This window comes from Cupressus sempervirens, chromosome 2, assembly GCF_028749045.1.
Source record: "Cupressus sempervirens isolate cs-2001-9-10 chromosome 2, ASM2874904v1, whole genome shotgun sequence".
NCBI lineage: Eukaryota > Viridiplantae > Streptophyta > Pinopsida > Cupressales > Cupressaceae > Cupressus > Cupressus sempervirens.
In genome coordinates this window covers 144,136,991-144,281,169 of record NC_143119.1, presented here as the reverse complement: position 1 = coordinate 144,281,169, position 144,179 = coordinate 144,136,991, and the positions used below count along the sequence as shown (strand labels likewise).

At 36.5% G+C, this 144,179-nt stretch overlaps 1 protein-coding gene across 1 annotated transcript; it reads left to right on the top strand.

The window, feature by feature from the left end:
* Positions 1-40,115: 40,115 nt before the first annotated feature.
* LOC149571451 (uncharacterized) lies at positions 40,116-132,711 on the top strand. The gene is made up of 6 exons (XM_089812963.1): positions 40,116-40,371; positions 40,460-40,514; positions 44,845-44,895; positions 105,799-105,890; positions 106,152-106,229; positions 132,340-132,711. The coding sequence occupies exons 1-6, from the start codon at positions 40,319-40,321 to the stop codon at positions 132,464-132,466; spliced, it is 456 nt and encodes a 151-aa protein (XP_089669089.1). The 5' UTR covers positions 40,116-40,318; the 3' UTR covers positions 132,467-132,711.
* Positions 132,712-144,179: the final 11,468 nt, after the last annotated feature.

Sequence of the window (144,179 nt, the reverse complement as noted above, 5' to 3'; positions counted from 1 at the left end):
GAGATCAAGTGAAAAGGAGAAACAATTGCAATTGTCACTACCCAATGATACACCCTCAAGATCTCAAGATATGACTCATGCAGAAGAGGAAGATGATGAGTTAGTAAACCTTGATGAGGTAATAACATTACCTAAGTATGATTTGGATAATCACATTCTAGAGAAAATGCAAGAGTTATAAATCTTGTTGAGTGGTAAGGCAAAACAAGAATAGTTGAAAAGAGAGCAGAACAGGAGACAGGTACTACAAACTACCAAAGATATTTTTACAGATGCATTTGGAATCATAGACATGAATAATCAGTATGCAATTTTGGATCAACTAGTTTATTTAGTTGATAAAATCTAGACATATGACATAGAGACAAATGAGAAGTTATTACAATGGTCTGAGAGAAGAATGCAACATAAAGAGTTATAGAAAGTTTCACAAGAACTTGTATAAAGACAAGCTAAGATTTCTACATCTATTATACAATTGGAAACAATTTTGAAGGCCATCAATTCTTTATACTTTAAATTGTGTGATATAGATTTCTTTACAACAGATACTACACGCTCATTAGAGCTATTACATGTAGACATAGAGCTAATGTTATCACATTGGGCAAGAATGCAAGTTCACACTCATCCTCTTATAATGAATTGACATTCAGTCAAAAGAGGTTAGCCAAGATCATGGTTAGAGATACAAAGATAATGCATAAGTTGACATTGATTCAACTTCAATTATTGCTACATATAGAGATAATTCAAAAGGTAATCTCAATTGCTAGAGATATTTTGAAGAAAGAGACAAAAATTTCACACATTGTAGGATTCATTGATCTAGTTGTCAAGCTAGAAATTCAATTTCAAATTTTGGAACAAGTATAGAAAATATGGAATAAAGGCTATGCAATATGGTGGCAATTCATACACAATTATTTGATAAATATCACCTAACCCCAATAGCCCCAAGTTTCATCAATGACAAAAATAAGGGAAAATGAAGATGATGGGGAATGAAGATAATAAAAGGAGATATATGAGGATATGAAAGAATAAGACAAGGAGATTCAATATATAGATATAAGATTTTATAGGATCACACTATGGTCTCAGGGGGAGTACTCATTTTGAGAAATATATGATTTCATGACAAAGTGTTTTTGCCACTAATGTCAAAGGGGGAGATTGTTGATCTCTAAGCCTATATTGTCTATTAGTTTCCAAGCACTTAGTCATTTACTAGGAAAGATTACAAGGTCATCATTGTGATAGAGTTATCTAGTAAAGATCAAGCATACAACACTTACACTATGCAGGATAGTGATTGTCGAGTATTAAGTAGCGACTGAGCACATGAACAATCCAAGCCAAACAATTTAGTAGAGATTGAGCATATTGACAAGCTATCAAGAGTCGAGAAAATAGGTATATAGAATTCAAGTAACAACATGAAGGTTTGTATATGACTGAGCATCAGAGAATTCAAGTGCCAAGTAGTTCAGTTTTGATATATAAGTTTGTAATCGAACAAACTCATATGTAAACCATTTTGGCCAACTTTTCTATGATATTTAATATTTGTAGAGCTAGCTAAGATGTTGATCACTCTTCATTATAGAAGGTAAGGATCCCTAGGTGTACAATTCAACCAATCAGAAAAAGAGATAGAAATGACAAAGGACGGTGAAGTGTAAGTCATCGATTAAGATCTAGAATCTACACAAAATGTCTATTTAAGGAGGATTCTAACCCTAGAATCATAAGATGTGAGTATATGAAGAAGGAAGAAGAGATAAGGACAAGTATCCTTATGTGCATGTGAAGGAGTAAAGGCGAAGTCTAAAAGCAGAGTAGATAGAGAGCAATCAGAGCAGTGAAGGACTAAACAGAGTTATCAGATGAAGAGAATCAAATAAGTGATACAGTAAATAGAAGACCCAAGATTAGCTTGTAGAGAAAAGCGAGGGTCAAGTATTGAATTAGTTATTGTTAATTGAGATAGGGTAAATCTATTAACATAGTGGTCCAAATAGACCTATGTAAACCTTCTAACAGATTCCTTACTTCATTGTGAGTGTAAACATCTTTAACAAGGTGAGACATAATAGTCTCTTAAGCTTTTAACAAGGTAGACCCCTCACAGGGTAGATCATATTTTATGATAAAAAATTGTAACCCTAAAAGGTTAACTTTATTGTTGCAACAGTGAAGATTTATGGGTTTCATCCCCACCCCAATTTTAAATTCATCTTCAAGTGTTTCTGGGTAACTAAATTATTGTGTTATGTGTTGAACTATTTGTAGATGTGGTGTATTCCTTTTATGTTTCAACATTATAGTTTTAATGATAAATCTAAGAGATGAATTAGGTATGAATGAATGGAATTGGTTTCGGAGATAAAACTTTAAGATCCTGATTCACCCCCACCCCCCTCTCAGTATCTCATTTCCCATATACTTGTTCCAATAGAAGGCCCTCTTGATTTGACAATTCATTTCTCTGTAATCAAAGTCAAACTTGGCTTTGAATCTCTTCAAAGTGATCAACTGCAATTCTGCTTCCATAGTTTTTTCTTTATATGTACATAATTGATCATATAATTACCTATTACTAGGGGTTTGGTAGAAGAAATACCAAGACCTAGCCTATGCAAAGCATGGTGATTAGATTGAACTTCCATGTGTTGTCTAGCTAATTCCATCAAAATGATCTTGTTAGTAGCATACCTAGGTAAGGTATATGGCTCACCTTTAAATTATCTAACCCTCAAGTAAGTAAAGGTCAAAAACTAGATAAAGATACAAGCATATTGATTTACCTTCTCCCAAGCTTCATCAAATACCCTTTTGATGGATATCTGTCTATCAAACAGACACTAGAAATGCCCAAAGAAAGCACCCTGAACTCTTCTATAATGAAACTTACTATTAGACAGAGTAATATGATCATAGTAACCCCAAAATAGAATTTGAAGATGATCTCCTTTGGTTGAGATTCCAGAGAAAGATCCCATGAAAGTAACAATATAAACAAGGTAGGAATTTATGTAGAAAGGCACTAAAGTCCCTACATTGAGAAATTGTTGACAGAATGCAATGTTGGTCAGTTCTCCCCAAAAGATATGCTCCTTATTTTCTATGATCTCGAAAATAAACTTATACATCCATGGTTCAAAATCATTGAAATCTTTGAGACCACAAACCCTATTGAGAAGAATAATAAGATCTTTGTACTCCTCCTTAAAATTAGATCTATGAATGGTCTTTGGCCATCTCAAGAAGTTGTTTCTCTTGGTATCCAACCAATATAGATTGATATACTTTTGATAATCTCCCTTTTTTCTCATTCCATGTTTCTAAAGATAGATCTTTGGTCAAGTCTATGCACTCTACATTATGCAACACTTTGAAAATTTTCTCAATAACCTCTAGATCAAGGCTTATAATAATGTTGCCATTAACATCCTTGATCATCTTTGACTTCGAGCTTAAATGCTTTGCACATCCAAGAACAAACTATGGTTCCATGGTATCCATGGGAAACATAGACACCAAGTGAATATGACTCCTCTTGATACATTCATTTCATGACCAACATGATTTTCTACTCTTCACAAGAAATCAATCATGTCCACATGTCCAATATTTATATCTAATACATTGTTAAGAACGGTAATCACATGAGATTAAGTTGTATGAGCCAACTCTTAATCAAACTAGTATTTCATTTTGCCCTTAGATTTTGATGGTGAGGGCATCTCTTGTGCTTGTGATGCACCACAAAAGTTCCAAGATGTGAACACATCATCAAAGGATATTTCCATAAAGGGATTCTTGATAAATAAAAAAGGTTCAAGTATGGATTAGATACTTTGTAGACCTAATGAGATGATCTCAAAAAGAAACATCTTACATATGTAGTGGATGGAAATGGAAGATGGAATGAGAAACCATGAGGTGAGAATGGAAGGAGATGAATGTGTTTCAAGACATGAAGGTGGAACACATGGGAATACATGTGAATGGAGACTCTTAATTTTTACAAAGTGTGCTTGGGCTTTCAAGGTGTCATTACTTGAAAACTGGATTACATGCATATGCAACATGTAATGAAGATTGGAAAGTGAGATGTCATGTGAATGTGGATGAAGAATGAGCTTACATGTAAGTGTGTATAGAAATGCGATGAAATGTGTTATGACAAAGGAAGTGGAGACACGTATTTTGCTTATGAAATGTAAGTTCATATAGAAAGATGGAAATGCAATATGACTTGAGGTGAAGTCAACTTTAGAGACATCTTTGAGGAAAAGTGAAGTCAAAGTACATAGGAAAATATGCACATGACATTTTTTGACTTTTAAAAAGTGACTTTTAGTCAAGAATGGGTTTTAGAGATGCAATTACATGTAAAATAATTTTCATGTAATCATGTCATGCGATTGGATACAAAAAGTGAGATGAATGAAAATAGAAATGGAAAATGAGATTACATGTACATGTGAATGATGGATGGAAATACATATAATCGCATATGAAGAATGAGATGTGAAGTGTTGTGACATGGAAAGATGGAAATGAAATGAAAAGATGCTATTGCATGAAATAGAAGGTGGAGTGAAATGAAACATGTTCAAGTTCTTGAGAAAGAACTTGCAACTTCTTCAAAATGAAGAAAATCGAAATGCAAACACATGAAACACAAAAACAAACTCAAAAGAAAAATGTACCTTTGGCAAAAGACTCAAACATGTCAACAAGTAAGCTACTTCAACATGCAAATTTGAATTTGGAGTTTGGGAAAAAAAAACCAAAAACATGAAAATGAACCATTTCATTATTTTTAAAGGAAAAATGCACTTTCCATGGCATCAAAATCAACAAGTGTGAAACATCAAGTTGAAACATGGACAAAATCAACAAGATAAGCACAAATTAATCAACAAAAATGAAAATTTCCACTTACATGATGATTGTGTGCCTAAATGATAGAGAATAAGCTCAAATATTGAAAAATTCTCAAACAAACTTGGATCTTTTCAACCTTACAAAGAGGAATTTGAATAGAGTATCTAATGATGCATTTTTTATTCCCAATGCCAAAAATGTGCCCTAAAAAGTCTCATAACTCCAACATTTTTTATTAAATGCAAGTTTTGGGACTTTTTTTGGTAAAAACATGGATTTCCAAGTGCATTGCATAAGTCATTTTTCACTCTAGAATGCAAAAACGTGTTTCTAAATGCCTTGTATACATCATGAAATGCCAAAATCACTTCTATTGGGGCCCAAATGAGTTTGCAAAACCATCAAATCTAAACATTTTTCATCAAAATGTGAGTCCAAAATGAGTCAAAACAATTCATTTTTGACATGTATAGGAATGCCAAAAGCATGGAAAAAAATTCAAAGGGAAAAATTTCAAGTCATTCCATGGACAAATCTAGGAGAAAACACCAAAAATGGGTTCTTGGAGGCCAATGTCACGAAATTCTTCAAAAATGGGTTTTAGAAGGGCGAATGCATGAAATTTAATGCAAAAAACACCTTTTTTGTGTGATTACATGTTTTAAATATGCACAACAAATCCAAACGCACCTTTTAGATGCCATTACATGTTTTTAAAACATGCAATGGGCTCTCTTAAGGCCAAAACACACCTTTTAGGTCATTTGTGTGTTTTAGAAACATTTTTTTTTGCCCAAAAATGGGTTTTAGAGATGCACTTACATGTCTTTGGCCAGAATACACCTTTTAGGTGCAATTGCATGTATTTTAAACATGCATATGCAACCCAAAGGCCAAAATGCACCTTTTAGGTGCAAATGCATAAGACATAAGTATCTCAACTTTTCAATGTCATTGCATATTTAAGTTGAGATTAGATGCAATTGCATCAAAAACACACCATTTTAGGTGAAATTGCATATTTACATGTTGCACACAACTTAAGTGATCAATTAAGCACATGTCAATTAAATTTTAATGAAATATCACTTAAGTGAGACATAAATAATATTTACATTATCATATTAACAATATAATGTGCACATATCCTTTAATAAGAAATAATTACTAGAACATTTGATTTAAATATCAAAAATTAAATTGAACTATATAGCTAACATAGTCACTTAAGTGAAAAATCGAAGAGCAAACTCAACTTTAAAAATATAACATAAAGTGTACTATAGTTACTTTAAGTGAAAATTTAAATGATAAAGTAACTTTAAAACATAATATAAAGTGAATTTAAAGTTATATTTTTCAAAAAGTGAATGTCAAATTACAAATATAACATGATATTTTTAATTCATGTAGTTGCATAAAAAAGGTCCACTTTTTGGGCACTAAATTGGTCATATCTTTTGATTGCCAACTCGGATTGAGCCCTAAGATATATCAAATCGAAGGGAAAAGTGAAAGCAATGATTTGAGCAAAACCAAAGAACTAAAACCTAACAAATACACACTAAAAAATGAATAAAATGATGATGAAGGCCTTAAAAATTAAGTATAGGCTTGACAAAAAGAAAGATGAAAAAGACTTGATGAAAGCCTTGAGTAAAAAGATTCATTATATCAATTGTTGTTGTTTGATTGATCAATACAAACCAATTAAATAATGAAATAAGCTTAGAGCAAAATGAAACTAGTTTGAAATTTTTTTGTACTTTTACCTACATATTGTGGTGACAAAATGTAGGACAACATTTTCCAATACCTTTATTTAGCTTCCTTGAAAATTTTACTTTCATTTCATCTAAATCATTATCATTCCAATCTTCATTTGTCTTTGTGGCTTGAAAGGTTGCCATGGATATGCTTTTTTCTTTTCAAAATTTTATCTTGATTCAAACATGGACATAGAACCAAACAACAATTATCTAGAAAAAATCTTTGGATCGCCAACTTCCTCAATATATGAGATATTGTTAGTGCAAATCCCTAGTAAGGACATCAAGTTCTTCTCCATAACATCTTCATTAATAATATTTATTCCTTGATTATTTACTTTATTTGTTTCATTGTCCAACCTTTCAAAGTAATTTCTTATATATTTTCCTTCTTCCACTCTTAGGTACACATAACAATGATTAATTGTTAGCTTCTTAGAAAAATTGACTCTCATTGTCTTCATATATTTCTTTCACTTTTTTTAAAACTTCATAGGCACTCTTCAATGAAATAACCTTTTAACTAACTTGTTTTGATAAAGCACTGAAAAATGCATAACTTGCTCTCTCATTCTCCTATAGGCTAGAATTTTATCTTGTGTAATAGGGCCATTCTAAGGTGCAACATACTTTGCCCCCACATTCTTCCAAATAGTGTAACCGGTTGAAATCATGTATCCTCTCATTTCTCTTTCTAAGAATTGTAATAAGATCCATTAAATATAGGAATGTTCAATATATTTGCTATTGGATTTACCCCAAGCAGTTAAGCTCTCTTCAAGGAACCAAAGCTTTGATACAATGAATTAGCTTGATCCTTTATAAATATTGGTCCAATAGATGTCATTATTAATAGACCTGAGAGTTGCCTACTTTGGTACCATGTTATAATTTTACATTTTTTATTTAATGTATTTTTTGTATGTAGATAAGATCACTTATTTCATTGTAATATATGCAAGAGGCACCTTAGATAAGATCACTTATCTCATTATAATATATGCAAGAGTATACAATATAATTATATTATAGTATAATTACATCATCTCATAGTAATATAAATAATTACAACCTTTGTGATAATTATGTTGGTTTGTAGATTCCAACCACAAATATAATAAAATCAACATTTTATAGAACTTACAAGTAGTGACCAAATCAAGTATTAGAGCTAAAATATGCATAAAGACATGATATTGATCATTACAAGAAAATTCATAGTCAACTCAATCATAAGGATATAATACTTGTGTTGTTTTGAGGAGGTGCAACATTTATATATAACATGAAGTTAAAGATGAAGTAACAAAGAAAAGATCAAACCCCATAGTCATATGTATAAACTTATTTCAAATTATAAAGAACATGTAAGAACATGTCTCTTATATCCAAAACCTCAAGAATAACAAAGAAAATTCAAAGTTTACAAGGATTGCATAACACACATAAAAATACCATTGTATTATTATAAACTACAAACCCATCCAATCAATTCAAGGATCAATATCTTATGAGAAAAAATAAAGACAACATGCATATGCATTATTCACAAAATTCTAAAATAATGTGCGCAATCAGAAAAAGTGTGATGCATGTTGATTTTAAGATCCAATGACATCAAATCACATGAATGTTACAACAAGGTTGTTATTATATTTAGACATCAATTATGCATATGTTTTCGAGCCAACATGGAGTACCAACAATATAACCAAGGACTACAATATCAACTTTATTTAACATGTACAACTTTATATATATATATATAGGAACACAACTGAAATCATAGTCAACTCATCCATAAGGATATAATACTTATGTTATTGTGAGGAGGTGCAACATTTATATATAACATAAAGTTAAAGATGAAGTAACAAAAAAAAGATCAAACCCCATAGTCATAGATATAAATTTGTTTTAAATTATAAAGAACATGTCTCTTATATCCAAACCCTCAAGAATATTAAAGGAAATTCAAAGTTTACTAGGATTGCATAACGAGCATAAAAGACTATTGTATTATTATGAGCTACAAATCCATTCAATCAATGCAAGGATCAATTTCTTACGAGAAGAAATAAGGACAACATATGTATGTATCATTCACAAAATTTTGCAATAATGTGTGCAATCAGACAAAGTATGATACATGTTGATTGCAAGATCCAATGACATCAAAGCACATTGTTGGTGTAAATAAGTATTTATTATTTACACTTACTTAAGTTTATATATTATTAGTTATTTATTACTCACCTAGGAGTATTTGTACTCTTGTGAGTTGTCATGATGACAACATAGGATTTTGCACTCTAATTATGCACATGTTGTCTACATTTAGGAGTTAGTACATTATTTGAGCACATGGTGTCTACAACATTCTAGACACCTAATTGTGCTTATCCTCTTATTGTGGAGGATATGTGCTTAGTTGTCATGCTTATCTCCTAGTATATTCTAGACACATTCTAGATGCATCTTAGAGGCCTTTATATACAAGCTCTCCTAGTGTGTATCTACATACTTCTGATAATAGAAAGCATTTTCATATTGATCATATTCTTTGGTCTACTATGTGCTTGTGATTGTGCTCCTTGATCTTGGGTGAATTTTTCTCTAAGAAAAATTCTTACATGGTATCAAAGTTGAGGGAGATTCTATACACATAGCCATTTGAGACTGTTAATGCTTCAGCACCTCAACCTGAATTCGAAGGATCCGCAGAAATTGGGAGTGTCTAGAGCTAGATTTGACCTCACCATTGAGTCTCAAGCATCGATTCGGTGAAGATCGACTATACATTTTCCTATGTTGGGTGAAAGTTGATCGTGAGGCAAATTTTTTTTGCAAATCGGAACTCGGAGGCTCCGATTTGTAGCTCGGGTATGGTCATTTGCAAATCTTATTAATTCATTTTTGGATCTGAATCATTTTAATTTATCTCTGTAATTATTATTTTTTTATTTTATTTTTTAGAATAATTGCACGCCCAGTCGAGCCGTCAACAATTTTTGTTTTGTAGAATTGGGCTGTCAGATCCTAGCTCTGCAATTTGGGTATTTATTATTGCAAGATATTATTTCAACGGGCATCTCATATTAATCCATAGACAACATAGTACTAATTCTGTGGATAGTCCATCTTACATAACCACTATGAAATCTAGCAAAATAATCTTCATAGGACACAGCAACGGACCAGCCACTAATCACAGGTGGCAACAAAATATCACATTCCAGGCACCACACTCAAATTCTAGAAAGTGATCTCACCAGTGAATTAACCTTATTTCATTGAGTGTGAACTTCTGTTTAAAAATACCACACTCATCACTGAACCCACGAATGTGGGATATTACTTTGGAAGTATGGCAATTTCAAAGGCATTTTCTGGCATCGGTTATCTATTTATCGGCACAGTGTCGTATAACAACCGGCCCCTGTGAGTTTTAGAATCCCAGCACCACAAAATTAAATCAACAAAAAATAGTATCCTTCATCTCCAACAATGATAATTGAAGTCTGGCAATGTGGCAATATTTCTCGACACAGACCCAGCGACACATACCACTACACGACGACATAATACACAAACACGTGGAGGAATCGCCAACTCACGCAACTAATTAGCTAACAGTCAGACTTATCCAGTCAACACTGACTCATCACACATGTTAGCACATACTTGTCAGTTTCGTATGCCGGCAAGGATATGAGTCAATAGTGACACAACATCCAGTCACCGGATACATCAGCGACATGTGTACCAAGCACGTCATTTTTTTCCACATGCTCGTACAATTCCATACAGTTTCGTACGGCCACATCATCTACTGACATCATCATTTTGTATGTTGATGTCATCAGAGGCTTGAAGGTTCATTGATGTCATCAGTTTTATTGGCCTAAATTTGATGGTCATATGACCATCATACTAGGCCCAATTTGAACTGCTGCAATGATCATATGACAATCAAACTTAACCTTGTCATTTTCTGATGCAACCCCTCTCCAACTTGATTTTGGATTTTGTAGTCTGACTTCAAGAGGCCATAACTCAGACATCCAAACTCCAAATCAGGTGCAATTTTTTTTGAAATTGGGTAGAATTTCCTATGCTTTTTAGTGGTGCAACTCTTTTCTGGTTTTGGTGCACAAATTTGTCAAAATTTTCATTTTTTGGCGATTGTACCTGCATAATCCTACATTTTGCAACTTTAAACACTTTGTACGAGCACATCTAGAGTCAAAAATAGGTTCTATTTTTTTGAAAGTGCATTATTTTTCATCTACTTTTTAGATCTAAAGTTAGATTCTAGGTTATTTGGACAAAAGTGTCACTTTCAGCAATAGGGCCTTTCTTTGCTTTGTATTGCTTTAGAATTGTAGCACATTGTAAATGTCTAGATTTGTAATCCATGAAGAGGTTGTAACAAGAAAAATGAGAAGTCCATGAAGCCCAAAATTGGAAAGTGGTCCATTGTAATCACACTACTGATAAAGTGTCACAAATCATCTATTTTGAGGGGGTTTCTTGATTTACTAAAAGGGGGGGTGTTCTTGTTGTGTTCTCTCTTTTCTATACTTCTATTTTATTTTTTGCACTATGGGAAAATTTAAGTTTCCAAAATTAACTCCTCATAACTATGCAACATGGTCCATCAAAATGTGGTATCACTTAATGCATAATGGAGTTTCACACTATGTAGATGGTACTCTTCCTAAACTAGTAGGTGATAATGTATCAGCAAGTGATATTTCAACTTGGGTAGCAATGGATAGGAAAGCCCTAGGTGATATATGTTTGGGGGTAGATGATAAGATCATGTATCAAATCAAGAAGTGTTCTACATCCAAGGAAGCTTGGGATACCCTCAAAAGCCTATATGGTAAAGTGTTTGAAGAGGATGCTTTCAAAATTGAAGATGAGCTTGTCTCCTTAGATCCTAAGTCATTTAATTCAATACAAGATTTCATGATCAAGGTGAATGAACTAAGGATGAAGCTTATTGATTGTGGGAGTTCTATCAAATATGATAGATTGATCTATCTCATACATAACAAGCTGCCATCAGAGTATTCCACATTTGTATCTTCTTTTAACACCTCAAAGACTACCTTAGGGTCTACCTATAAGAAAGTCACTTTTGATGAATATGCTAATCTATTGGATACTGAAGAAAAGAATTTGAAGTCAATGGGGATTCTTAAATCACCTCAGTCTAAAGCATTGGTGGCCAATAATGAGGGTTCTCAAAATTCAATTGAACAATCTTCAAATAAAGGAAAGGGTAAGAAGAAGTGGAAGAACAAATCAGAGGATGTGGAAGACAACAGCACAATCCAATCGACAAGGCAAGTTCTCGAATTCCAACAAAAAGGGAGACAACAACAATAAGGAGAAAAAGAAGTGTGCCTATTACAAGAAATTGGGTCATGAAGAACATGAGTGTTATCTTAAAAATATTGATGAGTTGACCAACATCATGAGGAAACATAATGTTCCATTGCCTAATCATTCTTTAGATTACAAGGGCAAAGGGCAAGCACTCGTGGCTAATTCAAACTCTTCAAAGGAATGGATATTTAACTCAAGTGCCTCTTATCACATGGGTTCGTCAAAGGAGAATTTTTCTTCAATGAAGTAGTCAAAGGTACTGCACATCTTCATGGGAGATGATACAAAAATGGAAGTTGAAGGAAAAGGAAACATGGAAATGGAAAATGGAGAGTTTCAAGATGTTTTCTATGTTCCAAAGCTGAGTTCAACTCTCCTATCAATCTACCAAATCACTCACCTTGGAGATGGACTTAGAGTTGAGTTCCTTCCAGACTCAGTAAAGGTGTACAATCTAGAAGATGATTCCTTGGTTGTAGTGGGGAAAGTGAATCATAACAAAAGGTTATACTCTTTCTCCCATTTTGTGCCCAAGTCTCCTTGAAAGGCCTTGTTAACACAATCAAATTCAAACATGCAATTATGGCATCAACGGTATGGTCATATTGACTTCCACTACCTTTAGCAAATTTGCACAAACCAAATGGTCAAAGGTCTACCCCAAATCAACTTTTCCCACAATGAATGTTCAACAGATTCAGTGAATATGCATCTAGAGGGGAAGTTATAGAGAGGGAAGTCTTCAAGAGCACCAGGTGTTCTATAGATGGTTCACATGGTATTAGCGGGTCCTTTTGCATTCAGCCAAGGTTGCTACATACTTACCTTTGTTGATGACTTTTCAAGATACACTTGGGTCTATTTTCTTCATAATAAGAATGAAGTATTGGACAAGTTTCTATCCTTCAAGACTCATGTAGAATGGAAATCCAAGAAAGCCATCAAAGTTCTAAGAATGGACAATGGAAGCATGTATGTGAACAGAAGACTTACAGACTTTTACAGACTCCAAGGCATTGATCTTCAGACTCCACCAACATTCTATCCACATAAGACAGATGTTGTAGCATTGAGGATCTGAACTCTTAAGTCTATGGCAAGTTGCATGATACAAGCCAAGTCTCTTGATCCATCATTAGAAGTCGAAGCAATCAGTAGTGCCACTCACATTCTTAATTGATCTCCTCATCCAGCCTTAGATGGCAAGACTCCTTTTGAGGCATGGTGCAATAGAAAACCTATTGTGACACACTTCAAAGTCTTTGGTTGTCCTGCATGGGCAAAGATATCTTCCAGGGGATACAAGGCACAGTCACCTTAGCCTTGTACTTTCATTGGTTATGAAGATGGTGTGAAGGCATACAAACTTCTAGATCCTGAGACACATTAGATTTTTGTGGAGAAGGATGTATACTTTGAGGAAAGTCCACCAAGCTTGTCCTCTACTCCTCTTCGCACATCACATCATGTGGAAACTGATAGTGACACCAGTGATAGTGCTTCAACAGATTCAGACATGTGGAGTTCTATCGACAGTTGTAGTGAGAGGTCACTACATCAATTCAGTCCACATGCATACATCACCATAGTGATAGGTCCAACACAACAAGGTACATCCAGTCTTCTAGGTACAGGTTTAGTGACAGATTTGAGGGACAGTATTGATGATCTGCCTCTTCTTCTTGATGTATAAACACCTTCTTCAGTAGTTATGAGGGCTTCATCCGACTCTCTTGTTCATTCTCTACATGATTGATCATCACATGTTGAAGTGATTGTGGATACTTATGATCAGCAGTTACAGCAGGGTTCTTCATCAGTTGTAGGGATAGATAGTTCTTTGAGACAAGTTCTTTAGCTAGTTGAGCAGGTTTCAGAGACATCACTTACCCATGCAATTCTTTCCATGCACAGTGGAATCGTCTCATTTGTACCATTGACATTGTTTCTTCCTAAGGGGAGGAACACCATTCTGCAATCTTGGATCAGCTTCTTCATTAGAGCAGTCATTAGCAGGCATTCTTCTTTGGGGGGGTGGAGCCTATCATGTCTTTCTTCCTCTATTGTATATACTTGATGTATGTTGTAATGGAGGCGGGGGGGGGTCTTGATTACTCCATCCATCCATACATCATGTGTGTTTTTCATCTCTCTTTTTGGGGGAGGGTTTTTCCCATGAGGTTTTCCCTCTTTCTCTGCTTTATGAGAGATTACATTTGCATTATGTACATGGGTACCTAACATGGCCTAGTAGTCAGGACCCATCATGCATTTCATCCTAGATCAAGTAAGCTTAAGGGCATTCCCCTAAGTTGCACTTAAGGGGGGGTGTTGGTGTAAATAAATATTTACTATTTAAACTTACTTAAGTTTACTTAGGTTAATGCATATTTTATTATTTATTTATTACTCACCTAGGAGTTTGTGTACTCTTGTGAGTTGGCATGATATCAACACAGAAGTTTGCACTCTAATTATGCACATGTTGTTTACACTTAGGAGTTAGCACATTATTTGAGCACATGGTGTCTACAACATTCTAGACAGCTCATCGTGCTTATCCTCTTATTGTGGAGGATATGTGCTTAGTTGTCATGCTTATCTCCTAGTACATTCTATACACATTCTAGATGCATATTAGAGGCCTTTATATATAGGCTCTCCTAGTGTGTATGTACATACTTCTGATAATAGAAAGCATTTTCATATTGATCATACTCTTTGGTCTACTGTGTGCTTGCGATTATGCTCCTTGATCTTGGGTGAATTTTGCTCTAAGGAAAATTATTACACACATGAATGTTACAATGAGGGTGCTATTGTATTTAAACATTAGTTATGCATATGTTTTCAAACCAACACGGAGTACTTACAATATTACTAAGGACTACAATTTGAGCATCAACTTCATTTATCATGTACAACTTTAATGTCATTACAAATGTATAAGGACTTAGTGTACACACACACACACATATTATATAAACACGCATACACACACAAGTATATGATATATGTATATATACATATATCTATATCTATATACATATATGTATATATATGTATATTATGTACATATATACATATACGTCTATATATATATGTGTGTGTGTGTGTGTGTGTGTGTGTGTGTGTGTGTGTGTGTTTATATATTGTATATACATATACCTATACATATCTAGATACGTATATGTATATGTATGTACATATATGTATGTATATATACATACATATATGTACATACATAGACATATACGTATCTAGATATGTATAGGTATATGTATATACAATATATACATAATATATGTGTATATATACATATACAATATATATATACATATACATGTACATACATGTAAATGTATATATATATATATACATGTACATATATACATATACATGTATATGTATATATGTATATGTATATGTATATATATATATAAATGTATATGTATAAATGTATATGTATATATGTATATGTATATGCATATGCATATGTACATATGCATATGTATATGCATATGTATATGTATATATGTATATATGTATATGTATATGTATATATATAAATGTATATGTATATATGTATATGTATATGCATATGCATATGTACATATGCATATGTATATGTATACATATACATACATATATGTATATACATATACATGTACATATGTATATGTATCCACCAGCACCACTAGCTTCCAATAGAAGCAATTTGCATGCACAAGCACCACTAGTAGTTGAGTTAATCAGTAGTAGATATGGATTCAACATAAGCAATTCATTCTCCAGATTGGGACCTAGAAGCATAGATAGTAGACCTAGTAGCAGCAGCTCAAGCAGAACTAGTTGATCCACCTTAAGGACTATCCATCCATCCATCCATAGTTGTCACAGTAGCATATCGAGATGGAGCCTATAAAATTTTAGGGCCCTACAATTTAATAGGGGTTGGAAGCAGCACTAATGGCAATGGCCTACCCTATCCAATACCCCTTTCATATTGAGTCATAATGAGTATAGCCAAGTGCATAGCCAGTTCTAGCAGCTAAGGTAGCATTCGACTAAGCCAGGATCAATAGTTTTCTTGCATACCCATTGGTCTAGTAGCACGTAGACCCATTAGCCAGTAGGGGCTTCAATAGCCCTTAGAATATAGGGAAAAATACAACTATAGTCGACCGACCAGGCACAAAGCCCTGATCCCACCTTATGCAAGAGCAAATCATAAGCATAACATCATACCTTAATGAGATACGTGATAGCCCCAATACCCTGGTATTATTAGTGAAGCCTTTGCCTCTGTGACTACTGGCACTAGATCAATTGATAAATTAACTATAGCTCTTGGTGTTGGAATGAAGCCAAGCACCTATAGGCATAGGACTCTATAGGGGTATAGCTACACCTAACATGGGGCATAACTACTTGGCACTCAACCATGGACATAAGATAGCTATGGAGCTACAATAGAGGAGCGCTACAACATGGGGGCTACAACATAGGGCTTTGTGCCTAGGGCCTAAGTAGTACCCTCACTATGTTTGCTTCTGGATCTCTAAATGGAGAAGAAAGATCTAGGTATGGATCTTCTCATAAATTGAAACTTGGATCTCACTCATGATCATGAGGAACTAGACCACTGGTGGTGCCACTTAAATGACTATAAGGGATGTTAGTCAAGGTGGTGCCATTGGAACTAGATCTGCTAAAGCTACTATTGGGATAGGTATTGGTGGTGTTGACTTTGTTATGGATGAAATTGCCCCTTATCAATGTTTCATTGAGATAATCAATTCAGGCCACTTCAATTCTTGCTAGCTTGAGAACATGCTTAAATGCTTGTGGATCAACAGGAATTGGGTCTGCATCAATATACCGCATCTGGATATGGATATGGTTCATTAACTAGGTAAACATCTAGCTTTGGACCCCATACATTGGCTCTGCAATGTTCTCAAACCCTTCCTTCTATTGGTGGTTATAAGTCTTGAATTCTAGATAAATAGGTGTTGTTTCAATTCAATGGGTGGCAATAATATGAAAGAAACCCTATAATTTTATGCCCATACCCATTAAATTATAGGCTAGGGATCTGCCCACATTGTTTCTATAGGTTACAATAATGTGCGCCCATAAAATTATAGGGGTGGGCACACCCTTCAATATATAGGGGGGTAGGGCCCCCCTACATGCATCGTGCAGCCATAGGGAGGCCTATTATTATTGGGGCCCAGAGATATTTAAAAAGGCTAGGAGGGGACCCTATCATTCTACAGACAAAATATTGATGGGGTCTACTGAATGTACTAAATAATCATTATAGAATTAGTTGAATCCATAGTGTTGATAAACTGGAAAATAAACAACTGGTACCTATGCCCAAGCAGTGCCTAAATCTATTCCCAATATACCTGGTTCCACCTTTTCTTTTGGTCTTAGATCAACCATCTCTGTTGCAGGGATTGGATCTTAAGATAAAGATAGAAAACCCTAGTGGTGGAAGGAGCACCAGTTTCAACAACATCATAGCCATATCTTGTGCCTGCATTAGAGCAAGCAGAGGTGAAGGCAGGCAGTAATGCAGGAATCAAGCAGTAATAATAAAAAGCAAGAGGGAGGTAGGGGTGGTCAATTCAGAGAATAAAAGGGGGAAGCTGGTAGGTTGATGCCATTAACTATAGCCCCACCAACGATGCCATTAACCATTTGCTAAGCCACTACCTTTTATTTTGTAAGCAACTAAGAACCTGCATCCTCTCCATTCATTATATTTTTCTTTTTCATGTTGTTCCTGTTGCCTTGGTTGCTCTTGCATTACTACCATTGTATCAATTGTCGCTCCTATGGCATCATCATAAATCACACTACAAAGGGTACCCCCCTAAATAATATAGGGTGCACTTTTACTTGCAAACCGCCTGGTTCCAGCTGTGAGGCCTCCAAGTGTGATGTCATCACTCCCCTCTAATAGAATCGGTAGGCATGTCGGGGGCCTGTGTAGCACAATGCTAGAGATGACGCATAATGGAGATAAAGCAAGGTCGAGCTGGTCGAGAGAGTGCGTGCTTGATACAAGCATGTGTTGGAGCATGTGACAAGGCCTGACTAGAATAATCAATGAAGAAATGGAGTTTGGAAGGAAGAAGAATTGATCATTTGATAGCCGTGCAATATGGTTGCCAACTATAATTATGCCTTAGGGGTCTTCACCTGCAGAAGATTGGTTGTTGGATTGAGTGGAGGTGGAGCTAGGACTCACTATACTAAAGTGTGGACCTCAATGTGCCTTATTTCCATCCCTTGTCCCTCCTTTGCAGGACTAATTTGAATCTCGATGCACCTCCCCAAGCCCCTCTCTCTATATATAGATGTTTTGGTAGGGTGTGTTTTCTACGTGCCACTCTGACTACTGCCCAATGATGTTAGGCCACCCCTATTGAAGTTGGGGTGGTTGGTTGCGAAGCATGGGATTGTACATATATATATATATATATATATATGTATGTATGTATGTATATGTATACATGTGTATATATATGTATATACATGTATATACATATATGTATACATGTGTATATATATGTATATACATGTATATACATATATGTACACACACACACACACACACACACACACACACATATACATACTTACATATGTATGTATATCTTTTCATTATGTTTTTTATTCAAAAAGTGACATAAAAAATACAATCATAAAAGTATCAACAAAATAATACTATTGTTTATCAAAGAGAATGGGTCCCAAAGCTAAAGAGAGATAGTTGTATACTTTGTATCATAAGTAGCCAAAGTAGAATTAGAAATGTATAGAGACAAAACATAAAATCAGTCACAACCCTTGGACTAGTTTTTTAACTCATTTTTTAAATCATTAAATAAATAATTAGAAATGGTAAAATGAGCCATGACAAATAATGAACAACAAAATGGGTTAGAGAACTCGCAATCTAAGATACATGTCTAAAGAACTAAAAAACAACAAAAGAAGATCAAGTACATGAAATAAGCAATCAGATTAGAGAAAGAGTCATATAGTTCACCATGGGAAAGAAAATCAACATGGATTCACTATCACGAGTATTTTGAGTTTTTTATTTATTCAAATGTCATTCTGTATATAGAGGTAAAAAGAAACAATATCAATATTTAATAAATGTAAAAGGCCCTATTTGCATTGAGGGTTTAAGAATTCAAAAGAAAGTACATGATACTTTGAATATAAAACATAGGCATATAAATTTTTTAAAATGAGATAATTTCAACAATGAACCCTAACAAATGAATGAAATTTGGAGTTTGTTTTTATAGAAACCCATCACCATATTTGTCAAAATTTAAGTCAAGGCATGCAAGTAAATTTGAAACATTAATATATTCTCAAAGAATTTGTAGCATGCATAAATATATGCAAAACCTTTCACAACTCGTGGACAGGTATAAAACCTTCAATGTTGTTTTTCTTATAGAGTTCCAAATGAAAATGGTGCCAAGGAATACATAAAGATCTCAAAGAAGCCTTTTTGTTTTCTATAGGAATGGAGAAATAAATATGCAAAGAGATAACTCATACATTGACAAGTTTGTATAAAGTTTGCATTTATAGATTTATCAAAAAGCCTCTAAAATGCCAATCACCAAAAAGCTAGTATACCTCATAACAAACCCGATCTTTGCCCAACATTGCCTAGAACACCCATGTTATTTAGAATTTGAAAATAAAATTAGGGTGTTTTGATTTAGGGTTAATTCTCTTATATGTGGAGAAAATCTTTTTTCCCTTCTAATAGATCTCTTCATAGAGTAAGTTGTGTGCATTTGGCCTTTTTAGACAAAAAAAATATCATCTAGTTTTTCTTTTGATTTATATTTATTCAATACATAAATCATTATTAATGAATATAAATTAATATTTATATTTATTCAATTGTGTTTTATGTTTTTAATAAATATAAAACAAAAGATAAGTAATGGATATTATTAGGTTCACCTCTTGCATTTATTGATAATGTAATTTAATCAAATAAAATATTGTTAGTATAAGCTATTTAATCAATATTAAAATTAGTTCAATACACTAAGGGGAAGTTTGACATGGCATGAAGTTCTTTCTACATGGAAGAGGCATTTTCTTATAGATGTAGGTTTATGGACATAAAAACCCTTTCCTCTTTATTTGGAGTGAGATTTTGCACGGGAATTTTTTTTCTTGCATACTCCTACTTTAGACATGGAGATATTCTCAGTTTTGAGGTGATATGGTGATTCTTAGAGTCCATTATTTAGATGTTATAGGGCATTTTATTGTTCTTACATGCAAAAAAAGGCCAATGAGGGGATTTTATTTTTCTCAACATTCAGTGAGTTGTTTTAGGGACATTTTTGCACTTTGAGGTGCAATTAGAGTCTAATTGAGTTGTTTTTCAGTTGTACAATTGTGTTGAGAAGCTGTTTTGAGCAGTTGTCTTAGTGTTTTAAGTAGTTGAGCTCCTATTTTTCAAGGATTTATTATTGCATTTAATATTTTTGGGCTTGCATGACTTGAGGCAATTTTGAGGTAGTTAGAGGAAGTTCTACATCAACTTGAAGGGCCACATGCATGTAATTGGAGTTTGAAGGAGTTTTGAGGTAGTCAATTTCACATTTCTAGCAATGTTACTCATCTTTCTTCTCATTTTCTCCTTCTATCCAACCCTTGATTATTTCTTGCCTATTTATTATACTTTTCACCTCATTATTAGGATTCTAACTTTTTGTCATGATTTTGCAAATTATAAATTGTGATAAACTATTTTGGGTATGTAGATTGTAGCATATTATCTGGTTATTCATATACACAGATTGATTCCTTCTCCATTATTTTTCTACTTTCAATGTTTATTTTAGAGTCATTTGATTTAAAATTGTACTTTTTTACCTTTATTCAGTTAATATCCTTTAAGTGTTGAACACATAATTTTATATCTCATGGTTGCAAATCTTTGATCATGTCTTACCTTTTTTAATGTTGAATTTGAGAAAACATCAATGTTTTCCTCTTCAGGTATTAGAATACTAGGACCTTTCATAAGGGTTTTTTGCAGGGTTTGTCTAATTGAATAGTGAATTTATGATGTTCTTTTATGAATAATTCTATGAAATTTTCTGTTACAAGTCTAAATTACTTGGGTGCATCAAGCATTTATTTTAGATTTCCATTTTTTATGCGCACATCCTTTTATCCCTTTTTCTATCCAATTTTAGTATAGGCGAGTAACAAAAAGGATTAACCTTTCAATCCTAGAGATTAAATCTCACCATAGGATTATGTACAACTTGAGAGTGTTTGCATGTTCCAACATGATAGATAGATATTACATCTTGCTATAAGTGCAATCTTGATTGACAACACTAACATAGGGACATCACATAATGGTAAATCACACAAGGCTGCATATTTACGATATTTCTCTACTTATATCTCTCCCTCATCTACATGTATCTCTTCCTTACACTACCACCCCAACCTCTCTCTCTCTATTTATCTACGTGTTTCCCTTCTCTCTTTCTATGTATATAGAGTCTAATATATTTATCTCTATATCATTTTATATCCATCATATATCTCTCTATCTTTCCCTTTCCATTGACTCTCTATGTCTTCCTCTAGATATCTCTCCATCTCTAACTTCACCTGTCCATCTACCTTTCTCTATCTCTCAATCTATTTGTCTCCTTCTTCTCTTTATCTATCTTCATAGTTACCTCTATCTTCCTCTCTACAACCTATCTATAAGCATGCCCCCCCTTTCTATCTTGCCCTCTTTCTCACCCTTCATCTTATGGTCCCCCTATATTTCTCTACCCCCTCTTCCATTTTTAATATATCCTCCCCCCCTCTCCTCCTCCGCTTCTCCATCTCTCTCCCCCTCCTCATCCATTTTTATATATTTATCTCATCCATCTCTATCTACCCCCATCTCTCCCTCCTCACCATACCCCCTTCTCTATCTCCATCCCTATTCTTCCTTTATCTCTATCTCCCACTCTATCTTTATCTCCCTAGCCCCCTCTCTTGCTCTCTCCCTATTGCAAACATAACACAAGCCTCACGATAATAAAGCCTAATCATCTTCTTTATAAAGGTCTTTATTTCATTCATGTTTTGATCCTTGCTAGTAGATGCATACTTGATTTGAAGTTATCATTTTTCCATTAAGACCTATTTTGCAAAAGATTATATCATTTGAATGGACCATCAATTAAAATAATGTACTACACAAATATATGCAAAAAATTCCCTAACTGACTTTAACACCTCTTCAACACACCCATTAATCTTAGTGCTATACTAGATGAATGGAGAGTCTAGCAACTAGACTATCTTAATACTTCAAACTTAATGGAATGAGTCTGTATTATTAGATTGTGCATAAATGTGAACAAATAATTAGAAAATAATATATTTAAAACTAGTATTACTAAATTCCTGCTTTCGGGTAAGATTGTGTGTGAGTTTTTATATCAATGTTTCAAATAATACTCAATGATCCATCATTAGGATGAGAGTGCTAAATGTGACAAAATATGTTGTAGGCCTAGACTAAATAAAGAGAGGAGGAAAGGGGGGCAAGGAGAAGCATGCAAACCCAAGGAGAAAAAATTATACTAAAAAATAAAAAATAAGACAAAATAGAAAAGAAAAATCAAGAGGGATGATTAAAGAAGACAAGACAAGCGGAGACTAAACATACAAGTTAAAAGAGAAAGAAGCAAGAGCCCCAAATATATATCCATATTAATATTTATATTTATATGCAAATATATATATACACATAAGTAAAAGAGAAAAATATAAAAATGTGTACATGCATATATATATGTGTGTGTGTGTGTGTGTGTGTGTGTGTGTGTGTGTGTGTGTGTGTGTGCAGACATGCATACATAAGGGTAGGCGAAAGACAGGGGCATGCTAGGAGGGAGGCACCAAGGGCAAGAGGGGGCTAGGATTGAAAGGAGGGACAAGAGGGCCCCAAAAGGGTAGGTGAGTGAAGGACGTCAAGGGGAGTTATCAAGACTCTTGATGGAGGATAATAATGGATGACAAGAAATACTAACGGCCCAACCTTCATCATGATTGAGATTGGAGGGGTGATTAAATATTTCAATAGCCTCCTTCATCTTTCTCTTGTGGTAATTATCCTCTTTCACCAAGATTTGAATGTTTTCCAAACATATGTGATGCTTGGTAGAAGATGAGTGCTCAATTAAGGCAAATTTGACCACCCTCTCATGCTTGATGTCAGCTCTATGTTCCCTGATTCTCATGGCAAATGATCTACCTATTTCACCAATGTAAGGCACACCACACGTGCACGACACTTTGTAGACCCCTAAATTAGATGGGTGTCTCTAGAGTCCTTAAGAGATGGCTAGTGATTCCTAATAGTGGAAAGAGGTTTGAAGGCACATCAAACCCCTTTTTTAGAAGAATTTTGGAAATTTTGTGTGAGATGCCTTTAATAAAAGGAAGGACAGTAGTGGGAGGAGATACGTGCTGGGAGGGGACAAGTCTCGAGATAAAGTGAAAGGCCCTAACTTATTAAAAAGCTTTGGATATCTACTTGCTAGAATATCCATTCAGCCTAAAGACTTGATGAAGGTGGGACAACTCAAGGTCAAGGTTGTCATCATCACAAATGTGTAAGCCCTAAGGGCAAGAGTTTTAAGCACCCCAATTTTTTGGTGAGGGTGATGATGTGAAGAAGAATTGAGATACAAGTCAGCATGGATAGCTTTATGGAACACCTGACGACCCAGGGAGCCATTAGATTTTTTGAGGACCAAGACATCAAGAAAAGGGAGGCGATTATTCACCTCCACCTCCATAGTGAAGGATATGTAAGGTGAGACGCTATTGAGGTGAGTGTGAAACTCTTCCAATTTGTCAAGCACATATGGTCAACAAACATTAGCATCATCAACATATCATTTCCACCACTTGGGCTTGAGAGGGAAGGAGTGTAGTGCTATTTCCAAAATGTTCCATATAAAGATTGACAATGATAGGGGAAAGAGGGGAGCCCATATCCACCCCATCAACCTACTCATAAATCAACACCCTGGAAGGAAAATAATGTTGATCTAAGACATAACTCCACTAATGTGGCAACCTCTTCATTAACCTTGCATTTGACAACTTCAATGGCGTTTGGAATGGGGACCTTAGTGAAGAGGGAAACCACATTAAAGCTAACTAGCATATCACCACATTCCAACTTTGCATCTTTGATGAAGTCGACAAAATGGTTGGAGTCCTTGAAGAAAGAGTCACCTTTCCCCACCATGGGAGAAACCAACTTGGCAAGAAAAGAAGCCAAAGCATAAGTGGGTGAGTCAATGGTGTCAACGATAAGTCTTAGAGGGACACCGGTTTTGTGGATCTTGGGGACTCCATAAATGTGGGGGTTTACTTCTTTGGATAGAATTAGACGTCTTTTGATGGAGTCATCAAAAGAGGAGCCAACAATAGTCGCTTTGACATTTTCAAGGATCTTAGGACAAGGGTTGCAAGCCATAGTTTTGTAGCTATTAGTGTCCAAAAGGAGGACATGCACCTTAGAGATGTAGTTGTGCCTATCCATAATGGAATGACATTCTTGATTTTGGTGAGGAATTCTACATGAGGGATGATACGAGGAGTGAGACAAAAATAAAGACCTCTTTTGAGGAAATTGAAAGAGAGGGGGTCTACGACAGCAAGAGAAAGGTTGACCACCAATTTGGATTCCCAGTCATTAATGATGAGATGACTGGACGAGGGAACTTGGTGGCAAACGCTAGGGGGAGAAAGATGGGCATGACGAGATAGAGTGAAGGAAGAGGGAGGAGGCAAGCATAAAAGAGAATACGAATGAAGGAAGGAGGCCACAACATGCTCATTGGAGCACGTGGGCAAGAGGGAAGAGGGGGACCCACGTGAGGATGAATATCTAGACAAGGGGGGCAAAAGAAGCAACCACGCCATCCATACTCTTAGCTCTATGGATAGATAAGGGAGTGGCTCGAGGTTGGTTGAGCCTACAAGAAATAGAAGAACAATAAATGCGATGTGAAATTGAAGGAGCAGAGCGATTAGGTGAGGACGTACTTGTAGCTCCTACTGAAGAACCATTGCTGATGAGACAACCTTTGGGAGAGGTGACCAAAGAGCCATTAGTACAGGCAACAACTACCCAGCTAGTTAATTCAATGGCTGGATGTCATGCCGCCGATGTCCCCAAACCCATGCAATATAAATTACCATACATTTTTTACACTGTAGAATATTGTCTTATCTAATTTGATTATTGCACGGAATAGTAGTAGTTGCAACATGTACTATTTTACTTAGTTCCTATTTATTATTTACATCGTAGTAAGTTATTTGTCATTGGCTGAAATTTTTGTTGCCTAATGCTACGCTAACCCCAACTATGTATTTCTTTAACGAGTACTTTTTGATTTTGTATTATTATTTTAAAATATAATTTGGCTAGAAACTATTTTTTAGTAAAATAGTGTTTTAAAATTATAAAATCATTAATGTGATTACAAAAAATTATTTAAAACATAATTAAATACAATATTCTATATATATTATTTATATTTTATAGTGATATAAATTTATTTTTTAAATGATAGATAATAAAAATTTGTATAATATATATATTTTTTGAAATATGTATTTTCATTTTATTATTTATTTTCAAAATAAATGAGTATATATATTAGTCTATAAAAAGAGGTGAACGCATAGATAAGATAGTACAATAAGTATTTAGAATAAAATCTAATGTACAAATATGATAAAAAAACAAATGTGTTGCTCCTCAAATTTATGTATACCATGTTTATAATTAAATCTAGTGTAGAAAAATGATCATAAATATATTAGTTTCTTCTAAAATCTACATTAAACAATATTCAATGTATAAATATGATCGTAGTTGTCTTTAGAATTTACCTAAAACATGTTCCAGTGTAAAAATATGATCATAGATGTCTTTAGAATATACTCAAACGTGTTTAGAATAAAATCTAATTTTAAAAATGTGTTGGTTCTTTCTAAAATTTATGTAAATTATGCTTACAAAAAAATTGATGTAAAAATATGATTATAGATGTCTTGGTTCCACCTAAACATTAGGTAAATGTGTTTAAAATAGTATTCAATGTAAAATATGATTATAAATATATTGATTCTTACTCAAACTTACCTATATTATGTTTAGAGTAACTATACAATCATAAATTTATTGTTACTCCAAAAACTTACCCAAATTATATTTAGAATAAAATTTAATATAAAAATATGATGAAATAAAATTGCCTACAAAATACACACCTACATGATTTTGGTCATAAAAATAAAATTTAATATAAAACTAATATTATGTTTAAAATAAATATAATGTAAACCTAATGTAAAAATATGAACACAAATGTGTTGTAAATTTCAAAGTAAAAATAAAATAAAAATGTCTTTGAAATTTAAGATATAATGTAAAATATGAAAAATTATTTAATTTAAGATATATAATATCTTTGAAATATAAGATACAATGTAAAATTTATTCCTCCCAAATTCTATAATTTGTATTTATTTGTTTAAAATCAAACTTAACATTATATGATCATCATTATGTTATTTCTCTTTAGTTATAAAATCTAATTTATAAATATGATCAAGAGTCTAGATTTAAAATTTAATTTGTTTAATTACATAATTTTTTTTTTTAAAATAGATATATTTTTAAAAATATGACTCATTTTCATGAATAATATTTTTCTTAAAGTTAATTGTAAGAGTATTATATATGTATTTATATTTTTTAAATCTATATTCATGTATATTCATATACAACTACTTTTCAAATCTATTATATATACATTTTAAATAATATTTCAAATAATTAAATATAATGATTTTAAAATTAAAATAATAATCAAAATAGTTTTATTAAAAATTCTATAATTATTAACTTTCGTCATAAAATAACTATGAAAAAGACTGATTTTTTAGTCTTAACTTAAATTCTATAATTGAATAGTTTTTTATTTTATTTTTTAAAAAAGGGGTAAAAATTTAGTCAATCAACTTCAGATTACAAATTAAAGGCCTAAGGCCCACATAAGCACTACATATGCCTATCCTCCAATAACAGCTGGTCAATAATCCCACAATAATTAGGGGGTAATCCATCCCTACCACTAATATCCCACCTATCCACATTCTCTGAAGCCCACTTTTCCAAACAATTTGCCACATGATTCCATTCACGAGGAATATGACGAAAGGAGATAGACTCCAAGACAGAACACAGATATAAAATCTGTCTAACCAAAGAGGCTAGCTCCCAATTAACATTCTCCAACCTCTGGTTATTTAGCATATCAACTACAATCTGAGAATCTGACTCACAAATGATCTTCTTCCATCCTAAAGAGCATCCTCTCTCAACAGCAGACTTAATGGCCAAGGCCTCCATCAAATTATTAGAGTGTTGACCCTTATAGATGGAGAAAAGAAAAACCACCTCACCCTCATTATTTCTACCTATATCCCCAATGCCAGCATGACCAGGATTCCCCCTAGAAGAACCATCAGTATTAATCTTCAAGATTCCAACTGGGGGAGGGGTCCATCTTCCAACCCTACAAACCTGTTGTTTACCATAACTCTTCCTTCTTCCAAAAGAATGCCCCGGGTTAAATCCATCCAGATTCAAATTCCTCATAATAGCTTGATCACCTGGCTCTATGCTTTCAGACATATCACATTTTGCGAAAATATTCTCCTGAAGCCTACAAAGAATCTTCCTCCACAGCTGAAGGCTATCCAATTTGGAATCACAAAAAATTATGCGATTCCTTTCCAACCAAAGATTCCAAAGAATAAGAGTTGGTCCAACTGTCCAGGCAACCTGTAGAAAGGAGGTCTTCGATGGAGGTCTACCCAAGCTATTCCAAAAGTCCATGAGAGAAGTGGCATGGATACACCCATGGTGCCAGGACTCCCACCATCTATGCCATATTTCCCTCGAGAAAGGACAGAGGAAAAACATATGGGAGATACTTTCTTCATTGTGCTTACATAAGAAGCAAACAGAAGGACCTTGGAAGCCTCTTTTACGAATATTCTCCCACGTGAGACACTTCTCCTGGGCTAATAACCATAAGAAAAAATTACATTTGGGCCAAGTTAAATTATTCTAGACCTTCTTCCACCAATGCACTTCTGCTAAACCATGCAGGTTCCTGTCTAAGGTAACATAGCCCTGGGCCACAGAGAATTTTCCTTTTGGACTAGGACTCTAGGCCAAAACATCCCTCTCCTTGAGGGAGCTACAAAACCTATCCTCCAAGACATGAGAAAGAAGAGCGCGATCCTCTTCAGCTCCACCATCCGACCATTCTTGAGGATCTTTCCAGCAAGTCGCCTCTACTTGGCCCAAGTGCTTGATAGTTTTAAAATGCTCCAGCTTAGTCCAACCAACATTAGTTAAAGCATGACAAAGAGGCTGAAGATGGGGAAAGCTAGTAATCAAAGGTGGGTGTCCATCCCAAGAGTCCTGCCAAAACAAAGCATCTGATCCACTGTTGCAAATCCAAAATAGACCCTCCTTAATCAGCTGGGCTCCCCTCTTAAGGGTATTCCAAACACTTGAACCTTTCCCCACTAAAGCAATCTGTGGCACATCAGAACTATCAACCCTAGGGAGATACTTGAGAGAAAGAATCTTGGCCCAATCCACCTACTGATTGTTACACCATCTCCAGTACAGCTTAGCGGCCAGTGCCATAACAACAAGTGCCATAGACCTAAGACCAAGGCCTCCGGCATGCTTTGGCCTGCAAACATCCTCCCACTTCACTAAGCTCCACTTTGAAGAAAGGAGGGTACCCGACCAAAGAAATTTTCGAGAAAGAGCATCAAAATCCTTCACAAAGGAGGAAGGTGGAATTTGCACACAACATCTGTAAATAGGGAGAGTTTGCACCACAGTTTTTAGAAGAACTGTTCTCCCCGCAGAAGAAAGCCACCTATTAGTCCAATGATTGACTTTTCTTTAGAACTTATCCAAGATCCCCTGCCAATACATCTGATACTACGACCCTAGGGCCAAAGGGATCCCAAGGTACATCAGAGGAAGAGAACCAATCTGAAAACCTAGGATCCTAGCAATCCTATTTTGAATAGGCTGAGGGGTATTGAAGAAGTAGATAGAAGATTTGTCATCATTGATGCACTGACCTGAAGCCCTAAAGTAGATATCTAGAGCTCACCTGAAGTTCTCAGCTTCACTAATTCTGGCAATGCCCATCAAAGCAGTATCATCCACAAAGTGAAGGTGAGAATAGGAAGGGAGAGAGTTGTCCCAACTCCATCCTTGAATAAGACCCCACTCCACTTGAGATTTAATGAATCATCCAAGACCTTCTGCCATTATAATGAATAAATAAGGAGATAAAGGGTCCCCCTGTCGAAGTCCCCGAGAAGCATTAAACACATCAGATGGTTCCCCATTAGCAAGAACAAAATAGGAAGGAGAAGTCACACAGCTAAGAACCCAGTTCACCCACTCCTCTGCAAAACCAAATGCCAAAAGAATATCCTGTAGAAATTCCCAGCTCACCCGATCATAAGCTTTAGCCATGTCAAGCTTCATAAACATAGCTCTTTCCTTAGAATTAGCCATAGAATCAATAGTTTCCATTGCAATCACAACCCCATCCAAAATTTGTCTTCCTTCGACAAAACCCTCTTGCTCTGGAGAGATCAGAGAGCTGAGAAGAGGCTTAAGTCTCTCAGCCATTAATTTAGTGATAATCTTATAGACCACATCACAAAGTGTAATAGGTCTAAATTGAGTCAGCCAGTTAGCCCCTTCTTGTTTAGGTATAAGAATCAAGAAGGTAGAGTTTATGGATCTAAGCATCTGCTTGTTCCTATGAGATTCTTGAATCACCTCAAGGAGATCAAATTTAACTATTTCCCAAAACTCTTGAAAGAACTCAATCAAAAATCCATCAGGGCCAGGAGCCTTACCTTTCTTCATATTAAACACCACTTTTTCGAGCTCTGGCAACACAATAGGGCGCAAGAGAGCCTCATTCATTTCCTCTGAAACAAGGTGAGGAATGCAATCCAAGATCACCCTTGCCTCCTCCCCAGCATCAATGTCTTCCTTAGAGAAGAGATCAGAAAAATAGTTGATTGCAGCCCTGGAAATCTCACTATTGGAAGAAAGGTGCTCCCCTTCAGGCATAATCAAAGAGGATAAAGAATTCCCCTGACTTCGAGCCTTGACCGTATTATGAAAGAAAGCTATGTTTCTATCCCCCTCCTAAAGCCAGTCAACCCGAGATTTTTGCTTCCAAAAAATCTCCTCCCGAAGCTCCCCCTCTTCTAATCCTTTAATGGCCAAGGATTCAGCTTCACTTAGGTCAATCATCCTCCCTTGATCTCGAATCAACTAGTTAATGTTGTCTAACTTAGACTGAGCAGCAATCCTCTGCACCTGTAAGTTCCCAAAACATTGTTTATTCCATTTCTTAAGCCTATACTTAACATGCTAAAGCCTCTTGCAGAAAGTGTACATTATCGTCCCATGTGTTGGCCTCCCCTTGTACCACCAATCCACCATTAAGTCATGCAAAGACTAGTCTCTTAACCACATTAATTGAAACTTAAAAGAAGTATTTTTGGTGATTTCATAAGTAGTGACTGAGAGCTTGATGGGCCAATGATCAGAGCCTCTCCAATCAAGAATTTCTGAGCTGGTCAACAACCTGTTGCTCATCCAGTAACAAGAAACCAAAAATCTATCCAGTCTTTCTGAGATAGCCTCAGCACCACATCTCCTGTTATTCCATGTGAAAACACCATTGTTTGGCTTCACATCAATGAGCTGCAAGGAATCTATCATATCTCTAAAAAGATTTGTAGAAGGGTCCAACCTGGCAATCCCCCCTCATTTTTCATTAAGACTAATAATAGAGTTAAAGTCCCCCGCCATAATCCATGGGAGAAAAGGATCTAGGGCACGAATGTAGCTAATATGAGCCCAGAGATTAGACTTGCCTACCATATCAGTAGGTGCATAAATATTGGAAAGAAGGCATCTTTCACCAGTGTCCAAACAGGAAGCAACCAAAGAAATGGAGAAACGACTGGAAATCCACCATAAGGGAAGAACTTTTCTCATGTTCCAGAAACAAGCAACCCCCCCTGAACTGTTTCGAGCTCCCACCCCTTGCTAATTTCCTTGGGGCCATATGTGAGGAGCGCAATTAGCTAAGCCATCCACTGCAAGCTTAGTTTTCTGTATAAAAACCACATCAGATGACTAAGAATTAATTAATTTCTGAACAACCTTTTGTCTAGGGATGCTGTTCAACCCCCTAACATTCCATGATAGAACAATCATTTATGGGGGTGAGAGAAATGAGAATCAATGGGTTTCATAAACCCAGATTCAACCAAAGTATCCCCCATAATCTTCACCTTCTCTTGATCTGTCTTCCTACCACTCCTTGTCGATTTATCAAGAGGCCCCTTTTTAAAAGGTTTCCACTGTAAGCCTAATGTAGGATGGGCTTTATTTCCTTTGGCCAGATCTGAGGCCCCTTTAGGAGCAGGGGGGCTGGAACCTTCTCTATCGAACTCATCATAACCTGTGAACCCTGGTGATCCCCGGTAATCTGAACCTGAGGGTGTAAATCCATATCAATCTATACATTCTGAGGGTCCTCTGAAGGTAGCACCTCATCCTCTTTCTTTTCCTCTTCTTCTTGAACTACATGCAAACCCTTATCCCCAGAAGAAAGCTCAACCAGAATACCTTCCTCCTGAACCAGGTCTTCAAGAACATCAAATCTATTAAACGTACCATCATTGTGCCTATCCATCCAAGTTCTCTTCTTACCTTTACCTTTGTTATAGGATTTAACCTGAGTAAAACCCTCCTTATCCACAGGATCAGTAGAACCTGGGGCCTTCCCCTTATCCCCCTTAAGAGGTCCAGAAGTATCCATAGAAGCAGGCCTGAATCTGGGACACTTACGAAGTAAATGGCCATATTCATGGCAAATACGACATCTAAAAGGAAGGGTCTCATAATCCAACTGTTGGATCCAAGAAGAGGATCCCATACGAATTTCCATAGAATCTGGTAATGGATTGGTTAAATCAGCTTCTACACAAATACGAGCATAAGAGATTACCTTACGATCTTGAGTTTGTGTAGCCACTCCCACCGGCTTTCCAAGCAGTATTGAGATTGAATGAAGAATGTCTTCTCTCCAAAATTCCAACGGCAATCTCGGCAACCGAATCCACACAGGTACCCTCGAGGGAATCTCCTTGGCTGAATTAAAGCCCATGTGCCAAGGCTTGATAAAAAGCCCCACTTGATTAAAGAAATAAGGGCCACCTTCAAATGCCCTATTCCTATCTGACATGCAAGAGAAGATAACCAAAAAATAATTATTCACAGCCAAAATAATCTCCATATCGCCTTTGGGATTCCAAACCCGATGAGCCTAGGAATCCAACACTGGTAAGGAAAGACGAAGGCCCAAAAATTTGCAAATGAGGGCATGATTTTGCCAATATTCAACATCCTTAGAGATCTATTCAGGTTGGATGACCAAGACCGGTCGATCTTCAGATCTTTCCAGACATCCATTAACTTTTTTAATTTGAGGTACCCCATTTGAGGATGACCCTCCATCTCCCAATGCGAAATTGTTTATCAGATCTACCCCATTGACCAACGTTGAAGAAGACGGCCCAACCATCTCCATATCCTCTGAAGCAATTTGCGATAATACTGAGCCCCATTTCACCATAGGGCCAACCCAGCAATCCACCAGAACAGGGGGAAGGGATAGGAAACTTGCAGTCTCCAATCCCCCCACAACCACTAGCCCAAAAATGTGTGAAGAAGCCCACACCCAGAGACGTGTCCTCAACCGCAATCAGCCAAACAAATATGCAAAACCTGCAAAAGCATCCAAACCATAGCAAAAGATTCACACACGCAGTCAACAACCCACCCCTGTAGCCCCCACGGATCAGCAATACCAAACGCCCCCTCCATGCACGTAGACACCAGCCTCTCCACCCGATGCCAAGTAAGGAACAACAGCTAGGGCACACGGGCCCTAGCTCGCACCAACGACCTGCAGAGCGCCATTCCAATCTCAGCCTCCTTCCTTATACTCGATATAATCTTGTATTCATAATTGAATAGTTTTAACTTAAATTATATAGTTGAATTAGTTTTCACTAATCACCAAAAACTATTTTTTCATACTTGAAATATTTATAAAGTTTTTAAATTTATTTATTAATTTATATATTTTAAAATTTATTTTTCATTGATTGGTTGATTGCATTTTGTCTTATATGACCCCTTTTCTTTGAGCTGTGTGAGGACTCCTCGGTGAGAGATGGCAAGGAAAGCTTGCAGCTGGGGTAGAGGCTACGTGCACGGAAGAGGGTCGACAGAAGTTGGATGACACAAGGGAGATGATGTGGGTTCTAGAATGAGGATGTGGAGAATGGGAAGAAGAAGAGGAGGGACGAGAATGCTGTGGAGCGACGAGAGAGTTGGATGAAGGGGTTTGACTAGCAAAGAATCCAATAGTGATACATGTGTCTTGCAAATGTGACACATTCAAGAATAATAGAAATAATTTTACTACTTTATTAAGCCGAGAGGCTTCTACAATGGAAGCAGCTTTGGTTGTAAACAATTTGGCATTTGAAAAAAAATTGGTGTTCATTTAAAAGTGTATGTTGAGTCCACTTTAATATGTCATTAAATTTTGATTTTAATAACTTGTCGTATGTTTCATGCAGCTAGAGCTATTCCTACATTTCGTGCAGCCAAAGGTAACTGAAGGGACAACGTAATCGAAGCAATGTTGTAATTGATCTTTTCTACTTTATAGTCGGCTAATCAATTCATTTCTAACAAAGAAGAAAACATTGGTTCTTCAATCTGCAACATGTGAAGTGATGGTTATGCTCCATTTAAATCCTTCATCCTCATCACTTTTGAAAATAAGATTTTTTTGTCTTCAATTTGATTTGGTAGTGATTATTTCATTCTGGTAAGCGATTAACACTTGATCCTTACATATGGACTAAAGATAATGTTTCTTGTTTTCAACCCACTTTTTTCTTTACAGAATTTTCAATTAATATCATTTGTTTTTCAGTTCTCATTATTTTCTTAAAGATCTCCATATTGGACATTGTTGTAGGGTTTGAGAAGTAATGGATCATCTAATGAACACTGTACAATAGGTGTTGGGGTTTGCTGATAAACTAGAGAAGCATCTTAATGCCTCAACCTGCACATACATTCGCGGCACGAAAACCATCACCTGAACTTTTATGTTTTTATCGTCAAGGTGCCTAATCTTACAATATCAAGGTATTTCCTCTGTAAATTCATCATTTATTTGATAGCATTCATGCTTAAAGATTTAAAATTTTCATCTTACTAAAGCTTAATCTTTTGTTTGTGGATAAGCACATTCAAAAGGATACAATCAACCAAGAGCGAAAGAGAGAGGAATAGCAAGATGTCAAATTCATTCAAATGGAGTGCAGACTTGGTAGATTCATGCACAAATTTTCTTTGCTCAATGAGTGCAAAATGGAAGCCACTCATGTTAGGATGGAATGTTTTACTGTTACTATTCCAAAGCTCCCTCCTCCTAAGATGAAAAAACCCAAGATTATTGAAATTAAAATTGCATAAGAGTTACTAAATTGAATGATGTAAATTTTGCCTACTAATTTCAATCTGTTGTAGTTTGGTACTACGCTTTGTTTTGAATATGTATCCGTGCTTATGTATCTAATCCAATGTTTCATGTTTTGTTATTTTTGTATTTATGTTTTTGGGGATTATGTCTTTTGATGCTCAATTCCTCTTTTAGGTCATATGAATTTCTAAAGAGTGTAATATAAATCTTTTGTCACCATAAATTTTCTCAAAGCTTTCATCATTTCTAAATATTTCTGACTGCTGACGAACTTATTATACAAGATTTATTTATTTGTGGAATATTTCCTTTCTTTCCATTATAATCAAAGATTTGACAGATAGACATGATTTTTGATGAAACAGAAGTCGTAGTGCATCAACACAATTTTTAAACTTTGTCAACTTTAGTGCAAAACAACATTCTGAAAAATTATTACCTTAATTATTAGATTGTTGTGCATGATGTGTACAATAGTTTATTCTGATATTTTTGAAGAAAAAAGATGGATGCAAATGGTGATGGCTATTATGCAGCTGGCTGATTGTCTGAATCCTTATTAAGGATTAATTTGGGTTTTTGATCACTCTTTATGTCTCTATGGATGAAGAAATCTGATATAAAATAAAATGGTCATTACAGTTCCCTTCGGTTGTGTTAGATTCTAGGAAATGATTCGTCTCAACTCATAATTTTCAAATTGTTGCACTATGTTTTATTGGAAATTGTTAGAATTATACTCTTTAGATTGAATTTATGCCATGATTTTTCCAAATTTTAATTTAAATAAACAATCATATCTAAATTTGCATCAATTGACATACATTTGTATTATTGATTTCCATATAGGATAATGGTTTTTTTTTAATATATTGTATAATTCATATAAAAAATAATTAAAATAGTTTTTAATTGATAGAGTTTACTAAGTTCTAAATTGAAACAAGAGACCTTATAACAAATCATATTTAATTTAGAAACTTACTAAAATTTATATATTTTATATTTTAAACAAAAGTAATTAATTTTTTTCTTATTACAATCTCAAATTTTCTTAATTTTTTGAATTTATTCTATAATATAGTTTAGTTTCTATTTAATAAATATAATATTATAATTCATCTTAGATTTCTTTCCATCCTATTATAATTCTTTTTTTAGTCTTGCAATTTCATTCACATAAAAATGATTTAAAAAATAAAGATATGCAATTCAAATTTTTGAGAGAAAAAAAAAAAAAAATTCATTTCATTAATCAATTATTTTAATTAAATATAAGTAAGTTGCATTAGATGTGGTCAATTTCATAGTTGAGCATTTGTCATGCTTATTATTGAAAAATTCTATTGAAAAAATAAAATGAATTTATATTTTATAAGAATTATGGAAAAAATTATACTATGACATTTGATACGAAAAAATGTTAAACTTTTTAAATAAATATTGTTTTAAATTATAAGAGAAATGAGTTTTAAAATGTCTAGGCTAAAATAATAATATGTTCATTCATTCTTGTCTTTGCCAAAACTATATATTATACTAATCTATTGGATTGATGTATTAAAAGTAATTATATAATTTAGTTAGAAAGAGAGAAGAGGGGGAAGATATGAGTCTGAGAGACTGAAATAATTAGAGAGAGAGAGAGAGAGAGAGAGAGAGAGAGAGAGAGAGAGAGAGAGTCAAAAACAAGTAGGGAGGGAGAGCGAAAGGATGCAAGACATGAAGTAGAAACTCAAAGAGGGTGAGATAAAGATACATGAGATAAATAACAAGAGGTGACATGATCAAGAGAAAGAGTGAGGCAAGGAAAGAGGGTGAGAGATGTGAGGTATACATAGAGAATTCTAAAGATAAAGAGTCATGAAACAAGGGACATGTATGAGAGAGTGTGATACAAGAGGATGTAGGAATAGAGACATGAGGTTGACATAGAAAGATGTGTGTGTGTGTGTGTGTGTGTGTGTGTGTGTGTGAGAGAGAGAGAGAGAGAGAGAGAGAGAGAGGACGAGGCGTGTTAGAGAAAATAAAATAGGAGATGAGGTGAGACATGAAGTAGACACCAAGAGAGAGGATGAGGTGTAAAAATACATAAGAAAATGAGAGTTAGTGATAATAATAGGAGGGGATGAGAGAGATAGAGAAGGGGGAGAGGGTGAGAGACGTGATATAGTCATAGAGAGAGAATGTTAGAGATGTAGAGGTTTTAGGGAGGGTATATGGAACATGTGAGAGAGACTGAGACAAGGGGATATATAGAGAGTGACATGAGGTTAACATAAAGAGAGATTATAAAAGATTATGAAAAATGGGAGGGAGACAATGAGGAGGAGAATAAGAGTGGATAGAGAGATAGTGATGAGGAAGAGGAAGAGCGAATATAGTTACTATCTAAAATATATATCTTTGTGTGTGTGTGTGTGTGTGTGTGAGAGAGAGAGAGAGAGAGAGAGAGAGAGAGAGAGAGAGATGTTATTATATGAGAAGATATGCCAAAGAAAATAAGACAAGAAGATTAGGGTGAGACATGAAGTAAACATTAAGAGGTATGGTGAGAAGTAAAGGTACACGAGACAACAAGAGTAGGTGGTCATAGTAGGATGGGATGAGAGAGAGAGAGAGTGAGGAAGGGAGAGAAGAGGGAGAGGTGAGAAACATTAGTTAGACATAGAGATATAAGTTTAGAGATAAAGAGGCATAAAGGAGGGTAGATGTGTGTGTGTGTGTGAGAGAGAGAGAGAGAGAGAGAGAGAGAGAGAGAGAGAGAGAGAGAGATTAGGGGGCAAAGATGGTTAGAGGGTCAAGGATGTGGAAGAAAGGGGAAAGGGGATAGATGAGGTGGAGAGAAAATAATGATGAGGTAGAGAGAAATATAATAATTAAGTGATGATATAGATGGACATGATGAGGGAGAGAGATAGAGAGAGTTTAAATAGGAAAAGAGATGGTGAGAAGGGGAAGGAAGAAAATATGAGATGAGAAGGAGAAGGGGAGAGAGTGAAAGAGATTAATTAGGGGGAGGTGTGTGTGTGTGTATGGGAGAGAGAGCTAGATTGAGAGAGATGTAATTATGGGACAATATATGTCAGAGAAAATGAAACGAGGAGATGAGGATGAGACATGAAGTAGACACTAAGAGAGAGGGTCAATGGTATATATATATATAAGCTTGTGGAAAGTTTCTTAAATCTTGCATTTAATATTTGTTGTGATCCATAAAGGAAATGTAATTTTCTGATTGGGCCACATGGTGGTGCTTAGTTGTAATTCTAGAAGGTTGTGGATATTGTGTAGGAGGAATTCTAGAAGGTTGTGGATAAGTCATGCATTGGGTGGTAAGTGCCTATTTAAGCAAGGCACATGAGCATTTCTCATCAAGCTTGAGAAGTAGAAGTTGTGGAAGGTGAAGCTTGGAAGGCTTCAAGGGTGATCTCTTCTTGGTAGAAGCTTGAAGAGAAGGAGGAAGTGAGGAGTGATTTTTCCTGAGTCTGTGGACAGAGCACCGAATGTGAGGCAGTTTACAACAGGATTGTGGTGGACTTGTGAGTGTGTAGACAGAGCACTGAATGTGAGGCAGTTTACACTTTGATCTTGGATAAAGTTGGAGAAGCGCTAGTGACTGCAGTTTAGAAACAAGGAGGTTTCTTGGTGGCTTGCGAGCACAAGTTGAGATCTCAAAGGTTTCTACTAGAGTGTGGATTTGGACTAGCTTGGGTTTGGATTGGATCTTGAGAGATCTTGCATAAATGTTATTGTAATTGCTAAGGATTTTCAAGTTTAATAAAATTTCTTGGGAAGCATTTTATCTCTCTTTGTCTTCATATTGTTGCATTCTTGGTTATGAGTTGGTAAGGGTGGTGTGGTCCTCCATCATATATATATATATATATATATAGAGAGAGAGAGAGAGAGAGAGAGAGAGAGAGAGAGAGAGAGATTATGGGGTGACGTGAGAGATATCATGGAGATGGGAGACATATGAGGTAGAGAAAGAGGATAAGTAAGGGGAATACATGACCAGTTTACTTAGGAGGGAGGGAGAGAGAGAGTAATTATGGGGCGACATGAGAGATATCATGGAGATGGGAGACATATGAGGTAGAGAAAGTGGATAAATAAGGGGAAGACATGGTGAGTTTACCTAGAGGAGAGAGTGTAAGAGGGTAATTATGGGGAAGACATTGTGAGAGGTAAAGAGCCATGTGAGTGAGAGAGGGTGAGAGATGTGCGGTAGATATAGAGGGTGAATAGGCTAGGGGGATGATATTGTGAGAGGAGCGAGGGGAGAGAGTTAAAGAGTGTAGTTAGGGAGAAAGAGAAAGGGATAGAAGAGGGAGAGGGTGAAAGACATGATGCAGAGATTAATAGTAATTGGGGGATGAAATGGGGGGGGGGAGAGAGAGAGAGAGAGAGAGAGAGAGAGAGAGAGAGAGGCGTGAGCTAGATATAGTGCGAAGGATGAGAGATAAAGAAACATGAGAGAGTTGTCGAGACTTTAATTTAATGATTAATAAACAAACCATGTATTATAAAAGTTGAAGCCTTAATAACTCTTTAACTCTTGATTTCTTTAAAGAAGCCCCACTACGACCTTTACTCTATTGCAAATAATAATCTAGCTTTAAGGATAAAACTTATGCTAACACTAATGCAAATGATAACTCTAATTTCAATCCAAAGATTAATTCTAATTACTTGAATGAAAAATATACATTTTGATTATATTAATTATTATGTTGGTGGTGATTTTTTTTTTTAAAGGGAATCTATTGTATTTAAGTATATTTTTGAAGTGAACATATAAAATCTATAATGTATTATAAAATATAATATATTTAATAATTATTATTTATTTTTTATATTAATGACAATAATGTCTTTCATTCTTTCGTCACAAGTGCTACTAGCTTATATATATTATATATATATAAAATAATCCAATAGATATCTTTCTCGGGGCACCTATTTTCATAAATTGCCTCACTGCAATAGGCACCTCAAAAGATATCTCTCCACTTATATATATATATATATATATATAAAAGCTAGTTGACATCAAACTATGAAGTTAATCTTTTTAATAAAGGGATAACGGGACTCTTTTGGGATACGTAGCCAGCCGCCTGAATCGGAACGTATGAGACATCATCAACAAATTCCCAAAATAAAATAAAATTTATCAACAAATTATCAAAATAAAAATAAAAATAAAAAACTTATTTCTTTTTTGCTTTCTCCTCTTTTAACAAAATCTTTGAACACCCAAGTCATTTCAAATCTTTCGCAAATTTGCTCCATGAAACTTACAACCCACAAAAGGTTTTTCTCACTTACTGATCACTTTCACGCTGCTTAAACCCTCGAAAAGGGCCTTAAACCTTCTTAAACTTTCTCCAGTTTTCTTGACGATTTAAGAGAGACATGCCTCACAGGAAACTGGGACGGCCCACCGGCCATCGAATCTCTATGCTGAGGTGCCGTTTTTAAATTTCTCCGCTTTTAAGAATTCTGTAAGAAAAATCTTTATTATTCTGCAGACTGAAATGTTAATTCTTATTTCAGAACAATGGTTTCTCAGCTGGTTAAATACGAGAGAATCGAAACTACCGTAGCGAAGGTTAGCGTCCATACGGTTGCACTTATCTTTCATTGCTTTTGAAAAGTATTTTGAAAATATTTTTTATATATTCCTCAGAGAAATAATCTTCAAATGAACATCATGGGAAAATTGGAATTCACTTTTAAGAAAGCAGGCTGGTAAATATATTGATTGCAGGAAAAATGTGAATATGTTGGGAAAATCATAGAGTCTAGATCCAGTGTTGAAGAAACAATTTACATTCTGGTCTGAAGTATTCGAAAATTAATCTACATTCCCAATTTGCAACGGCCTGGCAGCAGGTGAATCTAGCGAAATGTATATCTCCCTTCCTTGGTTCTAAGCTGAGGGAAACCCATCATTCTCCCATACCATATCATAGGATGTTACAAGTCTTCCCCAGTGTCAGAGCACCTAAATGTTAATGATTGTCTGAGGTTTGAGACATAGTTGGTAAAGGCTATAAATAACTAGCTAAGATAGTCAAGGCTGTAAACGAGTAGGACTTCGATAGGACTCCTGTATGAAAATAAGGTACAGCTGTTATGCGTAAATTCTTATGTAGTTAAAAACAGCCCCAGCGAGCTTTCAGTTTTAGTTTGTTCGATATATGAAAGCTCACATTTTTTTCCTTCTATACAATGGCCAGATTCAGAACATTACAGTTGTGCTTTTAGTCAAGATTATTGTCATTTTTATTCATAGCCTGACAAGAGGTATAAAGATCCATAAACTTTTAACACAGCATCGTATTGAGTGACATTGATTTATAATTTGTATCAGATTGATCATCTTTGCATCAGTTGAGTACAAAAAGCAGCACATTTCTATTAAATTTTTATTATTGTCATATTACTTAAGTAAAGATACATAGTTGTCCGTGGCAGGGGCATCAGAAGAGCTGCAATTTTGTATTTGATCTATATACTGAGAGGTGTAATCTACAGCTGCATCCACGCATGGGCTGTAATGTCCATGCGTTGTTAAGACAAGCTGACCCTGAATAAAAAAATAGCAAAATAATAATGATTGGCAAGATCAGAGTGGGGCATCCTCTCCATATTCTTGCAATTCAGTTATTGCATTTAGCACCTCATTGAGGTTCTTCTAACAAAAATTGTTGAAGAGTTGCATTTTCATTTTTTGTGAGGCATAGCTAAATGAGAGTGTCTTCTGAAATGTTGATCATGATATCAACGTAAAGGTCCAACAAATTCATGCAGATGGACTGACCCCATTCAAGGTTCTAGCTCAAATACATCTATATGAAAAACTTTGAGAGATATCCTTTTCAAGGTGAACAAACCAATCTAGGTGCCTTCAGAATGATATCTCTTGGCATTGTCCAGATAGATGTTGTTAATATATCTGAGCTAATTAAATATCTCACTTGTCATCACCCAAATATGATCCAAACAGAGCCAATGAGGACAACATTATAAGCAATAATTTATATGATGCATCAACAAAGCACTTAAAACCTAGAAAAACTTACATTAGCAATACTATAAGTCGTTACAAGAATCTGGTTTGACTAAAGATATTGAGGAGTGCAACCAGATTTTTTAAAGCGAAGTATACACTGGGAATTAGATTATTAATACAAACAATCTGTATCATATCTCGAAGCATTCAGAACAATAAGTGTCTCTGATGTGAAGATAGTACATATGGAGCTGCATTAAGCTATCCATCATTGCCGCACTGGTCTAAATTGGTGGCTTGATAAACAGACCTCATAAGAATTGATGGGCTATATTGACTGCTGTGATCAGGGGTCATGGTAGTTTGCATTCTGGTGTCTACAATCTTTTTCACAGGGTTGGCCTAACTTAATCCATGAAGTTCAAAATCTAGCAAACTTAAAAAAATAACATTTAAAAATTGTTCCAACTCATCATGAAATTACAGTAAATTACTTAGGAATTTAAAACATATTTAAAAACAAAGCAGCAGCTATTTGGTGTTAGAGAATCTAGACTCCAGATTGTAATGCTCACTTTTGAGCCTGTACAGTTTGGCGTTTGTGTGGATTCATGGAGGTAAAAATGAACAGTATCCACATGTAGCAAGATGATTGCATTGGTGGTACAGTAAGAAATTGGCGTTGAGGCAAGCATGAAGACTATACGAGCCTGCAAGAAATGGCTGTGGTTGACGCTGTTGTCACGCCCTTGCTGAATTGCTACCAATCACAGCATACATAGCTTCTCATTTCCATCAACTAGGATATCCAAGGTGGTACCAAAGATAGTGCTAATAAAGTGGTGCTAGTTTTCATACTAGTGATTTAGAATAAAGAAGAATTTGATTAAAATAAAACTTCAAGTTATTAAAGGGCAGTGAAAGGTTGTGACTTTTTCAAGGGCAGTAGTTGTGCGTGAAAGGTTGTGACTTGTGGAGAGGACATTTATCAATTAAAAATATGAAGTGACTTTGTGAGCAAATAATTACAGACAAAGAGGACACAAACCATCGAAGGAAAAAGCAAGAGATTTATGGACAAAAACCCATAATTTCTCTTACGAAGTAATTGGACAAAAACTTATAACTTGTCTAAGTATCAATGACAAACCATTAAGGAAATAGCTGCAAATCAGAAGAAGCATAGCAGATTCTTTATTTTTTTGAATTAGTTGAATACTTAAGTAAAACTTATTATATTGATTTGAGATATATTTAGAAATATATATGCAATTGTTATTTTTAGAGTTTGAAATATCATTTTAATGATTTTTTTGTTTCTGGATTTGATTGTGTATGATTTGATGACATCAACATTTCGGATCACACTCTGTGATCCATCATCTTACATCCTTCTCTCATCCTGATGATGGATCACAGAGTGTGATTTTGAAACATTGATGTCAAAAACTCATACACAATCAAATCCAGAAACAAAAAATCATTAGAAATGGATTGTGGAAATCTGATATTGTTAATATCATTTTAAGGCAAAAATTAGCAATGCTTTAGAAAGTGACATTACAAATGGTAGTAGAGCATCGATCTTGCTAGCCTCCAGTATAACACTAAAATGTTGGATACATTCTAGTCAAAGATTTAAAGTTCTACATGAAAATGAATCTTGTGATATAGGCTACAACTTTGGCTGCTGCTGAATAGATTCTATCTTGTAATTTATGCCCCACATCTTGGATGTGTTGAATGAGACATTACCGCAAACTCTAGAATTTTTCTGCCATGATTTGGTCAGCAATAGAGTTTGCAAGGTGGCAATGTCAAAACTTAGTTTATGTATTATCCAGTACTGGTTGTTACCCACAGTTTCAAAGAAGCTTTCATCAGAAATCTTATGTATATGCTGATGGACACAAAGTATATCTCATTAGTTTTGGAGTATATGTTTCATTTAACCAAGCATTACATCTGTGATTGCTACATAAGGTGACTTAATGGTATTCTAAGCCAAACACTGGACAGACTCTGTGGAAAGAGCAATGCATTCGTGGAAGATTTATACTGCTTGGAACTGACTTAATTAAGAAAATTGAGTACATAGAGAACCATTTATGTTCAAGGATGTTTATTGATGATTTAAAGAAACGAGTGTTGTTAAAAAAATGATTTTCGGTCGGCATTAATGAGGCTATTGACAACTGGAAAAGTTCATGATGAGTTTGGCATTGACATAATGACAAATGAGATCTATGATCATAAAGGAAATTAGGTGTGATAGTTGACACTCAATTGAGTGGGATGATTTTCAAGCTGTACACTTCAAAGTGGGACTATTACGATTTCACCACTGGCAGGTTCCAGTTCATTCATCCTGAAGTCATAATCACTGGCTTTTGCAGATTAGCTGCATGGCAACTTTTGAGATGGTGGATGATTCCCCACTTTAGAGTTTCTCTGCAGCTGAAAGTGAACACGTGTGTTCAAACAGGCATTGGTTAGCATTTGATGCTTGAGCATCTTCAGCAGAAAATAAAATTAATAAGGAATGTCTCGTGAACTTGGAAGGCTGCAGTGCAAAATAAATAGAATTACCATTTTCAGGATTGGCACATAGCAATAACAAAATAGTATCTTTGCTGCGCTAATTAAAAGCTTGCACTGTAGCATCTTGGAGTAACAAGTAATAATACTGTTTGTATGTCTAATGAATAACTGTAGTTTATAGTTCATAGTAGTAGTAAGGAGACAAACAGTTCAGGAGGCCTCCTTGGTGAATTTGTAACTAGTTACTTTTAAATCTGAAGATATTTACATTCCAAATGAATGCATCTTTTTATTTTTACACAAATTAGATTGGGAAATATTAAAAATACTCATTTTCTTTTTGCCAAGTTTGTTTATGTTCCTTCATGTGGTTGGAATACAGGCAAAGGAACTCAGACGATTGGCTGATAATGTGGTCACCCTTGGGAAAAAGGTTTGCTAGAGCTACCCATTTCTTTCCAGTCAGCAAATGATTTTGATTACTGAATATTGGAAACATGTGTGATGTATATAACTTTGGTATACCTGATTTTAAATGCTAAGTAAAATTTACTGTTGTTTGAGATGGCTTAGAACTTTCAATTGAGAATCACAGTAAGAGATTGCCGTTCTTGCTTGTTAAGATGACAATGCATTGCAGAATGATTATTTTATGATATGATATTGTTTTAATTTTTTTAATTGCAAAGATGGTTTAATTTTGCTGGAACATAGCATATTTCTAGTACAACAATGTGAGAGGAATGTGGAACACTTCTTGCATCTGAGATGCATCTAAGACTTCTCACCAAATGCACAAAAACTGTGCTTGCAATAGTATTGGACTATTGTTGTCATCTTCTTGGCCCTGCACACAAGCATAAACAGGATATTTGGTTTTCAAATTTGGAGTGCTGAATGATATGTTATCGACTATCTTTTGATAGGCATGGAAGAGGAACCTGAGGTTAAGATGGAAATATAGAAGCTCTTTCAATGAAAACTACTTGAAAGTTTCTTCTCAGCCTAAATATTAAACTTAAGAGGTAAAAAGGATAGAAGAGGAAGTGAGAAATTAGCTAAAGACAATGGAAGAAGACTGCAAATAAATCAGAATCTGAAATTGTTTCCTTGAGAAAGGATCTAGCGAAAACAGCTACTCAATCGAATAGAAGCAGCATAATGTTTTAAAAGAGCACAGGAACACTTGACAATATTACCAATACCGAAAGGTCACCATTCATTAATATCGGTCTTGGCTTTGAAGAAAGTCAGAATAAACCTAAAAAAGATTCACATTCTAAGGCTACAAAATTACTGTTGATAGAACTTTGTTTCACGCACTGCCAACAATGTAACAATTGTCACTGGATTTGAATGTTTGACCAATATTGCCTGAAAGAGCAGCAAGAGGAACTCTGAGCTCCTAAGCTCCTGTAGATCTGGTCTTGATCGTGCACAGAATAGGCAAAGTTGGATAAGGAGGTGACTGTATTTATAATAAGACGGGCGGAGATTTCATCAGTTCCTTATGCATACTGGTTTTGGCAATGGATCACTTTGAACTGGGTTGGGCAAATATTATCAAATGGAACCAGGGGGGTTACAAAAAACAAATAACAGAAAATAAAGAGCTTCCAGAATTAGAGATTTAATCCACCTATAGTCTACTTTTGCACCGTTATTATCAACAATACATGCTTGGATGGTAGGATAACTTAAATACATGCTCGATCAATCAATCTTGCAGAAATAAGTGCTGCAAATGAAATAGTACCAAAGTAAACAAAATCATTTAGATTTATCCAAGCGAAGGAAGATAATGGTAACAAAATAGAAAGATCTCACTGCTTTCGAAGATAAATGAATCCGACAACAAGCACTTGAAGATTCCTTTACTCTAATAACAACTTATAAATACCAGCATGCACTGGGTGAAAGGATAGAAGAGGAAGTGAGAATTCAGCTAAAGACAATGGAAGAAGACTGCAAATAAATCAGAATCTGAAATTGTTTCCTTGAGAAAGGATCTAGCGAAAACAATTACTCAATCAAATAGAAGCAGCATAATGTTTGAAAAGAGCACAGGAACACTTGACAATATTACCAATACCGAAAGGTCACCATTCATTAATATTGGTCTTGGTTTTGAAGAAAGTCGGAATAAACCTAAAGAAGATTCACATTCTAAGGCTACAGAATTACTGTTGATAGAACTTTGTTTCACGCACTGCCAACAGTGTAACAATTGTCACTGGACTTGAATGCTCAACCGCTATCGCTTGAAAGAGTAGAGAGAGGAACTCTCAACTCCCAAGCTCCTGTAGATCGGGTCTCGATCATGCAAGGAATAGGCAAAGTTGGATAAGGAGTTGATTGTATTTATAATAAGGCGGACGGAGATTTCAGCAGTTCCTTATGCATATTGGTTTTGGCAATGGATCACTTTGAACTGGGTTGGGCAAATATTATCGAATGGAATCAGGGGGGTTACAAAAAACAAATAACAGAAAATAAAGAGCTTACAGAGTTAGAGATTTAATCTACCTATAGTCTACTTTTGCACCGTTATTATCAAAAATACATGCTTGGATGGTAGAATAACTTAAATACATGCTCGATAAATCAATCTTGTAGAAATAAGTGCTGCAAATGAAATAGTACCAAAGTAAACAAAATCATTTGGATTTATCCAAGCCATGGAAGATAACGGTAACAAAATAGAAAGATCTCACTGCTTTCGAAGATAAATGAATCCAACAGCAAGCACTCCAAGATTCCTCTACTCTAATAACAACTTATAAATACCAGCATGCACTGGGTGAAACAATGCTCCAAGGAAGCCGAATTGCAACAAAAGAAAAGGTGGTACTGTTTTCATTCATAACGATGGTGTTACAATGAAATGGAAGATAAAATCATAAATTTTACCGAACCTAGAATAGTTGATATTCTTCTTATTTATAGGCAACTATCTACAACTTTAGGCAGGAAACTAACATCTCACCCGAGTTAATTCACCTACCGCCTTTATTTCTGAGATCTACAAAATCTGCTGCTACCTTCACACAAAAATAATTGCAGAAGAGGAAATTACACTTTAAAAGCCATGGAAGGAGGATGAAAAGAAGCAGGGAATGAGGAAGGGGATTTCATAAAGAAAATCCGATCCATAAATGTCAATCTTTGCATGTTTTTTCCATCAAATCTCTGTTAGTTATCTCCTTGGGGTGCTTGCAGATTGATAAGAGCAGTCCACTTCTCTAACAATCTTAAATGCATCGGGTGTGCAGGGAAACACGCAGTTGATAAAAGGGAATTCTTTATCTGCCATCATTACCTGCCCGCTGTGCCATAAATAAGATTGTTGGCCAACAATGGAGGCGGAAGGTTGAATTTGGGAGGAACCCAACACACTCACCTGTATATTTGAAGGACTTGAGTTTTAAGACTCTAGGGTACAAAATGTTGAATGCTGACTACTATGTAATGCAAGTTCACTCGACCAAGTCACGAGGAGAAGAAAATCCCAGAGCTCTGCACTTAGTAGAGTTGTTGTGACTTTGAAAGCAAGTGAAGCTCCTTTTGAGCAAGTATTGAAGCCGGCCAAAAGAATCTCTACGTGCTTAAAATCGTGCTTGTAGGGGAGTCCTTGTTAAGTATCCTCCCATATCACATCACCAGAAGGGTCGAACACGGAGAGGCCTTATCGAGGTCGAACACGGAGAGGCCTTATCGAGCTAGGAAGACAAACATTTTGGACCCGCTCTCGCGAAGTGCCGATTGTGCAAGCATCCTTCTGTTTGCAAACTTGCCGCCTCCAGAGCTTCCCTTCTTGGGAAAACTCATCTCTTGTGTTGGCAATTGGTCCTTCTGTTGTTTGGATCTTGGGACCTAACTAACCTAGAACCCTCGGGGAATAGCCTTCCCATTTTTGCTCGGAGATGCTCCCTTTACTAGGCGGTCTCTATGTTTTGGAATTTGCATTAGTCCTTGTCCAACCACGATACCTGAACAATTTTGCCAGTCTTCCAAAGCCAATACCCAGTGGCACCTGTGGAGATGGGAAACACATTAAATCCATTATTTATCCATTTTTATAAAAATAATATCCTTTTAATCAGACTTAAGATTTCAGCGATGCCGAGGTCATATGTTTCCTATCCTTTAAGAAGGGTGAATGTGCCACATTGGGAAGAACATAAAACCCAAAAACCCTAAACAAATATACTACTAATAAAAGGTAAAAAGATGGCATTCGAAACCCATACCTCGGAAGCATGAAAACTATCTCTCACTAGTAGTGGAGGGAATCCCTGAATCTCAAAAACCTACAATTTCAAACCACGAGTACAAAAATAGATAGTTTCAAGCTTATCGCCACATATCACTTGCTCTTTACTGGAAACCCAAAAATATATGTTGCTCGGACAAAACTTCTGGCGACGTGGCTAATGAGAGTTGAGTTGCCCTTACGTGATTGACAAGACCAATATTCAACATTTACTTGCGTGACATATGGGATTAATAAATGTTAGGTTCTCTTGATGTGACAACCATTTAATTTCAAATACCAAAAAACTTGTTGTAAGTGATGCAAGACACTTAGCCCGAGGAAGAATGTTACATCCAGGTAGATGATCAAAAGTGGAAAACCACTATTCATAGTCATTTTAGAAAACCATGGAGCCGCTAGCGACATGTCACTAAGACTGAGGTTGCACATGTGCATGCAAGAGTGACAACATTTGTACTCTCTATCTTTCAGAGCCAAAAACCACCACCCAGGCACCCATGAAGGCATTCTTGCGAACCCTTAGTCGAGCAAAACAAAACTCAATTGGTGAGATCCTACCTCATGTGAAAACCAAGACCCAAAGAGGGTACCGAAGGGTATCGAGATGATGAAAAACACTTCCGGGAAAGGCAAGCGCCCAGGCAAACCACTGAAAGTGAAACTTGCACTACTAGACCAAATGAAACACAATGAAAAGGGGCAGAATTGAACCTACCTTGTTGTAGGGGGATGAGCTTTGCACTATGAACTTTAAATACCTTTGGGGAGGTCCAAAAATCTAGACTACCTAGCTCATTTCGTTGAAAGAACATAAACTAGTTCGCCAAAACACAGAGGGTGGAGCTGAAGTGGCTTTACTCAATGATGAGAAATTACACTCGAGCTTGATTGAAAGAGGAGTTGCGCAACCACCAAAAATGAAACACGCCAAAGCGACAGAAAGGCAAGATGATCACAAAGAAAAATGAAAGAACCACAAAAACTAGAAGACGTGGCCTGCAAACAAAAGAAAGCGCGGAAAGGAGGGAACACCAACCTGGAGCACTTAGAATGGAAGAGCGCCACAACGCCAAAACCTACCTTTGTTTGCACGCGATCTAGAACTAGCATAACCTTGAGAAAAACACTCTCGCGGATTTGTAGAATGGACACTTACAGGTGGAGCGACGACCCAAATGGCAGCCTTTTACTTGCAGAGCACAATTATGATTATCGAACAAAGTGACGATTAATCTCTTTAGGTGTCTTAAATAACTCTTCTATCATAATACTAAAAAGGTGCATTAATTGTACTTGCTCTTCATTAATGAACTTTGGCACACATCCATTCTTAGGACCACAAAAATCTTTCATCACTGTCGAAGAGACACGAGAACGAACTCCTGCCTAATTTGAGAGTAGCTTTTGCGAAGACTGAGGATCCTCTGCCTGAGGCTGGAAATCCTCACATCATTTTCTTGCACGTAAGGGTCCCATATCCCGGATAGGGATGTGGAAACCCGAACATTGAAAACCGAAACCAAACAAAGAAAACTTACCCCAAGTGAGGTAAGGAAAAAGCGAAAAGAGGGGACTCAACTTTTTGCTCATAAAAAGTAGGGACGCATATGTAGGGCATAAGAAATGGTGACTCAACTGGGCATATGTCTTACATTTGAGGAACTCCAAAGCTCAACTTTATAAATCACCAATGCTTTATTACTACGAAGCCAATCCCTTTAAGCACGAACTCCAGATTTCAACATCCTAACATATCATAACTCTTGAACTTTATCGATGTCCAACTATGAAGTTTGTGCTTTGAAGGGGGTATATAGTTTTAATTCCTGAAGAAAATAGAGAAACCAAGCTTATTCGTGATTCCCTTTTACTGTGCTTTTATTGGATATTGTGCACATTTCGAGAATTGGGCATCTCTTTCCTTCCATCTTTTCTTTGTAATCTTTTCAAGGTATGGGAGGTGATACTTCTTTCCCTGGATGGAAAATTTAATCTGTTCATTGTGGGGGTACTTCTTTCACCATCCCATCCTTATGCCTTTTACTTTGAAAGGAAACACATGTCCTCTTCCTGACATATCACTTAGCTTTAAAATTTTCATCAAGTTTGAGCAAGGCTGATCTATTCATTCCATTCTTTTAGTGATTCTTCTCTTCCTTTTTCTTACCAACTTAGTTGGCCATTTTAGCTTTTGGACAAAAGGCAGAGTTGTTTGGGTTCGATGAAGGTTGGTCATATCACGAGTTCATACTTGTAGTTTTCAACCTATAATAATAGAGCGAGTGACAATTTGCAAGATGTGTAAAGGAATGATCAAATACTGCCGATAGATGCCACTGAGCTACATGCCGTTATGCAAACGATACACGCTTGCGTAGAGGAACAAGAAACAAAGTCCCCTGAAAACAACAAAAGACCCAAAAGACCAAAACGAAAACCAAGAGACAAAAGACCCAACCCAACTATTTACAACGGCCCAAGAAACCAAAAGGAACAAAACAAAAAGAGGATTTATAGGGTGCACCTAGAGATACACTAGAGGAATATTTACAAGCAATTATACATTGTTGTTGGTAAAATCTATATTGTAGCTGACGGGTAGAATAGTATCCGAACGGGCGCGTGACGGTTGAGTCACCCCTTCAGGAAGGTATATGTACACCGTCTAGAATGGACTTGGAAGCATCATCATTGGGATCAATCATATTGAATATTGTAGTGTCTTCTGTATACATAATAAAAGGAATACTTCTTTATTACATGATCTTGTCTATTGTCTGAATGCATTAATAAACCGTTTACCCTGTACGGTAAACATTTGGCGCCGTTGCCTATAAGGACTGGGTGCTATGAATGCCGAACACATTGAATAAAGATAGAAATAAGAATCCAGAAGATGACGGCATAAGAGTGGCACTGGAAGTATTAAACCGCACACAGCAAAGCGACCGGAGGCACTGACTCCAACAACTTGCTGAAGGGTACAACAATGGTGGCACAAGAGGTGACCACGGGAGCACTGTCAAATGCAGTGTAGTTGCCAAGTTGATCAAGGGAAAGGTTGATAGAAGAAGCTTGGGAAAGGCGAAGGGTGATTGAAGGAACAAAGGAAGGATTAGCAAACTGGTATATGCCCAGGGGGAATCTGGACAAAAGGGAAAGAATCAATGCAGCTCGGAGTGTCGAAGGAACTCAAGCATGGGGTGAACTCTTCGTCTCTGATACACCTGACAAGCAAATACAGTTTGGTCGAAACAACGATGTCCTCAAAGAAGACTTTACAACACTTGAGAACATAAGTGTTTGTAACGTGGGACAACAGAAGAAAGAAAGGGTACCGATGGCCAGTCCAAAGGAAAAGTTACCAAAGTTCGACAGGGATGACACGGCTGACCCGATCAAACATTGCAAAACTTGCGAGACGATTGGACAACGAATGGAGAAAATGACCAGGACGAATGGGCAAGGCTATTTCCAGCCACCTTACAAGGTGTAGTAATCGATTGGTTTTCTGACACTGATCCGACAAAGCTAACGACATGGGAAATATAAAGAAGGAATTTATTATAGAGTTTCAACTGCTACGAGACGACAATGAGATAGTAGCAAAAATCTACACCACAAAACAAGGGAAAAATGAAACTGTCCGTATATATGCTAGAAAGTTAAAAGAATTAGTAAATAAGATGGAAAGTAGGTCAGCAGGCGGGCTGAAAAATAGATGGTTCATGGAAGGACTACGCCCAGAGTTAAAAAGGAAAATGAAGATTGTATCACCATTGTCGTACATTGAAGCATACAATCGAGCGATGGACTTAGAGAGTGAATAGAAAACAAAGAAAAAGAAGAAGAAAAGCAGATCATCTGACTTGAATGAATCCTCTTCTGAAGATAGCAATAGTGATGAAAAGGGCAGTAAGAAGGTCTGTGCTCTCCAGAAGGATATGATCAGGATGGTGAAAGAGTTTAAGAATATGCAAAAAGGGAATAACCGGACCAAAGAAAACGAGCTATGGTGCACAGAATGCAAGATGGAAGGTCACAGTAAGGGATCCTGTCCGAAGAATTAGTTCTGTGACATTTGCCAAATTGCAGGACATTCCACAAAGGAATGCCCGTTCAATATGAAAACAAGGGGACATCAACAAGTGCTCCTCACACAGGAAGCTTCCATGTCAGGAGGGAACGGAAACACAAACAATGACGGTGCCACCTTGAGTGGGTATAGAAACAACAAAAGAGGATAGAACAATAGCAACAATAATAATGGGGGTCGCAATTGAATTCAATATGATGCGAATGTTTGATCGATGGTTCAATGTCGGGCATGCAACTTGTGGGGCCACTTTGCACGAAACTGTACAATGACGAACACACCGAAGTTGTTATGCAAATGGTGTGGTCTTGGAGACCATGAAGATGCCAAGTGTCCGAAATCAGGAGTGAATTTGATTAGTATCGAATCGGGAACAGACGAAGAGGAAGTCCTGGCAAGTACACGTAAACAGACAAAGCTGTACCTAGATCCGACAAAAGAAAAGAAGAGATCGGAAGAAGCACGGGCATAAATTGAGAAAGGTATGCAAATAGAGAAATCACAAATGGAGAAGGGGGACACTACGGGTACCTCGATGAGGAACTGCACAGAACCTAACATCATAAGGTGGATATTACAAACTGAAGTGCTAGTAAAATTAAATGATCTGATCCTCACAATGCCCCAACTGCAAACGACACTCACAAACATGGCTCTGGCTGCTAAACTACCAAAAGAACCTAGGAAGGAGAAGGAAAGTAGAACAAGTGCAGCAAACCCAATGCTACTAGCTCTCACATCAAGAAGGCATCTAGCGGTCGTAGAAATGAGTATATTGGGAACGATCCTCTCAGACACAATTGTGGACGGAGGTTCAGGGGTAAATGTCCTACCAGAGGATACCTGGAAGAAGTTGGGATAGCTGACGTTGTGGTCACCTACGTTCCAATTACTAACTACAGACCAACATGGCATTAAGCCTCTAGGGATTTGATGGCACAACCAGTAACGATAGGAACACAGCCGTTCCTGCTCGACTTTGTAGTCATCTCGCTAAAAAGAATATATGATATGACGCCATTCTTGGACGAGGATGGCTAATACAAGCAAAGGTTAAACTTGACTGGAAGAAGAATACACTATCAATGGAGAGTAGAGGACAGAGATTCATTATTGATTTACACACAAATGTTGGGAAAAGAAGTCGGATCGTCCAATTCAGAAGGAGAGAACAAAGGTAAGAAGCAAATGGAACCAGATGAGGAAGAAGTCCTATGGTTGGAAGGTGGGTCGGATGATGACGACTTAGACTTGGTGAACGACCTTTTCCACTGGCAGATGGAGGATTATGAACTCTTTCCAAGCTGTAATATGTTAAGGGTTGACGAAGGTGAGAAAGAAGAGGAGAATGAATGTTCGAAGGAATAGAGGGAAGTGGAAGAAGGGAAGGCAATTACGGCTGAAGTTGAAGGGAAGAACATACTGTTCGAACATAGCAAAAGGAAAGATTCCACCGTACGGTACACGGTGAACAGACCGTGTGGGAAGAAAAGGATACATTGCACCATAGATATAGTAGAAAGGTGCCAATAGTAAGGAAAACACATTGTACGGTTTGCACAGGAAACAAAGAGGAAAGGCTTAATAAAAACTTCAGCAGTATGAAGTGAAGGTTCTAAAATCAAGAATACAGTTATTGATGGCGAGGAGTGGCAGCCGACGGAAGCCATGGTACCAAGTTTGAGGATTGCGATCGAAAACAAAGCTTGGAGATATGGAAAATCTGAGGGAGGGATGGTATATTTTAAATAAACTTGATGAGCGACAATTGCAGGCACAAGGGGCCATGAAGGTTACAGAGAACAGGCGTAAGGCATGAGATGACAAGCACTTGAAGTTGAACAGATTTTAATCGGGACAACTAGTGTTGAAGTATAATGGGTGCAACGAGATCAGACCAGGCAAATTTGAAATAAAGTGGGTCGGGCCATATAAAATCCACGAAGTGGGCAATAACAGAGCAATAAAATTATGGACGCTCGACGGGAAGGAAGTAGCCGATGTAGTGAATGGGTTGAAGCTAAAAATCTATCATGAAACCAAGGAATCCACTACTATGCGGTAGATACTATACGACCACTAGGAAAAAGAAAGAATGAAAAGACTATATATTGTTGAATAGAGAAAGATAACATTTGTCGAAGAACAAATAGTAAATTGAACAATGAACAAGTGAAAGACACCATACGGCCATACTAGGAGAGAGAAATATTTGACGATACGGCTCAGAGGAAGTAAGCATAAGTTCCCTACAATACAGCCACCAAAGGGAGATCATATCGTACAGAGAGCAATTACAGACAAAAGAAGTATTAAAACTCGCCGTATGGAATTGGAAAAGTGAAAAAAGGCACCGTATGACATTTTATATGTGGGAAGGAGACTGTATGAACAAGCAATGAAGGAGAATTTTGACTATACGACTGAGAAAAGAAACAGGCAAGGCAATGTTGACACTGTACAGTCAGTCGAAGTGCTTGATAGAGATAAATGAACTAACACTGTACGACCTTCAAGCAAGAAGCAGAAAGAAAGGACAGATTGTACGGCCTTTAAGGGGATAAAGTGTTAATAGAAAACATTGCACGACTCGTAGAAGGGGAAGCTAGTACTAAAACGATGACCGTACAACCGTACGGATAGAAAGAGATCCCGAAAGCAATAAACACATAATCTAAGGCTTATGAAGAAATTGTCAATAGGGAATGACATAGGAACCGTATGCCCAAGAGGAGATTACATGATCCGTATGGAAGTGGAGGGAAAGAACATTGTCTGTACGTCGTAGTATTGTAAGAGCTCGTACAGGTATTGGAGGAAAGAGTCTTGGCCGTATGACCTAGGAGGAATAAGATATATCAGCACCATATACTGTACGGTTCGTATGAACGAAGAGGAAGGCACAAAGAGTCATCTGAAAAGGCTGTACGACTGTTGGTAAAGAACCATATGGCATTCCTGGGTCTAATTTGTACGACATTCTTGGAGCAGATCAACTGTACAGTAAACCAAAAAAAAAGAAGCAATTGTGCAAGCATTATATGTGATTATTGACTATACAGCGAAGGAGGGAGACCGTACAACAAACTCGTATGGGCATCAGCAACAGGAGAACCATACTGTACAGTAGCTATAGTTGGAGTGGGGAGGCCGTACAGCATAGGCATAGTTAGCTATACAACACAGAAGTTTGAGATCACTGTACAGACTCACTTGAAGGGAGGCAGATTGCAATACATCGGTTAACACAGAAGAAGGGTGATAGGAGGTTTTCTATTTTAAAAAAAAAAAAAAACGATGACAAATCAAAATAGTTGAGAATGGAAAACATATGGTACCGGAGGGACAGACATAAACAGGTAATGAAGAAAACATAAGCGGTTGGCAGAAATAGTGTGGGATTGGAAGAAAATCGCAAAAGTGGTGTGTTCCATGGACTTTTGTGTGGGTTTGAGGGTGCTAATTTGGTCTTGGCTGCGGGAGCACTACACCTTGACCTTGCTCTGTATTGCCATAGGGAGCACACCTAGGGCTCTGCCCCAAGATGCCGTAGGGGCACTGCCCCTCGACCCCGCTGGGGGCGATGCCCCCTAGACCCCCAGTCAATTCAGTTGTCAGTTGTGGGAAGTGTGACCAGTTGATGAGACTTGGAGCTCTTGCAGGCATGGAGTGTCTGTCTGCCATAGGTGGAGAGAGCACTGGAGCAAGCCTTTTGAGAGGGGTGATACGCTTTGAGGCACTCAAAGTAGGTGTTGGACATGAGGCTGTCTTGGTGGATGCATAGAGAGCTCGGGAGAAGCTGATCATTTGGTTGGAGGCAGTAGAGTGACACTTGGCTTAGCGTACCCAAGCGTTGGAAGTAGAGAAGGCGACACAGGTTGCTATCAAGGTCAGATTGGCTAAGATGACAGTATTGTGTTAACAGAGACTACAGATACAACGTGTTTTGGAGACCAGTTTGGTACAGGCATGAGACGAATGTGAAAGTGGTGTGACGGAAAAAGATCTATCCTGTTATAGTTAGTCACAGTTAATGTATTCCATTTTGTTAATCTGTCTCGAAAATTTTGTAATTGTCGTCTGGAGACAACTCTTCTTTTTGGGGGGGATGATGTTGTCGGTAAAATCTATATTGTAGCCGACGGGTGGAATAGTATCCAAACGAGCGCATGACGGTTGAGTCACCCCTTTGGGAAGGTATATGTACACCGTCCGGAATGGACTTGGAAGCATCATCATTGGGATCAATCATATCGAATATTGTAGTGTCTTCTGTATACATGCGAATAATAAAAGGAATACTTCTGTGTTACATGTTCTTGTCTATTGTTTGAATGCATTAATAAACCGTATACCCTGTATGGTAAACATACATATGTTACAACAAAGGGGAATGAACACCCTTATTCTGCCTCTTTATTCAAAATAATGTTTGAGAAACAGCCCATTAGCGGGCAACGAAATAGGTTCTCCAATTAATGCATTGAGATAGTAAGTATTATCCCCACAGATCTCTGCGATCTAGTAAGGTCCAAGCCAGAGCCGTTGAAACTTTGTGTGCCTTCCTTTCTTCTCGTGGGCCTTGTCCCATAGGAGGACTAGGTCTGAAATCCGAGAGGCCTTGTATTGGGCCCTTTTGTCAAACCATTGTTTAACAACTGCTTGGTGCTTGGTGAAATGTTCGAGGGCTGCATCCTTCTATTCTTCGAGGCGAATAAGATTGAGGACTTCGAGGTGAATAAGATTGAGGAGGCATACTTCCACAATGTTATCTTGCTCGTCCAACTCCCTCATGAATTGCATGACTGGAATTTGCAGATTCATTGGGAATACCGGATTTTGACCATAAACCAGGTAGAATGGAGAAGTCCTCAAGGCGGCATTATTCGGATGTGATTCGCCCAAAGTGCGAATCTAAGCTTGTTTTGCCAATCCCTGGGATTTCTCTCTAGTAGATGTTTGGTAACTTCCATGAGGTTCTTCATGGTTGATTTTGCTACTCCATTACATTGCGGGTAGTAATTGCTTGAATACTTCAGGGTAACGTTTTTGTAATAAGCCCACTGTAAAAGTCGGGTCGAGGCAAACACTGTGCCGTTATTACACATGAGGGCGAAAGGCATTCCAAATCTCATGGCTATGTTCTCAATAAATTGAATTACAAATTTATGTGGATTGAGAGATCAGATCGAGAAGGAGAGCTTTGCAACTGTATGACTGCTAGGGCGATGTGGTTGCTCCAGTGGAAGCCATACTTGCAGAGACTCCTCGTGATCACTGCGTACTCCTTGTGTCCTTCCTATCTGCACTACTTTTTGTATCCTTTTTTTGTTATCATTTGGTTGTATGTGAGTTTGGTTCTAGGTATTCATTTTTCTAACCTTGTATGTTGAGTTTGTCTTGGATATTATGTCTTTGGAGCCGAGCTTGCTTGGCTTCCAGCCTTGTTCGCTTGTGCAGGAGGTGGCCTCACAAAACAATGATGGCCTTGGCAATATGGATATTGATAAAGTTGGGAGAATTAATGCTAGTATGGAAGACGGGTCTAAGGAAATTAGTAAGGCAAAGAGTAAACCCTCATACAAATTTGTGGTAGTCGAACAGTCACGGCCTAAGTGCCCTCCCTCGGCTGCCTTTAATGGATCTTTTTGCAGGAAAAAAGATGGTGGAAGACCCACAGTTGATGGAAATAGAATGGGTGGAGACCCAACTGATAAAGGAAGTTCAACGGAGATGGTGGAGTTGGTAAGTCTCCTCCCTATGAACCTAAAACTCTCTCTCTTTCTCCTAATGAAGATATGGTAAAAGCTATTCGGAAAGAACAATCTCGATTAAGAGATATTGCTATCTTTTTTGTGTGTTGATAAGAATTCACTTCCTTCTCGTAAGTTTTTTGATGATTGGATAGCAAATATTTGGGGAAGGAAACTAGGGATTCATATCAATTTTTGTAGAATGATTCAAAAAGGTCTCTTTATGGTTTTAAAAAAAATCCCACAGTATGCAAGATAGGGTTTTGAAAAAAGGTTACTAGAATGTGGGTCGTTCTCTTCTTAGAGCTTTTCGATGGTCTAAGAAAGGGAATGTTGAATAGGTTGTTGCTTGGTCTTCTCACCACTGAATCGAAATTAAAAATTTGCAGCCTGAATTTTTGTTGTTCATCCTAGGAAAATTTCACCAGCAGATGTTATGAGATTAGACTCCCCCATTAAGTTGGAAGAGATTGAGGGCGCCATTAACTCTTTGGCCAATGATAAATCTCCAGAACCTGATGGATTCCCAGCTGAATTCTATAAGTATAATAGGGATTGGATTGGGCATGAGCTTTTGGAACTATATGAAGATGTTTTTGAGCAAGGATCCTTAGGACTTGGGATTAAACAAGGAATTATTAAACCTCTCCCTCAAGGAGGAGACAAAACCCAAGTGAAGAACTGGAGGCCTATTACTTTGTTAAATCTTTCTTGTAAGATTATTCCCAAGGTTCTTGCTAGAAGGATAGGAGGCTTGTTGAATGACTTTATTTCCCCCACCCAAACTGGTTTCATCAAAGGCAGATTCATACTAGAGAATCTTATTACTAGTTGGGAAGCAATGCATTCGGCCAAGTGTGAAGATCAAAAAGCAGCTATGGTGCTTTTGGATTTTGAGAAAGCTTATGATAGAATTGAATGGCTGTTTGTTTTGGGGATGCTTCAAGCTTTTGGATTCCCCCCTACTTTTGTAAATGGATTAATATCCTCCTTCAAGACTCCTCCACTATCATTGATATCAATGGTGTGACCTCTTGGATACCATCCGATTCCAAAAGTCTATCACGCAAGGCTGCCCCATTGCTCCTGCCCTATTTGTCATTGCAGCAGATGCTCTACATTATATTCTCCGAACCTCACACTTAGGTCCTCTTGTTAGGGGTATTATTCTTCCTAATAATGAGACTCTTCTTAATGCCCAATTTGTAGATGATACTGTCCTGTTCATTGAATTGGAGAAAGAGAATTTTGATAATATGTTTAATAGGGTGTAGTTCTTTTGTTTGGTCTCAAGATCTAAGGTTGCCACCCCAAATCATCTATTCTTTGTTGACATCTTGAACCCCTTGATTGGATTGTTAGTAATGGGTGCCAATGATTTGGCCTTAGCTCTACTGTCAGATATTTGGGGATTCCTTTTTCTATTGATCCTTCTCTAAATGAAATGTGGTCTTGGCTATTTTCCAAGATTGAAAAGAAATACTTGAAGTGGCAGACCAATCTTTTATCCATGGCTAGTAGGATTCAAGTTGTGCAAAAGGTGCTTTCTGCTCACCATATCTATTTATCTTCTGCCTAGTTATTTGCTAATTATCAATCCAACAACCTGGAGAAAACCATGAGACATTTCTTATGGTCTGATGGTTTAGGTAATAAAAAGAGACACAGTGTTAAATGGGAATGTTGTCTCACCAAGAAACAGGGGGGCCTGAGTATTAAGGATCTGAAGGCACATGGCATAGCTTGGCCTCCAAATGTATTATTCAATCTCTTTCAGGTGATGAACCTTGGAAAGTTTTAATCAGAAATAATATTTCTAAGTTTTCTATTAAGAAAGGGAAGAGTTGGAACAATATTTCTCTCTGTGATAAGATATTTGGTAATTTCCAGTTGGTTATGTTTGGGTCTAAAGTCTTTCAGTCTCTGTGGAAAGCTTGGTCTTGTGAAATCCTACATACTCTGTTATAGATAGATCCTTATGGTGGGGAGTGGAGGCTAATGGGAAGCCCTTAGCTGCTCTGCAAAAAATGGCATAAACTTGGGATCTCTAAGGTGCAAGACATTTTGATTGGTAATTGGCTAGGGACTTGGGAGGAAATTGCTGCCAAGTTTAATATTCCTTGTACTCAAAAAAAGACTTTCTATTGTGTGTAAAGCAGTTGGCAATTACTTTCCTTGTCATACTAGGATTACTAATCAATTTTTGCAGAAGATCAAATGGAATGATGGATCTGATTTTGTTAAAATTTCCACTAAGCAGACTTAGTTGGATGCTTTTGCTTGAAAATCTTGCTTTTGGTTTTTTCATTCCTCATGACAAGAAGAGCATTATTATGTGTGATTTTTGTTCTATTCCTGAAACCTATGAACACCTGTTTTTTGAATGTAGCTACGCCTGGGGTATTTGGGCTGTTTTCTTTGGCTCCCCTATTACTTGGAATAGTGTTCCCGGGATACCTTGGAATGAAATCCTTGCTGGATATGTTTTGTCATTTGATTTTAGCACTAATAGTTTTTGGTCTGTACTGACTTGTGAGATCCTATGGCTTCTTTGGAAGGATAGAAATGGGGAGTTCTTTCAAAGGTGAAGGAGGTAGCTTACTAAGTTTGGTTGTAAACTCACACATTTTCATATTATGACATAGGTTGCTACAACATTGGAGATTTCCAGGGACAGATTCATGGTGCTGATGAGGGAAGGACAACTCTTGATTCGCAAGGACTTGGTATCTTGCCTATATTCTTCAGTTCTCAAAGATATACTCAATCAGAGGGAGCTTGATAATCTGAACCAGCTCATAAAGAACCTCAAGATTAATGACAGGATTGCTGATGACAGGGACACTCCTTGGCTCTGATAGTATCTTCTAAATATAGTTGATGGTGACTCATTTTTGTAATGTATATATCTTGAGCTGTTTTTTATTCCTAGACTTTTATGGGGGTTGTAATCCCTCTGTTATAAACTGAAATGTAAGTTTAAAATCTGAACAACCTAGAGATATAGGCATGTCCCAGTCTTGGGCTATTTTGATGTAAAATGCAACTGATGTATAACTGGTTCTTAAACTTTTTTAATATCAATAATTTAAATTACGACATCTGCAGTGTTGTTTTTACAAGGGATAGCTTCGGACCACCGAGTACAATAGTCTGCTGCAGTTAATACGTATCTGTGCCTGATAAATGAATAGGGGTTTATCTCCTCAATGAAATCAAATGCCTATTGGGCGAAAGGTCTGGCCTCAAAAATGGTTGAAGAGGCATAGCAGGGTTTCGTTCTCTGGAAGCAGTGGTTTGACAAGTGTGACATCTTCTCACATGATTGTGAATGTCTCGAAACAAACAAGGCCAGTAATACCCGACTCAGAGTATCTGATGGGCCATAGCATCGACTGAGCCGTGTCTGGTTTCGAACTGTCTATGGAATTCTTCTATCATTTTCTTTGCCTGCTCTTGGTCAAGGTATCTGAGATATATGCCTTCAAAATTCCGACAAAACAAGGTCTTGCCTTTGATCATAAAATGTGTGCTCTTCAATCGAAGGGCATGACATTTGTGGGCTGGGAGTCCCTCTGGGCACCTGTTGTGCAGTAGGAGGTATACCAAATCAACATACCATGGATCTTGAGTCAGAGTTTCCATGGTGCATGTCAGGCATTCTAATTGAGGGTCAGTGGAGGCCATAGCTTTTTATAGTCCTTGCTTGCCAACTAATTTCATGGGCTGCATTTCCAGATCATATTCTTGGTGGATGGCCATCCACTTGCCGCGTCTTTCACCAAATTCACTCTGCATAAGCAGGGATTTGACTGCTCAGTCTGGAATAATTGCATGCACTTTACTTCGAAGAATGTTGTGCCAAAATTTCTTTACTGCCTTGACAAGTGTAAAAGCTTGCTTCTCAAGGCTAGAATACTGCATTTCAACATATTTGAAGGGAGAGCTCATGAAAGCTATGGGTTTCTCTCCACCTTGAACCTTTTAAGTTAATATTGTAGTGACGGAGTGTGTAGATGCAAAGTAATAGATATATAATGAGAGGATAATTAGGGCTTTCTAGAACTAGGGCTTCAGTAATGGCTTGCTTTATCTGCTCAAAGGTCTACTTTGCCTTCGGAATCCACTTAATTTTATTGTCCTTTTCCATGATGTCGTTTAAGGGCCTTAACACTTCGGCAAATCTTGTAATGAAATGTCAGACAAAGTTTATCTTTCTGAAGAAAGACCTCATTTCTTTCTTATTGCTAGGCATCTGCAAGCTTAACAAAACCTTCACTCGCTCAGGGTCAATAGTAATACCCTTTTCAGAGACAATATATCACAATAGTTTTCCTTTAGTGACCCTAAATATGCATTTCTTGGGGTTTAATGAGATACCCAACTGGCAACATCTCTCACAAATCTTGGCAAGGTGGATAGGATGATCATTTTTGTCCCGGGAGAAGATTGTTAAATCATCCATGTAGATGATTATGCATTTGTTGACTAATCCTTCAAAAGTTGTGTCCATCAGCTTCTGGAATGTTGCCTTAATATTGATTAGCCCAAAGGGAATAAATCTATAGGCGAACATTCCCCACTTGGTGGTGATTGCCATCTTAAGCCGGTCTTCGTGATTAACCATGATCTGATTGTAACTGGAATATTCGTCCAAAAAGGACACCATTTGTGCACTGTTTACAATTTGTAGGACCTCATTCAACGAAGGTAAGGGATGGTTGTCTTTCATTGATGCTCTGTTCAAGTTTTGAAAATCTACACAACTTGATTTCGCCAATTTTCTTTTGGATGGGAACCAAATTAGCTACCCATGTGGTGTGTTGAACAAGGAAGATTATTCTCCTAGATAGTAGCTTCTGAACATCCTGATAAATCAAGGGTTCACAAGTTGTTTTTGCTTGAATGGCTTGGCACCTGGTTTGAGGGGTATAATGTGTGTCATCACGGATATATCGTAGGTCTTCAGATCTTCGTAACTCCATGCAATGATGTTTATGTATTCTTGGAGGACAGCAAGATTCTTCACCTCTTCCTCGGGGGAAGAGGAGGTACCAATGAGTACTTTTTTGTCCTCGGTGTCCGTCCCGAGGTTGACCTTTTCATACTTCCCTCCCCTAGAGGAAGGAGGGTGCTTGTCTTTGACTCATGGATTCGAATCAAAGATACGTTCAAGTGCTATCATCCCTTTCGGGGATAGTGTTGGTAGGAAGTTCCCGGATTTCTCCTAGGTCATTCTCTTGTCCTGTATCATTGTGTGCTTCTTCTAAAATTTGATCTTTGAATACGCCACTATTGGCCAGGAAAGCTAGAATGTGACGATCATCCTCGACGACTTGGAAGTGCTTGACATTGTTGGGGACGGATGGAGTTGCTACCAACTTCAAGGAGAATTGTCAAAGATGAGAACCGACCATGGGCTCAAGAGTGCTAGCTGATAGAACCAAGGCATTGGGGGTGTAGTTTTGTTTTCATGGGATGACTTTGATACCAAAGGCATTAAAGTCCTCAAGAAAGTCCCAAACCCAGTTGCGGTAAGCCGTTAATTGTTTTTCATGGCATGTGTACTGGCTCCAACCTTATTTAACAATGAGTTCTGAGTCTCTCAATTCCCAGAGGCGGGTGACTCTTTTCTATAGGGCAAAAAGAAGACCCAAAACCAAAACTTCATACTCAGCTATGTTGTTTGAGCATTCAAATGGTAGTCGATAGGAGGTAAGGAAAGATATCCCTTTCGGGTCAATCAGTTCTACCCTTGCACCTGATCCAGCCTTGGCTGGGATCCGTCGAATTTCAAGGTCCATAGACCACTTTCCTCGAGTAGAGGCTCAGAGGGCGGGGTAGAAGGTAATACTTGTGATGGAGGGGATTCCAACCTGTCCTCCAAAATGAGGGACACAGGTGTGGGAGTTACTTCTGGAGGTGACACCGAGATGGGTCTCTCGACTGTTAGCCCTTCAGATATAATTGTTGGAGGGCTATTTGGGGTAGGAATTTCTTCTCCTCGTTCTTCGTGAGGAATCTCGGAAAGGAGAATAGTTGCTACATTCACACAAGGTTCACATCCCAACTCGGAATGTCCCTCACAATGGATCTTGCACCATGAGTCGGACATGAGATTGGTTAAGGAAAGCACGGTCACCCGTAATGTTGACGTCATATTTCAATTGCACGATGAGGTCATGAATTCTCTGTGTAATGACTGGGTCCCTCATTAGGGAACGTCCCTCCTGGCACAAAGTCCAGGGCTAAAGTCTCCATGTTCCGATACAGGCTAGGTTAAAGCTGACTATTATAGGCAGTTTTGCTCACGTGACTATAATCAGTAAGCGCTTGCCTCATTCGTGGTTCATTGTCAACTTTGATTTGATTTGCTTCCCTCCTCCACGAAAGCCATAGGTGGGAAAATTCTGTAGAGATGTACCCATTCAGGGCCTTGGACCAATTACGACTTAGCAACATTCCATAGGTTTCGAGGATGTCTGCCACTTGAATGTCAATGACACTAGACACTCCAGGTTCTTGGAGAAGTTGGATTTGAACTTTTTTTAGCTTGCCCATCTTGATGGTGGTCTTGTCAAGTTGCATCACAATACCTTTGGATGACATGGGGACCAATCCGAGCTTCTTATATATGGAAAGACGCATGACATTACCCAAAGCTCCAGAATCCACCTGGTAGTTGTGCAAATTTTTATCATAAATTCTTAGACTGAGTAGGAAGGGAGGGTCCTTAGTATTTCCTTGAAAAATGGCTGCATTGGCATCATTGAAGGTTACGTTTTTGGTAGTGGCCAACTATGTTTTAGAGAGCTCAAGTTTTATGAGGGCCTTCCATTGCTTGGGGCAACTCAATAAGACATCCATCAAAGACATGGTAGTATTAGTATTCTCCATCACTCGTCTGATATTGAACTTCACTCCAGATGAACTCGAATTGTTCATCGCAAAGTCGTGAGGTTGCTGGGTTGGTCCTGTTGGAGTAGGTGGATTCATGTTGGCATGAGGGTTAGGAGGTGCTCTTAGGTGGGACTGATGTAGTAAAGGGCCACCTATTGACTTGGCTCCTTGTGTTGTAAGGAGGTCGTAAACTAATAAAAGCATTGGCCTCATAAGCAGGGATGGGGCCATTGAAGAATCCTTGGTGACTGGGCTCCTCTTCTTGCTCATCCTACCCATAAAAAAATTGTTTCGCAAACGAAGGTGAAGTTAGAAGGTTTCGCCAAAGCACTTGGGGATGTCTGGTTAGACTGCGACTGCAAGTCCGAGTAGGAAATTTGAATCACTTTCTCCAGGGTGGCTTAAGTGGCCTCTGAATGTATTTTGGAATTGGGTAATCGATATCAATTGGTCAAGGGATAGAATTCTGCCATGAGGGCGGCGTGACTAGGGCTTGCACTCCCTTGCTTATTTGGTTGACTCAGGGGAACTCCCCCATTGCTTGGTGTGTTATTCAATTTTTGGTTACTCGACCATTGGGTGTAGTTGCCACTATTAGTGCCATGGGGACCAAAGTTGTAAGAACCTCTTTGTCCCAAGAAGATATTCCCCTGTTGGGGAGGAGCAAATTGTTGGTTTGTTGTTGTAGCCTTGTCTATCTTAAGTTGGCTTATATCATTACCCATATTGTTGACAATTCTCTGGAAGGCTATGTCATTCGCGAGACGCATAACAATCAGGTGGTTGTGAAGACTGCACCTGCATGTCCACCGAAGCAACGGGGACATGAGGATTCAGCCTGCTTGGGTTGAAGGATAAAAAGGCAGGGATTGTGTATGAAAGTACGACTTGAGGAGCTGAAATAGGAAATGAAGTCTCGAGTACTTGTGGTATTGTATGTTGAGTCCAATGAGTATAAATTGGAGCTGGGGTAGAGGTGGACTATGACGCATATGTGTAGTGGGAGGTGGGATAGGCTTGTAATCCTACCGCAGGAATCATGTTATAACTACTCGGGTGAGGAGCTGTTCCAGACTGGGGTTAACATGGCATACTTTGTCGAGCGTTGAGCGAACAATCTGTGAGTTGGGTAGAGACCTCTAAGGCCAAGGTGCAAACTCTGGCCAAGGTATCTTGGTTTGCTTGGGGCATGGTCCATATGATGAAAGCTGACACAACTCGTGGAGTAGCATCCAAGTACAATCTCAGGGCTAGTTCCGTTGTGGGAGTAAAAACATCTAAACACCGTTTGAGAGCGCTTTGGAATCGGTTGTTGAATACTAGCAAAGGTCTGTTGGGGGTTACCTAATAGAAAAAAAGAGAGCCTATAGAGTTAGAGATTTAATCTACCTATAGCCTACTTTTGCACTCTTATTATCAACAATACATTCTTGGATGGTAGGATAACTCAAATACATGTTCGATCAATCAATCTTACAAAAATAAGTGCTGCAAATGAAATAGTATCGAAGTAAACAAGATCATTTAGACTTATCCACACCAAGGAAGATAACAATAACAAAATAGAAAGATCTCACTACTTTCGAAGATAAATGAATCCTACAACAAGCACTCAAAGATTCCTTTACTCTAATAAGAACTTATAAATACCAGCATGCATTGGGTGAAACATTGCTCCAAGGAAGCCAAATTGCAGCAAAAGAAAAGGTGGTACTGTTTTCATTCATGACAATGGTGTTACAATGAAATGGAAGATAAAATCATCAATTTTACCGACCCTAGAACAATTGACATTCTTCTTATTAATAGGCAACTATCATCAACTTTAGGCGGGAAACTAACATCTCACCCTAATTAATTCACCTATTGCCTTTATTTTTGAGATCTACAAAATCTATTGCCACCTTCACGCAGAAACAGCTGTGAAAGAGGAAATTACACTTCAAAAGCCATGGAAGGGGGATGAAAAGAAGCGGGGAATGAGGAAGGGGATTTCCCTATGAGAATTTGATCCATAAATGCTGATCTTTCCATGCTTTTTCCATCAAATCTTTGTTAGTTATCTCCTTGAGGTGCTTGCGGATTGATAAGAGCACTCCACTTCTTTAACAATCTTAAATGCATCAGATACGCAGGGAAACACACAGTTGACAAAAGAGAATTCTTTATTTGCCATCATTAATTGTCCACTGTGCCATAAATAAGTCTGTTGGCCAACAATAGTGGCAAAAGGCCAAATTCAGGAGGAACTCAACACACCCACTTGTATATCCAAAGGACTTGAGTTCCAAGACTCTAGGATATAGAACGTTGAATGTTGCCTACCACGTAATGCATGCTCACCCGACCAAGTCATGAGGAGAAGAAAATCCCGGACGCAATTATGCACTTAGTGGAGTTCTGTTGTATCTGAAAGCAAGTGAAGCTCCTTCTGAGCAAGTATTGAAGCCGACCAAAAGGATGCTTATATGCTCAAAATCTTGCTTATAGGGGAATCCTCGTTAAGCATACTCCCATATCACGACACTGAAAGGGTCGGTTGAGCTAGGAAGACAAATGTTTCAGACCCACTCTCACGGAGTGCCGATCGTGCAAGCATCCTTCTGTTTGCAAACTTGCTGCTTCCAGAGATTCACTTCTCGGGAAACCTTGTCTTATGTATTGGCAATTAGTCCTTCCATGGTTCTGATCTCAAGACCCAACTAACCTAGAACCCTTGGGGAATAGCCTTCCCATTTTTGCTCAGAGATATCCCTTTATCAGGCGGTCTCCACTTCTGGAATTTGCATTGGTCTTTGTCCAGACACGATACCTGAACAATTTTGATAGTTCTCCAAACCCAGTACCCATTGGCACCTGCGGAGACTGGACACATGTTAATACCATTATTCACTTTTAAAAAAAAAATATCCTTTCATCATAATTAAGATTTTAGGGATGTTGGGGTCTTATGTTTCCCGTTCTCTAAGAAGGATAAATGTGCCACATGGGGAAGAACATAAAGCCCAAAAACCCTAAACAAATATACTAACTTCTGATAAAAGGCAAAAGAATGGTAATCAAAAGCCATACCTCAGAAGCATGAAAATTATCTCTCACTAGTAGTGTAATGTCCCCTCCCCAATAGAGTCTAGTAATAAATTCTAAATTAATAATTGAAATATTAATATAAATTATAATATAATTTATTATTAATATATTATCTTTATATTATTATTTATTATGATATATATAATAAATAGATTAAATATAATAAATAGTAAATAATAATAAATCAATATAAATAAATAGATTTAATAATAAATCTATTATTATAATGATATGATATATTTTTATAATATAATATATAATATTAAACATTACATAAGAACTAATAACATCTATATAATATAATAATAATATATGATTAATACAATATCATATTGTAATATATAAATTCAAAATATAATTTAATTTATCAATATTATATATAAGTAGACGCTTTGGATGAATATAATTGCGTCCATGCTGGCAATAGTTTGATGGGTCACGTCTCATATAATGGAAGAGACACGACTTAGTTACGGAAATATATTAAATATTGACCATCGATAATGGGGGAGATACGGATAGGAGAGCATTTTTTAGAATCAAACAAGAAACCGGATTGATTGTATCCAATAGGAGGAGAAAAGTAAATGGAAGATAGAATAGACATATGAAAGATATAATTATATCTAATCTGTTTGATACCCATTATCTCCGGACAATGAATAGGCAACGATCCAAGGAAATGAATCTATCAAATCATAGGGGGAGAAGTAAATATACGACTTGTGAACTAGCAGCTGAGAGCAATCACACTGGGATTAATTACAAGGCAAGAGATGTCATCCCTATTGTTTGCACACAAGGACTCGAACTCCTATTCACAGCCGCAATCCATGTTTGGATTTATAGTAGAAAGAAATTGAGATGTCAAAGGAGATCAATTCATTCACGTAGACATGGAATTTGGAAAAGCCTTATCTCATAACTACAAATATATGCGAACATAGAATACCTTACTTAGCTCTAAAATAGATAACCAACACCAAATTTGTATACAGGCGAATCAATCATAATGTAGATGGTAATTGAATATAGGAACTAGAACTAGCATAAGGGAGAATAGAGGAAGACCATCTATCACTTTACGAGCATTGATGAATATTAGAAATGAAATTACCACCTTTAAACCAGGGAGACCATTGTATGCGGTTAGTAGAGGCAATGATTATATTAGAAGAGACTCCAGAGCAAAACGTAGAACACCAAGATCACCTTGGAGGTTGTACATCGTTCTCTATTTACTACCAAACAGGTTTGATGAGCCATCATCGCTGCATTCAACAATAGTGACAGAACATGAGGAATTATGAAGACAAGCTTTATCGAGGGCAATTGCATGGTAATTCATTGAGGACACATTGGGTGATTTAGAAATAAGACACGTACATGAAAGAGCGAATACCACCCAATTATCGCATCATTGTATAATATATTAATATACCAACACAATAGACTAATATGTGATGCTCGAGAAGCTGCATATGTTTATAAAATAAGGCATTGAAGTTACTAGATAGAGTGTATAAGTAGACTATAGTCAAGGCAATGATTTATATACATGGCATATTATCAAAGGTTGGGATCGGACATTACATATAATCATTAAGTATTGTATTTTATATATGAGATTAGTGAATTTTTTTTGTAGTGTCTCCTAATAGACAGTATGGGATATTACATGGGGGCGAAATCCTCGAATCTTGAAAACCTACGATTTCAAACCTCATGAGTACGAAAAATAGATAGTTTCAAGCTTACTGCCACATATTACTTGCTCTTTATTGGAAATCCAAAAAATATGCCCACTCGGACGAAACTTCCGATGTGGCTAATGATGCTGAGTTGTCCTTACACGATTGACGAAACCACTATTCAAAATTCACTCGCATGACACATGGGATTAATAAATGCTAGATACTCTTGATGTGACAACCATTTAAATTCAAATACCAACAAACTTCTTGTAAGTGATGCAAGACACTCAGCCCGAGGAAGAATGTTACATCTAGGTAGACGAGAAAAAGTGGAAAACCACCATTCATAGTCACCCTAGAAAACCATGGAGCCGCAAGCGACATGTCAACAAACCACCATATACTACTAAGACTGAGGTTGTACGTGTGCATACAAGAGTGACAACATATCCATACTATCTTTTAGGGCCAAAAACCACCACTTGGGAACCCATGATGACATGCTTGCGAACCCTTAGTTGAGCTAAACAAAACTCAATTGGTGAGATCCTACCTCACGCAAAAACCAAGACCAAAAAAGGGTACAAGATGGTACCTAGATGATGAAAACCACTTCCGGGCAAGGCAAGCGCCTAGGTAAACCAGCCAAAGTGAAACTTGCACCACCAAACGAAACGAAATGCAAAGAAAATTGGCAGAACTGAACCTACCTTCTTGTAGGAGGATGAGCCTTGCACTATGAAGTTTAAATACCTCTGGGGAGGTCCAAAAATCCAGACTACCTAGCTCATTTTGTTGAAAGAACGCAAACTAGTTCGCCAAAACATAGAGGGTGGAGTGAAAGCGGCTCTGCCCGACAACAAGAAACTATGCGCTAGCTTGATTGAAAGAGGAGCTATGCGACCACCAAAAACAAAACACACCAAAGCAGTAGTAAGGCAAGATGACCACAAAGAAAAACGAAAGAGAAGTAAGGAAACGACCAAAGAAAAACCATAAGATGCGACCTACAAACAAAAGGAAGTGCCGAAAGGAGGAAACACCAACTTGGAGCACTTAGAATAGAAGAGCGCTACAATGCCAAGACCTGCTCCCATCCACATGCAAACCAAAACTAGCTTAACCTTGAGAAAAAACCCTTGCGGATTTCTAGAATAGACACTTACAGGTGGAGCGACGACCCAAATGACAACCTTTTACTTGCAAGTACAATTGTGATTATCGAACAAAGTGACAATCAATCCCTTGATTTGTCTTAAAATTTAAATAACTCATTGATCATGATACTAAAAATGTGCATTAATTGTACTTGTCCTTCATTAATGAACTTTGCCACGCGTCCATCCTTAGGACCATAGAAATCTTTACCCATCGTCGAAGAGACACGAGAACGGACTTCCACCTAAACTAAGAGTAGCTTTTGCGAAGACCGAGGATCCCTTGCTTGAGGTTGGAAATCCTCACTTCCTTTTCCCACATGCAAGGGTCCCATATCTTGGAGGAGGAAGTGGAAACCCAAACACCGAAAATCGAAACCAAACAAAGAAAACTTACCTCTAGTGAGGTAAGGAAAAAGCGAAAAGAGGGGACTGAACTTTTTGCTCACAAAAAGTAGGGACGTGTATGCAGGGCATAACAATTACCAAAGGAGAAAAATGAAGAAAAGCCTAAAGGCTATGCAGATGTGCTTAAGAGTTCTATCAATTGATAAGACCAAGAAGCTAGAAAGTGATATCTCATACAAAATTATCATTCCTCACAAAGACAATAAAGAATAATGTAGAAGATTGTTCCCTCCAAGGCAGTCTCACATGAATAAGTTCCAAAACTCTTTGGTTATTGCTATCTTTGAGCTAGTTTTATCATAAAGCAACATATTGTAGGGTATTAGTGAGAAATAATGTCGGGTTCTTAAAGAGAAGCTACATTTTCTCCCTTAATTGATTTCATCATTATCTGCTATTAGTGTAACACATTTTTGTAGAAGGGCTTTTGCGGAATCCCCTAAATAGTATAGGAAAGTGTACTACTCAGTTGCACAAAAAGAACCTGCAATAGTGTGGAAAAGGAAGGAGTAAAGAAAACAATATAAAAAGAAAATTATGCTTATGAAAACTACTTTCCAAGTTGAAGATGAAGGAATCAATTGTTCATTGACAGAATGCTCAAGCCACATGATAAGGACAAGAGCAAGTTTCCCACTTCGAAGAAAGTAGATAATGACACTATTTGAAGATAATGCTACATCAACGATAACTACAAAAGGTACTCTCAGGCTCGATAATGGTAAGATTAAAAAAAAAAATTCTTGTATGTTGAAGGTTTGAAGCATAATCTTTTGTGTTAGTCAAATATGTGATCAAGGACATACCCTCACATTCATGCTCAAGGTTATGAGATCAGGAAAGCAAGTACACAAAAACTAGTTGTAGGGGCAAATAGGGCACCTAATAAATTATACAACCTTTGCAAGATCAAGGGAGAAAAATTCTTAATGGGACAAACAGATGAAAGCTAGTTATGGCATAGAAGAATGGGTCTATGAACTAGTATTGTACAGGTGAATGTTTGGCAAAGTGCTACATGTGACAGTGTTAAGGCCAAATTTTATGTGAGTAGATGTGGTGGTACATTTTCAAGCTAAAGAGACTCATTTGCAAGTAGTGAAAAAATATCAAATATCTGAGGAGCACTTTAGACATTGGTTTGCAGTATCTCAAAGGCGAAGATTTTACTCTACCCACATGTACAGATGCAGATTGGGTAGGGTCATGTTGCAGACAAGCTTTTTGGATAAAACAAACATTAGAAATGATAAGGTAGCCAAACATGTCAAGTTGTAGTACCTCAAGCAGAAATTTTGGGTGCTTACATTTTTTAAAATATTGCAATGTTTCTTTAATGGTCATCTTAGTTAGCTTAGGAAGTTTCCTTTTTGTCTTCAGCTCATGATTGTTTCATTTAGAATCACCGTCTCTGTAAATCAATTTAAGGAACTCTTGTTTTCCTTATTTAATATAACAATACAACATTGATTTACCATAACATAGTATTGGAGTGGGTCGATGGGCTTTCTAAGATTTGGCAAATTTCTTAATAAAAAAATTGTGAGCTTTTGTCTTTCTAAAATGTGAGAATTCTTAAATTCCATTTTTGTTTACAGACTAGAAGGGTTTTTACTATAGGTTTTTTTTGTTGCATGGGATCTTTCCATTTACTCCATCATTAATTTTATCTTCCAGCATCATACTATTTGTGGTAGTCTTTTTTTGGCAATGCATTAGGCCTTTTGTGTTTACCATTCTCAAATCAAGGGTTTTATCCTTCACACGCTGGCCTCAACCTCCTTTGAGATTGCATTTGTCTGCAACTCGTGCATCATTTTGAGTTTGTGGTGCTTCTATTTTGTGCTTGTGTGTTGAGAGATTTTGAGTCTAGTTTGGTGATGAAAAATTTGACACCATTTTTGCATTGTTTATAGAGCTTGTAAGGTTCATTCTATTTGTTTAGAATGCCTTCTTTGCTAAGAGCTTCCTTTCTTGAATTTGACGCATTGTATTTTTGGCTCTTTTTGCATTTTTTTGCAGCATTGTATTCGTTTTTCAGCTAGAGCAACGACTTTGCAGATTTGAAGGCTCTTTTGTGATGACAATTGGTGTTTCCAAACCTAGGTTTTGGATGTTTGTAAAAGTGTGCATTCTTTTGGATCAAGGATTTTTTTTCTAATGAGTTTTAATAATTTTTTTCCCTTAAAGAATTTTTGATAGGTTTTAATAAACTTGTTTCCCTTAAAAATTCCTCATGGGTTTTAATAATTTTCCCTTGAAAATTTTCTAATGGATTTTAATAATTTTTTCCATAATTTTTTTTGATGGGTTTTAGTAGTTTTTTTCCTTATGAATTTTTAATGGGATCTAATAAATTTTTTCCCTTGAATTTTCTTGATGGATTTTAATAAATTTAATTCTTTAAAAAAATTCTTGGAGGGTTTTAAAAAATTGTCCATAAGAAATTATATTTGGGTTATAATAATAATAAATTTGGGTTATAATAATAATAAATTTTCTCCTTCAATTTCTTTCATGGGATTTACTGTTTTTCCTCAAAAACAAAGATTTTCATCCGTATCTCGGATTTTGTGTTTATGTTTGATTGATTTTTTCCTCAAATTATATCATGACCGGTGTTGCTATTCACAAGTTTTTTTTTTTTTCCCAAAAAAAAATCGAGGGTTCTATTGGTTTTTCCCACAAATTGTGCCTTCTCGCTGTCTATTTTGAATCGTAGTGCTTGTTGATGTTTTATAGTGGGAGTAATCACTGTTAATTGTATACAATAGTAGCTGTGATCCTATTTGAATTGTAATCGTTGCAAGCAATAAATGTTAAATAATGATAGTGATTAGAGTTGCGATCTCTTGTGAAGAAATACAAATAGAGGAAAGGTCGTCACTCTTGGGGAAGAGAGAAGACCCCTTCAGGCTACCATTTCATATGAATATAATAGGCTTCATTCACTGAGGAATGATTCACACAGCAAATGATAATAATGTAGAAAGAATCCACTGAGTAACTATTATAACGTAATTGAAAAATATTTGCTTGTTATTAATAGAGAGCGAGAGGTCTATATATACAAAAGAATAGAGTGATGTTTCCTTAGAAAATGATCATAAAGATAGAAAAATTCTATTCTACCTAAAAGAAAGCTAATAGATAACTACAACTAAGTAATGTTAGAAAAATTCTAATATTTACAATAGATTACAAATAAATAACCATTAACTAATAATAGAAGCTTTTCTATTATCATAATACCCTCCCTTAATGGTTAATCTAACCACAACACCAAGCTGTCCTCTGAATTTGACAAACTTATCATAACCAAGAGGCTTGGTGAGAATGTCTGCAGTCTGATTTGTGGTAGGAACATATTGCAAGTCTATTGCCCTATCTTCAACCAGCTGTTATATTTAGTGACAATGAAAATCCACATGCTTGGTTTGTTCATGGAAGACTGGATTTTGTGCTAACTTGATAACACTTTCATTATCAACAAACAAAGTAGTCGGTCCTGCTAGTGACATCTGCATATACCCAAGCATCCAATGAAGCTCAACAACTTCACAATCTGCCTTGATTGTTTCTCTGTATTCAGCCTCTGTAGAGGAGAGAGAAACTGCCTGCTGCTTCTTACTAGTCCATGTGATGGCACCTAATCCCAAACTGAACGCATATCCAGAAGTTGACTTTTTATTGACAACAAAGCCTGCCCAATTTGAATATATGAATCCACCGAGTCTAGGATTAGAACTTGGAGAGTAAAGAAGTCCTTAATCTGAAGTGCCCTTCACATAACAAAGCACACGCTTTACTGCCATTCAATGATCAGCCTTGGGAGCTGTCATAAAGTGTGAGATGTAGCTAACTTCAAAGATGATATCAGGCCTAGTAGCAGAGAGATAGATGAGGCTGCTTGCTAGTTGCCTATATGTAGTATCATCAATGGAAGGAGAATCAGACTTGGTTGATAACTTGAGACCTTTCTCCATGGGTGTAGATGCGGGCTTGCAATCCTGTATACATAATTTGTCTAACAAAGGTTTGACAAATTTGGATTGAGAGATGATATACCAGAGGACTGTTTCCAAACCTCAACACCTAGGCAATAATGCATGAGCCCAAGGTCAGTCATATCAAAAGATTGGCATAAATTCTGCTTGATTCCCTGAATAAAAGATGCTGAATTGCCAGTGATGATCGGATCATCCACATAAATAACCAGAAGGATGATGTCACTGTCAGTGGTCTTGATGTACAAATTTGAGTCTAAAGAACTCCTCTTGAAGCCTTTATCACTGAGGTACTTATCAATTTTTATGTACCATGCCCGAAAGGCCTGCTTCAAGCCATGGAGAGCTTTCACCAATCTAAGAACATGATGGTCTTTACCAACAACTTTGAAACTAAGAGGCTGTGTGATGTAGACCTCTTCCTAGAGATCACCATTCATAAAAGCACTCTTGATGTCCATTTGATGGACCTTCTAGCCAAACTGTGCTGCCATGGCTAGGACTATTCTGATTGTGCACATCTTTGCAGTAGGAGCAAAGGTCTCCTCATAATCAATGCCTTAATCCTGAGAAAAGCCCTTTGCAACTAATCAAGCATTGTACTTATCCAAAGTACTATTATATTTGTATTTGATTTTGTAAACCCATTTGCAACCAATGGGTTTCTTCTCCAGTGGAAGATCAAAAAGGACCCAAATGTTATTTTTCAGCAGGCTCTGGTGTTCAGATGCCATGGCTTGTTCCCACTCTGGAATTCCTTCAGACTCGGAATATGTTTGAGGTTCAAACACATTATGAATGTCGGCCATGAGAGAAAAGTTAATAGACTCTATAGGTTGGCTCTTTTCCAAGTAGTTCTCCCATCGATGAGCTCATCATCACAAAGATCAACAAGTGTTTTCTTAGCCCACCACTTAGGTTGGAGAGGAGAACGATCGACATTAGTATCAGGAGATGCTTGGTGATTAGGTTCCTCATTAGAAGAATCTGGATCAAACTTAGTTGAAGTATCTACAAATCGAGGTGATCCTGCAGGAGAAGTATTACAAAGTAATTGGTAAAAATCTTGCTATTTATTAACAGAGACCGAGAGGTCATTATATACAAAAGAATGGAATGATGATTCCTTAGGAAATGATCATAAAGAATAGAAACATTCTATTTTAGTTGAGAAAGTGAAAAAAGCTACAGCTAACTAAAGCTAACTAGATATTTACAATAGATTACCATTAACTAATAATAGACGATTTTCTATTATGGAAATAGCTTCGCTTAATGGTTAATCTATCTAGAATGCCAAGTTGTCCTCTGAATTTGACAAACTTAACAGGACCAAGAGATTTAGTGAGAATGTCTGCAGTCTGATTTGTGGTAGGAACATACTGCAAATCTTGTCCCATCTTCAACCAACTGTCGTATGTCATGATAGTGAACATCCACATGCTTGGTTTGTTCATGGAAGACTGGATTTCATGCTAACTTGATAACGCCTTCGTTATCAACAGAGTATTCGGTTCTGCTGGTGACATCTGCATATCCCCAAGCATCTGACGAAGCCAAACAACTTCACATCCTACGTTAACAGTCCCTTTGTATTCAGCCTCTATAGAGGAGAGAGAAACTGCTTGCTGCTTCTTACTTGTCCATGTGATGGCCCCTAATCCCAAACTGAACGCATATCCAGAAGTTGACTTTTTATCGTCAACAAAGCCTACTCAATTAGAATCCATGAACGCACTGAGTTTAGGATTAGAACTTCAAGAGTACAAAAGAGCCATAATCGGAAGTGCCCTTCACATAATGAAGCACACGCTTTGCTGCCATCCAATGATCAGCCTTAGGAGCTGTCATAAAGCGTGAGATATAGTTGACTGTGAAGCTGATATTAGGCCTAGTAGCAGAGAGCTAGATGAGGCTGCCTACTAGTTGCCTGTATGTAGTATCATCAACAGAAGGAGAATCAGAGTTTGGGGATAACTTGAGACCTTTCTCCATAGGTGTGGATGCAGGCTTGCAATCTTGCATACTTGGCATATTTGGACTGAGAAATGAATATACTAGAAGACTATTGCCAAATCTCAACACCTAGGCAATAATGCATGAGCCCAAGGTTAGTCATATCAAAAGACTGGCATATATTCTATTTGATTCCTTAAAACAAAGATGCTGAACTGCTAGTGATGATCAAATCATCCACATAAATAACTAGAAGGATAATGTAGCTGTCAGTAGTCTTGATGTACAAATTTGAGTCTGGAGAACTCTTAAAGCCTTGATCATTGATGTACTTATCAATTTTTATGTACCATGCCCGAGGGGCCTGCTGCAAGCCATAGAGAGTTTTTACTAATCTGAGAACCTGATGGTCTTTACTAGCAACCTTGAAATTAGGAGGCTGCATCATGTAGACCTTTTCCTGGAGATCACTCTTGACGTCCATTTGATGGACTTTCTAGCCAAACTGTGCTGCCATGGCTAGTACTAATTTGATGATGCTCATCTTTGCAGTAGGAGCAAAGGTCTCCTCATAATCAATGCCCTGATGTTGAGAAAATCCCTTCGCAACTAAATGAGCCTTGTACTTATCTAAAGTACCATTTTTGAATTTGTAAACCCATTTGCAGCCAATGGGTTTCTTCCTTGGTGGAAGATCAAAAAGGACCTAGGTGTTATTCTTCACTAGGCTCTGTTGTTCAGATGTCATGGCCTGTTTCCACTCTGGAATTCCTTTAGCCTCAGAATATGTTTGAGGTTCAAACACACTGTGAATGTTGGCCATGAGAGCAAAGTTAAAAGACTCTGTTGTTTTACTCTTTTTTCGAGCAGTTCTCCCATCAATGAGCTCATCATCACAAAGATCAACAAGTGTCTTAGCCCACCACTTAGGCCGGAGAGGAGAATGCCCAACATTAGTATTAGGAGATGCTTGGCAATCAGGTTCCTCATTGGAAGAATCTGGATCAAACTTAGGTGAAGCATCTACAAATCGAGGTGATCTTGCAGGAGAAGTTGGAGGTGTCTATACAGTTATCGTTGGTATAATTGGAGTTGTAGGAGCTACTGGAGCCCTCCCATCAGGTGGACCTAATGGAAGCTGAATTTCCAAATCATGAGCCTTCATAGGTTGGTCTGTTGGAGCAGAAGTGGGAGAAATATGCACAAATGGTCCTCGGTGCTCATCAAAGACTACATCACGACTGTGGATGAGACGAGATGTATCAACATCGATCAGGCGGTAGGCTTTGTGAAGACTACTGTATCCAGCAAGCATGAGTTTCTGACTCTTGACATCCAACTTGTTGCATGACGCATTAGGGATCCAAACAAAAGCAAGGGAGCCAAAAACCTTCAAGTGACAGATTCTAGGCTCGCAACATGACCAGGCCTCTTTCAAAATTTTACCTTTGAGCGCCACCGTTGGTGACCGGTTCAACAGATAAATTGCAGTGTTAATTGCTTCTGCCCAAAAGTTCTTCAGAACATGTTTGTGTTCGAGCATGGATTGAGCCATCTCAGTGATTGTTCTGTTCTGACGTTCAACTACACTATTCTGTTGTGGTGTTTGGGATGTGGTTAACTAGCACTTGATGCCATGAGTATCCAAGAAGCTAGAGAAAATATTAGAACAAAATTCCTCCCCATTGTCTGATCTAAGATTATTAATAGATTTTTAGACTCTTTTTCAACTAAAGGTTTAAACTTCTGAAATACATGAAATGCATTTGATTTTTTTAAAGGAAATACACCCACATATTTCTACTGAAATCATAAACAAACAACAAAAAATACCTAGACCCAAGAATAGGAGTGGCCATAGGGCCACAGATATTGGCATGAACAAGCTGAAGTACCTGAAAAACTCGCCATGAATTGTCACTGGTGAAAAGTGTGCGATGTTGCTTCCTAGCTTGGCATGCATCACAAACTCCAAGCTACTGAGTTTGAATCTTTGACAATCCAAGAACAAGCTCATCCTGAGTACGCTGTGAGAGATAATACACATTTAAGTGTCCATATTGTTGATGCCAAACTGTGCTAACAGAAGACCGCCGAGCAGCCATAGCTAAGTCTTGAGAATCACTAGAATCAGTAATTCTGAAAAGACTATGATCCTCAAGACCCACTGCAACAGCACACTGATTCGCCTGATCAGTGGTGGTGCATTGATGTGAACTAAAGGTGACATCCAAGTGTGGAGAATGTCGTAGCAACTGATTGATTGAGAGTAGATTTAGTTCCATCCCTAGAACGTAGTACCCATCAAGGAAAATGAGATTCCTCCCAGTAGACTATATCTGAATGTTGCATTTGCTGATAACAGTGTACTCTTCTCCGCTACCAAAAATAACAGAATCCGTGTTAGGCTGCTAGTCAGTGAACCAATCTCTATGGTGGGTGACATGATGAGCGGCACCTGAATCAATGTACCAGGTAGATGACTTCACATGATTTGTAGGTCTTTTAGCCATGAAGGCGTAAAAGAAAAATTCTGTTTGCTCTACATTGTTCGCTTTGGGCTGCGAACTTGATTGCTTAGATTGTGCAGCTAAGCGTTTTCGACATTCAACCTTCATGTGCCTAAATTTGTGGCAATAGTTGCATTGAATTATCTTCTTCCGGGAGCCATCTGATTCAGGAGCAAAAGATTTCTGTTGAGACGGCTGCTGAAACTTGCCTTTATCCTTTTGAAAGGATTTAGCAACGAAGGCTTGCTCTGTGGAGGTGGAGTTGCTACCAAATTGTTGTTTCCATCGATCTTGCTAAAGAAGTGTGTAGAGATCAGTGAACTTCAGATCAACACCAGAAGGCGTGATGTTGAGAGTCTTGATAAAATGCTCATAGGACTTTTGTAAACTCCGAAGAATGATAACCACAATATCCTCTTCTTCCATCTTGCAACTGTTGGCAAGCAATTGATCATGAATTTCTTGAATCCTATTCAGGTGTGCCTGGAGCATGGTTCGCTCATCCATGACAATACAAAACAAAGTGTTCTTAAAAAAGAAAGCTCTGCTTTTGTCAGGAGTCTCATGAAAATCTTTGAGATGTGTCCAGATCTTAACAACTGTCTTGCTGGATGGAATCCGAGAGAGTTGATCATCAGCCACAGATAACTTGAGAAGCATCAATGCCTCTTGATTATTTAGATCCCATGCATCCTGATCAAGACCTGAAGCAGTCAGATGCTTTGTAACACCCAAAACTTGTTGATTTGTGTTCCGATATTCAAAAATTGTGAGAATCCGTTGCTTCCAAGTGCCATAATTTCGACCATTGAATTTGGAGTTTTGGTCGACCAGACTATTTGATAGAGATGCCATGACACATTTTTCAATAAAAAATGTGAAAATCTATGAAGACATTTTTCGAGGCAAAAAAATGGAAAACCCAAAAGATTTGGAGAGTGACCCAAAAGAGAGCTCAAAAAATCTATAATAAATATGTTGTCGATTTCTAGATCCACTAGCTTGAAAGTCAAGGCACAAAAATCGAGGCACCTAGAAAAAACAGATGACAACCTAGTTGAGCTCTTGAAAAACCCTCCAAGAATCTATGATCAGAAAATTTTTTGAGCCAAAAAATTAGGGTTTCGAAGAAAACCCTAGTCGGCAACAATGGAGGCAAAAAAATTGCAGACAAAAGGCGTTTGCAAGCAGAAAGATGCTCGATTTTTTTAGAACAAAGTCGTTTTTGTTGAGACGACAGAGAGGATGAAGATTTGATGAAAAGCAAACGGATTTTTCACCCTAAAATCGCCATTGACAAGCAGATGTGCGACCTTTGAAAAACACTAATGGATGCTGTGATTTTTCACCAAACAATGAGCCCCAACAACTGCAACATGAGCATACAAGGAAGCCTGTGATATCTAAAATTGCAGTCGTGAATTCGCTAAGAAAAAATGTGATTTACTAGTGACAAAGTGATTGTGAGTTGCAGTTCCGAGCTTGAAACGAAAAAATGTGATTTTGCAGACTTTGTCTTCTAAAAACCCTAGCTCGCGATTTACAAATTGTGTTCTTCCAAAAAACCTTAGCCGGAAAAAACGGAATTGTGAAGCAAGTTTGTAACGAAAAAATTATTTCGAAAATAATGATCTTTGAATTTCAATTAAGAAATTATTATTTTTGAAAAATTTAACCATGCTCTGATACCATATTACGAAGTCATTGGTAAGAATCTTGCTTGTTATTAACAAAGACCGAGAAGTCATTATATACAAAAGAATGGAATGATGTTTCCTTAGGAAACGATTGTAAAGAATAGAAACACTCTATTCTAGCTGAGAAAGCGGAAAATGCTACAACTAACTAAAGCTAACTAGATATTTACAATAGATTACCATTAACTAATAATAGACGATTATCTATTAGCGTAATAAGAAGCTGGAGGTGTCCGTACAGGGATCACTAGTATAGCTGGAGCTGCAGGAGGTACTGGAGCCCTCGCATCAGGTGGACCTAATGGAAGTCTAACTCCCAAATTATGAACCTTCATAGGCTGGTATGCTAGATAAGGAATAGGAGAAACAAGCATGAACGGTCCTTGCTGCTCATCAAAAACTACATCGTGACTATATAGGAGACGAGATGTCTCAATGTCGATCAAATGGTAGGCTTTGTGAAGACTATTGTATGCAACAAGCATGAGTTTCTGACTCTTGGCATCCAACTTGGTGCGTGATGCATTAGGGGATTCAAACAAAAGCAAGGGAGCCAAAAACTTTTAACTAACTGATTATGGGCTTGCGACCTGACCAAGCCTCTTTCAGAGTCTTACCTTTGAACACCATTGTGGGTGACCAGTTCAAAAGATAGACTGCAACGTTGACTACTTCTGCCTAGTACTTCTTCGAAACATGTCTGTGTACGAGCATGGATCGGGCCATCTCAGTGATTGTTCGTTCCGATGTTCAACAACACTATTCTGTTGTGGTTTGTGGGGTGTGGTTAATTGGCGTTGATGCCATGAGTATCCAAGAAGCTAGAGAATTAGTAGAACAAAATTCTCCCCTATTATTTGATCTAAGAGTAATAATAGATTTCCCAGACTCTTTCTCAACTAAAAGTTTAAACTTCTGAAATATAGGAAATGCATATGATTTAAAAAAAAAAAAAATACATCCACATTTTTTTACTGACATCATCAACAAACAACAAAAAATACCTAGACTTAAGAACAGGAGTGGTCATAGGGCCGTAGATATCGACACGAACAAGTTGAAGTACCTGAGAAGCTCGCCATGAAGTGCCACTGTTGAAAGGTGTGCGATGGTGCTTCCTAGATTGGCATGCGTCTCAAACTCCAAGCTGCTAAGTCTGAATCTTTGGCAAACTGAGGACAAGCTCTTACCGGGCAAGTTGAGAGAGATAGTGCACATTTAAGTGCCCATACCGCTGATGCCAAAGTGTGCTAACAAAAGACTGTCAAGCAGCCATAGCTAAGTCCCGAGAATCACCAGAATTAGTAAGTCAGAAAAGACCATGATCCTCAAGACTCACTACAACAATTGACTGAGTCGCCCTATCAATGATGGTACACTGATGTGAGCTAAAGGTGACATCCAACTATGGAGAATGTCGCAGTAACTGACTGACTGAGAGTAGATTTGTTCCATCCCTGGAACGTAGTACACATCAAGGAAAATGAGATTCATTCCAATAGATTGAATCTAAATGTTGCTTTTATCGACAACGGTGTACTCTTCTCCGCCACCAAAAATAACAGAATCTGAGTAAGGTTGGTAGTTAGTGAACTGTCTTTGTGGTGGGTGAAATGACGAGAGGCACCTAAATCAATGTATCAGGCAGACGACTTCACATGATCTGTAGGTCTTTTAGCCACGAAGGCGTAAAAGGTAGTTTTCGTCTACTCAATGTGGTCTGAACTGTTAGCTTTGGGCTGCAAACATGATTTCTTAGATTAGGTAGCTAAATGTTTCCGACATTCAACCTTCATGTGACTAAACTTGTGGCAATAGTTGTATTGAATGTTCTTTCGGGAGCCTTTTGAAGCTGGAGCAAATGACTTTTGCTGAGGAGACTGCTGAGACTTGCCTTTATCCTTCTGAAAGGATTTAGCAACAAAGGCTTGCTCTGTGGAGGTGGAGGTGGAGCTGTCACCGAACCGTTGTTTCCATCTATGTTGCTGAAATAGAAGTGTGTAGACCGTAAACTTTAGATCAACACCAAAAAACGTGATATTGAGAGTCTCGATAAAATGCTCGTAAGACTTTAGTAAACTTTGAAGAGTGTTAACCACAATGTCCTCTTCGTCCATCTTGTGACCAATGACAAGCAACTGATCACGAATATCTTGAATCCTATTCAGGTGAGTTTAGAGCGATGTTTGCTCATCCATGATAATAGGAAATAGAGTATTTGTCAAGAAGAAAGCTCTACTTTTGTCAGAAGTTTGAGGTAGAGTTTTGAGATGTGTCCATATCTCAGCAGCTGTCTTGTCGGATGGAATTTGAGAGAGCTAATCATCAGCTACGAATAATTTGAGAAGCATTACCGCCTCTCGATTATTCAAATCCCATGTATTTTGATTAGTACCAGGGGCAGTCGGATGCTAACACCCAGGACAATCTGATCGATATTTTGATATTCAAAAATTGCTATTATCCACTTCTTTCAAGTGCTATAATTTTGACCATTGAATTTGGAATTGTTCTCAAGCAGAATATTAGTCAATGATGCCATAGTACGTTTTTCAATGAAAAAGCGTGAAAATCTGTAAAGGCATGTTCTTCGAGCCAAAAAATAGAACCATAAAATTTGAAAGGTGATCCAGAAGAGAGCTTGAAAAACCTAGAAAGAATATGTTGTCCGTTTCTGGATCTGCTGGCTCAAAAATCGAGGTACAAAAATTGAGGCCGCTAGAAAAATCTGACAACAACCTAGTTGAGCTCTCAAAAAATTGACCAAGAATTTGTAATTTTTTTGATCTAGTATAGAAAATTAGAGTTTTCAACAAAAATGATCCTGCTATAAAAAAAACCACAAAAAATGGCAGAAATGTGCAGAAAAACAGACGACAGTTGCAGAAAAATGGCCGTAAGAAGTAGATATCACAAAAAATAATTTTGAAACATATTGTTCTGATAATTTCAAACAAGAAATTATATTATTTTACGAAAAAATTCAAAGAATTTGCTCTAATACCATATTACGAAGTAATTTGAAAATATTTGCTTGTTATTGACAGAGACCGAGAAGTCTATATATACAAAAGAATAAAGTGATGTTTCCTTAGGAAACAATCATAAAGATTAGAAATATTCTATTCTAGCTAAAAGAAAGCTAAAGAAAGCTAACAGATAACTACAGATAACTAATATTAGAAAAATTCTAATATTTACAATAGATTACAAATAGATAACCATTAACTAATAATAGAAGCTTTTCTATTATCGAAATAGTAATTAGTGAAGAAGATTAACGTAATGTATACGGTTTGCAAGTATAATGAACAAGATATACAGATAATAGGTTGATATATTTTGTTGTCATACTTGGAATCAATGTACAAGAAGATTGATACAAATTATTGTTCAGGCAGATTGATATATTACTGTGTAGTGTATTCACTCCTACAAGGTATCAGATTTGTGCCTGTCATAATATATATATATATATATATATATGTTGATGGGTTCATCATCTTGAAGTTGGAAGTCTTTTCCAAGGTATATGCTTTCTAAATTCATGTGAATTGTCTCATATCTTATTGTCTTAATTTGTTAATTTCTGCTTAAACATCTTTGATAGTAAAAACATGTTACTAGAGCAGCTCTAAGAAAAGATCTAATCAGAGTTATTTAAGTAGTCAAGCGAAGCTTCATCTAGAGCAGATCTTTTGAAGGAGAATTTGTGTGAAAGAAGACGGTGAACGCTGTCAAAGTAGAAGACGGGCTTGATGGAGCCTCAAACTTCAATACTTGGAAACCCAAGGTACTCATTACATTAGAGGAGAATGATCCTAATTTCAGAGAAATTAATATGCCCGAGCCTTTAGATGATACTAAGAAAATCCAATGGAAGAAGAATGCCATAAAGGTTAGGAAGATATTAATAGACTTTGTGATGAATCACCTAGTTTTGATCATATCCAAGTTGAATTTGGCTAAAGAACTGTTTGATACTTTAAAAGGATTTCATCAGATCAACAATACAATTAGAGTCCTTGCTCTAAGACAACTTCTTCACCAGGTAAATATGGATACAAAAGTTTCCTGCCATCTCTTTCTTCATGAAGATTGCTGATTTGAGAAATCAGCTGAGTGCCATAGGAGACATAATTTTAGACGTAGGTCTTGTTATGTTGGCACTAAATGGTCTTCCCCTATCTTAGGGAGCTCTTTATTCAAGGCATCAGTGGGAGATCTTAGTTGCCCAAGTTTGATCGTCTTCAAATGGATTGTATTCAAGAAGAGATAAGGTTGACAACAAGAGGAAGTGGGAAAAACAATCAGGATGTAGAAAATTAAGTTCTTGCTATTTATACTTCTAGAGAAAGAGGCAAATAGAAGAGGAATAGAAATAGAGAATCAGATTTTTCCCCTTAATTGAAGAAAGGATCTCTTGCAAATTCAATGTTTTAGGTGTGACAAATTTAGATCTACACAAATTGTTACTACTACGGAACTTGCCATGAGGGCATCTCAGAAGGAGCCAAACTCTAAAGTTGACTTGGAATGGTTCTTATTCTAAAGTCGATCTGGTTCTTCGAAGAGGAGGAATCAACATTCAGAGGAAGTCTGACAAACCTACAAAGGCAATGTTGGATGAGAAGGTCAGGAGGTTGATGTTTGAATTTAGAGCTTTAGAGGGAGTCACATCATCATGAAGATCCCTTGTAGTGTATATTTCTCTAAGACATAGACATATGAGGTGAAAGCCCTTGTTAATGCATCTTTCCCTATGAGAGAAATTTGAGGTGCAAGCCTTTGTTAATGCATTCTTTGTGTGAGAAGTTTTAGGTTAGTGCTTGTTAATGCATTTTTCTTTATGAAAGAGAAGTTTGAGGTGAAAGCCCTTGTTCCACCCTTTAGGAGTAGCCAAGGTGGATGCCATGTTGAGAGATTCCATAACAACATCACTTGTGTTTGATCGCCCTTTAGGAGTAGCCACGGTGACCATCACGATAAGATGATGACATCACGTTTAATCTAAATTACCATGCTACACCCTCCCTAGACCAGAAGAAGTTCGAACTGGTCCATGGTTCTAGTCCGGTTTGAACTTGTGGTTTAGGTATGGTTCTGTTTTCAGCCCATGGATATGGAATTAGTTCGTACCTGGGCGAACCAACACCAAAAGTTCAAACTTGTAGCGAATTGGGCCCTGCAAACGACTGGAAAGTTGTTTTTTGGGCAAAATCTAGATTTTTTTGGCGTCCACAACCCTTAAAGGTTGTTATGAATTTCTTTTTGGTGGCCTCTCATTGTCTTTTTATGTTTCCAAACAGGTTATTTTGTCTTAAGGAAGAGCACATAAGTGGTTGAGCAAGAATCCGGTTGTGCAAGGAGTTTGAAGATTGATTTGTGGGTGTTTTTCAAGTGTTTGTGCATCATTCATACACATTTGCAAGCTTTCAATGGCTGGAAAAGGTAATGTCTTATTCCATTTGCTATTGTTTTTGTTCTAGTTTTTTTATTATTCCATTTCTCTTTCAATCTTCACATGATCTTTTCAATTATTTTTGAATTTTTCATTTTCTTGCATATAAATTATGAACACGTATCTAATTTCTTGCCATAGGAAAAGGAATGACATCCACCTCTTCATCAGTAGGCAATACCAAATAAAGAATAGAACCCAACTTTGATTCTCCTCTATGGAAGTATGTACACACTATAAGACCCCTTCCAGGAGGTAGTGCATTCCGTTGGAGATGTCGGGTTTGTGGTGTAGAAAGAAATAGTTCTTATTATCGTGTGGTAGGTCATTTGTGTGGATGCACTGGAAGAGGATCAAGAAATGCCTTAGCCAAAAAGGTGCCCCTTTATTAAATGAAACTTTGTTAAAATATATTGAAGAGCATGAGGCAACAAAAGAGAGAGGATGTAGGGCAACATAATTCAGTAGCAATAAAAGTAAAAGTAAAATAGCAAAGGGAATGCAACCCCCCAGATGTTATAGTACAAGACCATCCCTTTTTTAGTACCGTAGCGAACACTGAGCTTGAATATGTACCCCTTACACACAAAAGAAAGGGACCACTAGAAATTGCTTTTCAAAATAAGATTCCGGAAATTGCTGACATTAAGGTGGGAAGATGCTTGAATGCAAATGGGCTGTCCTTTAATGTTGTTCACTCTCCATTTTGGAAGGACATGGTGAGGGGTGCCAAGGAAGCTCCAAGAGGGTATTGTGGCCTTGGGTATGAGAAAGTGCGCACCACCTTGTTGGATGAAGAGGTCTAGCGGATTGAAGATCAATTGAAGCCTATAAGGGACTCATGTGTTGAGACAAGGGTGACATTGTTTTAGATGGGGTGGAAGGATTCTAGGAACCATCCCTTGATTAATTTCCTTGTGGTATCCCCTAAAAGGGCAATGTTTTCGAAAGTAGTGGATTGTGAGGGCCACATAAAAGATGGAACATTTATTGCTAATATCCTAATTGAGGCCATTAAACAAGTGGGTGTAGGAAACATTGTCCAAGTCATAACAGACAATGCAAAGAATTGAGAGCAGCTGGTTTGTTGGTTGAAATGCGATACCAACATATCTTTTGGACACCTTATGTGGTCCATTTATTCAATCTTAAGCTGCAGAAGATTGGGAACCAAATTGAGTGGATCAAAACAGTGTATGAAGAGGTTGAGGACATCCAAATGTTTGTCACAAACCACCATATGACTCAATCTCTTTTCAGAAACCACTCAAAATTGGAGCTACTGAAGGTAAATGAACTTGAACTCAAGTTAGTAATTTAATTTTTAATATTTGACAATTTCTGTTTTTTAATATTTTGCTTGTGTAATGTATATGCTTTTCTAAAATATGTATCTAATAGTTGTTTTTTGCTCTAATTTATGTCACAGGTTGCTGAGACCTGTTTTGCATCACATATAATCGTCTTGAGACGACTTGTGCAAGTGGAAGACGCACTTCAAGGTATGGTAATCAGCCACAATTGGGGTGTATGGAAGCAAAATCACACTGATAGGGCAAATGAAATAAAGGATAGGGTATTGGCTGACTCATGGTGGGAACATGTGGAATATCTCCTTAAGATCACCAAGCCCATTATGAGCATGGTTAGGTACACTGACATGGATAGGCCCTGCCTTGGAGAGATCTATGATGGCATAGACTCAATGCTTGAGAAGATCAAACAAATTATAAATGAGGAGCAAGATCCGCAAGAGACCTTTTTCAAATAAATGCAAGCAAATATTGTTGAAAGATGGAACAAAATGACCATGCCACTACATTTGCTTGCTTATGCCTTGACGCCCAAATACTATAGCTCTCAATATTGTAGTCTACCAAGAAGGTTGCCACCATATAAAGATATGAAAGTGTCTGACAGGCACCAGACAACATTTAAAAGACTCCTTCTAGATGATGATATGAGAGATGTAATCATGGGTGAGTTCATAAAGTTTGTGAATGCTAGAGGTTTAAGTAATGATGCTCTTCGTCATCAGTTCAAGAAGGATGCTCATAGTTGGTGGTACTCCATGGCCAAAGATTCCAAACATTGTAGCCCCTTGCAATCAAAGTTATATCACAAGTAAGTTTTATTTAAAAAAAATTAGCTCACTTTATCTTCAAAAGAATCATGACTAGAAAGCGATTTAAAATTTTTAATTAGATTGAATTAATTCTATTTTAATTGCTTACCCTGTGTTGTCTTCATAGGTTGCTAGTTCTTTTGCATCAGAAAGAAATTGGAGCCCCTATTCTTTCATCCACTCAGTGAAGCACATCGGGTTTTAATAAAGAAAAGCAGAGAACTTGTTATTTGTGCATAACAACTTGCGCATTTTTTTGCACAAGAGTAGAGAATACAAAGGGGAGACATAGAAGTGGGATATAGGTGTAGAGATTGCCGACTTGGATGCTTCCACTACTCGGTTTACGATGAATGATTTTGATGACTTTGATGTCAATACGATTGTTGCTTCTGCTGCTGATCCCATTGGCCTTAGCTCAAGTAAATACCGGGGAAGAAGAAGAAGAAGAAGAAGAATATGAAGAAGAAGATGGAGATTGAAGAAGTTAGGATATTAATAATTTTCACTCCATTAGTTGAACAATGAATGTGAAACAATGATGCTTGAACTTGATATTTTTGAAGTTTTGAATCTTCGATGTTGAAGTTGTTTGAACTATATGATGGTATGATCACTATGATTACAAGTGTAATTGTTATGATGTTTTTGTTGTTTAAACGTGTTTGTGCGACTATGTTGCATTCTAATTTTAATCCATTCTTCATAAATATGTATGTATATATATATATATATTTATTATAATTTTTACATGTTTTTGTACTAACAAACCCAAATGAACCCAAACCCCTTTCCAAAATTTTGACAAACTTGCAAACCGTTCCTTGAACTTTGAACTTGGAACCGAAGTTGAACTGACAACTTAGCGTTTTATAACTACGTGATGGGCACTTGTGTTCATTCCATCGCCTCAGAGTAGCCATGATGGATGAACTCGCTCATACATGGGGGTAATCATTTTATCATGTTGAGTGATTCTCTTTTTTTACTTATGGGTGTAGACATTGTGTTGGTCATGTTGAGAGACTTCACGACACGAGAACTTGAGGAGATTCCTCTTTAGCTAAGAGGGAGTGTTGATGTTTTATAGTTGGGAGTGATCATTGTTAATTGTATACAATAATAGCTGTGATATGTCTGGATTGTAATCGCTCCTCAATGTTAAGGCTGTAATCATTGTCATTGTTACCTAAATTTTAGACCCCCTCTCAATTCAAGTAGTCGTAGTCGTGTCAAATTAAAAGGTGCATTTCTACATCATGTGCTTCTAATATCAAATGCAATAACTTTGAAATTACTACATGCAAATCTGAATTATTATATTTATTGAGGAAAAGCTCAAAACATAGAAGTAACACTTGGCAAATCATTTTTGAAAATGTAATACTTTGATTCATTAAAAATTGTTTTTTACTGCACACAAGCCGTGAAACTCCCTAGAATAGAATCCATCATCTTGAATTCAAAAAATGCATGAATATGTGTAATGAAAAACAAAAATGTAAAGAAGGGCCAATCATTGCCTGAATGACTGGCTGGTTTTGAGTTGTCTTTGAGTGTTTGCACACTCCGCATTCCTCATTTCCTTGCCGCAACAAGTCACGAAAGTGTAACAACAATGAGTTAGATCCACTAGATCTAATCTAATCAATAATTAGTCCTAATTTACATACCTACCCAACACATACATACTTCAAAGCGAAAATGCACAAATTTATTCCTAACATGTTTGCTTAGTGTGCAGTAACGGGTGTCTCTAATTAGCAAGTGGATGTAAATGTGGTTCCCACAAGGGTTCGAGCCTAGCTTGCTAGTAAAGAGACAGAGAATCAGAAATGCAGTGATCGAGAGCCAACAAAAGTAGATGTGCATAGCAAGGAATAATGAGGATCCAAATGCATATTTTGGGATCAAATACAATGTGCATGCTACAGATTTAGAACACAATTGATAAGATATTGTATTAACATATTTTAAACACTGTGAAACTCCTAGATTATTGTTGCAAAGGCAAAGACATGATATAGAAGCAGAGTAATTGTAACATCCAAAAATTTCAATTCGTTAATTAGTCTTTAGTTTAACAAATAAAGTAAACTAGCTTCCTATTCAAAGTAATTATACTGTTGCAAATGCAGTGATCAAGAGCCAACAAAAGTAGATGTGCATAGCAAGGAATAATGAGGACCCAAATACATATTTTGAGATCAAATACAATGTGCCATGATGCAGATCTAGACCTCGAATGATAAGCTATTGAAGGAACATATTGTAAACAATGTGAAACTTGTAGTTCACTGTTGCAAAGGCAAATACATGATATAGAAACAGAGTATTTGTAACATAAAAAACTTTCAATTCCTTAATTATGCTTTATTTTAACAAATAAAGTGATCTAGCTTCCTATTCACATGACAAAGGATCAACGATTATAACTGATTAACTACATTCTCATGATAAGTCTTAACTTCCAATTTAAATTAACCAAATAAATTACACAAGATAAATGAATGATATCTAACTCTAATATCGAACTACCATTTCATGTAATCAAGAATTTTATAATATATGTAGCTTACCTAAAGGAAGATATGAAAGAAAATAATAGACGAGGTTACCAGCAAGATTCAACTCACACCATGATAAATGAAATAGATCTGCCCTGTCTTGTACAAGTTTTGGCATTGGAGGAGAGGAGAAGCGTTGCCAAAGGCTAAACCTCCCAACCATGGACCTAGTGTATCCCCACTCATTCTCAACTAAGAATGGCCCTACCCTGCACGGGATAAGGCACATGTACACCATCTTGTCCTACCACTTGAGCATCCTAGTGTTAAGAGTGTCAAATAAGTAAGCAACTAGACCTCAAAACCCTCCTAACAACCTATCCATCCGACTATGAGTTATCCAGATCTCTAGTGATCATAGCAACGTCATTCGCTGCTAAACCTACCCTAGCCAAGGATTTACATGGACACTATGTGCCTGATTACCCACTACTTGACTTGACAAACAAGACAACACCCAAACTTCCCACCATGAGCTAATTGGATTTCTGTTTTCAGATTACAAATTCTGGTTATGGTGTAATTTTCTATTTTATGCAGTGTTGAACCATTCAATTCACATAGATTACACCACACATCTCTGCCTTACATGGCTATCCTTGATGATTCTTGGTGTGATTTTCTAGCGTACATTGTGCTGGTTTGATTGACACAAAGAGAATATCAACATTTTTTTCAAGAGATTTTTTGAATAAGGTCAAGTAAATAAATTGTTAAGCTTTTTTTATTTTCCAGTCATTAAACACCCCAATAGAGTATACTTCCATGCTCTTAGTGACATATGGAAAGATGTCACTATAGGAGGAAGTGTGCGGTCTCACATGATTGCCTTCTCATTATCACACGTAAGTTTCTAGAGAACAAAGGAAAGAAAGGAGTTGCAAACATAAACTTGAGCCGACGACTCAATCGATGATTGGCATGTTGGCTCAACAATTAATTTTGAACTCTACTTATATGAAACTTTATGAGTCTGTTTGGACCATTAAAAGAAGGAAAGAACAAACAGATGCATGCATCCAATCTAGTGTTGATTAATTGTAATGACATGAAAATATTTAAAAGTTACGATTTGACAGAGGTTGCAATGCAAATATGAATGTGGTGTTCTTACTGCTCGAAACTATGAGCTTCAATGTTTGAAATTACAAGACACTGTTTGGCGCCACTAGCAAGGTATAATTCTTGATATGAACTACCCTAGATTGGTAAGAATTACAAGCATGAATTAAGAGCAAGCCCCCGAATGACTGTGATTTCCCACTTTATAAAATAATGCTCAGTTACATAGGAATTAAACTCAAACAAGGAGTAACGTGCATGAAAAGATATGCAAGGTGGTGGGCACGAACTTGAAGTTTTGACAAAATATGAATAGTGAAGTTATAACTAATTAACTGCATTCTCATGATAAGTCTTAATTGCCAATATAAATTAACCAAATAAATTACACAAGTGAATGATATCTAGCTGAAATATCTAACCACCATTTCATGTAATCAAGAATTAATTGCATAATATATGTAGCTGAACTAAAGTAAGATACAAAAGAAAATAACAGATGAGGTTACTAGCAAGATTTGACTCACACCATGCTAAATGAAATAGAATTGATCTGTCTTGTACAAGTCTTGGCATTGGAGGAGAGAAGAAGCATTGCCAGAGGCTTAACCTCCCAACCATGGACCTAATGTATCCCCTTTCATTCTATAATGTCCCCTCATTTGGGACCTAAATCGAATGTTGAAACCTGCAACAAATTGCTAGTACAATAGAAAATGTATAAAAACTATGTTAGAAATATTGAATTAATAGTATAAATGCTACCTCGTCTAACCCTTCCTAATCCTTCAGAAGAAACTCTTTTGAAATCACCTAACCCCTTAGTGAGAATTGCTTCCCAATTAGGCAATTGTCATATAAAGAGCATCTTCCTAAGGTCTCTTGCGGGATCTTTGATTAATCACTTGGTAGAGATCCCACCTCTACCAAGTCTCTGGTCTTTGACATATGCATATGTTTGACTACTACAATATATATTGCCTCTAATGGACCCTCTATAGATCCCTCTGTGGTTTCCAATTTGAAAATCCAACATTCAATTTAGAATGCCCTCTAGTCCCTACTTCCCTATCCACTATAGAATGGTCTCATTGTACTCCATGTTCTCCTATAAAGGAAATGGTTATAATATACCTATCTTGCACTTGATAATCATCCCTCTTTTATGGTAACTTTCTCTCTTCACTGCTAGGATTTAATTGTCCTCAGAATAGCTACTCCTTCTCAAGGTTCAAATCTCTTACTAAGACCCCCGGTGTATTATTGTCAAAATTTGTAATTGTCCTTACTCTGGCAAGTCAACGTTTAGTCCTTTGGGGAATTTATTACCTCTGCCCGTTTATCATAAGTGTTGCTTGCTCGTCTAGTGATTCCTTTCACGTGGACAATTGTCTGGTTGTTCCTTTTTTGTGATCGACCAATCACCTACTATTCCCTCCAATTGGTGTTGTATTTATGTGCTAATATGATATTCGTAGATCTTTATTCTGTGTGAGAATAATACTTGAATCGTTCGATGACTTGATCCTTCCTTGTGATTGGTGGATGTAGGAGAAGTGTGTTTGCTCCCATTGTGTGTCTATCTGGTGCTTGCGATATTTGGGATGTGATTTGATCTTTAGTCTGTGCTGCTGGAGATTTCTTTATTGTTATGCTCTTCCATGCGTTGATGTCCTTGGTCTTTCTTTTGTTCGACTGGGGAGGCCCACATATATAGTATTTGATGTACCTTCAATACTCAACATGACTTATTAAATCTTACTTGGGATTGTATAGGCTGCGCCTGATCTATACTCCTTGTTATTTATTTTCTTGCCCAATCACGTCCACAATATCTGAAAGTATTTTATCTTCTTGTCTTGCTCTGTTGTGTGACGTCTGGGAGTTTATCGGTTCAGAATCTTCATTGAACAACTTCCACCTTTAACATAGATACATTGGTATTTGATTGTCAAGGAATTTATTTCTTTTTACCTTCTTTCGACCACTCAACTATGTTCCTTCTTATTTATTTGGTGCTGAGATTATTATGTTCTCTGTTTTTAATGTTCGATCCTTAAGATATCTGGTTATCTGCGTTAGATCAGTTTCCATCCATCTCTTTCTATTCTCCTCCCTTATCCCCTTGTTTAATATGCATGAGCCCGCACTTGCTAATGCCCCTTCATGGATGGGGACGTGACCCTTCATTTACTTAGGTATCAATTGGGTCCTTTGATTATTATATTATAATGATAGTTTTAAATTTGAATATTATGTTTGTTATATATATATATATATATATATAAAAGATAATTATTTAAATTAACTTATAATTAAAATAGTCTTTAATTGATTTGTTATAAATGTTGTCTTCCATGATTTCTATTATGAATAGATTCACAAAGTGTTTATATATTTATATTTTGACTATTCATTATTAGGGGGATATTACACATTCTCAACTAATAATGGACCTACCTTGCACGGGATAAGGCACGTTTACACCATCTCGTCCTACCATGAGCATCCTGAGTGTCAACTACACAACCGGCTAGATCGTGGAACTCTCATAATAGCTTATCCATCCTACTGTGAGTTATGCTGACCTCTAGTGATCATAGCAACATCATTTGCCACTAAACCTAGCTTGGCTAGGGATTCACATGGACACTGTGCTTGATCATCCATTGCTTGACTTGGCAAACAAGACAACACCCAAACTTCCCACCATGAGCTAATTAGATTTTTGTTTTTAGATTACAATTTCATTCCGGCTATGATGTAATTTTTTTATTTTATGTAGAGTGTTGAACCATCTAATTTACATAAATTACACCACACATCTCTGCCTTAAACGGCCATCGTGATTCTTGGTTTAATTTTCTAGCGTACATTGTGCTGGTTTGATTGTTGCAAAGAGAATATTGACATTCTTTTCATGAGTTTTCTTGAATAAAGTCAAATAAATAAATCTTTTAAGTTTTTTTTTTCTGTCATTAAACACCCAATCAGGGTATACTTCCATGCTCTCTACAACATATGGAAAGATGTGACTCTATCAAGTAGTGTGCAACCTCACATGATTGCCTTCTCATTATCACATGTAAGTTTCTAGAGAACAAAGGAAAGAAAGAAGTTGCAAACACAAACTTGGGCCGATGGCTCACCTCATGATTGGCATGTTGGCTCAACAATTAATTTCAAACTCTGCTTATAAGAAACTTTAAGAGTCCGTTTGGACCATTCAGAGAAGGAAAGAATGGACAAATGCATGCATCCAATCTAGTGTTGATTAATAGTAATGACATGAAAAAATTTAAAAGTTATGACCTAACAAAAGCTGCGATTCAAATATGAATGTGGTGTTCTTACAGCTCCAAACCACGAGCTTCAATGTTTGAAATTACCGGGCACTATTTGGCGCCACTAGAAGGTTATAATTCTTGATATGAACTACTGCGGAATGGTAAGAATTACAAGCATGAATTAAGAGCAAGCCCCCGAATGGCTGCGATTTACCACTTTATAGAATAATGCTTGGTTGCCTAGGAATTGAACCCGAACAAGGAGTTACGTGCATGAAAAGATATGCAAGGTGGCGAGCACGAACTTGAAGTTTTGACAAAATATGAATAGATAAGTAGGAGATAATTTCCACAGCAATTCAAATTGTGATATTCCTATCAGGATTTAACTGTGTGATTTTGAGTCAAACTCAACATGAATCCATCTCTCATGAAAATATGAATGGTAAAGGTGGCTGAATTATTAAAAGAATATAAGAGGCCACTGTACTTCTTGAGATAATCTGATTTCTTTTGCAAATGGTCTATTCCTAAACTATTATAGATAATACTCATATTATCCAAGTGTAGTTGTAGATGATGTCTACACATATATATGCATATGCATATATATTAAAAGTTAAGTACACATGTATGTACATGCGCATTAAAGTATATGTATGCAAATATATGTTACTCCAAGATATATGCATACATATAGAGCAGCACCTTCCCTTTTAGGAATACAGACCAAGAAAGTAGAATTCATGACCTTAAGCATTTGTTTGCTGCAATAAGATTCACAGACCACCTCCAACAAGTCCAAATTAACAATGTCCTAGAATTCTTGAAAAAATAAATAGGAAACCCAACCCAGCTCGAAGCTTTACCCTTACGCATCTCAAAAATGACCTCCAATTCAGACATAGAAATCAGACGCATAAGAGACTCATTCATGACATTGGTGACTAGAGAGAGGACACATGCAAAGATCAAATTCTCTTTATCTTCAACATGAGGCGAGTCTTCAGTTAAAAGAGAAACATAGAACTGAGTAGCCTCGGGAGAAAGAGCCTGCAAAGATGTCAACTTAACACCTTTAGAATTAACCAAAGAGGATATATAGCTCCTGTTAGGACAAGCCAGTCATTAATTTCCTTTTGCTTCCAAAAACTCTCCTCCTGAAATTCCCACTCGTCCAATTCTTTGACAATGTGAGACTCGACTCTACCTAATTCCTGAGAGAAATGCTGATCCCAAATTTGATGAGTAATAACATGAAGGCAAGCCTAAACCATCCTCTTCATAATATAAAGGTTACCAAAATTTAACCTATTCTACTTTTTAAGCTGCATCTTGATGAACTGCAATATCTCAACAAAAAAGTACATGACAGTACCATAAGCAGGGCGTCGATCTCTCCACCATTGGACCATTAAGTCACGGAGGGAAGAGTTCCAATGCCGCATAAGCTAGATTAAAAAGACAATGTTTTGGAATTGCCTCAGAAGTGTCCATTAATTTGATAGGCCAATGATCAAAGCCTCTCCAATCAAGAATTTCAGAAGTTGTACTGAAACCACCATGAACCCCAAAATAAGATTCAAGAAATCTATCCAACCATTTAAAGATTGCATCTTCTCCACTCCTTTTATTCTAAGTAAAGATCCCATTGAATGGTTTGATATCAATTAAATTTAGGCAATCCACATTCTCACAAAAGAGAACAAAGAAGGGACCCGACCAGCCAACCCACCCTTTTCATCTCTAAACATAACATTGAATTAAAATTCCCAGGTAAAACCCATGGAAGGAAAGGAACACACTCTCTAGCATACCTTAGATGGTACCAAAGCAAGGTTATTTTATGAAAATTTGTTAGAGCATACACATTAGTTACCAAAATAATCTCCTGAGGATTCAAACTAGAGGCAAACATCGAAGAACTGAGTGGCTTGAGACCAACCAAAGGGGAACAACCTTGCTTGGATCCCAAAAAGGGCCAAACCTCTAGAACAACCTAGAGAACCAATAGATTGATACTGATGGAAACACCAAATACACTAGAAGTGGGCCGAAGCACAAAATCCAATGAAAGCTTAATCTTTTGAATACAAAAGATATATGGACAGTGAACTGCAACCAAATCATGAATAGCTTTTTGTCTAGCGATTCTATTTAAACACCAAACATTCCAAGAGAGAATAATCATTGAAGAGAGGGAGTAAAGTGAGCCTCTATGGGCTTGACATACCCAGATTTTGTTACAAATGTAAATGGCGGAATACTTGAATGAATTAATCAGAGATCAAACTGATCTATATATACAAAGAGGGGAGTCGAATAGAATAGAAACATTCTATTCTAGACTACACCAAAATATTAGAAACATTCTAATATTTACAGAGATATAATAAGATATAATAGTGAGCATTAAAAAGGAACATGAAGGTTATTTTAATACCCCCCCTTAATGCTCAATCTATTTACTACACCAATAGATCCCCAGAATTTAACAAACTTGTCAGGACCAAGGGGTTTAGTGAAAATATCTGCTGATTGCTCTGAGGTAGGAACATAGCGTAACTGAATAGATCCATCTTCTACTAATTGTCGGATGTAATGGCAATGAAGCTCTATGTGCTTGGTTCGTTCATGAAACACTGGGCTCTTGGCAAGTTTGAGTACGTCCTGATTGTCTGAAAACAAAGAAGTCAAACCTGCTTGAGGAATATGCATATCTGCAAGCATCTGCCGGAGCCAAATTGCTTCACAAGCTGCCTTGACAGCTCCTCTATATTCTGCTTCTGTAGAGGAGAGTGCATGTGCTTGTTACTTCTTACTGGTCCAAGTAACTGCTGCAGATCCGATACTAAACACATAACCAGAAGTAGATTTCCTATCATCAACTGAGCCGGCCCAATCGGAATCAGTGAATCCATTGAGCTGAGGAGTAGTACTCCTTGTGTAAAGAAGACCATAATCTAAAGTACCATGTACATAGCGTAACACACGTTTCGCTGCAATCCAATGATCAGTCTTGGGGTTTGTCATGAACCGTGAGATGTAGTTGATTGCAAAACTGAGATCAGGTCTAGTAGTAGTAAGGTAGATGAGACTACCTACTAGCTGCCTGAAGAGTGTTTCATCTACAGGAGGAGAAACAGATTGTGCGGACAATTTCAGACCAGTCTCCATTGGAGTGGAGGCAGATTTACAATCCTGCATTCGAAACCTATCAAGCAAACTTCTGGCATAGTTGGACTGAGACAAAAAAATACTATTGTCAGTCTGCCAAACCTCAATACCTAAACAATAATGAAGCAATCCGAGATCTGTCATATCAAAAGTTCTGCATAGATCCTGTTTGATTTCTGAAATCAAATGTTCTGAATTTCCAATAATGATCAAATCATCCACATAGACAACAAGAAAAAGAATATCATTACCAGAGTGTTTAATAAATAGATTACTGTCTGACGGACTATGTTGAAATCCTTGAGCAACCAAGTAATGATCAATCTTTATGTACCAAGCCCTAGGGGCCTGTTTAAGACCATAGAGGGCCTTCTGGAGTCTACATACTTTGTGTTTTGAACCGGCAACCTTAAAACCTGGGGGCTGCGTCATGTAGACTTCTTCCTGTAATTCACCATTGAGAAAGGCGCTCTTCACATCCATCTGATGAACTTTCCAACCATACTGAGCTGCAATTGCAAGAAGAATGCGAATAGTGCTCATCTTGGCTGTCGGTGCAAATGTCTCCTCATAATCAATGCCTTCGCGTTGGGTGAATCCTCGAGCAACAAGTCTAGCTTGGTATTTGTCCAAGGTACCATCTGCATGGTACTTGACCTTATAGACCCATTCACAGCTAATGGGTTTCTTCCCAGGAGGGAGATCTGAAAGAACCCAAGTGTGGTTCTTTTGAAGACTCTGAAGCTCAGAATCCATTGCTTGTTCCCATTCTGGAATTCCTTTGGCCTCTGCATATATCTGGGGCTCAGGGATACTGTGGATGTTGGCCATAAGAGCTATATTAACTGTGTTGTGCTGAAGGCTCTTATTTCTGGAGGTTCTACCCTCAACGAGTTCATCAGGACGAAGATCACTAATCGTTTGAGCCCACCATTTTGGCCGAAGAGTCGAGGAGCCAATATCAGATGCTGACGGAATAGCTGGATGAGAAGCAGGAGCAGGAGTTGTATTATCTGGAAGTGACTGAGGTGGTGTATCAGTAGCATCAGATGACTCATATAAAATAGAAGAACCCAAGTCAGAGATTGCTGAAGACTGAATCTCGGAATGTGGTGGGGAGTCAAAGAGCGGAAATGGTCCAAATTCCTCATCAAACACAACATCACGACTGAAGATTAAACGATCAGTATTTACATCAATCAGTCTGTAGGCCTTATGTGTGTGACTGTATCCTGTAAACATAAGTTTCTGGCTTTTGGAATCCAACTTAGTGCGTTTGGCATCAGGAATCCATACATATGCCAGAGAGCCAAAAACTTTCAAATGGTTGATCCTAGGTTTGCGACTAGACCAGGCTTCCTCAGGAGTCTTATGATTAACTGCAAGGGTGGGTGACCGGTTAAGAAGGTAGACAGCTATGGATACTGCTTCTGCCCAATATTTTCTGGGAACATTTCTATGTTCTAGCATAGTCCTAGCCATTTCTGTGATGGTACGATTTCGACGCTCTACAACACCATTTTGCTGAGGGGTGTGAGGTGTGGTGAGCTGACGTCTAATGCCATGAGTAGTACAGAAGGCAGAGAAAGCAGAAGAACAGAATTCCCCCCCATTATCGGTCCTAAGAGTACGGATGGAGGAACCAGACTCTTTTTCTACTAGAGCTTTAAACTGCTGAAATACAAGAAAGGCATCTGATTTTTGCTTAAGAAAATATACCCACATTTTGCGACTGAAATCATCCACAAAGAGTAAAAAATACCTGTTCCCAGTAATAGGAGTATTCATAGGACCACATACATCAGCATGGACTAGCTGGAGTACTCTGTATGCCCGCCATGATTCACCATTCTTAAATGGTGTCCTATGTTGCTTCCCTGCTTGGCAAGCTCCGCAAACGCGATGGTTCTGGGTCTGAATATTAGGTAGGCCATGGACTAAATTATCTCGAGCAAGTTGTGCTAGATATTGAATGTTCAGATGACCGTATCGTTGATGCCAGAGACTGCTGAGAGCGGATGATTCGGCGATGAAGGCATGCTCAAGGGAATCGCCTGAATCTACAAGCCTCTAAATACCATGATCCTCAAGATCGAAAGCAAGGGTAGTGCGGGAAACACGATCAATAATCGAACACTTATTTCCACTGAAAACGACATCCAACTGAGGAGAGTGCTTCATAATCTGACTAACAGACAGAAGATTATGTTTCATGCCAGGAACATAACATACATTGAGAAACATGAGTTTTCTTCCTCCAAACTGAATCTGAACATTGCCCTTGCCGACAATATTGTATTCTTCACCGCCTCCAAAGATTACTGAGTCAGAATAGGGAGTGAATTCAACAAACCAATCACGCCTATGAGTGAAATGTCGGGAGGCACCAGAATCGATGTACCAAGCAGAAGATTTCACATGATTTGCAGGTATGCTGGCCATAAAGGCATGGTAGATAGATTCTTTCTGCTCTGAGTGTTGGGCAGCATTGGCGTGCTATTTAATTGAGTCCAACTTTTGATGCTGCTGATACAGATGCTTATAATATGTGAATATTTCAAATGACACAAACTTCGAGGTGAGAAAATGAAAGACCCAGAAAAATTGGAGAAGTAACCAGAAAAGAGCTCGAAAAACCCAGAAATAAAATGTTGTCGAAATCTGGATCCGCTGGCTCGAAGATCGAGGCACAAAAAACGAGGCACTCACAAAAATCTGATGAAGACCCATTTGAGATTTCAAAAAACCCACCAAGAATATGTGCTCAGAAAATTTTTCCGAAGTCAAAAACTAGGGTTTCGAGCAGAATAACAGTCGGCGGCCAAAAAGGTCAAAAAGGCAGAAAAAAAATGTTTGCAGGTGAAAAAAACAACGAAACCCAGCAGCTGAAACGCGAGCAGAATATCCAACAGGGATAGACAGACCCGTCTTTGAAAAAAACAACCAAAAAATCCCACTTTTTGAGATCTGGATGTGAACAGATTTGAAAAAACGACCTCCAGATTTGAAAAAACGACCTTCAGATTTGTGACTTACAGACTAAGCTACGGGTTTCCAAGAACGCCAGTAGCTGAAGACACAATTTTTCAATCGATTTGCACAGAGGGTTTAAACCCTAGCTCTGATACCATGTTACAAATGTAAATGGCGGAATACTTGAATGAATTAATCAGATATCAAACTGATCTATATATACAAAGAGGGGAGTCGAATAGAATAGAAACATTCTATTCTAGACTACACCAAAATATTAGAAACATTCTAATATTTACAGAGATATAATAAGATATAATAGTGAGCATTAAAAAGGAACATGAAGGTTATTTTAATAGATTTTACCAACAAATCCCCAACTATTTAAATCTTTTCCTAATCCTTTTTGCTACCACCGTTAGAAAAATCATCAAAAGAAAAATTTTCAAGGTCTTGTTGCAAATTCAAAACTAGAGAGGATCCCCACCCTTTACTAGATGGTTGTACCTCCTTAGCCAAATCTGCCGAAATAATATTATCTTGCAAAGGTGTCAAATCACTTGGATTCCCCAGCTCAGGACTGGAGTAGTAGGCTCTTGTTTTTGAACAACATTCATACCCATACTAGCTGCCATAGAAGACACATCTATAGGAATCTCTTCTTCTAATGCCAAAATATCCAATGCCTCAAAATGATTAAAGCCCTCATCAAATTGTCTATCCTTGTAGGATCTCTCTGTTCCCTCCCTTTAGCCCAAGGCTTAACAAGTATGAAGCCATCCTTATTAGGGCCATTGTCTCCCCTAGGGGCCTTCCCTTAATCCCCTTTATCCACCTTTGGATCCAAGGAAGGAGACTTTCCAGAGCCACCAATAGAAGTACCAAAACCCTTATTAACTATAAAACATTAACACGGAAGATGACCATACTTATGACATACTAGATGTCAAAAAGGAAGAGATAGATAGTCAAGCTGTTGACTCCATGTTGAAGAGACTAAATAGATTTCAAGCCGACAACGGGTTATTTAAATCAACCTCAACACAGATGTGAACAGAAGTAATTACCTTTTTATCATGGGTTTGATGAGTAATCACAATTGGCTTCCCAAGTAGAGTAGCAATCCATTTTAGAATTTCTTCTCAGCAAAACTCTAAAGGGAGTTGTGACAACTGAGCCCAAGTAAGAACCTTCGAGGGTAGTTCATCTATTGAATAATATCTTGCATGTCAGGGTTTGACAAATTTACCCATATGATTGTAAAAATATGGGCCTCCCTGAGAAACCTGATTTTAGTTTGACATGTAGAGAAAAACAATCATGAAATATTTGTTCACAACTAGCATGATCTCTTTATCTCCCTTGACCTGTTTTAAAAGACAAATCCATGCTTTCAATGCCAACAAAAAGACGTGAATCCCTAGAAATTTACAACTCAATGCATGCTTGCTCAATAAGTAACATCCTCTATAACTGATTTAGGAGGAATTACCAGTACTGGACGATCATGATTTTGTGTAAAGCAACAATTCATTTTACTAAATTTGGAGCTCACCCCAACATAAAAAGGGTCAAACTACCTTGCATGCACTCTTGGAGAAGATCTAGGATGCGGCACAATACTAGCAACCACCGAGCTATTGGAAACTTGATGCTCCATCTTGAAGAAATACAAAATTAAAAAACCCCAAGAGATGCACCAAAACACCACAAAGCATAAGAAGAAACCCTCCACCTTGAAACCACAGTGGAAAAGACTTGCAGAATCTTGTTCATAGCTAAAAACTGGAACACCATCCACAAAATTAACCCCAAAGTGCAGCCTTCAACTGACACACCTACTGTCAATCTCACCTCAAACACCTGTTGCCAACATTTTTGAGCAGTCGTAGAGAAAATAATGGCTAGGGCACAGGCCCTAGCTGAGAGTAGCATTGCTGTCATCACAGAATGGCATCACAATCTAGTCTTTTTTTTTTTAAAGAACCGGTAAACCTTCAAAGAATTTGAAAACTGAATTCTGATTTTTTTCTTTGAAATCTGTGACAAAATCTTGGCTTCGTATTCAGAGTTTAGAGCTCTGATACTATGTTAATTTCTATAACTCATATATAGATTAACCGCTCAACAAATTTCACAGAATAGAAACATGAATATCTTCCTGATTTGTAACAGCTAATAGGCTGGGTTAATTAACAACAAATGAACAACGGAAGTAAATTCGCATGAAACCAATAATGAATAACTCACATTGAGGAAACCCCAGTGTGGTGAAAACCTACACACACATATTTATTCAGCTTTAGAAGCAAGAATTTATACCATAGATTACAAGACTGCCGCAACAATTATGCAGAGATAATTTCAGCTTCACAATCCTCTTTCTTTTCCAAAACACTCTCTCTCATTTAATCACCTACTCCTGGTAAATAAAAACTATACCTACGGAAGAATTTAAAAATTTACAGCAGTAAGTACAACAATTTATATCTGCCAGAAGAATTACCTTTGCTTTCCTGGCTGAAATTTTCTTTCCCCTTCTTCCTCAGCTTCACTTGAAAATTCTCTTCTTGATGTGGCTATCTCTTCCTCATAGTCCAATTTATAATCCTTTGGAGACACAAGATGTCCAAGCTAAAATTAGCTTCTAGAGAGAAAATAAGCTTACATCAATGGAAAATATGTTTGGCACTAAAAATTACTTGTTCTTCACTTTTTACATGAACTGAGTGCAAGGAAAATTAATTGGATGACTTTTGCATGTGCAGACACCACATCTTATGCAGTAGTAACTATCTGAGCTAAAATAACTCAACAATGCAGACATTTGAGCTCATTTAGTCTAAAAGATGGGAGATTGTGCTTTGGTTGGGTCTCAATGCAATATAAGATAGATGCTTCGACTATGTTGAAAATTGGAATATAAAAATGCTTATGTCAAGGAAAATTTATGTTTTGTAATTTTCTGATAGTAAATTTGGTTTAACTTTATGCTTATTGTAAGAAGCCTCTTGATTGACATGGATAGTGTACTTTATACCCTTTAACTGTTTATTTTCCACTTATTTATTTATAGAGATATTTTGCTTCTATTACTTGTATTTATGGAATATAAAATCTTTTCACATCATGTTATGCAGGGAACAGATTCGGCTAAGAGCATAGCTCGTGGAATTCTTCGGGGAGATGATATTATTCATAAAGTCTTTACTGAATTTGCTTACCGTTATAGGTAAATATCATGTTAATGACAAGCTTGGAATTCCCGCTCAGCCTGCCATACTTTCATTGGTTTCGCAAATTTGAAGTTTCTGGTCCAAGCTTGTCTCACTCCAATTTCACATTATTATCATACTTAGTGTGTATTTTATGAACATATCTCATGATGCACAGTGCAAAGTAAATCATTATCTATAAGATATTCTATGCAACTCGGAAAGGTCAAGGTGATGGTGTTCTTACATATGGATGATATGTTATGTGATAACAACAGGAACAGAGCAGGTGGCTACACCAGATTATTACGGACTCGTATAAGGCAGGGAGATGCTGCAGAGATGGCTTATATTGAGTATGTCAAATATGTATCCTAATTTTGTTTTCTGAATTGCTATACTTACCTTAATCTTATATTTTAATATAAATATTAGTGCTTATATTGACCTAGTAATTTGTGCATTAAATCTAATCATTAAGCACAAGATGTTATTCTTTTTCTCAATTATCTGCCAAAATTGCTTGAATATCTATTTTCGCCGTGGATTAACTAAATTTAATGAAATATGGAAATCACTAGGTATCTAAATATTCATATTTATTAGAGTCACTAATTGACTCAAACTCCTAGGATCACCCGCAAAACCAAAATATGTGTTTCACAAGAGAGAAGCAAGATCAAAATATTGCCCGATTAGAGGACCAGTGGATTAGATGGATGTTGGACAAAATGTACATATGGTGCCTTGCTTACAAAGGTAAGGTTGAGAGATAGCTAACCAGGATTGCAATAGGTGTCTTAGTCCTATGGAATGAGACTAGTTGTGATAAGATCACATAACACCTAAGACTTTTAGAAAGATTCCCAACTGCCTAAGTATACCATGCGAATAGGTATGAAAAGAGCGGAACTAGTAATAGTTATTTTATCAGTAACCCCCAAAGGATGAGAGATCCATTACAACTATACAATCAAGTACCTTCCAATAATGGGGAATGACAGAGGCTATGTAGCACCCTCATAATGTGTAAGGTCTTGGATAATCGGTGCATGCTTGAAGTCAAAACAGGATCCAGTGCCCACAAACAACTTGTCTCCTTTTAGGCTTTTGGGAAGAAACAAGGCCAATTACAAATGCAAGAATGCTTCCCATATTGGAAAAGAATTGATAGGACGAAGGATGAATATATATGATGATGTCTCTGAAATATATATGTCACCATGTCCTTGGTAGATGATGATGCCACAATCAAATCAGGTGCACGCCTTATCAATGATGGTGGTGACAAATTAGGATCAAGTGGTAAAATGATGGTGAACAAGATCCAAAGACAAATATGACATGACAACAGCTATGATGGGGCTGCCATCAAAGAGGAAAAATAATCCCTCAAATTTGTCCAGATCTGAAACGTGAGGCTTCACAAACAATGTCATCTCCCCTTTGTCTAGGAAAAATACTATCATTATTTAATAGTAATGTTTTTAAACATAAATAAATAATAATAATAAACAATTTTGTTTTCTTTTTTTTCTTATTTAGGTCGGCTCTAGATATATTCAAATTCAAATTGTTTACAAAAGTGATAACTGGACTGCAGGGGAATCACCTTTTGGTGTCTAATGGTGTCTTTACAGGACATTTCGGGGATTGGGGCCCAAATTTCTTTCTAAAACTTTAGAGTAGGCCACCTAGTGGAAAGGAGCAGACTTAAGCCTTTATTTCATTTTTTCTGATCATCTTAATCTTATTATTCCCAGATCTCAACTGAAAAAGATTTGGACTGTTTCAAAATTCAAGTTAGTATCTCTCAAAGATGGAGGCCTGTTCCTGCTTTGATGATGGAGGTGTCTATTTCCAAGCAGTCTTGTGAGAATGAGGCTTCCTCACCCAAGGAGCTCTACTTGTCTTTGGGGAGATTTTAGAGTTCGAGTCTGAAGGCTCTGTAGATCATGGTTCAAGAGAGTAGACAGTCGTTCAAAAAACCCAAAAGGCTTCTCATAATTAGGTCAATATTTTGTTCTACTTTTCAATGACTCTGTTTTGGTAAAATAATTGACTGGATTAAATGGAATGATTAAACAATCATTTAAAAGAATTACAAAGATTATGCTTCTAACTATCTAAAAGAATTACAAAGATGATGCTTCTATACGGAAGCAATCATAAATAAGAAGCTATCTAATATTTACATAAGTTACAATATTGACCATTAAACAATAAATAATAAATATATAATTCTAATCCCCTCCCTTGATGGTCACTCTATTGGCTGCACCAAGTTGACCCCTAAACTTTACAAACTTGTATGGGTTCAGTTACTTGGTGAGAATATATGTTGTCTGATCCACAACGGGAACAGACATCAAATGAAAAAATTCGTTTTTAACCAGCTTCTGAAAGAAATGACAATGAAGGTCAACATGCTTGATTCACTCGTGGAATACCAAAATCTTGGCCAGTTTGAGCACCCCTTGATTGTCACAGTAAAGGGGAGTAGGACTTTCTTGAGACATTTGCATGTCTAAAAGCATCGTTCGAAGCCAAATTGCCTCACAAGTTGCCTTAATAGTTCCTCGAGACTCAATTTTTGTTGAGGAAAGAGCCATTGCCTATTGTTTCTTGCTATTCCATGTGATTGCACTAGATCCTAAACTGAAAACATACCTAGATGTTGATTTTTGTCATCAATGGAATCGGCAATCTGAGTCTATATAACCAATAAGTCTAGGATTGCGACTGCTGATGTATAAAAGATGAAAGTTACAAGTGCCCTTCATATAACGTAGCACACGGTTCTCTGGTATCCAATGATCAGCCTTGGGAGTTGTCATAAAGCGTGAAATTTAGCTCAGTGCAAAGGTGAGATAAGGCCTAGTAGCAGTGAGGTAGTTTTGACTACCCACCAATTGCTTGAATGCTGATTCATTCACCACCTATGTTACCCAGAATTGCATTTCCATCTCTAGTGGCTAAGTTTCAGAAATGGAAACAGTTTGGGGGGCGAGGGGACGGTCACGGATGTTTCCAAGCCTTCCCTGATCAGCCAAAAAAATCAGAAACCATTTCTGAAACTTGGAAAAGCAATTGACCATCCCCCAAATTGTCGTGGGGACAGATTGGAGTTCCCAACGACTAATAATAATAATATGCATTTTCTTTTGTAATTCTGAGGACCCCATATAACTCAACCCCAATAGTAATGAATTAAAATATAAGTTTAGAAGGCATAAACTTGTAAAGTTTTAACTTCTAAAACATTAAAATCTCTTGCCATCTACATGCGCTGTCACACATTGGGTTTGCAGCTGAGAGGAGTTTGAAGTTGTGTTTGCAGAGAAATCACAGGAGTTTCCCCTTTGTTGTTGTGTTTGGAAGAAAGAAGGAAGCTGTGGTTGTATAGTGCTGTGAGGTGTTGTGAGGTTTTCACACCATCGCCCCATTTACAAATGGGTATCCCCTCTTTTTCCTTTAGGAGTGGGAGTATTTGTCTTAGGTGGGGTCTTATAAGTCCTAGATGGCAAGAATATAAAGTTTCCAGACCTTAGCAAGAGTTTGATGAAGTCGAGTGTTTAAAATCAGTCAAGCCCTTGGGATTTAGTTTAAATGTGAATGGTTGCACTCTAGTGAGGGGGACTTCACTCAACAAGAAATTACCTTTCAGATCTGCATTTGAGCTAGGAGGCAAATTAGGGTCTTTGCTGTTGCCTCCAAACTCAATCAGAAAGCAAAATTATGGAGCAATGTTTAAATCCTTGGGTAAGGGCAGAATCCTTCCCTTGCCTACAATTTTATCCTTTTGGCACCATCATTTCTGCCTTGTCAAACTTAGGCAATTCACCTCCTTTCTTGATAGCATGGTGCGAGTTAGTTGATTGAAGGATCAAATATTGATGTTTGATGACAATTTGAGGGAAAATGGAGTCAAATTCTTTGTGGTGTAAATGTGGAATCCTTGGGTATGGGTAAAATCCGCCCCTACCCATGATTCTATCCTCAACCCAATAAGATTTCCACCCTCTCGTTATGAGCTAAAGCCCTAACCTGCTTCACAAATTCACCTACGGATGATTCCTCTACGTTCTTAGATGTAGATTAGTCATGTTTAGATGCCAAAACATAAAGGGGAGGAGTGGAATTATATTGAGAAATTAGAGGATGAACTTAAAATCAGATTTAATTGAGACAAGACTCTATCACTTATATTCTTTGAGAGCATGACTTAAGGCCCGATTGCATTGAGGATGACATGATTTAAAAGGCAAGATGAGCAAATTTGAATTGACAATAATAAACTTTTAAAAGGCATGATGAGAAAATTTGAATTGGCAATAATAAACTTTTAAAAGGCTTATCAAGAGGAAGAATCCTCTAGGTTGGCAAACTCCGCCAGCTGTTACATACGGATTTCCTAAACAAATTTTAATTTTGAATTAAGTTGATTTCCTATTTCACATGACTAAGATTTCCAACAACTGTTTAAACTGAAATAAAATCTATTTACAATGCTGAATTACCAAGAATACAAAATGAGGTGTTAACAATTAATGTATTCATTTAACTCTTCTAGTTTTTCAACCGAAATTAAATAGTAGATAAAAAGAAATACAACTTGAGATATTTGTGATCATTTAACTAGTTTAACGTAATAGCTATTTATAAAGTAAATGACTTTCATCTTAAAATGAAATAACCAAACATATAGAGGTTAAAAGAACATACAGATTATTTTGTCAAGCATCTTTTATTGGTTGTTTGAGCCTTGGCTTTGGTGAGAGGAGAAGCATTGACATAGGCTTAACTTTCCAACCGCGGACCATTACTTATCCCCATTTATTCTAATTTCATAGAATGGCCCTCCCTACCTCGAGGTCGGGCTTGGGATGTTCATTAATCCAGCCATCAGAGTATCTAGGTGGGTTGAGGTCCCAACAGTTATTCAATAAAATAACTGAAGCGTCTGGACAATCAACATAGATCATTTGTTCCGGCAAATCTGCCTAATTCCACCCTCGCCAAGGATTTCAAATTGTGGATTGACAAACCCAATCCCCACCACTTGGCTTGACAACTTACTTCATGAATGGAACATGCATGAGCTACTGCATAATTATTAATCATGTTATTTATTTATTTTGATGTCATTCTTGTCCTGCAGATTTCTATACACCTCCTCACCATTTTCAGGCCAACAAGCCGGTGATTCCTTGGTGCTTTCAGATAAGATTCACAATGATATTTTACACCTTCACCACATATTGGCATTTTTTCCTGGTGAATTCCTTGCTGTTCTGGTTTCAACATTATATTAGGGTGTAATAAATTCCAACTGGAATAATAACTTTCTTGCCATTATTCTTAAATGATTCAGAGAAATTCTTCATATTCGGATGTTTATATATGTAAGGAAAAATGTCAGACTATATGTATCAAACAGTGCATTAATATCAAGGAAGGCAGTCAACTGATTCTACTAAGAAAACGATAGTCTTTTCATGGAATATGACAGACTTATGCATTAAATCTTTGTCTTATTATCTTAAGGAAAATGACAGACTTGGAAAGGGAAAACGACAATATCCTTTACTTAAATCACTGCCTTATTACAGACAGCTTAAAGAATGAATTATGAATCCAAAATATTCATGAAGAAAGCATAAAATAAAAGGTTACGGGTTGAATTTGATATCTCTTACGTGACCAAAAATTGAGATCGACTTGCACTTGATAAAATCCGCCAACCCTGCTATTAGACATTTGGCAAATGGAAAACGATTTAAGTTGGAAAAGAATAAATTCTGAACAAAGGTGATTGGGTGGTGCCTTTGGAGCAGAGCTCAGCCTCACCGGTGATATCAAGTAATGTATCTGGTTGCCAAGGAGAAAGAATGGCCGAGAAAGTTGAATGCCAAAAGACGATTAAGGAATTCATAATATAGACTCGAGTTTGTCTTTACGGCTTCCTATAGTTACAAGACTCTATTCGAAAGAAAAGAAGAAAGGAGGAAAAAATGAGAAAGAAAGATGAAAGGTTTTTAAAGATTAATATTATTTTATTATTGTTTTATTTTCTCAAATATGCTTATATGTACGTAATGATAAGGTGGCATCATTGGATTAATATTTTTAATGGAATGGTGTCATTTTATTATTATTTACATATGATCATATTTGAGAAAGTAAAATAATAATTAAATAATATTTATATTTGATAATTCTTTAAAGGTATGAATTTATGTTTATTTTATATTATTTATTATAATGTTCCACTTATAGCTCATGCGGTTCCACCATGAAATCTGTTGCCAAGTCCTAGTAACCTTGCCAAGATGGTTTTAGGTCAAACCTGTCGATTATGATGACTGAACTATTCGACCATCCCCTTCCGATGACCTTGTTTCGCAATGCTTCCCCTCTATTTTCAATCTTCATCCTGTAATCATTCAAAACAACGTTCTCGCCAAGACATCAATTCAAGATTTATAAATTGCTAATTCAAAATCATCAAGTAATCGTTAGGGATTTCATCAATGTCAGAATAACTAACTTTACATGCTCATCATATATGTACAACGGCTATAATTAACTAACTCAATTTCACATGATCATGAATTAGATTGATACAACGGATATAATTAACTAACTCACTTATAGATGATAATTAAATCGATACAACGGCTATAATTAACTAACTCAATTTCACATGATCATGAAGGGATAAGCAACGACTATAATTAACTAACTCAATTTCATACAAACATTAAGAAATAATTTGATTCAACAACTATAATTAGTTTAAAAATTTAGGGCAAAATTTCGGATGTAACATACCCACCCCCTTAGATTTTTCATCATCCTCGATGAAAATAGTAGTTAATCAGTTAAATAAAAGAAATAGAATAAAGTATTCAGTTTTCAATTTAAGAGAAAAGGTAGGGATATCTTTGAAAAATATCATGATAATCTTTCCAGGTGGCATTATCTTTTGTGTACTGGTCCCACTGGACCTTGTATTGTGTTACTTATCGATTTCGTAAGCGTAGCTTACGTATCTCGAGTTTTCTGAGCAGTTTTACCTCTACCACTCTTGGCTCTCGCACTTGCAGTAATTTCTAATCAATCATATGCCCATGGTGACTAATAAACTTTTTAAGGTAAGACACATGAAAGACGTCATGCATCCTGGCAAGGGCTGGTGGTAAAGCAGTCCTGTAAACCACTGGGTTGACAACCTCCAAAACCTCAAAAGGTCCTACATATCTGGGGGCTAATTTTGTATTCTTGCCAAACTTGATAGTACTCTTCTGAGGTTTAACTCTTAGTAACACATTGTTCCCTACAGAGAATTCTCTGGGTGTTCTTTTAGCATCAACATAACTCTTCTGTTTGTCGTTTGCTTCTTTCAATCTCTGATGAATCTGAAGTACCTGTTCTTCCAACTCCTGAAGCATTTCAAGCTCGACTATGTCCCTGTCTTCCAATTGATTCCAACTTACTGGAGTTCTGCACTTACGGCCATACAAAGCCTCAAAAGAAGCCATTTTAATTGAAGACTGATAAGAGTTATTATATGCAAATTCGACCAAAGGCAAGTATGTTTCCCACTGATATTGTCGATCCATACAATATACCCTTAAGATCTCCTCTAGTACTTGATTTACTCGCTCGGTCTGGCCATCTGTTTTAGGATGATAGGCTGAACTTATATTCAATTTGGTACCCAAGGCTGTAAATAATGTTTACCAAAATCTAGAAGTTATCCTAGCATCTCTATCTGAAATAATTTTCTCTGGAACCCCGTGTAACTTGAAAATTTCTTTTATGAACTTATGAGCAATCTTAGGTGCTCCATCAGATAAATTCCTTGGTATGAAATGTGCAACCTTAGTCAATCTGTCAACTACGACCAAAATAGTGTTATGCCGATTTCAAGTCATAGGTAGCCCTTGTACAAAATCCATGGATATTACTTGCCACTTCCACTTAGGTACCTCATTTGGATGCAACAAACCTGCTGGGTATCGATGTTCTGCCTTCACTCTCTGACATTCTAAACAACCTGCTAGAAAATCAATTATTTCCCTTTTCATTCCCTTCCAGAAATATTAAGGTTTTATATCAGATAAAATCTTTGTTACCCCTGGATGTTCTGAGTATGGAGCTGAGTGATATTCACCTAAAATTAATCTTCGTAGTTCAGGGTGATTTGGCACATAGATTTTGTGGCGATATCTCAACAATCCATCTTCTTCTAGGCTAAACTCTAAATACTTGGGATTCTGCAGATCTCTAATTAGTGCCATGCTGATTTTTGGATAAAACTCATCATGCTCTAAATGCTGTAAAATTTGGTCTCTCAATCTGAAATTTACCATAGTCATTGCCGAGATGTGTCTTCTCCGGCTTAGGGCATCAACCATCTTGTTTTCCTTTCCTTTGATGTAGCTTATGTCGAACTCATAATCTGCTAAAAATTTCAACGATCTCCTTTGTCTAGCATTAAGATTTTGCTGGGTGAAAATGTATTTTAAACTTTGATGGTCAGATCTAAGTTCAAAAGGTTTTCCAATTAAATAATGTCTCCACATTTGTAAGGCATGCACTATTGCTGCTAATTCTAGGTCATAGGGTGCATAATTTTGTTCGTAATTTTTCAATTTCCTAGACTCATAAGCAATGACTTGTTCTTCCTGCATTAATGCACCCCCCAAACTTTCACTTGATGCATCAGTGATAACCACAAACTGTTTCTGTGGATCGGGTACCCTCAAGATAGGTGCAGTAGTCAGTTTTTCTTTCAGAAACTCAAAAGCTGATTGACATTTTTCTGTCCAAACAAATTTCTTTCCTTCCTTCTGGAGTGAAGTGATTGGATAGGCTATTCTTGAGAAGTTTCTGACAAATTTTCTGTAGAATCCAGCTAATCCCATGAAGCTTCTGACTTCAGATACGTTCCTAGGTATGGGCCACTCTTTAATTGCTTTAGTCTTAGATGGATCTACTGCTATACCCTGTGCTGAAATAATATTCCCTAGGTACTGAATTTCTTTCTGGTAAAAAGCACACTTAGATAGTTTCCCATATAACTTGTGTTCTCCAAGTCTTTCTAGAACTATCTCTAAGTGTCTCTAATGTTCCTCTTCATTCTTGGAGTATATTAAAATGTCATCTATAAAGACCAATACAAATTTGTCCAAACAATTCCGAAATATACTGTTCATTGAATTCATGAAAGCTGCGGGGGCATTAGTTAATCCAAATAGCAATACTGTAAACTCATAATGTCCATATCTAGTTCTAAAAGCAGTTTTATGTATATCCTCATCCTTAATTCGTAGTTGATGGTATCTTGATCTTAGATCAATTTTTGAAAATATAGTCGCACCCTTCATTTGGTCAAAAAGATAATCTATCCTTGGCGATGGGTACCGATTTTTGATGGTGACTTTATTAATCATCCTGTAGTCTATGCATAGCCTCATGGTTCCATCCTTCTTTCTTACAAATAACACAGGGGCTTCCCATGGTGAGACACTAGGTTGAATCATTTCTTATCCAACATGTCTTGCAGTTGAATCTGCAACTCCATTAATTCTGTGGTGGTCATTTTGTATGGGGCCCTGGATTTGGGTTCCGCTCCTATATCAAGTCTATGGTAAAATCAAATGCTCGAGAAGGAGGTAATCCAGGAAGCTCCTTAGGAAACACATTTTGATAGTTTTTCAAATAGGGGTGTTTTTCTTTGAAGGATTCTTTTAATTTTTGCTTGATTTCTCCATCTTCATAAATATAATCATCCCCATATGTGGTTTCCCTTGTATCTTCAACTCTAACTGCAAATATTTTACAGCCTTTCCTTCCATATCTCTTAAATTGCATTGCAAAAATCTGTTGTGCTCTAATTTCATGTTTGATTCCTGAAATACTTGTGGGTCTACCTTGATCATCCACACGTTTTACAGTTTTGGCAAGACAATCTACCTTAGCCTTATGTTCACTAAGCCAAATAATTCCGATGATAATGTCATCTTACCCTAGCGGAGCTACATATAAGTTCAATTCTGTAGAGAAATTTGGAAAATCAACTTGAGCTTCAAACAGGCATTGTTCTACCTTGGCCCTTGACTAATTTGCACACTTGACTGTCCATGGTTTTTCCATAAAACTAGATCTTTTTAAAAATCTACTTAACAGCCTAGGTGATATAAAACATCTAGTTGCTCCAGTATCAATTAATATAGACACAGGGTTTCCGTAGATTTTACCCGGAGTTTCAATGGGGCCTATTTGCTGCTCCGCTTGCCTATTATCCAAGGCTGCATGAATCCTCTGCTGAAAAACTTGCTGTTGCTGTGGCAAAGGTGGGTGCTGTGACTGGTTGAGGTTAGGGCACTGCTTCTTAAAATGATTTCCTCCGCAGATAAAACATCCTCCCAGTGGTCCTTTCTTCTCATTATTTTTGTCGTTTTTGTTCATATGAAAATTTCCTTTGATATCTCTTGTTCCATTGCTTTTATTTTCAGGTTTGTTATTCTTATAATCCTTAAATTGTTTTCTCGGCGGTCCAAAATCAGCACCTTCTAAATTTTAGGTAGTCTTTCTTTTGTTGTCCCGGATGGAATCATCCTTTCTAATCTTATGTTCTTGTCAGACAACCTTTTCCAAAGCCTCTTCCATGGTTCGAGGTGCAAGAACATCTACAGCTCCCCCTATCTTGTTATTCAGTCCTATGATAAACTTTCTCAACTTCAGATTGGTGTCTTGCTGGTAAGGTGGTACGTATTTAAGCAACTGAGTAAACTTCTCCCAATATTTATGTACTGACAAATTTCCTTATTTTAAGTTCTGGAAATCCAAGAGTTTTTGATCATAAAAAGTTTGAGGCAGCCAATGTCTCTTAAATATGTCTATGAACTTTTCCCAGGTGATGTCAGTAGATCTAATGTTTTGTTCTACCTTAGTATTTCTCCACCAAGTTGCAGCTTTCTCGGTGAAATGATATATACCCCATACTACCTTTGAGGTCTCAGAGAAGTTTCTAATCTCGAAGTATTGCTCCATTTCAGTAAGCCATGCTTCTGTTTCTTCTCCGGACTCAGAACCAGAGAACTTAGGTGGTTTAATTTTCTTTATATCTGCTGATAAATTAGCCACTATTTCCTTCTTTTGCTTTTCTGATTGTTTGGGAGGGGATTTTGTTATGTTTAGAGATTTCCGTCTCTACTCTAATGGTTTGCACTTCTTCATGATTTTGCCCCATCTAGGCTGCCATTTCACTCATCCTCCTTTCCATGGTTTCTAGTTTTTATTGCGTCTCTTGCAAAATTTGGAGTAATAGTTCATTGGAGGATTGGGGGTTCTTGCAAACTATATCTTGGTTCTCTGCATTTCTACTGTAATTCATTTTTATGTTTCAGGTCTCTCATCTATTAATTTACAATTGTGTTAATGTATGAAAAGAAAAATTTACAGGCACATAATTTTCAAATAGCTCAACTAAGTATTTTGATCTACACAATTTTAGTTTCATTGCTCGACTAAGCAAAATTTCATTTCCATTGTTCAAAATTTCATTTTCATTGTTCAACTAAACAATCTCATTTACAAAATTCATTTCCATTGCTCGACTAAGCAATCTTTATTTACAAAATTCATTTCCATTGCTCGACTAAGCATTTCCATTGCTCGACTAAGCAATCTTTATTTACAAAATTTTCCTCTATTGAGGAAGTCTACAGTATCTTTATTCTTGCTTTGCAGCATCTGGTTTAGATTGGTACATGTCTCGTACCATCCAAGACCTATGAAAATGGAAAAGGGGGCTGCTCTGTTGAGCGTTCCAGTTCTGTATCAGTTTGTTTTTATATGCTGCCTTCTTGGAAGAAGTCCATCTGACTCTCTCCTTCTTCATCTGTTGAATTGCTTGGCTCAGGGTTTCATTATCTTGAGGTTCAGATTAGCAAGAGTAATCATACTTAGTCATGTTCTTAATAAGATAGGGGAAAATAGGATGCCGAGTTTTCTTGCGAGGTGTTTTACATACTAACATCTTGTAGTTAGTTCAGATTTCTATTAAGTTTTTAAGAAGGTGATGTGGTGTTGAACCTAGCGCTTTGATACCATATGTAACATACGGATTTCCTGAACAAGTTTTAATCTTGAATTAAGCTGATTTCCTATTTCACATGTCTAAGATTTCCAAAAATTGTTTAAATTGAAATAAAATCTATTTACAATGCTGAATACAAAATGAGGTGTTAACAATTAACTAACTTAATCAGCTGAATGTAAATATCAGATGTATTCATTTAACTACTTCTAGTTTTTCAACTGAAATTAAATAGCAGATAAAAAGAAATACAATTCGAGATATTTGTGATCATTTAACTACTTTAACATAATAACTACTTATAAAGTAAATGACTTTCATCTTGAAATGAAATAACTAAACATACAGAGGTTAAAAGAACATATAGATTATTTCGTGAAGCTTCTTTTATTGGTTGTCCAAACCTTGGCTTTGGTGAGAGGAGAAGCATTGACATAGGCTTAACCTCCCAACCGCAGACCATCACTTATCCCCACTTATTTTGATTTAATAGAACGACCCTCCCTATCCCGAGGTTAGGCTTGGGATGTTCATTAATCCAACCATCAGAGTATCCAGGTGGGTTGAGGTCCCAACGGTTATTCAACAAAATAACTGAAGCGTTTGGACAATCAACATAGATCATTTGTTCCGGCAAATCTGCTTAATTCCACCCTCGCCAAGGATTTCAAATTGTGGGTTGACAAACCCGATCTCCACCACTCGGCTTGACAACTTACTTCATGAATGGAACATGCACAAGCTACTGCATTATTATTAATCATGTTTTTTTTGTTTTTTTGATGTCATTCTTGTTCTTCAGATTTCTATATACCTCCTCACCATTTTCAGGCCAACAAGCTAGTGATTCCTTGGTGCTTTTAGATTAGATTCACAATGATACTTTACACCTTCTTCACCACATACTGACATTTTCACCTGGTGAATTCCATGGTGTTCTAGTTTCAATATTATATTAGGGTGTTATTAATGCCAACTGGAATGATAGCTTTCTTGCCATTATTCTTAAATGATTCAGAGAAATTCGACATATTCGAATGTTTATATATGTAAGGAAAAATGTTAGACTATATGTATCAAACAGTGCATTAATATCAAGGAAGGCAGTCAACTGATTCTACTAAGAAAATGATAGTCTTTTCATGGAATACGGCAAACTTATGCATTAAATCTTTGTCTTATTATCTTAAGGAAAACGTCAGACTTGGAAAGGGAAAACGACAATATCCTTTACTTAAATCATTGCCTTATTACAAACAACTTAAAGAACGAATTTTGAATCCAAAATATTCATGAAGAAAGCATAAAATAAAAGGTTATGGGTTGCATCTGATATCTCTTACATGACCAAAAACTTGAGATTGACTTGCAATTGATAAAATCCGCCAACCTTGCTATCAGACCCGTGACAAATGGAAAACGATTTAAGTTGGAAAAGAATAAATTCTGAACAAAGGTGACTGGGTGGTGCCTTTGGAGTAGAGCTCAGCCTCATCGGTGATATCAAGTAATATATCCGGTTGCCAAGGAGAAAGAATGGCCGAGAAAGTTGAATGCCAAAAGATGATTAAGGAATTCATAATATAGACTCGAGTCTGTCTTTACGGCTTCCTACAGTTACAAGACTCTATTCGAAAGAAAAGAAGAAAAGAGGGAAAAATGAGAAAGAAAGATGAAAGTTTTTAAAAATTAATATTATTTTATTATTGTTTTATTTTCTCAACTATGCTTATATGCACATAATGATAAGGTGGCATCATTGGATTAATATTTTTAATGTAATGGTGTCATTTTATTATTATTTACATATGATCATATTTGAGAAAGTAAAATAATAATTAAATGATATTTATAATTGATAATTCTTTAAAGGTATGAATTTATGTTTATTTTATATTATTTATTATAATGTTCCACTTATAGCTCATGCGGTTCCACCATGAAATATGTTGCCAAGTCTTAGTAACCTTGCCAAGATGGTTTTAGGTCAAACTTGTCGATTATGATGACTGAACTATTCAACCATCCCCTTCCGATGACCTCGTTTCGCAATGCTTCCCCTCTATCTTCAATCTTCATCCTGTAATCATTCAAAACAACGTTCTCGCCAAGACATCAATTCAAGATTTATAAATTGCTAATTCAAAATCATCAAGTAATCGTTAGGGATTTCATCAATGTCAAAATAACTAACTTTACATGCTCATCATATATGTACAACGGCTATAATTAACTAACTCAATTTCACATGATCATGAATTAGATTGATACAACGGATATAATTAACTAACTCACTTACATATGATAATTAAATTGATACAACGGCTATAATTAACTAACTCAATTTCACATGATCATGAAGGGATAAACAACGGCTATAATTAACTAACTCAATTTCATACAAATATGAAGAAATAATTTGATTCAACGGCTATAATCAATTTAAAATTTTAAGGCAAAATTTGGGATGTAACACTAGCCATAGAGGATTCCAATCCTCTATTTTCCCTGATTTTTTGCCTTATTGGAGGCATGGGGAAACTAAATTAGGCATTCAATTTGTTCTACAAGATGGAGGTTTGACTAGTGAGCCTTAAGCAATTGGACAACAAAAATGAAACAAGGTGAGAGAGGAGCAGTGATATCGGGGCTAAGTTGAAGAAGTAAAATCCTCCCTTCAACATTTTGACCTAGTTGGTAAAATCCTTGCCCGCCCACGACCCTCCCTGCCCCCCCAAATTCATGCCTTGTATATGAGGTGCTGAAAGCATTAAAAAACTTCCCCTCTCAACATAGGAGCAGTAAAGTGAAGTAGATGGGCGATGTTAATCGAGTTTGAAGACCAGATCAAAATTGAAAAAATCCTTTGGAGGTGGCAGATTCTGCCACCCTCCTGGTATTATTAATCCTAGAGGGCACTTAAATTCCGTCCTATGTTTATGGAGCAAACATAGAATAAACTCCCAAACTTAACAAAGATCAAGAGAAAACATGATCCAAGGAGAGACAATAAAGACCAATCAAATCAAGTTCAATGAGGAGATGGAATAAGTTTAGAAGGTGAAAAAATGTTAAAAATCCACTAAACACCCTAATCTCCGCCCAAATGAAAGAGCAATCCCCAAACATATCAAATATTTGCCAATGATAAAATGAGAAAGAACTCCCAAAATTGCTTGGTGATTGAACTTGGGGGTGATTTAGGATAATTGGGCAAGGTTTTAGTAGACAAAATATGCTGGCAGAAAATCTAGGGGCATGACTAAATTCCTCTAGGATTCTTCTGTCAGCAAACATGGTAAATTTCCGCCCTACTTGGAGACTCGACCAAAGCATTAATGACCAACAATGTTGTTAAGGAAGTTGAGCTTTTCAAGATCATTTTTCTATCCTTAATAGGGTCAGCCTATGAGGCTGTAAAAAATGATTTAAATAAACAAACCCCATTGGCTAATATGCCAAGGTCCACATATGTTGGGGATTGTACATTCTCAAGCCTTTACTGTGTATATAAGGAGAAAACAAGGTCAACTTTTCACCGAGGCATAGGAACTTTATCCCTCCTGTAGCAGTGCGTTTCCCCTTCAAGACGACGAATTTGGTTTAGAAGTTTCTCTTTCTTAAGGCATCGAAACACACAGTCCTTCCTACGCAATAAGAAGCAGCGAACTATCTCATGAAAGTGGCAGGGTGATTGAGTGGTAGTGGATCAATATTTTGGAGGATAGCAATATTGGGTGAAATTTGGAAACTAGTCTTATCCTCCAGATTTCAACAGAATTCATATCAGATTGGAAGATCGAAGCCATTTTATGAATAAGGATCAAAACTTGAGAAATTCGCAAATAATGAGGGAATTTGGTTCTTAACCCTAGTGAATCCATTATTGAATTCATGTTGTTGCTTCATTTGAATATCAGTTTTATGAAAATCTATGTCATCTCTCCTATCCCCTTATCAATTTTAAAGAAGTTTGATACATTTCATTTTGCTTTTCTGCTTGCAAGGAAAATCTCTCAGGAGGGGGAGGTTGGAAGGCAAGGTAATGATCAAAACTTTATAGGTTTCAAGTAGATGCTTCAAGCTTGGCCTCAAATCTCTAAGTGAGAAGGAGAATAATTTCAGATTATAACAACATAAATCCAAGGCAAGATCAAGGTGTAATCCAAGAAAACAAGAGGAATCCAACTACGTGAAGACATCATCAGGATGAATCGAAAGAAAGATCAAGTTCACAGGTACAAGCAAGTTCAATTCAAAGCTATGATAAAATTTCTAGAGGATGGAGAAAATTCGAGAAGATGAAGCAATTTGGGAATAGGCTGTCACATTAGAGAGCTTGACGAGGTTGGGTATCAAGAGATATTTTCCTATCACAAAGAATAGTTGAAGTCTACAAGATAAAGGTGATGAGATAGCACCTAGTTTTCTTCTACCAATCGAGAAAACTCAAATTACAAGTACATTCAATCATAATATGTCAAGTGTACAATTTTCTCATTGGCTTACAAAAGAATTATAATTATTGGCCCATAGGATGGTGCTCTCACTTGATTGGTTGATAGTTTGGCAACCCTAATCAGGGTTTGTAGGGATTAATCTTGACCCTTCAATTAATCTTGGCTATTCATTATAATTGAACATCTATGAAAGGCCAAGAAGCCCTTCTCATTTGTAAGAGAGCTAGAAGATTTAGATTCATAAGCTTAGGAAATTAGATTAGGCTAGCTGAGGTAGAGACTTGATCAAATTTTTGCTATAATGCTATCAAAGTGAATGATAATTTATTGTTGGTTTTCAGGGTGGATTACTTAATGTTGCTTTGAAGTGTTGTGTGGTTTCCTCAATCTTTCACTCAAAGTAGATTTCATTTCATGTTTAGGTAGTTTAGTTGGATGAAAGAAATTGTGGATGTTTACTTGCTTGACTTGAACAAAACCAGGCACTAGCCTCTTGCTGATTGTAAGTGTATGGCTGGCACGAATCCCAATATGGATTTTTCACAGACAATTTTCTTGAGGAAGGCCCATAAAAATTTGCAAAAAACCCTCAAAAAATACGTAGTTTTAAAATTATTTCCGACAGCAAAATCAAAACTGTTAATGTATATCAAACTTCATATCAGACTGGTATAGTTTTAACAATTTACAGATTTGAATGCTCTGATTTTCTTTTGTTGCAGGTTATGGTCAGATTTTACTCTTGAAGGAATCGGTTTAGTGAATTATATGAAATACAAATGTAAATGAGAGAACACAATGTAATCTTCAGATATGAAACTACCAAACTTCCAATGAGAGTATTGATTGATTTCTATATCCCTCTTGGTCTAATTGACTAGGTATTAATATTTTTTCTAATAGACTTGTAATCAAAATACATGTGGAGTGGACATGTCTCATGTCCACTCATGACATGACTTTCTTAAATAAACAAATATTAATTATTATCCTAATCGAATGATTAGGACTTGGCCAATAATTACACATGCCAAGTCGCTTTGCTCGATCTTAAACAAGGTCAATCATGTTTGATCATATATAGATCGATTCTATGCATGAATATCAGATCATTCCTCTATCTGTACCAAGAGAAGATCAATCTGCAGTTTCAGATTTCAGCATACTTACTGTGATATATAGAGTTTCAATTTGATGCAAGAATGGTTGCTTTGAGTCCAAGGTGTATGACATGATAAATCTATTTGTGTAGAGTAAATGTGTATGTGTGCGTGTATATCAGTTCATATAATGAACACATATACATACACACATGCACATATACAAACAATACAAGCAATCACCCTTTTATCTGACCAAAGCTACCATGTATCAACACTTGCTCTTGGCTAGGGAAGATAACTAAGTATAAATCGATTTAGATATCACTTAATTCGCAATATCAAGGAGTATAGAGAACATCAAATCATATGACATACTTATATCCTAGTTATGGTATGTGTATAGATATCATGTCTCATGATGTCTACCATAACATATCATGGCATGCCCACAAATATTACGTCACATAATATCCACCATGATTATCTCATTAAGAACATAATGATATACAACAGATATCACGTCTCATGATATCTATCAAAATGTCCAAGAGATACTATCATGGCATGTATACGAATATCAAGTCACATGATATTCATCATAATAGTGAACATTGTAAAGTCTTCACCTTACAATGTTAGATACAAGTGTATATTATCAGAAAGATCATCACCTTTCTGTACTGTACACAGGGGGCCCCATAAAGTCATAGAGTCACACATATGATGAAAGAGTTTACAAATAAAATATCTTATATATATATATTAGTACAACAACAATTTTGAGACTTAGTCTCAATAACTTACATTTCAACCATACCAAATTTATTTTTGAAGTGTTGAACCCTATAGAGAGGCTTGGTGAGAATGTATGTTGTTTGATCACTTGTACTAATATACTTCAAGTAGATCACATTCCTTTCTACCATATCTCTCACATAGTGGTAAGGAATCTCTATATGCTTAGATCGATCATGGAACACTAGATTTACTAAGAGCTTAATACAACTTTGATTGTCATAATGGCTACTAGTAGGTTTCAAGGGGTCACCAAATAGTCTCGCAATCAACATTCGAAGCCATACTGCTTCTCTGGCTCCCATAGAGGTTATAATGTATTTGGCTTTTGTAGAACTTTGTGCTACTGAAGACTATTTCTTGCTTATCCAAGAAATCATGGCTGATTCAAAATGAAGCAACATCTTGATGTGCTTTTTCGATTAGTTACACTTCCAACCCAATCTAAATTAGAGTATATCAACTTTCCTATATTTGAGATCATATCCAATAATACCTTGAAGGTACTCAAATATATGTTTTGCAGCAACGAGTTGTAGCTTACGTGGTTCACACATAAACTGGCTCAAAGCATTCGCTGCACAACAAATACCAAGTTGAGTGTTAACCAAGTATAGCAGTGTCCAATAATTTGTCTATAAAGAGTAGGATTTGCAAATCTGGATTCTACTATTGCCTCTTTTAACTTATGTAAGTTGGTTTCCATGGGTGTGGATATTGGTCTACAATTTAACATCTCAAATCTTTTCTGAATATCAATAATGTATTTTCCTCGATTCAGAAGAATACCATTAGGTTTCATCTAGACTTCCAAACCTACAAAGTAGTGTAAAATACCCAAGTCCTTCATGTCAAATTTTGAGGCCAAGTCTTTCTTACATTGAACAATAAGATGATCCTCTCCTGTAATTAGCAAGTCATCAACATATGTGATTAGTATTAACATATCACCTTTAATAATTCTAAAATAGAGGTTTGGGTCCACATCATTCTTTCTAAACCCTAGACCCATAAGATAATTGTCAATCCTTTCGTACTAGGCTTGGAGAGTCCGTTTAAGTCCGTATAGGGCTTTCTTCAATTTGCATACAGGAGAGGCTGTATTATGAATCATGAAACCTTCAAGTTGTTCTAAATAGACTTCTGCTTCAATAGTCCCGTTCAAGAGTACAATTTTCACATCCATTTGGTGTATCTTCTGGCCTTTCGCTGCTGCAATGGCTATGATTTCTGTAACATAAGTGTAATTGGCAATAGGTACAAATGTCTCTTCGTAATCAATACCTTCCTTTTGAGAGAACCCCCTGGCAACAAAGCGTGCTTTGTGTTTCTCTATACTGTCATCTGCAACATGTTTAATTTTGAAGAGCCATTTGAAGGGGACAAAAGATTTCTCTTTAGGTATAGGTACTATATCCCATACATCATTTTTCAAAATGGATTGATACTCTTTTGTCATGGCATCTTTCCATACTTGATGTCTGAGAGCTTCTATTACACTAGTAGGTTCTGAGTTTATGATTTTGCTCATTAACCACATAGCTTGAGAATCTGTTAGGCCTTTTACTTTCTTTGCAAGCTCCTTTGGGTACTGCAAAGTTTTCGGTTTCCTCAATCATTTTTATAGCCCAAAGTGGTCTTTTCTTGTTATTGTTTTGATTTTCCTCTTGATGCTCCCTCTAATTCTTGGGATCAGTTTTGTTTTCATTTGAGGTTTTGTTCTGGGTGCTCCCTCTAAAACTTAGGACTAGGGTCTTCCTCCATGTTTATTGGAGAATCCTGGATTTCTAACTTATTTGAGTTGTTTTCCCTTTTGAAGGCAATGTCTTCCTCAAAGATGACATTTATGCTCAATTCTATTTGTCTTTGTCTAGGTATGTATATTTTGTGGGCTTTTGAGGTTTAACTGTATCCTACAAAAATTCCTTTCGTCTCAGTAGGTTCTAATTTTGACCTCTTCTCTTTAGGCACATGAATATATACAGGACAATTGAATATGCTTAGATGGCTTATGTAAGGTTTTATGCTGGTAAAAACCTCTTCAGGTGTTTTGTTATCAAGGTGTGAGTGGGGGCTTTTGTTTTGGATTTAAACAGTTGTTCTAGATGCTTCTACTCAAAATGAGGTATCTATGTTTTGGTCATCATTGATTTTGCAGCCTCCACAATAGTTTTGTTTTATCTCTCAGCTACCTCATTTTCATGAGGATTATAAGGTACCGTAAACTCCCTCTTAATCCTGACATCAACAAAAAATTCTGTAAAGAGTTCCGAGGCGTGTTCTTTCCCATTGTTTTAACTTTCTTTCCAAAAGAGTTTTCTGTTAGGGCTTTGAACTCTAAATCTTTTAAGGATCTCTTCTAACTCTTTACACTTAAGGAAGTAGATCCAAGTCTTTCTAGAGAAGTCATCCATAAAAATTACATAATATAGGAAAGTCTCCCATGGAAAGGGTAGACGTGGATACACATAAATTAGAGTGGACTAATTCTAATATATTTTTGGTTTTGCTCAAACTTGTTTGAAAGGTTACCTTTGTATTTTTCCCTAGGGCACACCCTTTGCATGTCCCATTATGATTTTGATGATAACACAATTGTGTTACCAATTTTTCCATGATAACACAAAAGTGAATATGCTTTAAGCTTTGATGATAGATCTCATTAGAGTCTGAAGTTTCATGGATGAGGGCTTGTTTTGTATCATTGTGAAGTTTGTATAAGTATCCTTGTCTTATACCAATGGTTTTAGCTTTCTTATATGTAAAGTTCTTTGGCCATGCCAAGACTTTCCCATCCATGAAGGTGACCCTATATCCATTATCTTATAGGGTAGATATTGATACTAGATTTTTCTTAATTCTAGGTACAAAGAATACATCTTTTAGTTGAATAGTGATACCTTGATTCCAATTTGATGATACAAGTTCACACCCCTTTTACAGGATGTGCAAAATCATTCCCAATAGTTACTTTTTCGTCGGTTTCTTCCACCATAGTGTCTAGGTGTTCTTGGAATCCAGTGAAATGCCTTGATGATTCACTATCCATTACCCAAGTTTTACAAGTTGATAGTGTTGAGTAAAATACAAATTTCTTATAGTCATCTTTTGTATTTACTTTTCCAACCTTAGCAAAAGATGCTTGTTTCTTTGTCCTGTCGGGGCACTTGACAACATAGTGTCCATATTGATTGCATCTAAAACATTGAACTTACAACACGCCTTTTCTCTTCTTAAACGATCCATTTCCATGAAAAATTCTTTTTCTTTTGAAATTTCTCTTCTTACCTTTCTTATGAGAATTTGTGTTTAAGACATAAATATCCCCATCTATAGGTTTTCGTTTATTTCTTTTTGACATCTGTCTAGCTTCTTGTAGGCAATCAGATCTTAACTGATCCAATTTTGGAAGTTTTGATCTTGCACTTATGCCTTGTAGTCATGTCTCCCATGAATTCGGTAGGCCACCTAAAGCTACTAGAGATAACTCTTTACTATCAATTTCGTACCCAACAGTTGATAGTTGGTCCCTCAGGTCGGATATTCTCATGAAGAATGCATTGATGGATTCTCCTTTTTTCATGCTTATGTGATTCATTTGCCTCTTTAGTGCAAGGGTTCTGCTAGTGTTATTTATTTCAAATTTGTTCTCAAGGGATTTGAACATAAGCTATGCAGTCTCCTGTTTTGCCAATATAGGTACACATGTTCCTTAACTGCATCTACTATTAATTTCATGGCTTTTTTGGTATGCTCAGTCCATTGAGATTTTTCCAGTTCATGCTCAGGTTCTGTCTTTTTGTCTTCTACATATGAATCTAATTAGTTGTCTTTTAGTATCATCATGATTCTCAACTTCCATGATGTGAAATTGTTTGCACCTTCAAGGCAATCCTCAAATCTGATCATATTTGACATTCTTGAAGAATGGAAGTGACTGCAATGTTAAGGCCAGTAATCTGATTTCTCAAGTTTAATTTTGGATCTTCCTTGACAAGGCTCTAATACCATGTAAATGTATATTAAACTTCTCACCAGACAGGTATAGTTTTAACAATTTGCAGACTTGTATGCTCTGATTTTCTTTTGTTGCATGTTATGATCAGATTTTACTCTTGAAGGAATCGGTTTAGTGAATTATATGAAATACAAATGGAAATGAGAGAATGCAATTCAATCTTCAGATCTGAAACTGCCGAACTTCCAACGAGAGAGTATTGATTGATTTCTATCTCTCTCTCTTGGTCTAATCGACTAGGTACTAATATTGTTTCCAATAGACTTGTAATCAAAAGACATGTCATGAGTGGACATGTCTCATGTCTTCTCAGGACATGACTTTCTTAAATTAAAATAAACAAATACTAATTATTATCCTAATTGAATGCTTAGGACTTAGCCAATAATTACACATGCCAAGTCGCTGATTTACATATAATATTATAGATCATTTGCTCAATCTTAAACAAGCTCAATCATGTTCAAATGTTATCATCTTCGATCATAACTAGATCGATTCGATGCATGAATATCGGATCATCCCTCAATCTGTACCAAGAGAAGATTAATCTGCAAGTTCAGATTTCAGTATATTTACTGTGATGTATAAAGTTTCGATTTGATACAAGAATGGTTGCTTTGATTCCAAGTTGTATGACATGATAAATCTATTTGTGTAGAAGAAGTGTATGTGTGCATGTATATCAGTTCGTATAATTAACTGACACACATACACACATGCACATATACAAACAGTACAAGCAATCACCTTTGTATCTGACCCAAGCTACCATGCATCAACAAAAACCTTGGGTCAGTGCAAGCGACATAAAATGTAGAACCAAGAGTAGAGAAAATCGCCAAATTCAGTCACAAACCCATGTGCAAAACATAACTCCACAATCTTTGAAAAAACACAGGAAAAATGGGCTTGTTGTTTCTAAGAGAAAACACAGCAATTCGTGGTAAGAAAACTAGAAAAAAATGTGAGTCTCTACCTACGAAAACTCAGATAGAATCCTGTCTGCAACAAATGACCAAGGAGATGGTCATGGAAGCTAGAAAATGAAGGAAGCAGGCTCTTGTTTGCAGAAAAACACCCAAAAAAGAGATGAATTTTTGACCAGATATTTGGTTGTGTGAACAGGCTAGAAAAACACGAGTTTTCTGGGTTCGTGAATCTCCAAACATGAAGCCACAGACAAAAAACGAGTCGATGTGCTTCAAATATGGCCCACAAACAGGTGAGAGTGCAAGAAAAATCATGGCATCCCACAATGTCTGCAAAAATGCATAAAAACACTTCCATGAAAAGACATAATATTGGAAGTGAAAACTTTTGAAAAATCTCAATTTGAAAAACTAATTCATGGAAGAATTTCTTTTAAATTTTCCAAAAAGTTTATACCCGCTTCGATACCATGTTTCGGTAAAAGAATTGAATGAATTAAATGGAACGATCAAATGATCATTTAAAGGATTACAAAGACGACGTTTCTGCAATTGTAAACTAAAACCTATCTAATATTTATGTAAGTTACACTATTGACCATTAGATAATAAATAATAAAGATACTATGAAAGATATTATTCTAATTGACTCTTCACAATGAGGGCAAGAAGAGAGAGCTGGGAGACAGCACTGGATGGAGCTAATTGCATGGTTTGGCTCTGGTTAAATTGGTTAGGTTGGACATGGTCAAAATGGCTTGGTATGTACTGTTTCATTTAGAGCTCTTGCATGACATCTTTGGTTTTTGTTTATTATTAAGTTTTATTATAATAAGTAGGCTTTACCCACAATTCATGGACTACAAAAAATGATCATCAGATGAGATATATTTTAAGCTTAAAAAGACCAACCTTGAAGCATGTCTATTTCAAACAATTTGAGAAAGATTACAATTAGAAAACACATGCTCATGGTTTCAGAAAGATGACAAACATACCAATAATCAAGATTCTTGAAAAGTTTCCTGACAGCTACTTTCTGCCATACATTCAACCATTTGAAACAAGCTTTCTTGGGTTCAATGCCAGACACATTAAATCTGTTATATGAAGTGACGGGGCAGTCATGTATGCCATTGCCACTTCATATCTTATTTAAAATACAACTGAAATGAGGAGAATAAACTAATTTATACAATTGTTTGGTCGTGTTTTAAAGGATGGTTTTCATGTATCCAATTCAGTGACGAGACGACTTAAACATCACACTCTTAAGACTTGATTCTTAGGCTAAAAGTGTTAAATAGTCAAAGTTGACTTATTTTTCCAAGCTTAATTTCTTGTTTAGTGTGATTTTTAAGGATGACCCTTATTGAAGTCTTGAATCTTTGAGGAAAAGAGTAAATGTCAGGTGGCCTCATATCCTTGTCAGACAATTTGAAGTTGATCTTATGTTTTTTTTTCCAATTTTTAAAAATACAGTCAATCATTTGATAATTTCCCTGGGCATTTAAATGCTTTTGAAGGATGCAGTTGGAGGAGATTGAATCTTATCCATTTTTACAGATTTAGAAATTATACTGAACTATAAATGATATGAATATCTGATATCAATTGTGACTGTATTCTGTTTTTGGCCAGTCCTTTGTTACCTATTTTGGTTTGTATCATATCTGGCCCAGAAAGAATCTGCAAGAAATATCGGTGATCTAAATCTGTATCAGTTTGCTCTACTGTATTCATCTAATTGTAAAAAGGTATTTTTTCGAAGTTAAATAGCAGAAATTGAAGCAAAATTGGATTTAATATGCACCTGAGATAGATGATAATATAAAATGGTACCTTGAAGGCTTGAGAAATAACTCACTTCTGCTTAAATTAGGTTTTGGATACAACCATGGTTTTTTGTCTTGCCAGTTTGCTTCTGTAATAGCCAAAAAAGAGTGAATTGATGTTTGGATGTGCATTGATTTCTTCCTAGTGTAGCTTGCTTGTTTGCAGAAAAATACTCACACTTACCGTACAAAAACTTTATTTATGAATAGAAGAATAGAGTTATAATAATAGAATTAGTGTAGGCCCCTCTTGTAAATTGTCTCCACATGGAGTTTGACTTAATGCATACTATGCCCTCAAGCATTTCCCTGTCATCTTTTATGTTTCCGTAATCTCTTCTATATCAAGCAATTGATCTCTTTCTGCTTGTACTGTTGTTTTATTTGTTATCTGTGATTTATGCATAATATTTTCAAAGGTGCTCTTGGAAAACATAAGATTCTTGTACACTTCAGTTTTTAAATTTCTTATTCTGTTCCTAATTGACAATAATATGCTGTCATCATAAGGACTAGCTTTGGATCGAAGTACTTCACCTGTAATGTTAATGTTTATCCTTCAACATTATATCAACATGAGTTTTATAGATTTCTAATTCGGTTCCTAATTGACAATAATATGCTGTCATCATAAGGACTAGCTTTGGATTGACGTACTTTGCCTGTAATGTTAATGTTTATCCTTCAACATTATATCAACGTGAGTTTTATAGATTTATGGCTAGGGACAGTATCAGTATTTGTTAGTGAGAATGTTCTGGACGGTTTTATCTATCCATACACTTTTTTTTAAGATCTTTTTCATATGGAAGGCATTCAGTAATTAAAAATTTTATTCAATAAACCATCTCAAAGGTGTTATTCTACATCCAAATATGACACTATTTCCTCCAGAATGATTTGGAGTCTCTTGGACTATAAGTTATTTACCTGAAAGCAAAATAAGAGAGGAAGGTTTTCCATGCAACTGTTGTTTGAATAGCTGTATGTACTGCTGAATTGCATTTCTCAGATTTTATAATATGACACTAGATCTTGCATGTCTTCTGGAACTGCTTCATGCATGGAACAATTTATATTTTATCCATAGACTTGTGGAAATCTTTGAATGTCACAGAGAGATTATTAATGTCACCGTATCTTAACACTTCCTTTCTAGCTACACCAAGCATGGAATAATTTATTCTCTTGTTTCATTTATAATGTGACAGATATGTGGACCGTGAGAATGAATTGAGAGAAGCCAAACCAGCTGTTATACCTCCCAAAAGGCTTCCATTGGATCCTTGGACTAAGTCTCGCCTTAGTAAACAATGGGCTCCTCGCGAGAATGTATAGATGCATGCCAAGCCAGCTGTTTCACCACCTAAAAGGCCTTCATTGGATCATTGGACTATAATAAGAAACTGTTTGGTGATTGTTTGTAAAATGTGTCATGTATTTATGCGGAATCAAAGGTTCAAAAGTATTATTGGCATGTTTTAAGGGGCGAATTATATTATTTTTGATGAATTATTTTCTATTGAGAGTTTCAGTCTATGAAGCCATTTCACCAGTGCTCATTGCACAGGCATTTGACAGTAGCAGTTATGTTAAAATTTATTTTTTGGCAGTAGTTTATCCGGTTAATGATTTTCCCCTTTAAATAATTATTATAGAATCTCAAATATATTTTTTCAAAGAAATGCTCTTTATTTTATTTTAAATTATATTTAAAACATACAATGCTTTAAAATGAAAATTTAAAAAATCAATAAAATACTAAGGTCTAGGCTGTGAGCAAAACAAAAAAATACAAAGTTTAAAGTTTATTGTATGTACTGTCTCTATTTTTTCCTAATACAATTTTTAATGGTAATATTAAAATTTTTCTTTTTTCTTTTAATCTTTTATATTTAAATTTTAAATTTCATATTTTTTAATTTAAAAAATATATATTTAAACTTAACTATTATTTACTAATAATTAAAAAATATTTACAATTATATTTTTCTTTCATATCTATACACTTAACTAAAACTAATAACATTGATAAGAGTATTATCTCATTTTTGATTAAAATCAACAACATAACAAGGGTGTTGACCCTTAATCAGAATCTAAGGGTGTCAAAAGAGATCGGCAACCCACTAGCAAAAGTTACTATTACAAATCAATACATTGACCAAAAAAGTTAGTAATCCACCTCAAGAGTGGGTAAAAGTGTGTAGATAGCTCACCACAATGTGGAGAGGCAAATGAGAGGTTAAAGATTTTTTAAAATGTTGTCAGCTACTTGTCGAGGTGATACTATTACTAGGATTCTCACTGCAAGAGGGAAATTATGAAACCCCCTTAGGAGGATGAGCAACACAAGAGAAAGCATTGAGAAGGTTGCACATTGTTAACCGAAGACTAATTCATAGTAGGAACAACAAATGGAGAAGGGTCCATGTTGCTAGAGAAGATTGCACTAATAAAAGGAGGTAGATGGGTTGTAGAGGCCATTAAGATCTAGCATGAGGGCATGTCTTGTTTTTATATATTGTTTCTTTTTGAAATATAATGTTTATAATTAATATATTAAAATATTATGTTTATAATTAATATTACTATTTTCACAAGGTAGATCATCAGAAGTGATCAAATTTGTAGCCCTAACAGGCTAACTTTTTTACTATAATAGTGAAGATTTGTGGGTGTCATCCCCATCTCAGATTTACCTTCACCTTGGAGGGTTTTCGGGTTACAAAAATCTGTGTTATTTGTTTATATTTTCACGGATGTTATGATTAGATAGATTTAATTTCAGCATTACAATTTATGATTATATATTATGCATAAGTTAGATACGAGATGGTTAATATGGTGAATGCAGTTAAGTTATTTTGCAGGATAGAAGTTTTATAGATCTTGTTTCACCCGCCCTCTCAACATCTTAGTTTCCTAATAAACTTCCAACAATTGGTATTAGAGTATTGGCTCTCTTGAAAGAAGTCTAACAACTTGTGAGTTTGGATCTTGTAGATGGAGACTTACAAATTGGGAAAGATAATTGACAATCAAGTGATTGACATCTAGCTCATATTGCAATAACTTGAAGCAACAAGAGAGGAACTAAGGAAATTCCTAAGAAAAAGAAAAATATGGCTATCCAATAGAATGACACACTTTATCAAGAAGTTGATACTCAAGGACTGCTTGATGATGGAAATTCTAGTGAAAGTGATGCAACCATTGTAGATCTATTGGAGAAGACCAATATTTTGAATGAAGAAGTTTGAGAACTAAAAAGAGAACATGAAATCCAGTCAATAAGGCTATGTGAAGTGATCGAACAAAAGAAAAAAGAAAAAGAAGAAAAAGTTGTGATCGAAGAAGACAAAAGACAAATGGCTATCAGATGTGAAGAAAGGTCATCTAGTGTACAAAACCTTACAAAAACTCAGCTAGACATGATGAATCAATTGATGCTTGCAAATAAGGATTTGAACATAAAAGATGTGGAAATAGAAAATATGAGATCACAAAGTGACCTATTGAGGAATGAGTTAAGATATGAGAAAGAACTTGAGGAAAGGATGAACAAGCCTAGTGAATCAATAAGATATTTTGAAGAACTGATGAGATCACCTAGGTCATTTGACAACATCTCTGGACTAGGACATACAAAACAACATTCATCTACTGAAAAAAGAGAATCATCCAAGAGTGGAGAGCTAAGGAATGCAAAATCAAAAGGAAAATCTACATGCTATTATTGTGGTAAACTTGGACATAATGCAAAGATTTACAAAAGCAAGAATGATATGCAAAACCCTAAACCTAAGTCCACTAGTAACTATTTTTATTGCAAAAAGAAAGGACATCAAGTACATGGGTGTAGATCAAAGTTGAACAATATACCTACTGCACCTAAATTTGAGAGATATTGTTACAATTGTCAAAAGTTTGGAAATAGAGCACATGAATGCATATCATAGCCAAAACCCAATTGGACAAGTAGAAGGCAAGTCAATGCAGCTAAGAAAGTTTGTTCTAATTGTCACAAGGTTGGACATGTGAGCAAGAACTATAGGACCCAAGCACTAATACCAAACAATGAACACATCAAGGGTAAAGGAAAAGCAGATGCTAAACAAACAAAGAAGGAGATAAATCAAACCTGGAAGAAAAAGGTGGAAGCTAGAAGTAGTAGAACAAATAAAGTCAAGATCACCCAACCCAATGGAGAAGGTGATCACACCACCTCAAATTGATCAAGAAAGGTATGTTAGGAACTATATATTTAATGACTTAACTTACATAAGCTCCTAACATAAATTGTGCAAAAGTTCATATCTGCATAGGATAAGAAAAATTAGAACAAATTTATGGAAAGTATAGTGCAAAGGAATCGATTATATTTTGGATGTCGAGCATCAATAATATTGTCTGTATTGACTGAGTATTGCAATATGGACCAAGTACCCCGATGCCCAAATTGATGTATCGACCAAGTTAGATGGAATTGATCGAGTTGTATAATGAAGATCGAGTTCAATAGGTTAATGATGACCGAGATAGCTGGATTCCACCTAACAAAGGACACAACATTTATGGAAGACCTAACTTGAATGAATGAAGATATAAATTAAGAATTCAAAGGAATAAAACACACCTTGCATTCATATTTTGAGAGCACAAAGTGATTTGTGAAGTGATTTGCAAAGGTGATTGGAAGCAAATTAGCAGTGGAAGAGTGATCGAGTATTGATTTTTAGTTGTGCCAAGTTGTTCAAAAGGAAAAGTCTCAAAACCATAACTAGGACAATGACATCTTCCTCAAACATTAGTGACAAAGAATCAAGGAGGTAAGAAATGTTCAATTGGTGAGAAGTGACACTTGTCCTCCACCAAAATATCGTGTTATTCTTGAAACTGCCATGAAAGGAGATTCAGTGGGTGTGCTATCATTGATGCCACCTAAGGTTATTATCACTCATGATGTATAGAGCTATTATATGTGCAAAATTGGTGAAGTGGGAGATTGAAATTTGTGTGAATTATGAAAAATTGTGTGATGAAGGAATACTAAAGGATGAGTTCAAGATTGTTGAGAGAAAAGGGTTAACTCGTGCCCTAAATTTTCTAAGAAATTTCAAGATTGAATGGATCAAGGCCATGTTGAGTAGAATTCATGATATGGAGTTATGGCTGGAGAATGGGCTGATCTAGATCACAAATAAGACAATTCATGTTGTTATTGGTTACCCAACATTTGACAAGAAGAAGACAATGCATTGCCAAAGCAAAGAAGCTATCAAGGCAAATACCAAGGCCAAGTGGAATGGATGTGGGATGTCTATTTTAACTATCATTGATCCATTGGTTGAGCTTGCAGTAAGAGTGGTTTCTCATAAATTTTATCAGTCAAGTGGATTGAATAATGTGCTGTGTATGGAAGTTGATCATGCATGGAAGGTTTCGATGAAAGGTCATGAATATGATCTTGTCAAGTTACAATAGTTGCAACTAGCAGAGAACCTGATATCAATAAGTTTAGAAACAAATTCAATTTGTTAGTTTGGATAATTGATCATGTGTATTTTCTTTTATATTCAGAGTTATTTTCCTACTGTTGGAAATATTGCATGGGAATGACAAACTTGCTACAAGACAGATCAGTGAGTACATAACGAATTTGAAAGAAAAATGTGAGAATGTTGTAGATGGATATTTTGAAGAATTCAAGCAGAAAATGAGAAAGAGATTAAGGATTCCATCATCCTTAGTTGAGAAGCATTATAATGATGTGTGTTTTCTAGTTGATACTGATTACACATATGTACATGCAGTTAAGTGGAGGGTAGCTTGGCTTAAACCTTTTGGTTATGAAATTAAGATTGTTGATGTGAGTGCAACCATTATTGCATTGCTAAATGGAGAAATTGATGCAAAGGCCGAGCCCTTTGGTAAATATGAAGAAAAAAAAGGAAGAATAACTATATATATATCAATATTGCTTCTACTGATAAGAAAAGAAAGAAAATGATTGAAGACCTAGAAGGAAGACTAGGCACATAGACCAAAGGTAAATGACCTTTGATGCTTACACAAGGTCTTGGAGAAGATCAAGACAATGACAATAATGCAAAGGAATTGGAAGAAAGTGCAGGGGAACAAGGCAAAGCCCTAGCACTTGCCACCCCACTAGTTAAGAAGGCCAAAACAATGAAAAATTCAAGCCTAAGGTGAGGAAGGATGCAAAGAAGGTAACACATAAGCCCCTCTCTCCTCTTCCACCACAAAGCCTGAGAACCAGGGAAACAATAGTTATCAGTGCCAAGCGATCATTAAAAAAAAGAGTTCTCAAGATTACAAAACCTAGTAAAAGTTCAAGTGGCACAAGTGTAGTTAAGAGGGAATGCCAGCCACTAAGAGTCAGCCAAAGAGAAGGTTGATAAAGAAAAAAGATACTAAAGATGATGATGTAGAGAGAACTGAATCTAATGAACTTGGTCACCACCAAGTCACTGTGCATATAAAGCCTAAAACTATTGACGAGGTATGTGACAACATCATAAGCTCTACAGGGTTATCAAATTTTAATTTTGTAAAGTATGATTGAGTGAGTGATATTGACAAGTCAAGAATAGAGGAAGCCATATTAGACATGATGGCAAAATTCAAATTGACACCTTTAGAGACAGGAAGCAAGATTCCTAGTGACTCGTATAGTAGAATTGATGGTAAGTGGCAATAGGCAACATAAATTGAGAAGTAAATAAGAGAAGGCACATTATCCAAAATTATGCTTGAGCTAACAAATAATAAAAAGACAACATTGTTGGAGAAGCATAGGAATATATTTGTTCCTAAATTTAGAGAATTTATGATTTTGCAAAATAAAATTGAGGTTGTTGTACAACAAAATGAATTATTGTGGAAAAGCATTTTTAGACTAAATAAAAAAGAGGTTGACAAGATTGGCAGAGAAGATGAACATGAGAAAGAAACAGACACAATAACTATTGAAGATGTTCAAAGTGATGAAGAAGATTCAAGTGTGCCAAGCCCATAGGGAAATGTATCACCTATTCATGATAATACACCTGACACTCTTGTATTACAACAAATAAAGGACTATCCTAATGCAGGAGAAACTTAAGTCTAAATTGTTGATTTTAATGAACAAATAAAAATAGATGGAACAATAACAAAAACATGCTTCCCAAACCAAAACATTGATAATAGATGTCGAGGAGTCAATAAAGGAAAAACAAGAACAAAAGGAACCATAAAAGGAATGAAATGTAGAAAATTCTACTACAGGTCAAGAAGGACCACATGTTTCAAGACCTCTAGCAGAGGGAATTAAGGAGACTGGAAAACAAGAGAAGGAAAATGATAAAGAAGAAGAAAAGCACAAGATTCATAGACAATGGCGATTGCAACTATTGCTATCTCTTGCACTAAAATACAAGTTAGACTAAGTGGTCAAACCCCCTCACCAACTCTAACTCTAGCAATGCCAAGAAGTAGCACTCCCAAGAAGAAAGAATGAAAGAAGAAAAGGATATTTCTCTAGGTAATACTATTACTCTAGATGAAGTTATTGAAATGCCAAAATAGGATCTAAACAATCTCACATTTGAACAGACTGCCATCTTGCTAGATATTTTAGCAAGAAAGAAAAGACAAGAAGAGTCAAAGAGAGAGCAACAACAAAAGCAAGTGTTGCATGATATCAAAGATATATTTGTTGATGCCTTTGATGTACAGACCATTGATGAGCATGTTGGAAATGTAAGAGAGTAACTGAGAGGAGAGGGGTGAACTAGTTACAACAAAAAAAAATCCCTGTTCAATAAATGTCAATTCAATCTTCCACCGTTCATGCAATATTGACTAGCTCAGTTAACATTAGAATATTATTGTCACTCAGTTAACAAAGCAATCTTAAGATTATTAATCCATTTAAACCTTTAGTAACATAGTTGCATAAACATAAATCATAAGAAAATAACATGAACACATATGACACCAAGATTTGACATGGAAACCCAATTTGGGAAAAACCACCTTGCTACTAGTCACAATAATTTTCACTCTTCTGAAGTGAGCTCTATTAGGAGCCAATCCTATTAAAGGTTACAAAACATACTGTTAAGTATGCCCCTATTAGAGGATTTAGATCACCCTGTTAAGAGCGGTCTGGTTAGAGGTCTTCAAACACTTCAATCTTAAAATGCCACCTTGTTTGAGGATTTACAAAATGACTGTTAAGTCAACTCTGTTAAGAGATTCCTTTATTGCTACAATGGTTAGAAAGCAACAACAATTTTTACATGATTTATAAAACAACTGTCTTTGCAAATTTAGATCTTTATTATGTCTCGACCTCTGAATCCTTCCTAATCAGATGTTCTTTGCAACATGTCTTCCACACTTTCTTGCTCCGCCTTTCCTTTGCTCACATGTCCATCTTATTCCCTTTCTCACTTCACACACTTTATCCTTACAACTTGACCTTTCTTATATATCATAAGCTAGGAAAAGTTAGTTTGAATAAACTTTCAAAACATCAATAAACATCCAAATAGTTTGCCTCAATTGATTAATTAATTAACACATGCATTCTGTTGTCACTTGGTCAATACTAGGATTGAATACTCGGTTGAAACTATGACTCTTTTGATGCTCGACCACTCAGTCACTACTGCAAAACTTTTGGTGCTTGATCACTCGGTCACTACTGTAAACCTTTTGGTGCCTGACCACTCAGTCAATACTGCAAGCCTTTTGATGCTTGACCACTCGGTCAATATTGCAAGCAAGAATCCTTTTATTAACCAACTACTCGGTCAATACTGGAATGTCTTCTTTACTTGACTGCTTGGTTAATACTGAGATATACAAGGTTAATATTGTAAACTCTACATTGCTAAGTTAATATTGAAATTTGTGTAAACATCAATGACAATATACAATTGAAGAATTATTTCCAATAGAACAGGCCCCCATTATCTCTCAGTGAGTGCAAATAGTTGAAAAATTCAACACTGAGGATATTGAAGAAAATGAAAAACTAATGGCTTAGTCTGAAAAGAAGTTCAAAAATAAAGTAATAGAGAAAGTTTCTATTGTGATTGCAATAAGGAAAGTTGAATTGATGACACTTGTACATAATATTGAAGAACTTGTTTAGAAAATATAGAATCTATACAATATTCTTTGTGATATGACAAGATTTACAAATGAATTTTAGTCAAACATTCAAAGGATTCAGGTTGATATGAAATTATCAAGAAACATTATCTCTTAGTTAACTGAATCAACTCAATGCACTACAATAGATTATTGTGCACAAGGGATGTTGGCTGAGCTGCATACAACATATGGTAGAATGCGAACCAAACTTATCTCTATACAAACCATGTTGATACCTTACTTGGAGGTTATGCAATGTGAATTGGCTTCAACAAAGGATCTATTTCAAAGAGATCATAATATTTCTATTGTCAATAGCTTAATTGATTTAGCAACCAATTTGAAGGTAAAGATTTAGGTTTTTGAATTAGTAAGATCCACATGGGATCATGGTCTTGCCATGATCATTCAAACACATTAACCATTCATTGAAAAATATGGTTTGATTCCATCTACACAATGCCAACAATAGACATAAGTGACAAAAACAAGCTGGGGGAGAGACATGGAAGAAATGAGAAAAAGTGAAGAACCATAAAGGGGGATAGATGACCAAGAAATTGAATCAGAACAAAGGTATGAAAGACAACATAAGACTATTTGAGTCATGTAATATATGTATTGTATATTTGTTGTAAAAGAAAGTTTTGAAGTTCTATAAGAACCAAATCATAGGCTTAGGGGGAGTACCATTATTTTTGTAATGTACAGATGTAATCATGACATAGTATTTTTTCCACTAATGTCAAAGCGGGAGATTGTTGGTCTCTCTTAGTTTTTTTGTCTATTAGTGTCAAACACTTGGTCATATATAAGGAAAAGCTAGTTGGTCATCATTGTGACCGAGTTATTCTATATAGGCCAAGTCATGTAGAGACTTATAAATAATCATGTATAAGCCGAGCTCTATAGGAGTCGAGAAAGTCTTTGGTGGTCAAGTTCTTCTATACAAGCCAAGTTCAGTGAATTCCAAGTAGACAGATCACATAGATCTTGAATCATACAAAAGGAGCCAAGTTAGTTAAGGACAAGCAACAAAAAAAAAACACTTATGACCAAGCATTAGAGATAATGTGTGCCGAGTAACAATGAGTGAAAAAAATGTATGAAATGGTACAAACTTTGAGGTAAACCATTTTGAACTGACATATTAAAAACATTTAATGATCGTAGAGTTTGTTACAATAGTTGTTACACATTTTTGACGTGGATCGTCGATCCCTATAAAGGGAGAACAACCAATCAGATGAAGAGGAAAAAGGGAAGCATGTAGAAGACTCTACAAATGTATTTAAATAGGCAGATCCAAACCCTATTTCAATATGTGTGTGTGGAGATAATAGTTGAGATGAAGGAAGCAAAGTATTATGTGAAGGAGTTAGGTTTTGGAGTCTACAAGTGAAAGTTGTGAAGGAATAGAGCTTAACGACCTATTGAACTAGTGAATGATAGAGTAAAGACATATCAAATAAGAAATCAGATTAGAGATTGGAAGGAGGAGAGTCGTAATCAACATTGTAAGTGTAGACTAAAGGATTAGGTACCGAATCAGTTTCGATAGATTGAATCAAGGCAAATCTCTCAACATAGTGGTTTCAAGATACCTATATAAATCTTTTAATAGAGTCCTTATTTCATTGTAAGTGTTAAATCCTTTAATCAAGGTGGACCTAACAATCTTATATAGCTCTTAATAGGGCATACCTCTCACATGGTAGATCATCAAAAGTGATCAAATTTGTAGCCCTAACAGGCTAACTTTTTCACTGCAATAGTGAAGATTTGTGGGTGTCATCCCCACCCCAATTTTACCTTCACCTTGGAGGATTTTTGGGTTACCAAAATATTTGTGTTATATGTTTATTATTTCATGGATGTTATGCTTAGATAGATTTCATTTCAGCATTACATTTTATGATTATATGTTATACATAAGTTAGATATGAGATGGTTAATATAGTGAATGCAGTTAAGTTGTTTTGAAGGATAATTTTTTTACAGATCCCGATTCACTTCCCCCCACCCTTAGTATCTTAGTTTACCAATAAACTTCCAACAACCTATATCCTTCTCTAAAGTAATAACATGGTCCTCAAAAATTGCAAATAATCATTCTTATCTCTACTCTAGTCCAAAACCAATAAATGTGAAGGATGCACCCACACAAATGTAGGCACTTTCTATAACAATTGTTCTTGCTCATTGGTAAACACTTGGAAGTTCAAGAAAACCACTCAACCTTACCTCATATTAGTGCAAGAATCTTGATTTCCTTTAGTAAAGGGGTTCAAATATTAGAAGTTAGAGAATTTTCCATTGACGACAAAAACTTAAGATATGAAATTGAAGCCTTGGGGTTACTTAAGTCTTGTTTTCTTTCCAAGTCTAGACACAAAATGAGATGCCCTTAAATTATCAATAGTGCAAAACCACCTTAATCCTCTTATGGTAGCATTCAATGACTAAAAGAATCAACATTCCTCCAAGGAAGTGACACATTTCCACATTGGTAATGCAACCCTAATTTGTGAGGTTGGTAGATTGCAACTCGGTGATCTCACCTATGGATGTCTCATAACTGGTCAATGAGGAGGTGGTTATGGGTACTTGCTCCAAGGATTATGAGTTTTCAAACCAAGATATGGGAGTCATTACAAATTATAAGCATCCCATATAAGAGGGACATCCAAGAAATTGTCTTGGAAAAATTGAAGGACCAGACCAAAGAGAAAGTAACATGGTCATGTCCTCATAATTGCTAGATACTACAAAATTAGATGATTTTGAAGTGATACCATTTGATTGTGATTTAAAATTTGACTTAAATAAACTACTTCAAGTTTCTATTTCAAGACTTAGCAAATGATACAAAGAAGGATATTTATATGGTTTTAAAGAAGAAGAAAATGTTAGAGCATGTTTGTTTGTTGCATCATACATGTTTGCATATTGTTGAATTCTGTGTGTGTGTGTGTGTGTGTGTGTGTGTGTGTGTGTGTGTGTGTGTGTGTGTGTGTGTGTGTGTGTGTGTGTGTGTACGTGCGTGCTCATGTGCGTGAGTGAGTGTGTGTGTGTGTGCATGTGCACATTCTCATGCACGATTGAACACATTTTGAACATGTATAATTAGCTTAAGTTCTCTTGGTGGAGCTTTGATTGACCTGATTTTAGTTTAGTTGAGCTCTACTTTTCTTTTTAATGTTTTAGGGCTCTTTCTTTCTATAAATAAAATTCATTATGTATACTAATCCAATGCAATATCTTTTTATGTAATCAAAAAATTCTTGGGTTGTGTTAATCAAATTATTCTTGCTTGATTTCTTTGTGATAGACATTGTGCTTAAAGATGATTCTTCACTCATGGCTTGAAATTATAAACTTTTTCATGGTTTTAGAACATAGCTACTAAATTCTTGTCTATTTGTGCAAGGATCCAACCTTGAAGACAATTTAGGGTGTACTTTGGGTTCAATTTAGGCTCACCATTGTGTTAAAAAAGGACATAAATAAAAAGAGAGATTGTTTATTTGCCAAAATTTGAGTTGTTGAGATTTCGTTTGGTAACATGCTTCTTGCATTTGGATTTGTGCCTTTTATTTGTTTCCAAAATTCGTCAATCTATGTGTAGGTAAATCATTTTTATTACTAAGTTTTCAAAAATTTCTTTAACTTTTTTGCACTAATTTTTCCATTTTTTTTTGTAAAAACCAAGCCTTTAAAGGTTGAAAAGTAATAATAATATTAAAACAACCAAATGAGAGAGGGTGGGGGGAAGGGGAGACATTTCTTGTTTGTCTAGAAATGTATTTAAAAACCTACTGGGCAAAAGGTTTCCCAAACGATACGATAAATACACTAGTAAAAGAAGGAAAGGAGGATT

Coding starts and splice junctions, on each gene's coding strand:
- LOC149571451 (XM_089812963.1), top strand. CDS start 40,319: ATGCCTCACAGGAAACTGGGACGGCCCACCGGCCATCGAATCTCTATG. Junction 40,372..40,459: donor CATCGAATCTCTATGCTGAG/GTGCCGTTTTTA, acceptor TTCTTATTTCAG/AACAATGGTTTCTCAGCTGG. Junction 106,230..132,339: donor GCAGAGATGGCTTATATTGA/GTATGTCAAATA, acceptor ATAATGTGACAG/ATATGTGGACCGTGAGAATG.